At 47.4% G+C, this 122,115-nt stretch overlaps 2 protein-coding genes and 1 long non-coding RNA gene across 11 annotated transcripts; 2 read left to right on the plus strand and 1 right to left on the minus strand.

Annotated features, from left to right (window-relative positions):
• The first annotated feature begins 1,495 nt into the window (after positions 1-1,495).
• Positions 1,496-23,123, plus strand: DUSP14 (dual specificity phosphatase 14). The gene is made up of 2 exons (XM_077312098.1): positions 1,496-1,775; positions 21,864-23,123. The coding sequence occupies exon 2, from the start codon at positions 21,964-21,966 to the stop codon at positions 22,561-22,563; it is 600 nt and encodes a 199-aa protein (XP_077168213.1). The 5' UTR covers positions 1,496-1,775; positions 21,864-21,963; the 3' UTR covers positions 22,564-23,123.
• A 5,943-nt stretch (positions 23,124-29,066) lies between these two features.
• On the minus strand, positions 29,067-118,781 carry SYNRG (synergin gamma). Of its 9 annotated transcripts, none has more exons than XM_077312483.1 (23): positions 118,582-118,781; positions 112,780-112,820; positions 111,852-111,970; positions 110,125-110,255; positions 108,097-108,202; positions 107,673-107,784; positions 105,628-105,930; positions 104,449-104,676; positions 100,782-100,859; positions 94,759-94,955; positions 89,301-89,549; positions 87,526-87,662; positions 76,392-76,510; positions 73,915-73,977; positions 64,707-65,624; positions 51,968-52,555; positions 47,641-47,804; positions 44,623-44,676; positions 43,285-43,381; positions 38,409-38,557; positions 37,552-37,662; positions 33,461-33,496; positions 29,067-29,255 (listed from the first exon to the last, which is right to left on the minus strand). In XM_077312483.1, exons 1-23 carry the CDS (start codon positions 118,722-118,724, stop codon positions 29,124-29,126), a joined length of 4,275 nt encoding a protein of 1,424 aa, XP_077168598.1. In that variant the 5' UTR covers positions 118,725-118,781; the 3' UTR covers positions 29,067-29,123. The 9 variants fall into 9 exon arrangements, with proteins under 9 accessions (XP_077168598.1, XP_077168597.1, XP_077168602.1 ...); XM_077312482.1 differs by having other exon boundaries at positions 73,915-73,980; XM_077312487.1 differs by lacking the exon at positions 105,628-105,930 and having other exon boundaries at positions 73,915-73,980.
• Positions 103,244-107,661, plus strand: LOC143824792 (uncharacterized). Its single transcript, XR_013226879.1, has 3 exons — positions 103,244-103,307; positions 105,544-105,887; positions 107,156-107,661. It is a non-coding gene; the product is annotated as an uncharacterized LOC143824792 (long non-coding RNA).
• Positions 118,782-122,115: the final 3,334 nt, after the last annotated feature.

Below are 122,115 nucleotides of genomic sequence, written 5' to 3' on the forward strand. Positions count from 1 at the left end.
GCAGCATCGCTGAAATCTGGTGAGGTTGTGTCCGGAGTTGCTTGGGGCAGGGGAGAGCGCTGGTGGGGTCTCCCTCCTTCCCTCTTTCTCCCTCCCCCCATTGCCATCGGGCTCACAATCCCACATCCTCCACTCTGTCTCAGCTCCCGCTTACCGGCCTGGCACTTCTTCCATATTGGAAGGAGGGGGATGCGGCCAGGGGCGGGACATCCCTCCTGAATGATAGTTCATTGGACGGATGGCCAATCAGGAAAGGGGCAGCCGGGACAGCCTACCTGATAGGTAGATGATGAGTCCCAACTCCTCCCAGCACCCTCTTCCCGTTTTATTTATATGTTGCTGGGATGGCAACACTGGGAAGGTCACACTTTTTTCCTAAGTGTAGTTGATTGCTATGCAGGTGTGCGTGAATAGAAATCAGTCTCATGCATTCATTGATGTGCGCAATTTCAGTGTGTGTGCGCACACGTGCATGTGTGTAGGGGGTTGTTCCCTTGATTTTTGGCCAATACAATGCACTCTCTGACTGTTTGAGCTGAACATCGTTCAAGCTACCACTAGCCTACAAAATGTGACCAGCCATGGGTGTTTTAATCACATCAATATTGAGTTTGCATTCCCCTGCTCTATAGTATAACAAAGGTGGGCAGTTTTAGTCTGTGCCTGGCTCCTGCATTTGGCAGCCGAATTCAGCCCATTACACTTTTCTCCATCCTGATTACTTTCCTTTCCTTGCTTAATGTGGTTTTTAAAGGCACAAAAATGGGGGTTGGGGTGGGGGTGGTTGAGATGACCACTTTCGTGATAACTCTTTAAAGCTAAGCCTCTGGCCACAAAAGAGTGGAGCTGCTGGTAGCTGAAAACCAGAGCAGCAAGTCACGGCCAGCATCGTGTTCCACACCGTGGGAAGCCAGCTTATGGGTTTCCTTTATGCCCCATCTGCCTCCCCAAAGGGCCAGAGGATCTGCGAGACTCAGCGTGGAATCCACAGGCCACCTCTGATGCTTGTGACCAGTCACACATTGTCAACTGAACTACCTCACAAGGCTGTTGTGAGGATGAAAGGAAGGGCAGGAGTATAATGTAAATGGCCTCAGGTTCCCTCTGGAGAGAAAGGCAGACTAGAAGAGAAGGAAGGAAAGAACTAAGTCCCATGACAGTTGCCCTTCAGGGCCCAAGAATCTGGGTCTAGGGGCCAGTGCTTTCCCCAGTGTGGCTCTTGTCGCTGGGGTTCTGGATGAGGAAAGCCTCTTAAAGCACCTTCCTCTGAGCCCAAGGCCTCTCCTAGAAGCCCCTCTGCAGATCCTCAGCACTTTTACTTCCCTTGTTTCACCAGTGGAAGGCCCAGCCCCCGCCCCACACCACCCATGCAGAGAACAGGTGCTGGAGCCAAGCCCCTTTGAGGAGACGGCCTTCGTTATTCCACGTGCCGATGCCTTTAAAACCCAGCCGGAGTGGCTTTGAGTCATCCTGCTTATAATAGGCTGCTGGCTGCCTGGTTTAGCCCATACAACTGTCTCTTGGTAACCCCTACGCCAACACACAGGCATGCGCGCCATGCACACACACACCATGCTTGGGAAGGAGGAGCCATAAGGTGGAGCGTGGAGATCAGCTGCCAGCTCTTCCCCCAGGCACATTCCCCAGTGCTCACGAAGAGGCCAAGCCACAGCCGGCCCTCCCATTCATAAGCCAGAAGCTCTGCCGGGGGAAGCCAGACAAGACAGGGGAGTCCAGGGCTCCTCAGCTCCTCAGCTGCTGTTTCTCCAGACCAGGTAAGAACAAAAGTGTTTGGTGGACCCTGCCGGAGGTAGCAACCCTCGCCTCCCACTCTGGATTCGGGAAAGTGTGTGACCAGGATGCCTTTGCAAGGATTCTCAGCCGCATGTGGCACATTTTTAAATAAGTGCTGAAAATGTGTCATGCAGGCTCACCTCTGGCTAAGTCTTCGGCAAGGCTCTTTTGGCAAGTGAAGCAGGAACTGAAGCAGGAGGAGAGCGGCCGCTTTTATGGACTGCTGCGTATTTAGAGGCATTGGTGTCAGAATTGCCTCCTGTCTGCTCTGTAACTTGTGTTGAAAGACAACATGTTTAGATTCTTCAGTGTGGTCTAGAGCAGGGGTAGTCAAACTGCGGCCCTCCAGATGTCCATGGACTACAATTCCCAGGAGCCCCTGCCAGCGAATGCTGGCAGGGGCTCTTGGGAATTGTAGTCCATGGACATCTGGAGGGCCGCAGTTTGACTACCCCCGTTCTAGAGAATAGCAAAGGGTGGAGTGGGGGTGACATTATTTCAGTTAATTTAATCCCAAGGTTTGTGTTTGAAGGTGAAGCAAGGGCCCTCTCCCTGCTCAGCATTCTTCCTCCACTGCCTTTCCCCAACATACCTACAAAGAGTTTGCCTCCTACCCAAGAATCTTCACTGGCCTTCCATTTTTATCAGCAATAAGGGGAAATATCCCCTGCCTATCTTTGAGGGGGGATTCCTTCCCCAAACTGATATTATGTAAGGAAGATAAAGAGGGAATGCCCCACAGAGGAATGCATGTGTTTACTGTGAGTTTTGGGGAGACTCAAAAGAGAGGGAAAAGGCGCAAAAGAATTAGCTTGGTAAAATGTGTGAGCTTATTGCCAGGGGGGCAGAAGGCAGTGCTTTGGTTTTGTTTGTTTGCTTTTAAAGTACAAAACTATAAAATCTCTTAAAGGTTTGTTTTCTCTCTTCTCCCCCAAACGCAATCTTCATTTTATAAGGGACTAATGGTCCAAATGCTCTGTTGTCAATTATTGATTTAAATGGTTACAGATGGAATCGGACAGTCATTAAAAGCCAACTTTCAAAGAAAGATTGGAGAAGGGAAGGGAGTAATTATTTTTTAAAGGATTGTTACATTTGCCAGTTTTTAATATCAGGCGAACTACAGGCATGTATGGCTTCTGTTTTTAATCACAAAATACGTACTTTTGTAAGGCTGCTGTTTGTGAAGGTCTCATAATGCTGCTTACCGTCAAAACCCCAGTTGGCCACCATTTTCTCACTTCAGATGAAAGGGGGGCTGAAGCAGGCAGCTGCGGCAGAGGCTGCCTCCTTGTATCCAGGGTCGTGGGCTTTGAGCCCAGGTTTTTTCAGAGCCAAATTGTATAGACAAAAACATCTGGCTTCCCTGGACTCAACCAAAGTCCACATTCCTCTCTCCAGCTGTGAGCAGCCAATTGCCCTGAGGAGGCCCATTTTGCCTCAAGCATCTGATCACCAAAGATATACCACCTCTGGATATGTAGGCTCTATTTTCTATTTTCAGTTCTTATAGCTGTTGGTGGAGGAGAGCATATGAAGGCACAGTGGCCTCTAGCTCTCAGAGCTCTCCCAGCCCCACCTCCCTCACAAGTTGTCTGTTGTGGGGAGAGGAAGGGAAGGCATTTGTAAGCCACTTTGAGACTTCTTCAGGTAGTAAAAAGTGGGCTACAAAAGCAGATCCCTCTTTACCCCACAGGGTTTTCTAGGCAGGAGACATTCAGAGATTGTATGATAAAGAGAATCACCAACGTTAACTGGCAACCCACTCCATAAAATCACGTCTCAAACACAAAACCCTGGAAGCCACAAATTAAAATATCACCTTGTTTTTAATCTCACTTGGATCATAACCACAACACGAGACTACCTTATAAATGCTGCTGTTCTGTTAGCCAGAACTTCCCTCTCCCCGTGTGCCATAAGGATAACGACACTGGCGTCCCTTACAGGGAAGTTGTAAATAAGGTTGGCGTAATTCACTTTGAAGGGCTGGGATGCAGTAGGTTGTGTGTATTGACAGGGGCTGGAGCTGGGCAGGTTTGGAACCAAGGCCTATCAGGAGAATAATACATATGAACGGGTCAATACATTCTCCGCTTACAAAAGGGGAGGCATAATTCCTCTCCTGCTGTAGACCCCCAATTTGCTTCTCATGCCATTCCTGCGGTCAGCATTTTGGGGATATCAATGTGGATTATTCATGTGAAGCAGATAAGATTTTCTCTTGATGGAAGAGCCTTCTGTTGGTGGAAGACTGATCCTGGATCCAGCCCAAGCAGCTGTAAACACCAAAGAAATGGCAACTTGTTCCACAGGCTGTGGAGATGCCCTTTGGGCCGGCTTCTGGGCTGCTACTTGGGTGAGGCTTCGGGGCAGGGAGGCCGAAGCGGGTCTGTGGCTGCTTGGAAGTGGCCAAGGTGGTTTGCCTGAAGCAGAAAGGCTTTAGTCCTGGCAAGGCCGGAGGGAGGACAGCGGACAGGCCACTTTGGATAACTCCGAATCATTGTGTGCGCATAGACAGACTGACTAGCTCTGGCCCCCTCTCAGCAAGACTGAACTGTTAATAACCCAGTAACTGAGAGGGGCTATATTGCGACCCTAAAACTTAAAAGGGCTTTTAAAACTGGGTTAGCTCACATGTCTCCTCAACCATCATCATCAGCACAGATCGGATAATCTCAGGATGCCAACTGGCCTGCAGGGAAACTGTCCGTCCTTTTAATAGAGGCTTAATGGGCTGTTGTTCATCAGGAGACATTGTTTACCTGCTGGTCATGAAATGCTTCACCTGCCCATTTCCACACATGAACCTTTATTTAAAGAACTGGGAGATGCAGAGAGAAGAATGGCTGAAATGCACAGAATGGATGTTGAAGTGACCAGCCAAATTCCTCTTCCCAGCCAGCCCCCTCTACATCCACTGGCCTGCTGAGGCCCCTGGTCCTGCCTCTTCCTCCTCACCCTCTTTATGTGGCTCACAGAAAGAGGCCTTATCTACAGGTCTCATTCAGACACTGGAGGATACCAGCCATGCTCTTCAGGTCTTCTAGAACTCTACACAAACTGAAAGCAGACAGTAGAACAGGGTTCTCCAACATGATGCCTGTCTATGCCATGAGACCTGCTGAGTGGCACCTTTCCAGGTGCCCACCAAGTATCTTTAGAAAGTGGGTGGGGCCAGGGGAAGCTTTAGCCCAGCAAGGCTTGTGAGTGGCTGCTGGAGATTTGATTGACTGTGCAGGTTTGTTAGAACATTGGTTTGGCAGGAGCTGCCACCACAGTCCAAGGATCTTCAGTGTGTGGCTGAAGGTAAGCGGCAGCAGCTTCTTCTATGGCAGCCGTATTGTAGCAAACCTTTTGTGTTTGTGCTGCCAGTGGGCTCAGAAAGTTTGGGAGCCCCTGCTTGAGAACTGATTCTCAACTCCTGGTGCAAAGGGAGCGCAGGAGACGAGGCAAACTGTGGGGAGTTTTGTCCATCATGACCAGACTTCTTAACGAGGGCTCCATTTCCCAGGATCTACGGATTAATCATGCAAGAAGTTTGTAGCTTGAACTACATTAAGCTACTGATGTGTTGTTGCTTACAGATCCAGTTCATATTGGAGATCAGGGCCCTAACGGAACTCGAACAGTTCTTCAGGGCCTGCAGAAGGGAGCTCCTCCACCAGGCATTTGGTTGAGGTCAAACTGAACTCCACTTCCCATTGGCCCCCAATCCTCCCTTCTATGGCAACCACTGCAGATCCATCCAACCCACTGGGCCATTAGTAAGCGTTGATTTAATGTTTCCCCCATTGTTCTATGATTCTATGGAGTGGTATACCATTCCCTTTATTCTAATGTTCTATCATTCTACTGAGTTATCTGTATCATTCCTGTTTTATGTAAACCACCCTGAGTCTTTGGGGAGGGAGGTATATAAATATAACAAACAAACATGGCTAATGACAATAAAGAGAGTTTTGAGTTTGCATGAAAACTCTTGTCCCAAAACTGTTGATTCTTCTTGTGCTATTGAAAATTCATCATGGGAAAATCCATCATTTTCAGCATTCAGAAAATAAAATAATTTATTGCTGTTCCTTTGGAACAGGAAAAGAAAAGGCGAGGAGGGAGAGAAATTAAAGTAGAGCCCAGCATTCTTCAGCCTTAGATCTACTGCTTGTTCGAACCATGTACTTGGGTCTACACTGCAGGAAAGATTTATTATTTTTCAAGTGTGTAGTTTTAGTGCCAAATTAAATGGGGTGCTGGAAGATCCATGGTCCAGGGCCCATACCGCACATAGAATCATAGAGTTGGAAAGGACCCCAAGGTCATCCAGTCCAATCCCCTACAGAACACAGGAAATTCACAACCACATGCCCACCCACAGTGACCCCAATTCTATGCCCAGATGATGCCCCACCCCCAAATAATAAAACCGAATTCCTGGGGTGAATCTGCACTGGGCTTTTTATCCCTGGTGACCCTGAATTAAAGAAAGTCATCTACACATTATTAAATTTTCATTCTGATATTTAGCACTAAGTTTTCCCTCTGCAACATCTATGATTGATCCGCAGTGACACTACTTTCCCCTGCAAAAGTAGCGGATATAGCTCACTATATATGAGGAATTCACTGAGAGCCCCAATATTAAGGGCAATTCCACACCCGTTAAATGTAGTGAAATGCTTACCTTAGGTAATTGTTATATTTCAGTAGCTCTGCATGATGTCCAGTGTCCAGGCAGCAAACTGCTCACTACATCCTCCATTTTAAAACTAGTGGGGGAATTGCATAAAGTGGATTCCCCAACCTAAAAAGCATGACCTACAGGAGAGCAACCTGCAGGCCACCAGCCAAAGAAATATATGGAGGCAAAGAAGCACTACCTCTGCCTCCAATGTCCCAGTCTCGCACCTGCCTCCCTCTCCCTTTCAGGGGATGGGAAGTACTTTTTAAAAATTATGAACAGCCTGGAGCAATGAATAGGTGGACAAGCGTGCAGGTGATGCCAGAAATAATTTTCTCTCAAAGTTGTGACACAAAGCATGCCTCTCTATAGTCCGTCCCCCCCAAATCAGGAATGAGATTTTTTTTTTAAGTATCAAGACTCATGATTCCATAAGAAGTGGCATTCAAAAAGGATCTATGATACAATGCACAGGCGTTTAAACGGAGAAGTATTGAATTAAAACAAATTAGCAGGCATTGCGGGCCCTTTAAAACATTGATAAAGGGAATTGGTTACCAGGATTAATTGACAGGGAGTCACGTGTAAAGCACGTTGGTCATTTCCACCATTTCCAGCAAGCGATATGGAGTGCAAGTAGTGCGAAAAGGTGGCAGATGAAAACGACATAACAAGAAGGTGAGGAATGGCTGGAAGCACGATTTTTAGCGCTACGCTATGCCGCTGGCGTAACACTATTTTTTTCAATGTGCGGAAATGCCCTAATTGTAGATCTCTGCATTTTGCCAGACTAACTTCCTTCCTGGCACTTCCAACACTGACATAGCGAAGCACTCCAAAAGCCCACACTTCTATGAGCAGAGATTTGCCTCTTGGATTTACTTTCCCCTCCTTGTTCTCTATGAAACTGCTGCCTCCCCTCCCCTCCCTCCCCCGCTCCTGCAGGAAAATAATGATAAACAAGCAGCCTCGTGCTCTCTGGAGTCAAAAGACAGAAAATAAAGCACTCTCCAGCCTTGTGCTCCTTCAATGCCGGCTGGAGCTTCACCCAACACCCCCCTCCCCCAAGTGGGAAGGAGACCAAATTTCAGGACAATGCAAATGCAGAAGGGTGACATGTTTAAAATCAATAAAAAGGAAGACTGTAGATACGGGTTCAAATCAATCAGAATTCGGCAAGATTTACAGTGGAAAAAGATGTGAGTGTAGATTAGTGACACCCACTAGAGTACATTAGTTTACTTGCTTCGTTTATACCCCGCTCTCCTCTCCATTGGGAACCCAAAGGGGCTTCCATTGTTCCCCTTTCTCCCGATTCATCCTCACAAACACCTTGTGAGGTAGGTTAAGCTGAGAGTGTACAACTGGCTCAAGGTCGCCCAGGAGCTTGATTCGAAGGCTTTATAATATAAAGTAAATTCCTGATCCAAAGTCTCAGTGCTACCTGGCCCAAACTTCTTGAATACTCTAATTTATCGAGGAGCTTCATATCTGTTTTCTAGGAAGTTACTTTCAGCATTTTGAAAGCTGCTTGAGAGTTTGGAGCAGTGCTTTTTAAACTTTTTGCCTTTTGGGAACCTGCTTGTCTGCCTTCAACCATTGTGTGCCTGCTTCCTGAGTCTCTGGCTTGGAGAAAACTGTCCCCTCCCTCCCTTTAGGGGAGGCTTAATGAGATGGCATTGATAACACCTCCATGCTATGAAACACTTCAGTTGCCCTTTGCCAAGAGAGTAACAGCATGCTAATTTATCCCCTTAAGTAAGCAGGCTTATAGGGGTCAGAGAGGTTACTCACAGGAATGCATTAAACTTGCCATCTTCATTGCACAGTAGCTTCATTTCCTTCTAAACCAGCCTTGCTCAGCGTTTTTACCATTGAGAAACCCTGGAAACTGTCACGATTGGGCCAAAGAGGATTGGGAAGCAGAGCTGTGGACACGCCCCTCCCCTTCCCACCCCCTCCAGGCCCATCAGTGGCCTTGGAGGGTCAACAGGACCATATATAGTCATATTACCTGATAAATGATTAACAAAATGCAAATATATCTTTAACCACTCCTGCGGAGCGGATTAAACAAAGCCCTAAGGGCTGTGTGGGCGGAGAAAGGGCGGGGCCTGTCCGTGATAAAAACTTGCCATTTTTCACCAAATGCGTAATGTATACAAGAAGATCAAATTACATATACCATTTTTCACCAAATGTGTAATGTATACAAGAAGATCAAATTACGTATACCATGTACATTTTCTGGTGAAACGTTTACAAAATCTGAACACATTTGGGCGAATCTTTAATCTGCTTATTTTCCATGGAGAGCCCACATGCACTCTGTTCTCTGCAGATGCACTGGTTGCCAGTTGAATTCAGGATCGGGCCTTAGGTGTTGGTTTTAACTTTACGTGATCTGAGACCTGTGTATGTGGGGGACCATCTCTCCATATATGCTCTTCAGATTCCAAAATGCTGGTTGTTCCGGGTCCCAGAGACGTGTGTCTGGAATGGACAAAATGAGTGCCTGCAGCCTGCTACCTCCTGCAGAGGAAACATGCTCAGAGACTCCCCCCCCCCCTGCTTGCCAAGAACACCACGGACAAGATGTATTTAAAACTTGCCCCAAGTAACTCTCAGGCGATGTCCTTTGTCCTCTTCTGTAACTCAGCAATGACACAATGCTGCACATTCCTCAACATTCCGTGTCTGATAATGGGTAGGAGGGTGCTTGTCTTTCTCCTGTTCTTCTCACAAGGACGGATGCCCACAGCCCGTTACTGAAGGGCCTATTCTCTTCTGGGTGTGAGTTTACTCTCCCCTGATCTGATTTAAACACCAAGATGGCATTTATTATTTTACTGAACGATGGAGGCTAGGGTTGTGCGTGGCGGTGTCCGAATCAGCCACTCCAGGCTGATTTGGACACCGCCTCACGCAAGGGAGCCTTTGAGGCCATTGCCCACTGCCTGAAGAATGTCTTTAGCCTCCTCCATCGGTCCTTCCCTACTCAGGTGAGGGAGGGGGGAGACCAGCTTGGGTGAGGAGGTCTGTGGCTAGAAGGTCCCTGAAGGTCCCTGTTAGGACAAGGCTGAACTTATTTATGAGGAAAGTAGGTCACTTTTCATAGTTACTTATAGTGACCATGTGTCACAAAAACAGCAGGACTTTTTTGCCAACTGTCCCGCGTCCTGGACCATTTGGAGAATGTCCTGTGGCGTCTGCTGTTGCTGCCATGCTCAGGAGGCGACGGTGAGCCAGGGAGGGAGGAGGGAGGGAGGGAAGGGAAGGGAAGGGAAGGGAAGGGAAGGGAAGGGAAGGGAAGGGAAGGGAAGGGAAGGGAAGGGAAGGGAAGGGAAGGGAGGGGGGCGCCACGGTGACGGCAGCACATCCCGCCTTGCTTCCCTCCAACTCTGGTCACTTTAGAGTTGCTGGACTAAACAGACAAGACGCAGACAGTAAATTTAACAGGCAGCATATTCAACAGGGGTAGAAGATTGAGTCCAGTGGCACTTTGGAGACCAAACAAGTTTTATTCATGTTTCTTTTATTTGTTGTTACTTTGTGTATGTAAAATATGTGGGTTTGCAAGGAGAAACGCCAGGCTTCTGGGCAAAAATACAGCTCTCGATGGATCTCAGCCGTGAGTGCCTCTTGAAGGAGGCATCAGCAAGCCTAAAAACCCCACGAACAACCCCAGCTTGTAGACCTTTGGACAACATCAGAATCTCTCGAGGGGATCGGGGCACTTGATTCATTCAAAGGGGTTGGCTCCTGCGGCTGGGAGCTTGCAGCACATTGGCTGCTTTGGAGGCTGCCAGAATCCTGCCTCACACCTCGAGCTCAGTCCTGAGCAGATTCGCATAGACAACCGTGTGCACAGAGAAGCTCGTACCAGGAATAAAACTTGGTTGGCCTTCAAGGTGCCCCTGGACTCAGTCCTGGTTCTGCTGCTACAGGCCAACATGGCAGCCCACCTAACGAGAGTGGCTGAGCCCCAAGGAATCCAGGGGAGAACTCATTCTCCTTTGGCCAGACAGGTGACCTCAGCAGGTTCAGGGCTGCCATAAGAGAGGAGGTTTATTTGGCACACTAAGACAGGCTTTCCTCCCTAAACTGATACCCCCCCCCCCCGTCTGTGAGTCAAAACCTGGCTAAGCCAACTCTCTTATCCTGAGCCACAAAATCCCTGCCCAAATTCCCCCTTAGGAGTTAAGGGCAACCATAGGGCCCCTTATAGGAGTGGCGGCTTGCAAGTTCCATCTGCCCCTCCTCACCCTTCCCCCCCCCCCCCGAGGTATTGCTGGGAACATGAGGGTGGGATGATGTTTCCGCCGCATCTTTATTGTATACTGTTTGATATTGCTGTATTTTATGGTTTTTATGTCAGGGGTTTTAATGGGATTTTTAAAGGTTTTAACTGACATTTATAACCTACCATGAACTTTCAAGGAGTGGTGGGAAATAAATCGTTAAACAAACAAACAAACAGACAATACTGAGGCTGGCGCAGCTCCTCCCATCCAGTGGAATACCATGGGCTCTGATTGGCTGTCAGTCCCTTGGATTTGCATGAGGCCTAACTTGATTGGCTCAGAGCCCTGGAAGAGAGGCATGCTGTGGTCTCAGTTCGTATCCTACCCCTTTTCCCACTTGCCAGTGCATGGGATCCAAAGAAAGGACAAAGCTGCAGATGTGTGATTTTGGACATTTATTTATAAAGGTCAAGGTATCCCCTGTGCAAGCACCGGGTCATGTCTGACCCTTGGGGTGACACCCTCTAGTGTTTTCATGGCAGACTCAATACGGGGTGGTTTGCCAGTGCCTTCCCCAGTCATTACCGTTTACCCCCCAGCAAGCTGGGTGCTCATTTTACCGACCTCGGAAGGATGGAAGGCTGAGTCAACCTTGAGCCGGCTGCTGGGATCAAACTCCCAGCCTCATGGTCACAGCTTTCAGACTGCATGTCTGCTGCCTTATCACTCTGTGCCACAAGAGGCTCATATCATTTATTTGTACTTGTACTTATTTGTTGTCCTCTCCCTGAGACATGTGATACAAGGTCCTTTGGGCAGCACTGAGGACCTTGTGCTGTGTGGTCAGGTCTTACTCTTCAGGCACATCAACTGACACAAACGTACTCCAGAGAAAATATTTGCTTGTTCCTCAGTAAGAGACTTTAATTCTAGAAAGTTCGGGGCAGGAGCTGAACCCTGAAACTCTGACAGAAAGATATTTCCCAAAGAAAAAATAGGGACCGACAACCAGAGACCGTGGTTTGCCGAGTTAAAGGGACCAAAATTAAGGCATGTCCTTGGTAGCTGGAGAATATCATACAGAGTTAGCGGAGGCTGGGGTAGTCCTCTCTTGCTGTTTTTTATGCCTTGGCTTGTTTTATTTTTACCGTACGGGTCAACAATCTTGGCAAACCCTCTCAGTCGGTTGGCTTCCGCAGCTGTGTTTTATCCCCCAAATAGCTACCATCTTCCGCCTTGCTCTATGCCTTCTTGGCTTCAGCAGTGAGGGGCAGGTTGGGAAAGCCGAAGGTTGCTTGGCCAACCACAACCTCTACCTTGTGGGATGCATGCACAGAATGGGGGAAGGTTCTTAAACCTCCAGCTTCTTCTTGGAACAGCCCCAGGGAGCTGTAACATAAGGCTGCCAACTCTGGCTTGATACGTTCCTCCAGATCTGAGGGGGGGGGGGGTGGAGCCTGGGAAGGGCAGAGTTTGGGGGGAGAGGAGACATTAGTGGGGTCTAATGCCACAGAGCTTACCCTCCCAGGCAGCCATTTTCTCAAGGGGAACGGATCTCTGTGTTCTGGAGGCCAGTTGTGATTCTAGGAGGTCTCCAGGTTCCACCTGGAGTTTGGCAGCCCTGTGCACATAGGCCATCAGTGCACCTAAGTCTCCGCAGGGAAGCATGACTGGGAGTTCAGTTCTGGTATACAATTCCCCATCTGGCAGTCATGTGTGGTGTGTGATGGGGCCATGTGTTGTGCAGCCAGGCCCTTTGGCGCAATGAACTTCAGCTGGGCTTGAGGCAGTGCCTTTGAAGACCGGGTAGCCCTGCAGTGGCCCTCCATGTCTGCTTAATGCACGGTGGCCACGTTTTTTCATGCCAGCTCTCCCCAATAGACACTACTACAAAATTATGCAAATCAAGCTGATATTTGGGAGGGAGGGAGGGAGGGAGGGAGGGGGAGGAATGGCACTGACCACTGGGCCCCTCCTTGCAGGCTGTTTTTTTTCTCTTCAGACCTCTTCAGGGTTTTTTTGTAATCTGAGGATTTTGGCTTCGTTTGGATGCAAGCTTTTAAAAAATGCAATAATTTTTAAAGCCAAGAGCTTCTATTCAGAGGGGAAATTGGAATTCATTGGCTGTTAGTTCTGCCAAGTGACCGTGCAGAAGAGTTCATGGAGCCAGCGGAGAATTATCTACAAAATAGTAAGAGAGCTGGCCCGCTATACGAGGGGCGAGAAAGAATCTTGGCCGCAGTTTTACTCCCTGTTCAGTGATTTGCAGCCGTGTGTAAAACACTCTATGAAAATAATTGGTTAGTGACGGCTTCTCTGCTGCCTCGCAAGCAGAAAGGACAAAGGTGCTAGCAAGCCCGGCAGCCTTGGATGGTGGAAAGCTGGGTTCCAGGAAGGGGCTGGGTCTGTATCCCGTGACTGACGGGCCCAGCTAGGCCAGACTAGCCTGCCACAGAAAACTGATAAAGTACATATAAAACCCGTGAAAGAAAAGCCCGTGTCAGTTCCAGCAATCCCTTTGGCCTGAGAGGTGTGCCTCTGCATCTCTGCATGATGCTCTGTTCTAAGCTAAGCTTCTTTTCCTGCCCTTTGCCAGAGATGCATCTATGAACACCAACAGAAAGACAGGGGATGGGGACCTCTGAGGGAGCAGAATTCTTCTTACGCTTACCCCAAAGAAATCGAACAACTTGGTTGGGAAGGCCAAGGAAAAAACCTCTTTGCATTTTTGTTTTAATATCAAGGAGAGAACATGCTTCACGTGCCAGATAGGGGAGGGGACATTGCTTCAGACTGCCTCAGGGTCCCGCTTATCACTGCCTGAGGGAGTCTCGAAAGCATTTTACAATCTCCTTCCCATCCTCTCCCCACAACAGACACCCTGTGAGGTAGGTGGGGCTGAAAGAGTTCTGACAGAACTGCTCTGTGATAACAGCTCTAGCAGGATTGTGTCTGGCCCAAGGTCACTCAGCTGGCTGCATGTGGAGGAGGAGGGGGGAACCAAACCTGCCTCAACAGATTAGAAGCTGGAACTCTTAACAATTACACCACTCTTAGAATGCCCCCCCCCCAAAACCCTGCAAGAAAGGAAACCAGCAAAAAGTGCAAGACCATGCTGTTTGAAATGGCTAAAGAGATGGGTCACTGATGGGGTGGAATTTGCTGTATGAAACTCCCATCACTTTGTCACTTTATTTGCAATTTATTTATCTATTCGATTTTTGTACCTCCCTCCCAGCAGGACAATGGGTGACAGCCTATTTAGATTGGGCCTGGAAAGGGGGCCGGGTCTAATGGTAAAGGGACAGCTGGTGAGTTTTTATGAATGCTGAAAAAACCCTGCAAGTTGGCAAGCAAACTCCAGGCCACCCTACAGAAAGAGGTCACAGGACAGTGGCAGGATTTGGTCATAAAATACCACCTGCAGTAAAAGAAGTTCTGTCACGTGTGACAGGCAAGTTTCAAGATGTAATTCATTAATATCAGAATGGAAAGCAAAGCATTTTAAGACATTTTTGTTTCGACCAGTCATGCGTGATATCTGTGCGTGCATTTAATATCGATGTTTAATCAACCTTCTCCCCCCCGAGGGCTCAGGGTCGGCAATATTGCTTTAACCGTTGTAGTTTAAATATATACATATATTTAAAAAATCTGATTATAGGCCCTAGAAACAGCTATTTTAAAGTCAAATTATTCTAGTTCACAGGGAGGCATTCTGTGAAAAAATGTTTCTGGTGTTCACTGCTGACCATTATTCTGTTCACCTCTAGGGCTGTCCGTTCAGGTTTGGGAAAGGGGGGGCATAGAGCCTATGGAGGATGGAATTTAGGAGACGGGGAACCTCATCAGGGTACAGTGGCAGAGAGTCCATCCTCCGAAGCGGCCATTGTATCCAGGGGGTGGATCTTGGCCACTTTGAGATCAATTGTGAAAGCAGGAGATCTCCAGGTGCCTCCTGGGGGTAGGGAACCCTATTCATTTTCCGTCTTTCTCTCACCAAGGAATTAAAGAGTGGTGGACATGTGTGGGGAGGGGGAGGTCCCTTGAAGTGGACTGCAGGGTACAGGCTTCAGCAAGACCCCTTTAAGCTCCAGTAAGTTGGTTGGACCAGGTACCTTCCAGCCCCACTCTGGGACGCATAGGGTGCTACACAGCAACGCTCAGGCTGGCATTCCAGAGGTGCAGGGAGAACTATTCTAAAATGGGGCCGTAACTTTTCTCAAAATCAAACCCACTCCATTTCGCCCGGGTGATTAACCAGTAAAAAAAGAGGGTGAGGTTTATCCCTATATACCTGCACTGAATTAAAATTATAGAGCTGTTGTGTTAGGGCTCAGGATCAGAAGGCCAGTGGGACAAAGAAACGGAGATATGAAGGTGGAGAGTCTAGAACAGGGGTAGTCAAACTGCGGCCCTCCAGATGTCCATGGACTACAATTCCATTGTAGTCCATGGACATCTGGAGGGCCGCAGTTAGACTACCCCTGGTCTAGAACTTAACTGCAAAAACACCGTCAGCGATGCTTCTTCAGAGAGGGAGGTACGATCTCCCTGTCCTTGTGGATAAGAGCTAACTGTCCCTAACTAGGACAGCCAAACTCCAGGTTTCCAGACCACCGAGGTCAGTTCCCCTGGAGAAAACGGATGCTTTGGTGGGGGGACCCTGTGGCAGGATGCCTGCCGTGGTCCTTCCCCCACCCCCTCCCTCCTCAGGCTCCACCCACAAATGCCCATTGATTTCCCAACCCAGAGCTAGCAATCCGAGCCCTGTGACTTGGCTCACTGCACAGAGCGGTATTAGCATAGTGCTCTCCTTAATGGCCATGGCGCCTTCCTTGCAAAAAGTGTGTGAGTGGGGGGGGGGAGTTTTACAACAATGCAGAGCATCCTTAGAGCGTTCTCAGGGGTCCACCGCCTTCCATGAAGCCGTGACTGCCCAATTAAAATCACTTTCAGCAATTAATTCGTGGTGATGCTAAGCTTAAAAAAAAAAGATCATGGGTGCCTCAGAACCCAAATTGCATGAACAGCTTCCAAAATGCACTGGCTTCAGAATAGGCTGAGTTGGGGAAAAAGCAAGCCAAAACCGCGGGAGTTTGCAACAGAGTGCCCATGCTGGTTGACCAGGCAGGGAAATTGTGCCAGAATTAGCTCTTTTACTTTGTGTAGAAAGGATCCTCTCTCTCTCTTTCTCCCCCCCCCCAAAAAAAAAAGCCAGAACAATTTCAGAACTATTTTCCTCTCTAATGCCAGGGGATGGAAGATCTGACTCTCTTTCTCAATGTTTATTCACCTCATACCTGGGGTACCAACTTCCATAAAGATGCTTCACTACATCAGTGTTGGAAGCGCCGTGGAGGAAGTTTTTTCCAGCTACAGTTAAAAACAACTATATCTGCACTTAAAATTGGAGCTCTCAGAACAGATTTCTCAAATATAGTGAGCTATATCTGCTCCTGGATATCACAGGGGAAAGGTAGTAACACTGCGGATCAATCATAGAACATTGCAAAACACTAAGCAACAATATATTGGAATAAAAAGCAGGCCACACCATCCATTGATTACAGACGGATCCTGGGGAAATCAAGGAACTGACAGCAAAATCCAGGAGGGACATATTACTGGTCTTGCAAGGGCTGCCGCTGCTGAGTAATCCCATTGGACACCTGGACTGATCAAGGGCACGGTCTCAGAGCTGGTGACTCCAGGCAAGAGATGTCCAGAGGTGTTCTGCCATGGCCTGCCTCTGGGCTTCCTTGGGGGTCTCACATCCAAGTACCAACCAGGGCTGACCCTGCGTCATTTCTGAGAATGGGCCAGGCAGGGCCATCAAGGTGCCCCCAAATTTTAGGCATTTATGGCCTCCCATTAATCGAAGGTTCTAAGGCAGCTGCAATTTTCTTAGCTTGTGTGTGAGTATTTCTTCGCTCTGTATTTCCCAGGGGTCCCTGATTTCCAAAGACTGCCATTAGTTTTGATGTTACTCAGACCCTTAAGAGTCTTCTGAACTAAGAATACATTTATTAGTTATGCATTTTAGATTTGGAGCACAGAGTCTCAAAAAACTAACAGACTTCTATAGGGCAGGAAAATATCAAGGAACCTTTGAACAGAGTTGGCTCCCAGCATTAAAAGCTGGACTGTGAATAAATGCAAGCAAGATTTCCAAGTGAAAGTTGTGTGTGTGTGTGTGTGTGGGGGGGGGGACCCAACACCTTTGACGTGGCTTTGTGGCTTCCACTCCCCTTTACTGGATGAAAACAAAAAGATGCTGAAGATATCCAAGCAACTTGATCCTCTGTCAAAACTTGCAACCACGCAGGGGCTGTTTCTGGATGTAGAAACCTTGCTGTAGAACCACACCTGTTCAAATTCTTCCCTTGAGAACAATAAGGGCGGCACCTTATCCTCCAAACCCGGGGTAGTCAAACTGCAGCCCTCCAGATGTCCATGGACTACAATTCCCATGAGCCCCTGCCAGCTCATGGGAATTGTAGTCCATGGACACCTGGACTACCCCTGCTCCAAACAGACAGTTATACAGCCCAATTAGGGTTGCTGCTGCATCAGCTGCCTGATCCACACAGAACTGGGTTAAATTGTGATCTGGGGGATCAGCAGCAGCTGAACCACCTGGGCAGTCACAGAAAGGGCAGTTCTGCTCAGGAACTAGCTCTGAAGTCTTTGCCAAAGAAAAAGCAGATAGTTATAGGCAGCCACAGGAAATGGTGACAGCAGCATCAGGGGGAAAAAAGACACTGTGGCATGACTACCAAATACCAACCCAAAGAGATTTTTTAAAAGGTGCATATAGAAGTTGTCTTTTTTATTCCAATATATGACAAGGTTCCAGTACTTAAGACCTTGGCCAATTCCGCGGGGAGCGCCAAATTGCGTGACGTCTCCTACCCACAATTGTGGGATAATGAATTGCGCTATTTCTCCCTTCCACACTCTGCTGCTGTGTCTCGCCTTTCCCACTCCTTATTAGTGGCAAAAAAAGCCCAAGAGAGCGCAATGTGCTCTTTTACTCATTGCTCCTTGGCCTGTCAATCAGTGGAGGCAACCAATTGGAGGTTTGTGTGTCTAGCGCAATTTTTAGAAAATGGAGACCTACACATCGCAATGCATACTCATTGCTATGCATACATATTGCCATGGAAGATAAAATACACACACACACCCCAACCACAGCCAGCCAGTGGAGGGCATGGCGAGGGAGGCAGTTTTCCAACCCTGCAGTAGTTAAACCACCATTAAGGTACTCTCTAGTGCTCCTAAGTAACCTCGGCCACCCAAGCTGCTGCCACCGCCTCACTACCCAGGTGCCTTCTTCCCTTCCTCCTCTTGTGTGTCGTACCCCCATCCCTTCTGCTCCTCCTCTCCCCCCAGCCCACTGGTCCACCCACCTGCCACTCAGCCCTTCCCTTTCCCACTTGCCTTGGACTCCTGCCCTCCCTCCCCCTCCCTGAGCACTTCTTAAATGGAGGCGCTGCTGCCGCACTCCCCAAGCTGCCTGAGCTGCCGCTGCACTACCCGTGCTGCCACCACTGCACTGCCCAAGCCGGGAAGGAAATGGAGAGGGGAGGGCATGAGCGAGGGTGGGACAACGCTCAAAAGACTATCACGCATTTCCCCCTCCATACGGTCTTTTCCCTGGTTGATCCCTGATTACTCATTAGTGGCTCATGCATTTTAGGGTGGTACATCCACTTCCTGGGATTTACCGCATCCTATATTTAAAATGAGCCTCTATGAGCCTCTTGTGGCGCAGAGTGGTAAGGCAGCTGTCTGAAAGCTTTGCCCATGAGGTTGGGAGTTCAATCCCAGCAGCCGGCTCAAGGTTGACTCAGCCTTCCATCCTTCCGAGGTCGGTAAAATGAGTACCCAGCTTGCTGGGGGGTAAACGGTGATGACTGGGGAAGGCACTGGCAAACCACCCCGTATTGAGTCTGCCATGAAAACCCTAGTGGGCATCACCCCAAGGGTCAGACAGGACTCGGTGCTTGCACAGGGGGTACCTTTACCTTTACCTTTATATTTAAAATGGTGAAATCACAAGCCGCCTACTGGGCAGCCTCGGTAGGTTGGCGACATCATGTGGAGGGGGCTGAATATGCCACCAGCATTCGGAGGCTGCCCAACTACTTTCTGCACGTGCAGAAATGGCCCTTGTTTCACCCTCACTTTTTCACAGCATATTGCATCAGCACAGACTGAAATTCTCGCTTCTAAGCAGTGTGGCATCCAGTCTGTCAATTGTAAGCTGCGTTGAGAGTCCTTTGGGTAGCAAGCAGTGGGGCATGAAACCCAACTCTTCTTCTTCTACCTATAGATTTCTACAGGTTGAAAATCCAGATTTTCACTGATGAATGTTCTATAAGCAGAGCAGTCCTTCCCATTTATGGCCTAGAATCAACAGCCGTAGGGCACGGTCTAGTCCAGTATCCTGCTTGCCACAGTAGAGAGAAACACCACGGCCCTCTCTCTGGGCCAGGAGGTTCAACGTAGCTATTCTAGTCATTGATAGGCCTGTCCCTTCCATGAATTTGACAAACCTCCTTGAAAGGTTAGTGACGTTTGCCAGAATTGGGTTGGCAAATCCTAGAAAGGATTTGCCACGTGTGACAACCAAGCTTATGGCCAATCCATACTAATTACAACAAACCCTAATGTTGAAGGAGGAAGAAAATTCTCTTGTTATCTTTAAGGTACAAATCAAATAGCAAGTTGATGATGAATAATATTAAAGGATAGCTGGTGGAAAGTGGCATATGGACCTTTTGTAGAAAAGGTCCATGGTATTCACTGGGTACCATCTTCCCAAAATGTTGTGCTTGGACAACATGGATTTCTACAAAAACTATCTTGGAAGTTTGTTTGTTTGTTTTAAACCCCTCTTGGCTCAGCTGGGTACCTGTTCCAAAGCATGATTAATGTTGAATCAGCACCTTCTTGGCCTTCTTCTAAGCAGGCTCTGCAGCTGTGACTGATTCTGTTGGGTCTCTGCTTCGCAATGTGATTGAACAAGCCGAACATTTGAATGCAGCATTAGAAGGTGGCACGTCCTGAACAAGAACTCTCACAGAAACTCCTTTGAGTGCTTACACAGAGTAATCCCACTTGGGCCAAAAGACTCAGTGGTGTCCCCAGTTGGAGCTGCTGCTAGAGACTGCTCAGAAAGTGGGCATCTGGTCTAGAGCAGAGCAGCAAGATGCCTGAGGGAGCAAGTTCCAAAAGAACTTAGCTGCATTTTGCTTCAGTGTTTCGGCTCTTACGTTTCCATTAAGTGAGTTCCAGAGGATCTGTTCACAGGACCCGGAGCATGAGCAGGAGCTGTAAGGTTCTTCCTAGCCTGACATTCAGCTAACCCATCTTTAGCCCTCACCAAGCTTTGCCATGAGGCTGACCTGGCTGGGCCAGGCTGGCCTGCTCTCAGCAGACCTCAGAGGCAAAGCAGGACTGGCCCTGGTTAGTGCTTGGATGGAGACCAGCAGGGCAGTCCAACCAAACCATAGATTGGTCCCTGAATCAATCAGTCAGTCAAGGTTCCTCCTTTGCTGCTCTGGAGGAGCCAGCTAGTTGGGGCTGTTGGGACTAAAATTCTACAATGCATGAAGGAAACGAGAGAGATTTTCTTTCTTTCTTGGTCCAGCAAGGTGCAGTGAGCCTGTGGTTTTAGGTGCTTTGCCAATGGGGGTTGTTTTGCTTGTTTTGGACACAGAATTTGCAAATTAATTAAACTCTGAAGGGGGCAACTACTCACGGTACAAGACATGTCAGAGATCATTTTAAGGGCCTCTTCTCTGGTGAATTCCTTTGAACTTTACAGTGTACACCCACTGATGAAGAGACAGGCTGGCAGCTAAAATGCAAGAATTTTCATTTTTTGAACCAGGAATTAAAACTTAAGGATTCTTCTTACATGAAAAACCTTTCCCTGGCTCTGCAGGCCAGCAAAGAACCCTGGGAATGGCCCCATAGGAAGACTGAACCCAGCAAAGCCTGTGTTGGCCAAGGAGCGTGAGGTAACCCCTTAACGCAGGGGTAGTCAAACTGCGGCCCTCCAGATGTGCATGGACTACAATTCCCAGGAGCCCCCTGCCAGCGTTCACTGGCAGGGGGCTCCTGGGAATTGTAGTCCATGGACATCTGGAGGGCCGCAGTTTGACTACCCCTGCCTTAACGCAATGGGTTGAGAATGTCAACAGGTGACTCAGCATGCCCCCAAAGCTGTAGATTGGGGGAAGGCAAGGCAGGCTTTCAAAGCTGCCCAGGTTTGCAATGCAGCAGCACTGAAGGCACTTCCTCCGCACTGCCAGAGTGGATCAGGCTGCCTGCATTCCTCTAGTGTCTTCTATATTAAAACCTCCCAAATTCTTTCAAATTCAAAGCCAGGCTTTTTAAAACTACAGTGTTCTGTCCAGTCAGTTGCAGAAAACGAACGTTGTTTGCCTGTTAGTCAGATGTAAGTTCAAAGGTGGAACAGGACAGGATGACAAGGTGGTTTCCCCCCCCCCCCCGTTTTCTTGTAGCTTTCCAGGCGGTGAGGTATCCGGGAGTGATGCCAGCTGGCCATGCCCCCCACGCCCCCTGGAAGCGAGAAGAGCCTCAGATTGTAGTAGTATAGTAGTATAAACCACACAATCATTTATCCAAGTGATTTTGTGAACCATTTTGTCAAGCGCATCAGTCTGTTGCCTGTTGCCTGAAGAGAAGAACTCCTTTGAATAATTCCATTTTGCCTCCTGTCCCATCTGGTGGGGGACATGATGGAGAGCAAATACATGGCCAGCCGAACAAATGTTGAGTCCAGGGACACCTTTAAGACTAACAAAGTTTTATTCAAGGGATGGGCTCTTGTGTGTCTGCACACTTCCTCAGACACAAGGGGCAGTTGCTGACTTTGCCCGGGGGCCTCGGGGGAATCCACGCCTGCTCAGTCCCCACTAGAACCTCCTGCATTCCCTTTGCTCCCCAGCAGGCAGCTGCGGAGACTTTATCTTGTTTTGCTGGGCCATGTCCACTGATGAGTACTGGCAGATACAGTTTGGGTGTGGTGTGTTATCCTCTGGTTTACTGCCAGCTTCCCTGCGTGTACAGACAAGTTTCACAGCCGGCCTTCCCTTTGTGTATTGCAGGTAAAAAGGCAAAACACCCAAGCTCCGCCGATCACGGAGAGAAAATACAATCCGGGTTTAGGAAACATAGAATGAGAGCCTGAGTGACACGGCATCCCTCATGACATCCCGAAGACATTACTCGTTACCTCGAACTCTGATGACTCCTCGCTTGTTTTCTGAGGGCGCCCTGGGGGGCATTGCCCAAATCACCCCCTTCCTGTACCTCAGCAAAGGAAGCGTTGCTGCCAACCGACAGCTGCTTCTGGCCCGCGGGATCACCTGCGTCATCAACGCCACCGTCGAGCTCCCCAATTACAACTTCCCCGACTTCGAATACGTGAAGGTGCCTGTGGCTGACATGCCAAGCACCCCCATCTCGATGTACTTTGACAGCGTGGCTGACAAGATCCAAAGCGTGGCACAGAAACATGGGGTCACTTTGGTCCACTGTGCGGCCGGCGTGAGCCGATCGGCCACCCTCTGCATTGCGTATCTGATGAAATACCAGAATGTCTCCCTGTACGAGGCTTACAACTGGGTGAAATCGAGGAGGCCCGTCATCCGTCCCAACGTGGGATTCTGGCGACAACTCATAGACTACGAACGAGAGCTCTACGGGAGGAGCACCGTGAAGATGGTACAGACACCCTATGGCGTGATGCCAGACGTTTATGTGAGGGAGCGAAGAAGCCTCCTGTCTTATTGGGGTGGGGCCTGAAGAGAAGGAGAAGGACTGGAGCCCAAGAAGATGTGATATGCTGATCCCAGAAGACTGGAGACCCTTTCCTTCTCTTCTTAGCCATCACCGGTCCCTTCCTTAGCAGACCCAAAAACTCAAGAGGAGTTTTCAAAGCACTAAACAAGCAACCCCTGAATTTGGGGGGCCTGAAACCCAAATCCTGTGGAGCTCACCTTACAGCAAGGTCTTTTTGCAAAGCCTCCGGAAACAGGCGCTTGTGAAACTCATGTCAACAACCTAATTCGTGAAGCCTAGCACTTAAACTGGTGGAACGTGCAACCCAAAATATTGTTTTGCAACACGGTGGTGTACAATTTGATGATTAAAAACTCTCACAGGCAGAACTGGAGAGCAACTCTTTCATACTGGAGTTTTGGGTTTTTAAAAATAAATTAATGGTTGAAACGGAGAAACACTATGCTTATTGCACTCTTAAATTATGTAGAGACTATTTTGGGAAGATTTTCCATCTCCTTCAGTTTTTTGTTTTGGAGGGGAAAAAGTGCTAACCAGACAATCTGCCACAAATAAAATTATTTAGACTATTAAACAGCCATGTTCTTTTCCTTCCATCTAGCACATTCCACATCCCATCCGCTGTTTCTGCACATCCATATCACCAGTGCTTGAAAAAATCCTTCACTGAAAGATATCATATTTTGCAAATTAAGCCATTTTGCATATATTTTATATAATTTATTTTGCTTATCTATTTGCCCTGAGTAGCAGAATAAACCAAAACCTCACTGCTCAGGCCCAGCGCATCTTTGCAATTTCAAGGGCTAGAAGCATGCTTTCATGTTTAAACAAGCAATAAAATCTCAGCACACTCACAAAGTGTGCACTGTCTTGGGCATAATTAGCCGCCACAAGTGGTACCCTTTCCTGGAACCAGTATTTAAAAAAAAATCCCCTGCATGCAATAAACAAGTGCCTCAGGGAGAAGGGCTACTATATTACATGCAGGAAGGAAGTCATTTAAGTGTTGTTGTTTTTTTTAAAAAGATCCCCTCCCTGAAAACCAATGGCATCCTGGCATTCTACACAGAATCTCATAGTTACGCATGACAATAAAACATCTGAGCAAACTATTATTTAAAAGTCTTGGATCTGGATTGGCCCAGGCCAGCCTGACCTCATCAGCAGAGATGGCCTTTAACTGGTTAATGACCTCAAACAGGTCACGAATTTCGGCAGTTTTTTGCCCCCCTCAAACCTAGGCTCAGAGGTGGCCCCTCCCCTGAACATCACTTTGACCTGTTGGGTTGAGGTCATTTAAATGTAGGGAAGTGAAATGGATGTTTTGAATGGCTGGCAACCATTTCAGCCTCCTAGCAGATAAGCTATTTCAGGGATTGATTCTTGGAACCCGGAGGGAGCTAAGTGGGGCTTCCCCCTGCTCGTTTCTAAGAGGAACGGTCTGAATCTGGCTGGTTCATTTTAGGTCGTTTGAGCTTGGGGGAAACACCCTGAACCCCAAAGCAAACTGTTATTTTCTGGTTCGTGCCCATCCCTACTCATCAGATCACAAAGGCTAAATCAGGGTTGCTACGCTGAGGCAGAAAAACCACCTCTGTTGACCTTTTGCCTTGGAAACCTTTTAGGGTCAGCTGTGACTTGACGGCACTTGGCCACCCCCACCATTCTTTGCAACAGGAGGCAGTCCAGCAGCAGCATTTTGTTACTCGAGAAAAACCCCTGAGTTGGCATCCTAAACTGCTCCAACCCCCAAAAAACAGTAGGCAACATAGAAGCAGCAGCCTTGAGACACCAGCAGTGATCAGCCTAAGAACCAAATCAGCCTCTAAAATGGTCCCTAAGGATGGAAACAGACAGCACCATTTCCCTGGAAGTCCCAGCATTGTTGGTTTAATATTACAGATATTCTGCTTCCAAGGAAAGCCAGGTCTGTAAGCACTGAGCTGAATGGAAGGCCCAAGTTCTCCTCCCTTCCGTTAGAATTCAGGGGTAGTCAAACTGCGGCCCTCCAGATGTCCATGGACTACAATTCCCAGGAGCCCCCTGCCAGCATTCGCTGGCAGGGGGCTCCTGGGAATTGTAGTCCATGGACATCTGGAGGGCCGCAGTTTGACTACCCCTGCGTTAGATTATCTGCCTTGCCATCAGCACAGTTCAGCGCCAGCTGTTATACTGAATGGCACCAACTCGACGTCTTCATATCAGGGCTGGTAAAGCTGTTATGGGCGGCTTCAGCACTTAGGAGGGGGTGACAGGGGCCGAGCTCCCGCCACAGCCTGGATTTGGGTTGCAGCGGTGGACGGAGGATGCCACTGTGCAGCTTCGAGGCTTGGGTGGGAAGAGGGGCCTAGCTCCCACTGCCGCCACTTAGACTTTGGTCACAGCAGTGGGTGAAGCTGGCAGCCACCCTCCAGCTGAGTGAGTCCTCTTGGGGTTGGTGGTGGTTTTTTTTTTACTCTGGGTGACTAGGAGGGGTGGGTGGATGGGAAGGGAGGCTATCCTGGTTTTGGACTCAGCCCAATGAAGCAGCCACTGGGCGAGGAGGGAGCATTGGTGACGTCACTTCCAGGTTGTGGCAGGGAGGTGTGGCTTGCTGATATCACTTCGGGGCTACCTCAAAGCCTGTGAAATATTTATTTATTATATTTATATACTGCCCTCCCCCAAAGGCTCAGGGCTTACACTGTTGTCAGTGTTGAAAAAGGCTGCCATACAGGGTTGCTGTAAGTTGGCTGCAAATTGATGGCAGTTCCCCTCCCACGCTGCTCCAAACAAGGAGGTTTAATTTAGCTCATGACCATTGATGGATTTAGTCTCCTTCATGAATCTAATAAGAAAACACCTAAGATAATCACCAGAGACTTCTACAAGTTAATTTTTGCTTTAGGTGGAGCAGTGCTTCTTTTTGTTGGTGCTGAATTTACCAGTCTTATCCCTCCTCCCCTGAAATATTGGCATATGGAGAAAAGAACAGACATCACAGACTGACTGGAATAAAATAAGAGCCGTTTTTTAATTGAGAATCAGGAATTTCACAGTAATCGAGAAGAGTCTGTACACACCATTGCAAGTGAAGCAGATCAATTTTAAGTTATCAAGTTTTTAAAAATATCAACAACACCATGCCACAAAATAAAACAAGAGATTCAATCATAGTTGTAACAGACACAAAACCATTTCAGAGGCAATCAAGGCAGCTTCAGGAAATAATATGCATGTTAAAAAGAGTTTCCCGTGCTCATATAGCTACATGACATTTTTCCCACCTGAAAAAATGGAATTAAATATAAAAAGCATAATACCAATGTGAGTTAAAGTGGTGACAAAATAGCAGCTGGTTCTTCTTTTGCAAATAGTGATCCCTTTAACATGAAATTCCATTCATGAATCTCCAAGAGAATATTTTTAAAAAATTATTCTGATCCCTTTGTGACATATTCATGACAATGACTGGCAAGGACAGCACTTTTCCACTCCCTTCCTGCCCCCAGTTTCCCAATTAAAAAGCATATCACAAGGTTCTCTAAAATGCTGAGAGAAGGTGGGCTTGATGCAGAGCAAGGCTGAAATGTTTCCATTCTGCTGAAACAAAGGGGACATAAATAAGATGTGAATGATTCGGGACTGACAAGGTTCAAGGGTGACTTTCTGGGGGCAGGGCCCTACCAGGTGCAGCCTTCACAGTTGGGACCACTCCCTCCCCCCAAAGGGCTATGCTGATTTTCCACCCACAGTTCCCAGGAAACCTGGCCTGCTTCCACAGTTGGAGGGTGTCACAATGCTGCAGCTATGGGGTGGGGAGTCCCATGCCCCCCATGCCCCCCACGCACAACAACCCAGAAGATCGTTTGCATGTATGCTTGGCTGGAGTTCCTGTCCGAACTATGGCAGGGGACGCAATCCCATGAGAAACTTCCGCTTGCAAGAGCAGAAAACAGACGGGGCTTGAGACCCTGAATGCCTCTGGAGGGCAGCACTTCCATCCCCTGCAGCCCCGTCTGGTCATCCTGGTCTTATAAAACACAGACAGACCCTTCCTTGGTCGTGCTGCAACTGACACACTTATGAGCCCTTGGGAGTTTGGGTGCGCCAACAGCAGTAATGGCAGCACACGGCCACAGGCTTGTGCCGAGGGAAACAGAAATACGGCCTGACGGGGAATCCACAGACGGGCACCGCTGGGGGCGGCTGCCATCAAGGCTACAGAGAGCTGCCCGCCTACTCAGCCCCGTCCCCCTTAGAGCCACAGGGAAAATTCACATCAATACCCCAAGAAAAAAGGTGCATTTTTAAAAGCAGTACCCTCCCCCAAATGATTAAAGCCTGATAGATTAAAGCCTGCCCTCTGTTTGTTCACCTGCACTCAATTAAGAGCAAGAAAAAGCAGAGCCTGACAATGAAGTCTGGAGAGCACTGTAACCTCGGATGCAGTTTCCAAGGACACTGGGATCCTCGGCTGACCGAACAGCAGCAGAGAGAGGGGCAGGTGAGCACAAAACCTAGCGGAGCCCTTTGATCAGGGGCATGAGCAGAACAGCCTCTCCCAGGGCAACAGATTATCAGCAAAAATGTAAAACTGTTGGCAGCAGCAAACACACAAAGCACACTGCTATAGTCTTAAAACACCTTTCCTTTAGTAGACATTAGCAATACAATTTGGAAATTCTGTCTCCCGCCTTCCCTGCAACGACATGGCTACAAGGCAGGCGGGGGTGATCTAGAGACAGTATTAGCATGAGAAGTCAAAGCATCTTTTGAAACGGCCTCCTGCAGTGATGGCTGCCCAAGCTTAGCCTTCTGGCGCCAGCTGGTGTGCCCCCACCCTTCAACAGTTTGTGGCATGAGGATCTGTTGTAGTTATCTTTGAAAATCCCTTTCCTTTACCAGCGCAAACACCAGACTGATTCAGCAACACACAAAGATGATCCTCCCAAACATTTGCGTGCATACAGTTTGCCAAACGCTTACGCCAAGGAGCCCCCCGGAGCTAGGAGAGAGCTCAGTGGATGCTCCACAGCCGGGATCAGAAACTATCTGCCACCTGACAGATGCTGTAAAATCACCCCATGGTGACTTCATTGTGCCCCAAAGTGAGGTGAGAATGCATCCCAAAAGCAAGATCAGGGCAGAAAGGCCAAAGTGGCACCGCTGAGTGCTGACATGAATCCAGGGCACAGCAAGGCACAAACGCCCTAGTCCTCAGGACAGGAGCCCTGGGGCAAGAGAGCAGGCATCCTCTGCCATGTTCTGCTTGAGCATTTGAGACATTGAGATCTTCAGCTCCTGCTGAAGAGACAAAGGAACAGAGGACACCCCCGTCCCCAGTTTAAACTCAACCCTGCTCTCATTTATTTCTGGGGAGTTCAGTCACATGTCACTTTGGGGTATAGCAAAATGGCCATAAGGTGACAGCAGCACCTCTGCTAACTGGCAAAGTTCTTGTCCAGATGTGATCTCCTGCAGCCAGAGATGCTATGCTGTCAGACTCCCTGCCTCGTTACACCAATTAACAACCCCTGTTCTATTTTAACATGAGACATAAAAATGGCTTTAGATTTCTGCAGCGTTGAGATCTCAGCCACAAGGCAAGTTAGCTGCTTAACGCTGAGGAGAGACCAACTCTTTCTTCCACTTCCTCAGCGGTTAGTGCATCAGGAAAGTTCCATCAGAGCACACGTCAGAATGACAATCAGCCAATAGAAGACAGCATTTTCGAACAGAGAAATCCTCTGGTTGCCATAAGTTAGATGAGTCGCATGGAGCGGTAATGCCCTTAAGAAAGATGGAAGACGGCTGTTCATTGCAAGACCCCCTGACATCATCCTGCCAATTCATTCTAAAAACCAAATGCAGATTCCAGACACTGCATTCGTTGGGTTCGATGGAACGAGAGGCCTCCTGCCTGCATCCAGACCATGTGTTGGGTTCTGGGGACAAGGACACTTTCCACCACGGGCAAAAGCATTTCCCCAACCGAAGGGCAAAAGAGCCCCTTGCACTGAGGAAGGCAGCCCGTGCTGGTGGAAAGGCCTACCTCTAGGAGAGGGGGCTTAGCCCATTACATCCAGAGGGGCCTACCAGGAAATCAGCAGGCAGGTTTGGAATCCGAGAACACACAACCAATCCAGAGCCACTGCGGCGTGAAATGGAAGGAGTTTTTTAATTCTCTTGGAGGGAAGATTTTCATTCCCCACTTCCCCAAATTTAGATCAAGTGGTTTGCCACATCTGTAATCCCACTCAAGAAAAACAGCAATTTGTGCCTCAGTGCAACAATCCCCCCCCCCCCACAAAAAAGTCCCAAAACAAAACACAACCACTCTCGTGGATCAATCCAAACCGTTCTTTGCAGAGTCCTTCACTTGGAGATAAATAGTGGCTTCTGCCTCTTGCAAAAGAGCCTGAACCAACATTTTATAAATACTCTCAGTACTCACTCCAAAGAGTTTTCACATTAATTGCCCCACCCGCCCCTGCCCCCGCCCCACTTGTCCCCCCCACCCCCGGACCCCTTCCAGTGTATCATTCCCTTTTGGGATTGTATCAAGTTGATTGAAGTCTTCACAGCAGGTCGGGCAGAATGAGACCAGGGGGCTTGGGCTCCACGCAATTGATCCAGAAGTTGGCACAGCTGGCATGGTACTGATGCCCTCCGTAAGCAAGTTTGAAATTGTCCGTCTCGGAATTAAAGACCTGGGGGGAAATACAAAACATGAGCTCCAGGAATTCAGTACCAGAGGGGATGGGCTGGATCACGGTGCATAGGGTGGCACTGATGCACGATGCACACAACTAAATTTTTATGGCATTTCACAAGTTCTCTGTTCCCATGGAAGTTTAACGTGGGGCTGGTGGATATATGTTAAGAGGCCCTGGAAATGAGAAGGCCAAAGAATGTGATATTGTCAAGGAAGTGTCTACCAACAGCTCTTTCAAAGACATGAAGACACCAAGAGTCTCATGCTACCCTCCAGCCATTCATTGTGGCTATTGGGCTGCAGCATCGTGCACCCCCCTGCCCCCAAAGCCCTCCCCATCTTGACTGTAACTTCCTCAGGCCAGCCAGAACCAGACTTACATCCACATTATCCACAGTTGGGACTAATCAGAATTTGAGGCCGGTTTGCAAATCCATGTTAAGAGGAAACGTGGTTAGGATGGGGACAACCCTAAACCACAGTTTCAGCTGGCAGATAAAAGTGGGTGAGGAATCACGATTCCCCCTCACCCCCCAGAGCAGTGAGGCTTGGTCACCTTGGTTCTTCTGAGAACGGTTCCCCAATGTGGCATCTGCCCCGTGCTTCAGAAACATGGGCAAGCCCAGCCCAGTGGACAATGTGGTTGCCAGGTGGTTTCCACCTTGAAATCACCACCCCCAGAAGAACGGGTAAGCTGCAATCCCTGCTAAGGTTAATGGAAGTCGATGTCGTGGAAGTCAACATGGCCCTTTGGGTTTATGTATGGCGCTCTGATAATCAGTCTCAGAAATTTAAGTTGCTCCGTTCTCCCCTTGAGCAATGGCACTAAACTGTGCTTCACGATTTCTCACTCTGCAAACTGAGGCTGGAAGCAGAATTGTTTCAGTACAAGGACAAAACCTTAGGCACTCAATCGGCATCAAGATGGCAACAGTTCAAGCAGAGAATCATAGAACTATAGATTGAATGGGGCCATAAAGCCCATCTAGTCCAACTCCCTCCTTAACGTAGGTTCATTTACCACCCTATCACACCCTCTGCTGCTCTCTCCTCTTCCTTGAACATGCTTCTACTCTGTCCTATCTCCATGGAACTCAGGGCAGTAATACAGGGCTTTCCCTTTCTCATTTTATCCACACAACAACCCTGTGAGGTGGGTTAGACTAAGAGTGTGTGACTGGCCCAAGGGTGGGCTAAATGACAGTGAGGACAGTGAGGAGGACAGTGAGGAGCCAGGTCTCTTATAACTGGGCCTGCTCTTCTACCATGCTGGCTGTCCAGCTTCACTAAGGAGCATCTGGCTGTGATCCAGAGGGTGATGACGCTGCATATGGAGCAACTGTAGCATGTTTGCATGTTTAACAATGATCCGGATGAGGGGGTGGAAGGGCCATTTGTTAAATTTGCAGATGACACCAAATTGAGGGAAACACCCCAGAAGATAGAGTTCAACGAGATCTGAGCATGCTGGAAAAGTGGGCAAATAAGAACAAGATGCAATTCAAAAAGGTTAAGTGCAGTGTTCCACATCAGGGTCACACAAATGAGAAGCATGCACACTGGATGGGTAGCAATCCTTCTGGGTAGCACTGTGAGTGAACAAGATTTTGGGGTACCTGTGGACTGTAAGCTAAATAAGAGCAAACGGAGTAAAGAAGGTGAATGCTGTCTTGGGCTGTAATCAATAGAGGCATCACATGGAAATCACAAGATGCCATAGTCCCACTGCACTCCACATTGGTTGGACGCACCTGGAGTCCTGTGTGCAGTTCTGCAGGCTTCATTTCAAAAAAGAGGTGGAAAAAATGGAGAGGGTGCAGAGGAGAGCGATGATGATCCAGGGCCTGGGGACCAAGCCCTGTGAGGAAAGGCGGAGGGACTTGAGAATGTTCAGCATGGAGAAGAAGAGGTTGTGAAGGGACAGGATGGCTGTCTTTAAGTGTGTGAAAAGTTGTCACTTGGAGGGCAGTGAACAGTTCCTGTTGGCAGCAGAGGATAAGATATGCAGGACCTGGGCATGAAATTGGGGTCACTGTGGGTGGGCAGGTAGATGTGAGTGTCCTGCATTGTGGTGGGACAAGATGACCCTGGAAGTCCCTTCTAACTCTATGATTCTAATGGCTTTAAACTATGTGTAGAACGGTACTGGCTAGATATCAGGAATGTTTTTCCTACAGAGTAGATCAGCGGTGGAATGGGCTGGCTAAGGAGGTTGGGAGCTCCCCCTTACTGGTGGTCTTCAAGCAGCAGCTGGACAGATCCATATCCTGGATGCTTTAGGCGCATCCTGTATTGAGCAGGGGGCTGGACTAGATGGCTGCCTGTATGGCCCCTTCCAACTCTATGATTCTATGATTCTCACAACACAATGGAGCTTATCTGCACAATTTGGACACATGACAGCTTGGATGGGAAAGACTTGGAGCGTGAAGGGCTACTTTCGGTCCTATCCTTGTGACAGGCCTAACACACGGTCCAGCCCCAAAGTGCAGGCAGTTGGAGCCCAGCGCTTGAAATCTTGACGGCAGCAACTCGCCACCACCCATCCCAATGTCACACTGGGGTGGTCTGTGACTTCCCCAGGTGTGCAACTAGCTGTGTTACCAATTTTGGACTGTGCAAATACCCCCCTGCCCCGTCCATAGGCTCAAACTCTGAATGGGCCTTTCTCATGATGACGGCATCATTATCATCTTTATTTATAAAAATATTCTTCCATATAAGAATGAGCGATCAAGATCCCAGTCATAGGAAAGCGACTGAGAGCATGAAATACCACCACAGTCAGGACTGGAATTCTGTCTGACACCTCTATTTAATTTCTTTTTAATTCTCTATTGTTACTGGGTTTTTAAATTGTTTTACTGAACACATTTTAGAAATTATTTATTGAAAGTTGGGTAAGAGCAGTCTAAGTAAACAACAACTAGTAGAAGTAGTTCAGAGGGGGTGAGCTCCCCCTCACTGGCAGTCTTCAAGCAAATGTTGGATACACACTTTTCTTGGATGCTTAGGGCTGATCCTGCGTAGAGCAGGGGGTTGGACTAGATGGCCTGTATGGCCCCTTCCAACTCTATGATTCTATGATTCTAAGTACTAAGCAATGGTAAATTAATTTTAATACTATATTATTTGCTACTAAAATGCTTGCTTTGTTCAGAAAGTTATAGGCTATATACAGATTTAGACGAATAATCCAAGAGAGATTATCCATTGAGAAAGGTGGACAACATATGAAGGCAAGAAATAAATGCTGCTTTTCTAGACTCTAAATAAAATAAGCATTTGCAGTAGCGGTATTAAATCTTTTGCTCCTCCTAGTACTGAAGACAATTTTTACTTATTTAGAAAAGTAACATATTCAATTATTTGGGGGAAAGGACTATAGCAATTAGGGGCCCAAGGTCCGTTCTCCAGCCTAACCTGGGAGGAGAATGATGGTCCCCTTCACTTTGGGGCCCCACTGGGGAGAATGGCAGAACACAAAGGAACTAAATTAATGGAAGATATCTCAGCACATGTTTAAGAGACTCCTCCTGAGATCTGATTTTTCACACACACACACACAAACACCGGCCCAGCTGGGTTTTCTGATGCCAACATTAAGCAGGAGACTCTTGCCTGTCAGTCTTACATGGAGATGCCAGGAGAGCTGAAGTCCAATTAGAACCACCTCCTTTTCCAACAGAAGGCTCTGGAACAGCTGGTGTTCACTAAAGTATACATAACCCGAGATGCCCAGTGTGCTCCCTTATAGCCTTCAACCTGTGCAGACAATCCTGTCCGAGGACAGGCATGCAAGAATTGATATGCACAGTTGGCTATGACTGCAACGTCTTCATCATACTGCCACAAAAGCAAACTACTCACAAGGCAGGAGGCATGCTGACAAGACAGGAAAGAGGGAAAGCAACGCAAGCACCAATTAGTCGATTAAATTAAATGGTTAGAGCAGGGGTAGTCAAACTGCGGCCCTCCAGATGTCCATGGACTACAATTCCCAGGATTCCCAGCATTCGCTGGCAGGGGGCTCCTGGGAATTGTAGTCCATGGACATCTGGAGGGCCGCAGTTTGACTACCCTTGGGTTAGAGAGTCACAAAAACCATGACCGGACACACAGTGAGAAAAAGGACAGAGGTCAAGGCTGCCATCTTGCCTTGGACACGTGACAAGATTTAAAAAAATCATGGGTTCATACTTCTCTAGGAGGTTCTTCTGCAGGCTTTTCTTCTTTCTGAAACAATGTTGAAACCAAAAAGGTCAACACAATTGCTCAAATACAGGAGCCAGCTGGCGAGAACTGCCCTCTTGTGGAAAGGGGTGTGGTGTGTTTGGGGGTGTGGGTTTGGGGGGGGGGGTTTCCGTGACCCACTGATTTGTCCTCCAGAGATTCTCTTGACCCATTTGACAGTGAAGCAGCACTGACTTCCAAGCCTATGGGTCTCCATTCTGCCATGCCAGCATAGATTCTAAGCCAGTCCTGTGGCTTGTTGTTATGAGACAGAACTCTGGCTCTCATGCACCCTTCTCCTGCTGTTTAGCTTGACACTGAAAGGCTCAAGCTACAGCCACAGTCTCCAGCTGCCTCTGAATTACAAACTCCAACACCTCTCTTCTTTCCAAAGCAAGATTCCAAACCAGAACATTTTGGAATACTTCTCTGGAGGGAAGAGAGCAGGGATTCAGTTAACTTTGGTTTGCTGCAAAAAGATCTCCCAGGCTAGTTCATACAGTGAGAACTCACAGTTCATCTCTGGTTCCATAATTATTTCATCTCTATATTTTGTAGCCCCCCCCAAAAAAGAAAGAAAGAAAGAAAGAAAGAAAGAAAGAAAGAAAGAAAGAAAGAAAGAAAGAAAGAAAGAAAGAAAGAAAGAAAGAAAGAAAGAAAGAAAGAAAGAAAGAAAGAAAGAAAGAAAAATTCCTCTCCTTATATAATTTGTGGTTAAATGTTAGGGTTCGTTGAAAAATACCCCACCTCCAGACTGCTATTGTGCTGCTAGCTCATGAGCAGATTTAGGAATTAGGGTGGGTCACATGACTGGCTTTGTCAGGGGCCTTCAGATCTGTGCACTGCTATGATGAACACCACCCCGGCTACACAACAAAAGGTTCTCAGAGTTGAAACGCTTCCATGGTCCAGACAGGTCACTGTTTTACTTTTGACCTGGACGCGCTATGGAAGATTCTAGACAGGACTGGGAAATATGTCTTCACTTTACATTTGCATTTTAGCACACAAGCCTAAATGGGCCCTACACTGACTACAATTTTAAATACAAATATGATGATTAAAAAATGGATTGAACATTCCAGACTGGAACCTATAAATATTACAAAAACAACAGGAGTCTGGTGTCATGCAAAATATGAAAAAAATGCATGCCAGCATAAGCTTTTAAAAGTCTTTAAGTCTCTTCTGTTAGATTCCGTCCTCCCCGGCATGCAAACAGCTGGGTGACCTTGGGCTCGCCACAGCACTGATAAGCTGTTCTGACCAAGCAGAAATATCAGGGCTCTCTCAGCCTCACCCACCCCACAGGGTGTCTGTTGTGGGGAGAGGAAAGGGAAGGCAACTGTAAGCCACTCTGAGACTCCTTTGGGTAGAGAAAAACGGCATATAAGAACCAACTCTTCTTCTTTATTGCCTATGGCTTATCCTGGAAAATATTTTGTTTATTTTCGAAGACGCCCTTGGATTCCTGTTTTTATTTTGCTGATGCAACAGCCATTCAGAACAAGTGGAGGAATACTGAGAAACCCAAGGAGGTAGTAAACTCCCCTTCCCTGACAGTCTTCAGGTAGCAGATGGACAGATCCTTCTCCTGGACGCTTTAGGCTGATCCTGCATTGAGCAGGGGGTGGGACTAGATGGCCCATGTGGCCCTTCCCATTTTAAGATTCCCTGAGTCTAGTTCAGCAGTGGGATGGGCTGCCTGAGGAGGTGGGGAGCTCCCCTTCACTGGCCGTCTTCAAGCAGTGGCTGGACAGATACTATCTATCCTGGATGCTTGAGGCTGATCCTGCATTTAGATATCAGAAATCTTTATTAACAAACCACAATCCAGAGAGAACAAATACCAAAGAAAACTTATACAAAGCCACGTTTCTGCCTCAACAAACACTGGCTATTTATTTTCAGCATATTCCCAAGAGTAACCACAATCCTGGCAAGTTTGGAAGGACCTTATTCAGATAACAATGATTTCATAATGAGGGATTTGGAACTGCATTTGGAGTATAGATCTGCTGAACAGCAATGCATAGTAGCCCGTTGGGCCGAAAGAGCTGGGCGATCCAATACAATACTTATTAGAGTGTCTGGGACTTCACAGCCATGTAAACAGTCTCTTTCAGATATCTGGTGAAACCTTCCCCAAGTCACATTAGAGGTGAAGGAATTTACTCTTGCGAGTCAGTGGGAGTCCAGCAGAAATAGATATGATTGCAAAGTTTTGTGTTTTGGAAAAATATCCCAGAACTGGGGGAGCAAGTGTTGTTGTTATTGTTATGTAGGTGTTGTTGTTATTATTATGTGATTTATTCCCCACCATTCCTGAAGCCAGCTCATGGTAGGTTAAAATGGCCCATCATAAAAAACCCAGATAAAACCCAGATAAGAAACCCAGATAAAACCTGATCAAATAAGTTTTTCACCCCCCCTGCAATATTGTACAAAAATATATCTGTCTATTTACCTCTGATGAAGATCTGTTAGATCGAAAGGTGTTAGGTACTGGTTCTAACTTGGCAATACTGGTATACTCAACCACATATTTCACGTGTGCCAACAGATATTTTAAATGGTTCTAAATATATGAGCTCCAATAAAAGGTTTCTATTTTTATAATTGTTTTAATCTCTAACCCTTTTAGTTCTTGCCTGTTTTTCGGGTTGGGTTTTTTGTTTCCCCTTATGGTACTTGTGGACAGAGACTGGTCCTGGATGCTTGAGGCTGATCCCGCATTGAGCAGGAGGTGGGACTAGATGGCCTGTGTGGCCCCTTCCCACTCTAGGGTTCTACAAGTCTTGTTCAACAGTGGAACTGACTGCCTAAGGGGGTGGGGAGCTCCCTCTCACTGGCAGTCCTTAAGCCAGTGGTCCCCAACCACTGGGCCGTGGCGGCTCCCTCTCCCCTCACCCCCCCCCCCTGCAGCTAGAAACTTCCCAGGCCGCAAGCAAATCGGCCGCCAAAGCTTCTTTCTGCGGGAGGGGGGGGGAGAGGGAAATGCGGCCACCGGCATGCCGGTGGTGCAAACGCACATGCGAGGCAGTGGGGCCGCAAACATGCATACACAGCAGTTTCACACATGCGCGCATGTGCGGACTGCCGCACATGCGTGTTTGCGCTCCTGGTGGGGCCACGCACACGCTTTTGCGGCCCCACCAGGAGCGCAAATGCACACGCGCGGCAGGTTCTGATGCACATGCGCATTTGCGGCCCCACGGGCGCAAATGCGCATGCACGGACCTGCCGCGCATGCATGCTTGCGCAGGGGCTGCCGCGCATGCGCGGTGCCTGGATCGCCCTCCCCCCCACCGGTCCGCAACCCCAAAAAGTTTGCGGACCACTGCCTTAAGCAGTGTCTGGACAGATCCTGTATGGTTTAGGCAGGGGCTGGGACTAGATGGCCTGCATGGCCCCTTCTATCTCTATGATTCTACCTGCACACACTTAACCAGGTGGGCTGTGGGTATGCAGTCCCTTTGCTGCATCCCCTCAATGTCCAAAGCCTCCACTTTCCTGTTCCCCCACCCCACCACTTGTTGTGGAAGAGGCCCTGGGCAGTCAGTTGAGTGGCAAAAAGTTAGAGAGAGCCCCGGTTTGCCTACATCACATCTTGGAGCTTAGAACCCCCCCAGGGAGACTCACCTGTCTTCCTCCAGCAGTGTCTTCTTCCAGAGGGTGAAGTTTTAAAATAATTGGCAACCCCCCCCCACCCCCACCACTACCACCACCAGTAATAGTTATGGGTCCTTCTTCCTGGTTCTGGTACTGTCTGTGTGCTTTTACTGCATTATTTTCTCATTTAAAATGTTTTTTTTAATTGTTTTCATATTTTTATGTTGCTGCCTTGGGGAACCAGATCCCATGGAAAGGTGGCATAAAACGTTTCAAATAAATGAATGAATGAATGAATGAATGAATGAATGAAAGAAAGTATATTATGCTTTGACATGTTGGTTAAGGTTAGTGGAATAAATGCAGCAAAACATAAAAAAGCCACACAGATTTTCAGCAAATGAAAAGGGGTCTTGGAGGTGGGCAAATGTTCCTCCTGTACTTACTTTGCTTCTAGAATTGACATTCAAGAGGCACACGCCACAAGCCAGCTCTTGAGCATTTTTAATTCCTGGGCGAAGCATGCAAGAAGAGAAATCCAACGAGTTTTCATCAGGCTGCAGGGGCAACAGTGGAGGGAAAGGCATATTTTACACCAGAGGCTAAAAATAAATGACACGAGATTCGTCACTACCCACCTTGGATTCCTATATTAGGAGAAAGGTGAATATGGATTTGTTTCACTTACTGTGAATCGTCCTTCTTGTTGGTTTGAAAGCGGGCCAGTCCTGACTCTTGGGATTCAGTTCCTCCTCCTTGAGACTGCATTAGGGGGAGGTGTTCTCCTGATGGCCCCAGCCTGGTCCAAAAGCAGTCAAAGGAGAAACTTCTACTCCTACTCCTACTTCTTCATCTGCTATGGCAGTTCCATTAGAACCTCCGTGGTCTGATGCAACCTACCCTCTAAGGCAGGGGTAGTCAAACTGCGGCCCTCCAGAGGTCCATGGACTACAATTCCCATGAGCATTCGCTGGCAGGGAAGACAGGCAACAGGGGGTGCAGAAACATCTGGGCAGCCCAGAAACAAGACCAGATGGCTCCATCCTGGCCAGAATGTTTACTGGTTATTATTGTTATTATTTTATTTTTGTACAGCTCCACCCTTTCCCGTCTGGCAAGAGACATTCAATGGTGGTTTGCTCCTGCCTGCCTCTGTGTCACAATCGTGGTCTTCCTTGGTTCCCCCCCCCCCCATCCCAATGCTGACCCTGATGAGATGGGGCTAGCCTGGAAGAGGATCACAGCAATAGGAAGCTTAATCCAGTGAAGAGAAACGTCAACAAAGAGGCCCCGTTTTTCTCACCGTTAAAGCAGCGAGGGACATGAAGCTGATCAGGTTGTTCCAGACTTTGTCGAGGTCCTTCAACAGCTGCTGGAGCTTCTCGCTACAGACGGCTGTTGCCTTGATGCCCAACTCCACTCGTTTTGTCACTCTGTAAACCTCCACGACTCCTAGTGGAATTTGAGGAAGAGTGCAGGAGCGTTACTAAGGCCCAAGAGAAGCTCCCACAGAACTGAAATAACATGACGTGAAGGGGTGGGGTGGGGCAGAAGAGGGAGCCTGAATATTTAGCATACGCAGATTTTGCTCTTCCACAATGATATTAACACACTATTTAGATTTCGGTTTTGCAGTCCAAAATTGGCTGGGGAAAGCAGGAAGACAAAAACACAATGAAGGTCCCCAACAAGAACTGAATCCAGATACCAGGGAAGAGTGCCTGCCTGTCCCACACCAGTGATGGCCCGGTGGTTAAGAAAATGATTGCAACCTTCTGATTGATCATACTGATTAGAAATTGACTATAGTTCTGCATATTGGTTTGACCGTCTTTGACCCTTGGTTCCATTAGGACCGCCATGGTCAGATGCAGCCTGGCAGCAACCGAAGGCAGCTGGAAGTTGGGAGCCCTCGGCTAATGATGGACATGACAAAGAGGCACCTGGCCATGCGAGCCTCCTTGCAGGACTACAGCAAGATCCCCCCTCCCCCACAGATCATCTTTTTCTCGTACGTGTTTAAAGTGATCTGCTTTGGGCTGGTCCTGCGTTGAGCAGGGGGTTGGACTAGATGGCCTGTGTGGCCCCTTCCCACTCTAGGGTCTGTGACATGGAACCACCCAGGTAACTTGTCCAGATGTGTCTCTATAAATGGGATCCTTGATTCCTTTAGGATCCTCCCCCCAAGCGGGTTTGCCTTGCAGATTTCCAAGGCAAGATCTTCATTTCCCAAAGTACAAAAAACTCGTTTACTAATGGATCGCAACGCACAGACGCCACAAACACACTTCACAGGCCTTCTGGAAATACGAGTATTAGGCTCGTCGGCATATCTTGTGATCAATGGTATACAACGGGTGTGGGGCAGAGAGAACGGGAGAAACAGGAGACTGAAACCTGAACCAATCCTTCTAAGGCAGTAATATCCAGTGGCCCGTGGAGGCCCATGTTCACGCTTACCATCAGCCAAAAGAGCCCTATCATTACTGTATGTCGGCCTTTCTCAGCTTTTTGACTGAAACATTCTTCAGGCTTTGAGAAATCCAAGAAGTGGCACAATTGTGCAGAATATGGTTGGGAAGCAGAGCTGTGGACACACCCTATGGGGCCCCTCCCCTCCCCTCCCCACTCCCTCCAGGCCCATCATTGGCCATTTTGGGAGGGGGTGTTGACTGTCGTACTAGGAGGCGCATCTTTCTTCACCTTGCCCCTTCAGCCGTTGTGCCAGCCTTATGCCCCACCCCCAGGCAGGAAAAGGCGTAGACTCGTTGTTATCTGCACAGCCAGTTTATTCTCCGGACTTTCAGCATAACTTCACCACCACTCCTCTTTCCGCCTCCCGGCCTCAATCACCCCACCCCCAGTGCTCTTCCCCTTCCTTCTTATCCTCCCCAGCCTCTCCAGCCCTCCGTACTTAACCCGTGGGTCACGCCCCTACTCCGGCCCCTCCTTTCTTGGGGCATCACTTGGTGCTGGCTGCCTTTCAGGTGGGTATCCATCGCCTTCCTTCCCCAGGTGCCTCGGCCTCTCTGTTGGGCCCTTCCTTGAGGAGTGTGGGCTGAGGTGGCTTGTTGTTGCGTCACCCACCTGCCTGTCCTTCTATGGGCTGGCAGAGGTTTTCCTCCAGGCATGCTACCCCGGGCTCCAGCCCATCCGGGACTCAGGTAAGTGGTTTCCCTTTCTTTCATCCCCCCCCCGGGACTTTGCACGGGTGCTGGGCTGGTCATTCCTCCATGACCCTGGCACCTCCTCGTCCAGTTCCTTCCCCTTTTCGCCCCAGGGCCTCCCAAGTCTGGGCGGGTGTTGATGCTGGGCGGTAGCCTTGCCACCGGAGACGTCTGGGCTGGCGCCATCATCAGCATGGGTGGCTGTTTCGGTGTCTTCTCTGTGGGCTGGGTGTGTGGCACTTCGGCGCCAGTCCTTCTTCTCCGCCTCCGTCTTGTTGTTTCCCGCTACACCGGGGGGGGGGGGGGCTTGCAGGTTCACCCGGAGGGTCAGACCCAGCGGCCCTGCCTGTTGGCTCCACACAGGTAGGTCCCCCTCTTGCCTTTCCTGCTGCCCCGTCACCCCTGCCCGGACACTGACATTAATTTAATTTATAATTTATATTCCAACTTCTGTACCGCCATATCAGCCGATATATGGTCATAACAGCTGCTAAATGTTTAAAAAAATAAAAAATATTAAAAATTAATTAACTTTACCCAGTTAGGAAACCCTCCCAGGGCAGGGAGGAAAGTCTGCTATAAGTCCTCTGAACCACTCCACCACACTATTAATGCTAAAGATATAACCTTTTAAATTGTCAGCATACCTCTGAGCACACAAGGTTCTCTCTTTCCACTGCTGTGGCACCTCAGGCAGCCCTGGTGCATCTGGAGTGAGGCTGTCAGGTAGCCCAACACTACATCACGTGGTTCTTAAGAAAAGCGGATCCAAGACCCAGGAGCCACCTGGCTTTACTGCTGTTTCCCCTTCCCTCCAGGCCCTCAGCACGCATACACACACAGTAGTCTGTTCCCAGGCAGTAGACAGTGTCCTTCGCAATGCTGCCTCCTATTCTGCATGTTATGGCTCTTGCGTGTAGTTCTAGCCACCTTTGGGCCACTAGGTATCAAAATGAAGATTTTGCTTTGCTTTAGCTGTCCTATGAAGATAAAAGCCCTTCTGCCGTGGGAATAAGCTTACGGTGGGAAGAAGGTGTGTTGGTGGGGCGGGGAGGTTGTCGAATATCTTTCATGATACTCCAGATGAACCGTCTTGGATCTAATAAACAACTCTGATCTCTTTTTTATGAAGAATGTCTCAGTTGTCCCTTTTGAGAGAACAGCTTTGGATTGTGACAAGAGCCAGCTTGGTGTAGTGGTTAGGAGTGCAGATTTCTAATCTGCCGAGCTGGGTTCGATTCCGCTCTTCTCCACATGCAGCCAGCTGGGTGACCTTGGGCTCGTCCCGGCGCTAATAAAGCTGTTCTGACTGAGCAGGAATATCAGGGCTCTCTCAGCCTCCCCTCCCTCACAGGGTGTCTGTTGTAGGCAGAGGAAAGTGAAGGTGAATGTAAGTCACTTTGAGCCTCCTTCGGGTAGAGAAAAGCGCATATAATAACCAACTCTTTGGGGCTTTTTGCACGCCTTCAAAATCGCACAATGGTTGCTAATTGAAAACGCTATTGATTTGCCATAACACACGACGTCGCCGACAATCTGCCACACACCTGAAACCAATCTGCAAAAAGCGCTTCCTTGTAGCGCTGTCAGGGAAATCCCCAAAAGTGGATTCACCCTCCGGAAAGCGATACACTCCTGCAACCAATCTGCAACACTAACGAAAAAGACCTGTGCGTTAACATTGTTGCGGTTTCTACAAAGTCCCTCCCCCTGGCTGTCTTCTCTGATCTTCTGGCGAAGCGATCGCCATTTTTTTTTCTCCGAGCGAGCGGGGATAAACGCACCAGCGAGCCTCTTCTGTTTAGAGGCTTCCCTGGCTTCAGTCCTTCCCCTTTAGTCACTAAGCACAAACCACAGAAAAGCCCGTTTGCTGATGTATTTTCCCATTAATTTTTACACATTCATTCAGCCGAAAATCGGGCCCGTGAGAGAGGGGGGGGGATTTTTTTTTTCACTCCGAGGCAGCGTGGCAACGATCAAACGATCGAACGACAGCTCAAACACACCAGGCAGCTGGATGGGTCTCTCCGTTGCAACGAATCTACCTAGATTCGTTGCTATGGGTCTTTTTTTTTTTTTTTTTTTAACCTTTCTTAAAGGGAAAGGGGCTGTTTGGGAGCATGCTAACGGCTGCCCATTGGCTGCTTGACGGCCAGGGGCGGGACAGCTCGGCAATAGCGCTTCCTTTCTAGCGATTTCTGCCGAGACCGGAAGCCTGTGGGAAACACTACAAAACGCAACTGGATTCCACCACAAAGGCAGGTATGCATAACGACGAATTCCACTACTTTAAATGGCGATTTTTCATTCAGTGACCAATTTGCAACAAAGATCCCGGTGCGTAAAGCCCCTTCTTCTTCAGTAATATCAGGGCTTTCTCAGCCTCCCCTCCCTCACAGGGTGTCTGTTGTGGGGAGAGGAAAGGGAAGGTGAATATAAGCTGCTCTGAGACTCCTTCAGGTAGAGAAAAGCGGCATATAAGAACCAACTCTCCTTCTTCTACAAGGGAAAGGGCTTCCTCCTCTGTCCCCAACATGAGGCACCACATATCAGGCATAATTGCCAAGGTGCCTGGAGAAGCACAAGCTGGCCCTAGAGAAAGGGGAGGGAAACCAGCACTGACTGTGAGCCAGTTGGTTCTTTCCTTGAGCAGCTGCTGTAGCTGTGGCCTCACCCTCTCTCCTCCGTAGCCGGCTTGCTCTGCTCCTGGCAGCTGTCCAGGGGCCGGGAGCAGAATACAGAGAAGCAGGGTGGCTGGAGAGCCTTTTACTGCCTTGCTTGGCATGAGGCTAGCAGTTTGCTCACCCTTCAGTCCCTGCAGCAGGAGCTGCTTCAAGATGTGAACTTTACCTGTCAAACACAAGCCCTGCCAGGCAATGGCCTTGTTACTTTTCTGAAACACGGTACAAGAAGAACACAGGTAGCACGTCAAAGAGGCACATGTGTGTCCTGAGACACTGACAGTGTCACTGGTCTAACACATCAACAAGACACAGTAAAATGAAGCCATACCTAACAAATATTCCATGCCTTGGGCAGACTGGATGACTTCTGTGCACACAGAGGAACTGCTGATGCCATTCAAGGTGTCATTTGCCTTTTTGATGATCTGGCAAAAAACAAAAAGAGGACCACAGAGATGAGTCGTCTTACCAGAGTAGTAGAGAAGTGAAATAAATATGTCTCCACGGGTTACCAATACAACTGAAAACATTTTCTTGTTTAAATGAGAAGGCAGAACCTTTCTAGATATCAATAAGTAGAAAACGCCTCTGGGGTTAAATTAATGCCTGCCTCTTTTCCGTCGGTTTCAACATCTACTTCCTGCAGTAGAGGCAGAGGCTACGGCTCAATGGCCTTTTGCACACAGAAAGTTCCAGGTTCAATCCTTGGTATCCCCAGTTAATAGGAGGCAAGGTGAAAGACCTCTGCCTAAGTCCATGGAGAACTATGGCGAGGGGCTGTAGCTCAGTGGCAGAGCATCTGCTTGGCATGCATAAGGTCCCAGAGTCAGTCCCTGGCAGGACCAGGCAGTTAAGAGGGTCTTTCACCTCACCTGAGACCCCGGGGAGCTACTGCCAGTCTGAGTAGGCAATACTGACCTCAGTGGACCAGTCTAAAGGCACCTTCAGGTGTGTTCAGTGTCCATTTGTCTCACTGGAGTTATGAGCTTTCAGCACTAGCAAAAGTGTGTCTTTTCAGAACACAGCTACCTGGCCCTGACTACTCAGGACAGGACAGGGCATGTTAGAAACCCAGACTGAACCATGTGCCACTGACAAGCACCCCTTTCACTTCCATCCAACCAGGTGTTGCTTCTCATTAGGAGCCCAAAGTTCTCTCTCTCTCTCTCTCCTGGAGAGCCTTGCATTGCCATCCCCGCCCAGCAATTCTGCTTCTTGACCTTGATCTTCATGCTCCACACTGCACCTTCCTTGATTAGATCTCACTTTATGTCCACTGAGTGGTCCTTGCCCACTCCCAGCTGTTGAGAGGGGGGCAGAGTAGGACTGATTTCCCTTTGACTTGTTACTTGTTTCAGGCTGGGTTCTCTTTGTGCCGCTGCCCCACTCCAGCTCTTCTATGGCTTGTAACTAAAATATATCTGCAATGGTTTGTATTAGCTGCCATGAGTTTGATGAAGTGAATTCTGACTCACAAAAGATTAATGCGGGAACAAGTGTTCTTAAAGTTTTGATGTTCCACGGGAATTCTGCTTAGTTTCACTTCACTTATTCCTTCCAACTAGGAATCTTTTCCTATGTCAGACTGCTGGTTTCTTTTTCTTTTTGGCAGCAGATACAAAAGGACAAAGGAAGTTATTCTTTGAGGAGGAGACACCATACTTACTTGGAGAGCACTTTCCAAGCATCTCTGCCATTCATAAGCATACCTCTCGCTTTCCTACATGAAAAAGAAAACAGAAAGAAAGGAACAAGCCTTTTTCTTCTTGCACAGAGGGCGACCTAATCAGGAAAGGTGCCCTGCCGAAGAAAGGTGGTGAACAGCTTGAAAAGAGGGAAGGATAATCAAACAGGAAGGCAGAACTACTGCCACGTAGCTTTGCAAAAGGAGCTCTTCAAGAGGTCTTTGGATACATCGCCTCAGACTGCCGCTGTAGCTTAGCAGTGAACAGTGTGGTCCTAAGCAGAGTTATGTCCTTCTATGAGTCAAACTAGATGTGCAGGTCTTTGGGAACTGGGTCTGGGTTGCTCACAGAGACACGGCAGTGGCACGGAATGGCTGTGACGGGCGGGGGAGGAAGGAGCGGCTGCTTTGGGGTTAGCGAGGCATAGGCCTGGCAAAGTAATGAGCCCGAAGAGGACTACATGCTGCTAAATCATGGCGGAAATGCATGTGGGGTTCACACAGAAGTAAAGCGTGATCTGGACAAGATACTCCGTTTGTTACAGCCCAAAATCCCATTTGCCTTTTTAGCCACCGAGTCACACGGCTGACTCATGTTCCGTGTATGGTCTACTAAGACCCCCAGATCCTTTTTGCACATACTGCTCCCAAGGCATGTCTCACCCATCCTATAGAGATGCATTTGATTTTTCCTGCCTTGAGAACTTTTCCTTGAGCAGCTGGAACAGAGTTTATCTGCATTTCCTTAAAGCTTTTGATAAGGTTCCACATGATAATCTTTCCACCTTCATATTTCGGTAAGGGGTAAGTGGGTGGAGAGTGGGCGGGGCTGGTCTGGATGAGGGGCCAATCAGAAGGTGTGAAGCGCCGTCCGATTGGCCCCACACCAGGATAGACAGCAGTTCTAGCCCATCGGGTGAGGGCACAATCTAGGCCTTCACCAGGACAGGCCAGAAAGGCTTCTAGACCCTCACCAGGACAGGCTTCGAGGACCTCACGAATGGGCTTTGAATCTAGTCTTGTTAATAAGTTGGTAAAATGTGGCATGGATCCTAATTTTGTCAAGTGGATTGATAACAGGTTGACACATCATACCCAACGGGTGCTTGTTAATAGTTCAGCATCTTCTTGGAAAAGAGTGACAAGTGGAGTACCCCAAGGATCTATCCTGGGGCCTGTGTTGTTCAACATATTTATAAATGATTTGGATGAGGGATTATATGGGATACTTATTAAATTTGTAGATGATACTAAACTGGGAGGGGTAGCAAACACAACTGAAGACAGCAACAGAATACAGGATGATCTTGATAGGCTCGAGAAGTGGGCTAAACTGAATAAAATGAAGTTCAATACGGACAAATGTAAAGTTCTGCATTTAGATAGGAAAACCCAAATACATCAATATAAGATGGGGGAAACTTGCCTTGGCAGTAGCATGTGCGAAAAGGATCTAGGATTCTTAGTAGACCATACAATGAACATGAGTCAGCAGTGTGACTCAGAGGCTAAAAAGGTAAATGGGATTTTGGGCTGTATCAAACGGAGTATCGTGTCCAGATCACGGGAGGTGATGGTACCGCTTTACTCTGCTCTGGTCAGCCTCACCTGTAGTACTGTGTTAGGTTTTGGGCACCACAGTTAGAGGGATGTAGACACACTGAAGCCAGTCAGTCAGTAACCTTTTATTGGCATAAAATATGTATAAACATATAAAAATAGGGTTTAAAATTTCAACAAAATAATAAAATAGGCCATGGGGTTAAATAACCAAATAGATCTTAAAATGATTAAATAAACTATAAAAGAAAATACAAAGTAGGAAGCATATTATAAAAGCATCTTAGTTAAAACTCTCGCAACCAACTAAAATGGTTACCTCTGGGTCTTTGTCAGAGAGCAGAAATTACAAGGTCATAGATTTACTTACAGAAGGCTTGTTTCCCAGCAAAGCAACAAAGCTGTCATTCCGACACTGCTCATATAAGGGGCAATCTAACAAAATGTGCGAGACAGAGTCAGGGCAGCCAGAACCACACGGACAGAGTCTCGCATGGTATGGAATATGGTGGAATCTTCCCTCTAAGACCTTTGAGGGGAAAGCATTCATTCGTGCCAGGAGAAAAGCTCTTCTCAGGGGTGGGACATCAAGAAGATGCAAATATGTAGACATAATATTTCTCTGCATAGTGATGCCAAAGAATGCTGGTGAGCAGACTCGAGGCTGGGTAGGTAAGAGTTCCTGAACTGAAGCATGTCCAGAGGAGGACAACAAAGATGGTGAGGGGTTTGAAGACCAAAACAAATGAAGAAAGGTTGGGGGAGCTTGGTCTGTTTAGCCTGGAGAGAAGAAAACTGAGAGAGGATCCGATAGCCATCTTTAAGTATTTAAAAGGGTGCCATATGGAGGATGGAACAGAGTTGTTCTCTCTTGACCAGGAGGGATGGACCAGAACCAATGAGATAAAAATAATTCAAAAGAAATTCCGTCTAAACATCCAGAAGAAGTTCCTGACAGGTAGAGCGGTTTCTGTGAAGATTCAAGGGGTGTCAGGTTACAGTGGATGAGCGATATGGCTGTGAGTGACCTGCATAATGCAGGGGGTTGGACTAGATGACCCAGGAAATCCCTTCCAACTCTATGATTCTATGAAATAATGGACAGAGGCTGAGAAATTACATCTGCAAGTTCTTTTAGTACCCTCAGATGCAATTCATCTGGCCCAGAGGATTTGGTTTCATTTAAAGAAACAAGGTGTTTGTGGACTGCCCCAACAGTGATCCTAGGCCACAACTTCCATTCCTCATCACGTGAAAGGATTTTGCCATACTGAGCGTGATTCCCCTCACAAGAGAAGACTGAGGAGAAGTAGGAATTGAGCAGTTCAGCCCTCTCTTCAACACCTGTGACAATGTCACTTTCTTGTCCCCTTAATGGTCCTACTGTGGCCTCCTTCACCGGGTGAGGCATTGCACCAGCTCTTTGGCATTGCTCCTTACCTCTACTTCCCCCGTCAGGTCTTTATACTTGTCTCTGATGACCGGCAGGGCTGGCTTTTCACTCAGGGTATTGGACCGATCTCTGAATGGCTGCTCCAGGGCTGGCAAAGGCGAGGAGCGGTTTATCTCTCTGTCACCCAAGCTCAAGCTCCTTTTGTGAGACCCTGGAAAATATAGAGAAGATTGATAGAGAAGATTGAACTAATTCTCCATGCTCAGAAGCGACATACCTCTCCACCTGTGCTCTGCTCAGAGCTGTTTCATGGAATCTGGCTGGCAGGTGAGGGAAACAGTTGCTGGACTGCACAGGGAGCATCGCTCTAATCCAGAGTGACTCTTCTGATGTTTGTAAGTGAACCGTTCCCAGCACGTGTTAGAGCAAATGCAAGCTAATCTGGGTAGCACAAAATAACCACAGAGTAGTATGGGCGGGGAGGCAGAATTCAGGTACCCAAGACTTGTAGCTTTTATTTTATTGTTCATTTTTTTTAAAAAGCAAGTTTCATATCTATACGATTGTGGATATATATTCAAAAGCAGGACAAATCAGGGACAGGAGACTGGAGGCCTGACACTGCCTCCTCAAAGGTCTCCAGTCTGGCCCCTCCTTCCATCTCACCCTCTTCTTCACATTCATTACTTCCTCTCAAGCACAGGAAGAACAAAAGCGTTGGCTAAGGCCATTCCCACATGCACTTCAAGGCAAGAAAGAAATGGAAGGGAGTTGTTGGAGGCACCTAAGGGCTCTGCTCCAAGTCGGGAAGGAAGGTTTTTGAAGAGCTCTTGGCCTGTATTCTTGGCTTATGTGTCAACCAATGCTATGAGCCCTTCATCTGTAAACTTGTTGAGCAGAGGCTAGTGCAGGCTTTCTCAACCAGGGTTTTGTGAAACCCTGGGGTTTCTTGAGGGTCCTGGAAGGGTTTCCTAAATGGATGGGAGTTAATTATTTTAAATATTTTATTATTTATTTTATTAAACATTTATTGGGAGTTGCCCCTTCCCAGAATGGCCAGTGGTGGGCCTGGGGGGGGGGTTGGGAAGGGGCCCCAGTGGGCGTGTCCACAGCTCTGCTTCCCCACCATATTCTGCACGGTTGTGGCACTTCTGGAGTTTCTCGAAGAAGAGTTGGTGCTTAGATGCTGCTTTACCCAAAGGAGTCACAAAGCGGCTTACAATTGCCTTCCCTTTCCTCTCCCCACAACAGACACCCTGTGAGGGAGGGGAGGCTGAGAGAGCCCTGAGATTACTGCTCAGTCAGAATAGCTTTATCATGGTCATGACAGGCCCAGGGTCACCCAGCAGGCTGCACGTGGAGGTATGGGAAATCAAGCCCAGCACACCAGATTAGAAGCTGCCACTCTTACCCACTACACCAAGCTGGCTCCTGAAGAACGTTTCTCAAAGGTACAAAAGTTGAGAAAGGCTGGTCTAGTGTCTTACAGGCCAACAAGGAAACACTCAATCACAGGTCAAATGCCTGGAAAGGAGGTACAGTACCCCTTCCCCCCACGGCTCCCCATGGCAAGCAAAAGCAGAGCAAGAAAATAATCTGCAAATGTTGCTGTTGTTGTTAGGTGCGAAGTTGTGTCCGACTCATCGCGACCCCATGGACAATGATCCTCCAGGCCTTCCTGTCCTCTACCATTCCCCGGAGTCCATTTAAGTTTGCAAATGTAGAGGCTGCCAAATTTAGCATTTCCTGGTTCAGAGTACAGAGAGGCCTGATTAAAGCTTGCATAATATTAGCAACTGGCCTCTGGGTGTTTCCCTGCACAAAGCACCATGCACTGAGCTCCGAAGTATTGCTTACCCAGCCTGGCAAGCCCTCACCAAATCTATATCAGAATTAGGCAATCGTGACATGGATGCACTATTGAAACTATAGGTACAGAAGAGTCTCTGCATCCCCAGCATTTGCAGAGATACCAAGAAGAAGGCAACTGAACTAGAGCAGCGGTTCTGACCTCCTGAGGGGTCGTTTGGCCTTTTCTGGGGGGCTGCGGGGGCAGCATGGCGCTGGCCTCATCCGTGCCGGCTTAGAGCTCACTGAGGCAGCATGGAGGAGGCCAGCGCCATGCCACCGCTGCTCCGCCCTACAGTGGGAGCAACGTCACTGTGTGCGCATGCGTGCAGCTGCGTGAGTGCGCATACACGCGCAGATGTGAGTGTGCACGTTGCTGCTGCCGCCCCTGCTGTAGGGGTCACGGAGCAGCAGTGGTTGAGAACTGCTGGGCTAGATATTTACTTTCTTTAAAAAAAAAGAAAGAAAAAAAGTTGGAAATTCAGAGAAACTGCTACTCTTGTACTCGCAATGGTACACTGATCACAGAATCACAGAGTTGGAAGGAACCTCCTGGGTCATCTAGTCCAGGGGTACTCAACCTGTGGTCCTCCAGATGTTCGTGGACTACAATTCCCATGAGCCCCTGCCAGCAACCACATGGGAATTGTAGTCCATGAACATCTGGAGGACCACAGGTTGACTACCCCTGATCTAGTCCAACCCCCTGCACTATGCAGGACACTCACATCCCAAACGCTCATCCACTGTAACCTGCCACCCCCTTGAACCTTCACAGAATCAGCCTCTCCTTCAGATGGCTATCAGGCCTCTGTTTAAAAACTTCCAAAGATGGGGAACCCACCACCTCCCGAGGAAGCCTGTTCCACTGAGAAACCGCTCTAACTCTCAGGAACTTCTTCCAGATGTTGAGGAGACTAAATATAGTCTTAATAGCGTCACTACTAGAATTTAATAGAGCTTACCGCAAAGACTCCCATTCTGAATTTTTAAAGGTTTGAAGGAATTTGTTGTTTAGTTGTTCAGACCATTTAACTCTTGTGCAACCTGGAACAGTATTCAATATAGTCAATTGTACTTGGCCAACAAGCTGACAAATAGGTAAAGGTACCACCGGTTGTGTCATGCATTGTACCATGCAAAACATGTAAATCAAATAGAGAAAGGAATTCCAAAAATCTCAGGCCAAACTTATTAACAGTTATATCCTTTGATAAACAGTCCAGAAGGGTAGCTTCAGGAGCGATTGGCGCATTCATGTAAGGTCTTACAGCTCTTAAACCAAATTCGAGCATTAAAATCACCGCAAATGATAAACTGGACTTTTGGAGAGCGGTAAGTCAGAAATTCCATTAAAGTAGCCAAGGAGTCCCAGGGATTCTCCTGGGTGGTATATATACATTGATACACACTATATTTCCAGAATAAAGACCCTTAATTAAAATTGTCTGAAATTGGTTGGAACAATTTATTAAAACTTGTACATCAACCTTTACGTCAATGTTTACTAATATCGCTAAACCTCCACTACCCCTGGCCCTCTTGATCTTAACTGCTGTAACTGAAAAGTCTTGATAATCTTGGGAGGGTGGGGGGATCAGTTTCTTTCTGATGTTTAGACGGAATTTCTTTTGCATTAATTTCATCCCATTGGTTCTGGTCTATCTCTTGTCGAAAATCTTACTCAAATCCAGGTTCCACCGGGCCGGGGTCAAGGCCAGAAAAGCCCTGACCCTGGTTGAGGCCAGTTTTACTGCTTTGAGCTGGGAACCCTGAGCAGATATTTTTGGGGGGGTGGGGAGTGGGGGTGGTATAGTGGAAGAGGTGGTTTCAGAGATACAAGGGCCCAAGGCTGTTTAAGATTTTAAAAATAAGTGTCAAAACCTTGAATCTGATTTGGTTTCCAATCTGGAGCCAGTGCAGCCTGAAAAGCACAGATGCAATGCGCACTCCCCACTGGCAGAATGATGCTGGAGGAGACCCTGGCAGGGAGGACCATGCAACTGGCAGGAGAAGGTGTTCAAGGGCTGTAAGTTAAGTAACCAGTAACTTTTCTTTCACATTAAAAAATTGCCCAGCTGTATTTAAAAATATCCTGCCATTACCCTGAATTTCTTCCTTGTAGTAATAAAGATGTTTCACCTAACAGCCTGCACCCTTCCTTACTCACAGCCTTGCTGTTTGGCAATGTTACAGAAGAGTCCCCTTTGTGACAATCCTCTGGGGACACTAAGTGAGCAGGGCAGATTTTCAAACCCCAAGGTGGTGGTGTGCAAAAACAGAGGCTCCAGCCATCTGACAGGGCTATAAGCCGTGGGCAGGAGAAGTCGGTGGGGGGACTCTCAGTCACAGGGCAATGAAATCTTTCCCTTACAACTGACTCTTCCTTTGCAGCAGATATATGCTCCCTTAAAACTGTATGGCTCTACAGGTCTTTGCGTCCCACTGTTTTCTAGGAGCTGGCAATGGACACCTCCTGTAGCCTATCACATGTAACCCAACCAACGGATGACCCAAGTGGCTTACCTTGCACAGAGAGATCAAAAGTTGCCAGCTCACTCTTGATCATTTCTTCACTAGATTTCATTTTCCCTTGGGAAGTGGCCAGTAAGAAGTCAAACTTGCTGATCTTTGGCTTCTCGCTCTGAAACTCTCCAAAGTCATCTGTGCCTTCTTTAGTTATGCCCAAGGAGGCACTGCCTGCACCCGCCTCTAGGATTCCAGCTGGAGCTTCAGGTACTTCTGCCAAAGGTCTTGCAAAGTCCCCAAAGTCTTCCACGTCATCGTCACTCTGGTCCACAGACTGAGAATCCGAACCTTTGAAGTTTGCAAAGGGTGAAAACTTCACCTCTTGGAGAGCATCTTCGCTAGTAAAAGTTGTTACTCTGGAAACAGTGGTCATTGTGATGTTTTCGGAGCTGCCGAACAAAGTCTCTTTCTTCTGAAGGACAGAGGTAGCTGAGGAGGAGCTGCTTCCTGGGGGAAGCGGGAAGGAGGAACACTTCCTGCTCGGGTAGGTGTCTTCCTTATCGGACCAGTCCAGGCTTGGAAAGCTACTCAGAGCAGAGCCATGGCTGTAGCTTCCAAAGAGGGCACCTTTCAAGTCATCAAGATCTGCAAACAAGAACAACACACTTAAAGCAGTCTGGAGCATGAAAGCATGGATCATCCTTGCAAGCATGCCAACGCATACGGAGGTCGTGTGGATTGGAGTGGGTTTGGCTCTTCTTCTGTGGCCCCAGCCACCAAAGAATTACCTCCACACACTTGCAAGGCTTCAGGCACCACCACTGTGTTGACTACACACTTAAATGTGTGTTTTTAAAAGAAATCCTAGAAAGAATTATGTGCTCCGTGTGGGCTATATGTGTGCAGGGGAGGAGGGAGTTCCCTGTGCTCCTGCAGAATCACAGCATAGACATAATTGTGGCCATGCCGGCTGATCCTCCTCTTGTCTGGGAGCACCTCCTGCTGCCCAGCTGGCCTCTCCAAAGCTGCACCTTGCTGGCTATAATCAGTCAGGGATAAAAGCTCCTTAGAAGCATCTGTGCCAGGGGTGGCCAAACTGTGACTCTCCCAACATCCATGGTCTACAGTCCCCATGAACCTCTGTCAACAAGGGCTGGCAGGGGCTCATGGGAATTGTAGTCCATGGAGATCAGGAGAGCCACCGTTAGATCATCCCTGTTCTATGCAATGACTGCACATTGAATCAGTTGGATGAAAAGAGGATACTCATCATATAATCATAGAATCATAGAGTTGGAAGGGGCCATACAGGCCATCTAGTCCAACCCCCTGCTCAACGCAGGATCAGCCCAAAGCATCCTAAAGCAATGTAAGGGTTTGTGCATGACCAGCACACAGGCTGTCTCCAGTCCTACTTCAGGTTTTTTTTTTTTTATGAATTAAAGACAATCACTAGTTTATTTTCAGAGATAGAAGGAACTCCAGCCGTCACCATCCTATCTGGAGACAGGAATCTCTCTTCCACTGTCCCAGCCAATGAGTGCATTGGAACCATTGGGACATTGACAATCACGTGACCGTCATAATTTATTGAAAAGTCAGTTTCATTCAAAGTTTCTGATTCTGGGTCCAAAATGTTATGCCTGTGGACATACACATGCAAGTGTGGCTTTTCCCTGAGAAGGCCCAGCAAAACCACCCACTCTCTACACACATCCAACACAGCATGAAACCATGGATACTCACCTGATTGAGACGTAGCTTATGGCAGTGTAAAAGAATCTGCTCATCTACAGACCACCAAGTGTGGTGGGAAGTGTGCAGAAACAGGAATTCGGACAGGCTATATTATTTCCTTGTTTCGCTCCCTCTCTCTTTTAATCTTTAGACCCAGATGCAAAACAATAGCCAAGAGACACTACTTTTGTTTGTTTGTTCGATGTTAAAAACATCAGGGACCAGTGGCCTTCCTTCTGCATGCTTGGCATTTGATCTTGAGTCAGTCTGATTAACATCTCAGCTGCTGCTCAGGAATTTATTGGCTATGGACAGTGAGGGAATTGGATCACAGTCAACTTTCTGACTTAGTGCATCTTTCCTGACGGTGGGCTCACTGCAAGACCAGGTTTGCAACAGCATGTACTGATCAGCCATTAAATGCCGATGGGTCCAGGTCATGGCAGGATACATTCAGGGGTGGTTTGCCATTGCCTTCCTCTGAATGACATACCTGGGCTTACTGGGTGGCCCCCCATCCAAATACTGACTAGGGCTGTTTCTGTTTGAGATCTGACGAGATCAGCCTATCCCGGGCCATCCATGTCAGAGCCAAAGGCCTAAAGAGGTGGTTTGCCGTTGCCTGCCTCTGAATAGCAACCCAAGACTGCCTTGGTGGCCTCCCACCCCAGGGCTAGCCAGGGCTGACCACGCTTAACTTCTGAGATCTGAGGAGCTCAGCACAGCCTGGACCACCCAGCTCAGGGAAGGTTTTCAATTAGGCACTCCAAGAGCAAAGTAGATGCCACATGTGGACAACTGGGGGGCATGAGGTGAAGCAGGCATTTGCAGAGCCTCCCCTTGTCATGCTGCCCTTAACTGAGGCCTGGTTCACCCATGCAGGGAAACAAAGTTTGAGTTGAGTGGCACCTTTAAGACCAATGCAGTTTGAATAAAACTTTGTTGGTCTTAAAGGTCTTAAATTTTGTTCTGCTGCTTCAGACCAACATGGCAGCCCATCCAAATCTCCATGCAAAACAATCGTGCCCAAATGCTGCAAACCAACTCAGACTGCAGAAAAAGCATACACAGTGCACCAGTACAACCAGGAGGAGGGGTCCACTGCAGCCTTTTGCTTGCTGTGCTGGTGGTCTGAAACACTGCAGTCCATTCTACAACCACGTTCTCACACACGTGGACCAGGCCTGATGCAGTTATGTCACAAATCTGAGGGACATGAAAGGGAATTTCAGACCTGTCTCCACAATAATCATTTTGTTTGCTTTAAACTCACACTTTATTTCAGGAGTTCTGGGAGGTTATTGTTCTTCTCTCCCCATTTTACATTGACAACAACCCTTTGGGGATGGGCGAGGCTGAGAAAGAGATAGAGAAGCCAACACAGCTTGAATGTCACCTAAGGAGGTCGCAGCAGAATGGAGACTGGACAACGGAATCTCTCCAGACATGACATTTTGATCACAATTCCACTGTGGCTCTCCGGTATAAAGCAGGGCTAAGAGAAGGAATGAGCTGTGACCCAGAAAACGCTGCCCCCTTCATATTCCACCCCTGCCATGAGTTCTCCAGAAGACCATCAAGGCCCCTCCCAGCCTTATCCCCTATGAGTGTTGCCAGCTCTGGGGTTGGGAAATTTCTGGAAGTTTGAGGAAGGACCTCAACAGGGTGCAATGCCAAACTCCACCCTCCAACGTAGCCATTTTTTCCAAGGGAGTGGATCTCCATAGACTGGAGATCAGTTCTCATTCTGGGAGCTCTTGAGGCCCCACCTGGGGGTTGACAATCCTCTCCCCCATCTGCAAATATGGAGTTAAGAACACTGACCTACTTTACCAGGTTCCTTTGAAAATGATAAAATAATGCCTCCAAGCACTTTATTTACACAATGATCCCTTTTTCCCCAAAGGCAACACAAAGTGGCTCACGGTGTTTTCCTCTCCTTTATTTTATCCTCATGACTTTATGAGGTAGTGAGATTGAGAATGTGGATCTGACCCAAAGGCAAGCTTCTTTTTATCACCAGGGTCCAGTTAATGCTTACTGAGGCCTGGGGGGTGGGGTCTTTTGCCGAGGGACATCGCTGTCACCACCTGAGCCCCTGCTCCACTGGCTTTCCCGCCAGTGCCCCTGACTTCCTGCCGCCCACTGGGGGGCGCTGCCAGCAGCAGCTGTGCAGTGCCACGCCGAGGGGGAGCCCCAGCCATGGTGGCCACTGGAGAGCACCAAAGGTGATCCGGCGGCAGAGTGGCAGGGCAGCCCCCAAGGCAGCAGCCGGGGAGGAGGACGAGGAGGAGCCGCGGCCCAGTACCGACTGATCCACGGACTGGTACTGGTCTCCGGACCGGGGGTTGGAGACAGCTGTTCTATGGCACTGTAGGGATTTGAACCCAGGGCCCCCAGATTCCAGTTCAACACACAAACTGCTACAAACCACTGCCAAAGAATCAACAAGATAACGCTTTTAAGTGCTCTGAATTTAAAACACTATTCCAATACAAATGGCATTAAAATTATTCTTCACACTAACAGTATGGCTGCAGGGCATGTGCAAGCCCTTGGTGACCGTCAACACTCAGCCGGGTGACCACAACCACTTTTCTCTGGCAACATGGCTGACCACTTGGCAAACCACAAGGAAAAGGCCAAAGTTCCAGCCACTTTTGATGGGAATCAGAATGAAGGATGCATGTCTGGCAAAGGCAGGAAAAGAAACACAGCTGCACGTCCAGGAGAGGTGTGATCATGCAGAACATGGCTGGGAAGCAGAGCTGTGTCCATGCCCACCTGGGACACCTCTGCTTTCCACCCTCTCCAGGCCCAGCACTGCCCATTTGGGAGGGAGTGGGAGGGTCGACAGTCATAGCATCCAATAAATGTTTAATAAATGTAAAAAATATATTAAAAATTAATTAACCCCAACCTATTCAGGAAACCCTTTCAGGGCCATCAAGAAACCCCCGGATGTTACAAACCCCTGGCCTGAACACGAGCTTATAGTGAGGTGAATTGCTTCGAATACCATTGCTTTCAAGGGGGCTTGTGCTCTGGTGAGAGGCCTTTCTCCCACCCAACCCCACCCTACTTGCTATCTCCTCTTGCTTCGAAACCTTCCAGAAAAAAACACATAGCAGCAGCTTATGGGAAGGAAGCAGAATGTTGAGTGTGGATGGGAGAAAGCTGGGCTCAAAGCCCTAATCTCTGGTATACAGTGTGCTAGAATGCCAGGCCCCAGCTGAGCCTACCTCATAAATTTGTGGCAATGGAAAAGCGGGAGGCAGGGATTCGCGTGTACTGCCCTGAGCTCCTGAGATAAAAGGCAGGACTAACAGAAACTGAGATCTTCAGATTCATTTCAGACTGCCCGCTGGTATCAGTTGGAACAGGGCTGGCCAGGCAGTGGTTCTGCAGATGGCCATGGACTTCAATTCCCATGAGTCCCTGCCAGCATGGCCACCCCGGAGTTAGAGCTATAATGACAACGTGTCAGTTTTAGTGCATTGTGTTTTATCAGCCAGATTCGAGATAGAGCTCCCTTTGTTAGATACAGATCCTGCACCTGATGAAGGGCGCTCAGACTCTCAAAGACTCCCACCCCCCAAAATCCTGTTCGTCTCTGAAGTGGTCCTGGACTTGTATCTATCGCAGACCAACAGGGCTGCCCTCCGAAACGATGTTTTACCGGATGAAAGGGTTATTTCTTTGAACACAGAACATGGCTGTTCACTGCCGCAGAAACAGTTTATTTAGAAAGCAGGTTAAAAGCATTCTGCACGAAATAAAATATCGGGCTCTAATTAAGCCTATCAGGTTAACTTCTCAGCTGGTGCGGAAGTATATAACCCAGATCTACCCACGCACATCCTTGCCTGCCTCTTTGTTGTCCACGTGGATTTTTAATTTATTTTATTAATTAGAATATTTTTATCCTGCCTTCCCATGTGGTTCAAGGCAGCTTGCAATAGTAGTTTAAAATTTTAAACAATGGGAGGAAGAAAACCTCCAACCCAGAAAGCTGAGATCTGGCAGAGAGTCCCTTGTCTTGTGCACAACTTCCCTCTACAAACTGACAGGTGGGGGTGGACTGTGTCCAGGCGTACAAACAACTCAGAAAGCTGAAAATGCACCAGTGACATAGTTCTGATTACCAGTCAAGTATGAAAGCAGAACATGTTTGCACCTTAACAGATGGAAATTTGAAGTGTAATGTTTCTCTCACAATCAGTACAGTTGAACATGTGACAAACCATTAAGCAACTGGTGGCCGGTTGCCTCTTCAGCCTTGGAATTAGGAGAAGGAATGCTTTGTCTGGACCAGGGTTGTGTGCTTCAGCACGGTTCAGCTGCCTTGGCGATCACCGGAGCGCGCATAGGGGACCAGCGATGCAGAGGGGTGGCGGCAGTATGCCAGCCGGCGGCCGCTGCCACCTATCCTCTCCACGCCGTGGCTCTGGCCGCCTCAGGCTTCAGTGATTGACGAGGCGGCCGAACCACGACAAAGCGCACAACCCCAAGTCTGGACATCTGTTCCTTGGATTGTTCAACTTTGTATCTCATTTTGTTACACCACTTTTCTATCTGTGTGTGTGTGTGTGTGTGTGTGTGTGTGTGCCATCGATACTTCTTGTACCTGATGAAGAAGACTAAGGCTCATAAAACCTCATACCCAATAAATCTGTGTGACTGTAACGTCCCACAAGATTCTTTGTTATTGTGAAACGGCATCGCAATCTAATGCCCATTATGACCATTCAAGACCAAGCAGCCATACTGCCAGTCTGATTCAGACCCTGCACACAAATGCTTCAGGAATGTCAAGGCCCACTTTTGGGTTTGCAGCCCTGCAACAAACATGCAAAAGGAGTGGCACCATTTGCAAGGTACTTGGCATCATCAAAACTGTCCAAATGAGCCCAGTCACAAAGATGGCTCAGATGGACAGGTCGATGACAAAGTTACCTGACTCACAAAAGCTTATATCCTGGAAAACTGTGCCAGTCTTCGAGACTACTGGATTCAAGTCTTGTTCTATGGCAGCTTTTCTCAACTTCTTTACCATTGAGAAACCCCTGAAATATTCTTCAGGCTTTTGTGCAGAATATGGTTGGGAAGCAGAGCTGTGTAAAGGTCCACCTGTGGCTCCTCCCCTTCCCAGCCCCTCTAGGCCCATCACTGGCCATTTTGGGGGATGGATGGGTTGACATGACCATGTATGGCCATATCACCCATTAAATGTTTAACAAATTAAAAATATATATTAAAAATTAATTTCCCCCCGCCATTTTGGAAACCCTTCCAGGGCCATCAAGAAACCCCAGGGTTTCACAAAATCCTGATTGAGAAAGCCTATTCTATCTAGTAATGAAAGTTTCTACAAGCAGCACTTACCGGATCAGGAATCAGAAAGACTTTATCCAATCCTTAAAAAGGAATTCTGAGCTGGCTCTTTATCCTGAGCACAGACTGAAGCCTCAGACTACTTCGGACTCACTGTAGCCCTGACACAGTTAGAATCACAGAGTTGGAAGGTACCTCCAGGGTCCAACCCCCTGCACACTGCAGGAACTCACAACTACCTGCCTGCCCACAGTGACCTCAATTTCGTACCCCAGTGATTCCCCCACCAAAAATCTCCAGAATCCAGCCTGGCCTGAAGGAAATTCACCTCCCAGCACACAGTGGCGATCAGCAATTCCCTGGGCATGCAAGGAAGAGACAAGAGACAAACACTGGCACATCCCTTCCTGCCCACTTACTCACGGTCTGCCTAAGTTCATAACATCAGCATTTCTGTCAGGTGGCTATCTAGGCTCTGCTTAAAAACTTCCAAAGAAGGAGAATCCACCACCTCCTGAGGAAGCCTGTTCCACTGAGGAACCATTCTGTCAGGAACTTCTTCCAGATGTTTAGCCAAAAATTCTTTTAAGTTAATTTCAACCCACTGGTTCTGGTCCAACCCTCTGGAGCAGGGGTAGTCAAACTGCGGCCCTCCAGATGTCCATGGACTACAATTCCCAGGAGCCCCTGCCAGCATTTGCTGGCAGGGGCTTCTGGGAATTGTGGTCCATGGACATCTGGAGGGCCGCAGTTTGACTACCCCTGCTCTGGAGCAACAAAAAACAACTCTGCTCCATCTTCTATGACAGCCCTTCAAATGTCTGAAGATAGTTACCATACCACCTCTTAGTTGTCTTCTCCCCAGACTCAACCTTTCCTCCTCATATGACTTGGTCTCCAAAGAAGAGAGAGACTTTGCAAGTGAAAGGGGATACTACTGCTTTAAACTTTTCCATGATCACTAGACATATTTCTGGACTCAAAAAGAAAAATCACACATGCTCAGACCTTCAAAATATGCCAAGATAAATATTTATTAAGAACACAACAGGACTTACAGATCACAAAAGAAGATGATATACAGGAGCTCAAAGGAAGTCATCAGAATCAAAGCATGCAGGTCAGTCTTTGCAGAAGAGAGAGATCAAAGCAGATTTTAAAAGGCACATTCACACAGGAAATGTCAAGCTGAAATAAGATTATCGGGGTGGGGGGTAAGAAATAACAGGCAGAAGGGGGAAAAATCCCACCCTGATTTTTTTATTCCGGTTTACAAAGAATTTTCCAGTAACTCCAATGGAAAGGAAAGTTCTACATATTTGCAAGTTCAGCAGACCAGGTAACATTTTGACAGTTCTCATAAAGGAAGTGTACTCCTGCTGCAACACTTGAGCCAACAACCAAGATAAATCAGAGGGAAAAAGAAAGGGGGAGGGGACACACCCAAATGAATTAACTGAGAAGGAAAGGGTTAACACCTGGCAGATCAGCAGCAGCATGATTGAACACTGTGGCAGCAAGTGCTTGAAGGATTAAAGGTTGACACCAAACCAGACCATCAAAGCCACAGGATTAGTACTGGCGAAGGGTGTGCAAAGTTTAAAGAGACAGTATCCCCCCAAAAGGGCTTGGAAAAGACGTCTCTCCCCGTTCCCTATCTTGCCCTGAAGTGTTAAGGCAACTTGGATTAAGCAGTGGCCAATTTTAACATCCTTCCCTCCCTCTGGCCAAATATTCATACTTTCTTACCCCTTTAACTCACCTTCTCCCAGGTATTCCCACTGGAAAAGGAATACAAGCTTTCTTTTTAGTTGCTATGCCATTAACTGGAAGATTCAGATAAAGAAAGTCAGTCCTATACGCTCAGATTCTTAGCTTCAGAACATCACTTACGGAGCCCCACCAAAGACAACATAAAATAAATCCAAAGGCAGATCAGCCATTTCTCCTGAAACAAGGAACTGAAAAAGGGATACTGTCCCGTTCCAACATTTCAGTTTACAAGTGAAGGGGAGAAGCGCAATAACTTCTTAACGCAGATAGAACTCAAGAAGTTCAGTCACTCTTGAGCACTGATTCAGAGCCAGAAATGTTTCAAACAATTATACCCATATAAAGACCATGGCATAAAAAGTCAATTTCAGAAAAGGAGGGGGGAGGAGGAGAATCTTCTGGGCCACAAAAGATTTAAAACATCCTGTCCCTTAACTAAATTTGGGAGGGAGGGTCAGCAGGGGAATTACATATTCTCTCTACTCTTAACACAACTTCTCCTTATTTGCTACTTCCCTATGACTAAAACCCTGGTTCATCATCATGGCTGCACAAAACCCTGGCAAGATGGGCAACATTTCTAGACCCAGCTCAGGAGAGAATTCTGGTGCCCATCAGTATGACTGAACCCAAGTTAACCATGGTAAACTGAATCTTAGGGCTCACTGTCAACCAATGTTGATAATTAGTGCTGCCAACCAAGATTGGTTTCAAACCATGGCCAAAGTTAACCATGGTGTAGTGCAATGCCCCCTAATGCCCCATCAGAGTTACTGTTCAACCAGCCAGAAGAGATATTAGATCATTACTCAAGAGCCTTGGGTAGAGGCACAAATATAAAGAGGAACATTACAGGAATGGGGTCAGTTACGGAGCCAAATAGCTTTAGATTGCTGTAACTTCCCCATCATGCTGTTAAGAAACAGCAGGAAGGAAGTCCAAAGACTCTGGTGAAACGAACATACCTTTGGGCTGGGAAGGTAGCCAGTGAGATGCAGACGGGACAGGTGAACAAGCACCCAAATTCAGCAGTTCAGACTTGCCAGTGGGGAGATGAGCACAGCTTCCTCTAAGAAGGCTGACTGCCCTTCATCCAGGATTAGGGCTATGTTCCCCCAGTCCCTGTAAAGGCCTGGTGGGCGGGCGTTCTCAGGTTCTTGGCTGTTGACCAGCAATAAAATCTTGGAGGGGTGAACCCTGATAAGGCAATGATTTTTGGTGCAGTTGTTAAGCATGAACTATGGTTGAAAACAGTGAGAGTTCATGTGTAGTAGAGTAAGAGGCCAAGAGAAGAAAGGAAGCTACTCTGCAGCTACTCCCTTAAACACACTGATCCCATAACTGTGGTTTGTTTATTAAATATGGCATAATGCCAGTCAACCATAAATGTGGTTAAAAGACAGGAGGCATTAATAGCTGAACACTTTACTTCAGACTTGGCACATTAGTAGGTACGTGAAGGTCTTGATTCACATTTTTTGGGGAAAAAACAATAATAATTACACTTCATAGATCAAAATATTTAACATTAAACACACAATCTATTTAAGCAGCCTTCGGTGCCCAGAGTTCATCTCTTGATGCATCAAATGGCAACAAGCAACCTTTGAATTGCAATGGACAGATGCCGAACTCATCTCTTGGAAACAAGTGGCACAAAGATCAAGCTACCACCAAGATAAGAGTAGAAAAATAGTAGGAAAAAAGTGCTTTGAAAACAAAAAGATCCCAAAAGTCAGACGTTAAAAACTTTTGAGAACACACATTTCAGTTATCACAAAACTGACCCCCCACCAGATCTTGGAAACCATTTTAGCATAGAAAAAAAAAGGTAATTCTTCACCAAGAAGAATTATTCCTGATATTTTGCACCCTGTTAAGAGTAATTCTCCTCATCTAAAGCCATCAATGGAACTTCCCCCCTCTTCCCACTTCAAAATACATTGGAAAATTACAATGGCATAATTTGCTTTCTCCTCCCAAGATACGGTGGAAGGATCAGCTAATGTAGAAATAAACAATGTTGTGCAGCACCAGCTCTCTGCCACAAACACAAAAGCTGCACAATACTTCTAAAAAAAAGAATATTGTCGTTTCGCCATTTTTTTAAAGGCCACAAAACATTTGATTCAATGCTTTTTCCTCTCTATGTACAGATTTGGTGGAGAAAAAACAGAAACAAAAACAGGACACTTGTAAAGTTTAAGAACTTGCAACCAGATAGGAGGTGACTGGCTTAGATGCTCTGACGCATTCATTCCATATAGGAAAGAATCCCAAATTAAAAGTAAATAGGATTTCCTTGTGTTCATTTCAAGACAGAAAAAAAGTTGCTAAGCACCTACTAACTTTTAATGTACTTCCAGCCCAGATGTCAACTCAGAAGAGCGCAACCCAGCTGTGCTCCGTTCTGTGACAGACTCTCTGCTAGGAGCACCTGCGTGGGGAAGGTTTGGTGCCAGAACCACGTGGGCAATGCTTATAGAATGAACTCCATGGGTGGGAAGCAAGAGCTAAACCATTGTCTGTCCACACGTGGCTCCTATTCAGGGATCCAACCACGAGAAAGAGCCACTGGCAGCCACTAGCAGCTCCTATGAATATTCTACAGGGATAATTTGGATGCTACATTTCCAGACCAACAAGTCCATCATTTGTGCACTGAGACTGGCATGGTCTGTTACGTGAGAAAGATTGCGTGATCGTATGTTTTGATGTTAATGAACACCATTGGGAACTAGGGTTGGGCGCTTTCGCACCCAAAGTGGCCGGTCTCTCCCGGTGCTGACGCCCACATCCCCCTCCCCCCCACGGCGCGGCACTTGCTGCGCCGGGAGAGACCGGTTGCTCCAGGTGCCAAAGTGCCCAACTCCACTGGGAACCTTTCAAGAGGGCTGCAGACCGTACAGCTTGGTGCAACCACTCTGTACTTCACACTAACCCCAGTTTGGGTCCGTTCCTCCAGAGCTGAGCTTCCATTTGTATCTCTTCAGAAGACACACTCAGGAGTCACCCACATCTGACAATCTGTGCAATTATCATGCGGAAGTCACGACACTCAAAATTATTGCAATGCAAAGATGGCACACGAGGCAGAATTTCAGAAAGGGACACAGGACGGTAACACTGCAACTCTGCTTCCAGTTAACACTCACTATGGGTGTCAACTGCACATAACCCCCTCCGCGGTTAAGCAGTTACCTCAATGTTGACATTAACTGCAGATAAGTTAGCTCACATTTCGGTGTAGCTGAGATTTAGTACCATTTCCTTGTGCATTTCTTATCCTACTTAAGTCAAACTCCTAACAACTGCTGTTGTTGTTTTTTATGTATCTCTCGACCGCAGGTTAAGGCAGGAGGATAGATTCCACTCGCAAGGAGAGAATGTGCAAACCCAATTCCACAGCCTAAACGCACGGTGAGCATTACATCTGCACTGGCACTTGGACCTCCAGAGACCTTTATCTGCCATTGCAGTTTCACAGATATTCCAAAAGGGATACGTTTTCCAAGAACAGACCACAGCCTTTTGGGGAAAGAAGAACAACCCTCCGACAACAGAAGCTGGCCAAAGCTAATTTTCAAGATAGTTAGGCTAAAACCTCGAAGGAAAACGCAGCCTCTACTTAGTACTAGTTTATTCCCCACACTCTAAGGGGCACCTCATAAGCACTAGCAGAATACCTCCCCTACAAAGAGGGGCTGCTAAAAGGCCATCAGTAATGCAAAGTACTATAGGGTCAGGTGTCCAAACAATCTCATCCAAAAACTACATAAGACAATGAAAAAGTCAGGTGTAACACTGCTTGGTTCAGGGGTTAGCGGCTAGCCAAGAATACAGGTTCAGAAGCCTTCTCCTGCTGGAGGAATACTGGAATTCAGCTCAAGGAATAACACTTTAGGATGCATCTATTGCGTTTGTTACCAGAGCAATCTAACTAATTCCTCACCTGCTGCCGGCGGATGCTGGCCGCTAACGGTTGGTAAATCCAGAGAGCTATCAGACATGACATGCTTAAGGTCTCCTCCCACGTCCGCCAGTTTCATGTCAAACTGGACAGAGAGTGCATCTTCCGAGTCTTCCTTGCCCACGCTGCTGCCCCCGATGGATGGGAGGTCCAGAGACTTGACGGAGGCAGAGTCTTCTTTGGAGTGCCTGAAAGCTGCCAGTTTGTCAACCAGGGATTTGTCAGAACTGGAGGAAAATTTATTGGAATGGAAGTCAGCAAAGTCATCTTCACTCTTTGCAGATGAAGGGGTGTGGTCTTTTGTTTCTTCAAAGCCTAACCCAGAGCTATCCAGAGAGAGCTGTTTGAAGATGTCGTATTTTGTGGGAGCAGCTGAGGAGGGAGGGCTCTGCCCACTCTTTGCAGTCAGAGGAACAGGGCTGGCATCTGGCTTGAAAGTGTTGGATTTTTCATCCAGCTTCTGCTCTGTGCTGCTGGCGCTGTTGTTGAAAGCCATGAAATCTGCAAATTCATCCTGAGTGTGGGCCGAGGGGCCGCTTGAGAGTCCCCCCAAAAGGTTGAAGTCAGCAAAGTCATGGGCTGTGATGGAGCTATTGCTGGGCAATGGCGCAGTGGTGGACGTTGGGGGAGGTGGCACAGGGAGAGATGAACTGTAAGAGGCGGGAAACTGAAGAGATCTGTTCTCTCCAGCAGAGGCTGAGGAAAACAGGCTCAAGTCAGCCAGATTCAGAGAAGGTTTTGCTGGTCGTTGCTGCTTTGATTGTGCAAGTAGAGAGGAGAAAGGGGCAGGAAACAACTTATCTTTCATAGGTGGGTCTAGTGGTGAGACGCTGTCGGCAGTTTTGAAATCCGTGAAGCCGTCATCTGCCCCGGCGGATTTGAACTCTGCAAAGCTGTCTCCTGAACGGAGGAGAGAGAAAAGAGGAGAGGGGTCAGGAAGATGTTTTGTATTTTAAAGGAAGATACTCACAATTATGCTGATTCACTGAAATACCAAAAATGGTTCTCAAGTCAATGCATTCATTTGGTTTGCTGTCCATCCTACCTCTTGCCCAATTTTTGCCAAGATTTTTTTTTTAAGTAAGAAGACATTCAGCAAATTTCAGACAAAGTCAAGCACTATTGTAAATTCCATCGTATTCAATAGGTGAGACATGAGCATGTACTTAAATTTCCATTAAAACAGAGTAAACCAGAATGCTCAGTTTTACAGAGGCATCAGCCAGGACAAATGAGGTTTAACTTCCATATGCAAGCAAAAGCAAATTCAGCTACAGAAGACATTTCCTCTACATATGACATTTCCACTCTGAGGAATCCCAGGATAAACATTAGCCCCGGGGAACCACACGCTGTATTTTAAGGCCATTATTTCACAATTCGTCTAATGCTTCAGAACTATGGCATAAAAGTATCAGAGTACAGACAACAAGCCCCCCCTTTAAAAACACTCCCATGTCTACATCTGAATCTGGCAATAAAGGTAAAGGTAAAGGTATCCCCTGTGCAAGCACCGAGTCATGCCTGACCCTTGGGGTGACGCCCTCCAGCGTTTTCATGGCAGACTCAATACGGGGTGGTTTGCCAGTGCCTTCCCCAGTCATGACCGTTTACCCCCCAGCAAGCAAGCTGGGTACTCATTTTACCGACCTCGGAAGGATGGAAGGCTAAGTTAACCTTGAGCCGGCTGCTGGGATTGACCTCCCAGCCTCATGGGCAGAGCTTTCAGACGGCTGCCTTACCACTCTGCGCCACAAGAGGCTCTTCAATCTGGCAATAGACCTATTCAAAGAGATGGCACTAGAAACGCTAACTGTAATTGATGTTGCTGTTATTTATAGATGGTTTTAAATGGTTTTCATATGTATTATTTTAATTATTGTTTTATTGATGCTATACACCACCCAGAGCCAGCCTATCAGGAGGGTGATATATAAAGAGAAGGAAGGAAGGAAGGAAGGAAGGAAGGAAGGAAGGAAGGAAGGAAGGAAGGAAGGAAGGAAGGAAGGAAGGAAGGAAGGAAGGAAGGAAGGAAGGAAGGAAATACTGGACCAAGACATAGTCCATCAATTTCAGGTGGTTAAATTCTACAGGCAGAGTATCATTTGGTGTTTCTCTATAGTATATCTGTAGAACTCGAGAATGCATGCACTATTCCTCATCCTGAGAATCTGTGGGTTTTTATTTCTCTCTCTCTTTCTTTTTAAAAAAGCAAGCTTCTATTTTAGGGAAGCAAAAAGCAGGGTGATGTCCAGTGAAAACTAAAAACAAAGAAAGTGGAGCTTCAGTGCCTGGAACATTGCTGCTTCTGGTACCTAAAATTATGCAGAATAGGTCAGATGCAAAATTTAGGTTACCACAGAGATACATTGTTGATTTACTTGTTTTAAACGCAGCAGTGTAGATAGAATACAGACCATCTCTAAAACTAATGGTACTTTTGGGAACACAATCCAGCATAGAATTCAGGAGACTTGCACAGTGCTGGCCTGCCTTCCTCTGCCCCCCCTCCACCCCCCAGAAAAGGTGGTGGAGGTTCTCTTGCCTGCCTGCCAAGCACTTCCTCCTCCACAGTACCGTCTCTCCCTACATGGCAATGGGGCCAGCGTTGCAGCCTCCGTGTAGGCAAGGACGATGCTCCTTGTTGGGGGCAGGGGGAACACTGAGGGAAATATTTTCAGGTTTTTCAGCAAGCCTGGAAGGTTCGAGTCTGCAGAACTACCTGTTATGGGTCAATCTGTGCCCTTCCCACAGATGAGTCTAAATCAGGGGTAGTCAAACTGCGGCCCTCCAGATGTCCATGGACTACAATTCCCAGGAGCCCCTGCCAGTTCGCTGGCAGGGGCTCCTGGGAATTGTAGTCCATGGACATCTGGAGGGCCGCAGTTTGACTACCCCTGGTCTAAATGAACTTATTCTTCATGTCCAACGTATTACAAGGGAGATTTTCCAAGATTCCTTTCGAAAACAGACAACGCCCTTGCAATTACTCCTGACACTATTCAACATATTTTACTAGATTGTCCCTTGTTTATTGTCCAGCAATGTTATACCTCTTATACCCAAATGGAGAAATCATGCAAAAGAGCTGATCTGCCAATTTTTATTGAGTAATAAGGATGTTGATGTCACCTGTTATGGCTGAACATCTGTCTTCAGTTTTTAAATTCAAACTGACTGATGTATTTTGGCTATCCTGCTCCTAACCTGCTTTATGCCAATAAAGGTATTGTGCGTGTGAAGTGTAAGTCCAGTGGCATCTTTAAGATGAACAAAGTTTTATTCTGGGTATAAGCTTTCATGTTCATGTAAATTCTTCTTCTTATATCGATGTCTGCTGCAAATTCTCAGGAACACAGGAAAACTGCTTAATCATCTTCTGAGCACAGAATTTAGATTCCCAAGAATCAACGTGGTAATTAAAAGAAATCAAGTTGCTAGTCCTTATGGCTCCCAGGGTACGCATTAGGCATTTGAGTAACGTCTTCTGCTGAGGGTGACTGAGTAACAGTTGCAGTCGAAAAGAGCAGGCAATATTGTTGTGCATAAATCTGTGTAGTCTTTGGGATCAGAAAAAAATACTGTTCAGTGTGACGGTAGCCATATGCTCAGCAAAGCTGCTGCCTGAAGCATTAAATGCCAATGCCCCAATAAAGGGGAAGTGACGGGTCCTATTAACACCCCCGTTCTAGCCTGTCTTTTTCCGAAGCACGCAGAGCATGCCTGAACCCTTCCTCCCAAACAGTTTATGCTCAGAATAGCCCTGTGAAGTGGGGGGAGGGAGGGGCAGGCTGGCATGGGGACACTCAAGTCAGATCAGACACAGACGCCCACAGTATGGCCACATTTGCTCTCATAGCCCAGGAGCTGAGGACTTACATGAAGCAAGCAAGTTGACTGTGGAGGGGGAGGTCAGCTGCTACCCCTGTTCTAACTGTACATACAATTTATTTTTACACAAAACCCTTGATAGTACATGTTTAATGATATCCATCTTCAATAGCATTGTAATGATCCTTGGTTAAACCGTTCTGTTTGCCTTCAATACTAAACCAGAACAATTATGAATTGAGAAACGATGCTTTTAAAACTGAGAATTCTTTTGCTGGCAGGAGAAGTGAGCTTGGTCAAGGTCCAGTGGGTTAAGGGTGCAACACAGGGATCGGGGAGCCCTGCACTTGAATGCTCACTCTGCTGTGACGCTGACCATGGTTGCAAGCCTAAGAATGCTTTCCTGGAAGTAAGCCCCACTGAATATAATGGGACAGATGTCTGAGTAGATCGGCCTAGGACTGGTCCTTGATTGACCTTGGGCCTTTCAGCCTCTCAGGATGATTCTGGGGATTAAAGGGAAGAGTCACATCCATTAGCAGTGAGCTCCTTGGAGGGTGGTTATATCAAAAAATTAGGCAGATGGATAATAGGGAGACTTGGATTATGGCTTGGCAGAGGTGGGCTATACAGTAACAATCTTGGATCCCCCAGAGTGGGGCTTAACTGCTTGTCTCTTCCCAGTGCAGTCCTGCGTGCCCCATGACATGATACTCATGAAGGATGGGGGAGTCCCCTGAAGAATCAGATACAACTGTGTCCCCTTCTTTCCATGTGGGGAAACCCTCCACCAGCTCCAATCCAATTATTCCGGAGAGAAAATGTCAGATAGGCACTCCACAAGAGTGTTGCTGTGCTGTCCTTGGTTCAAGGAGACCTGGGTGGGTGGGAATTCCCACTTTTGGCCAAGGTCATCCAGCCCACTTTCTAGCTGTCGTTCCTTCTTGGCCCAACACCCAGTCAGCATAGCTTTTATGAGGATGAGGGGTGCAGGTGGCCCTGAGTTTCTCTGAGGAGTGGTTGGTGGGGTAAAAATGTAAATCCGCGGGGGAGGGACACAGCAAAGACAGCAGCTGGTCTGGTAGGTGGCCGCTGACCCTGAGCAGATCCACCAGCCAGCCCTACAAAGGCCCTCGATTCTATGACCTGAACCCTTTGCCTCTCCTATTACTTTTGGCACTACAGACTGTGGGCACCAGCCCCTAAATATCGGTAAGAAGAGGACTACTGCTTGGAAATCCAGCCTGCCCCAGAAGTATCACATTGGCAGGGACATTATGACTGAATGCTCAGCATATGTCAATGCTTCTCTTTCCAGCTACCCGCCTAAGATAAAGAGGTGGCCGACGGAATGTCTTTAGTCACTGTTGCCATTTCAAAAATTCAATATGGATTTGTCTCCAGTCAGGAGCCATTCCCTGCACAGGCAACTGCCTCATCCGAATGCTGCATGAGGACACCTGCGCTTTCTCCATTTTTCATTGACAAATTTACTTATTTCCTGTTACCATTTTTCAAACGATACTATGGCCTAGCACTTACAAAACAGTAAGCCTGACAGGAACTGTTTTCTCTCATCTTTCCCGTCATTCAGGGCTAAGTGGGCGGAGAGTGGATGGGACCAGTCTGGATGAGGGGCCAATCGGAAGGCGCAAAGCACCTTCCTATTGGCCCCTCACCAGGACAGACAGCAGTTATAGCCAATCGGGTGAGGGCACAATCTAGGCCCTCACCAGGACAGGCCAGAAAGCAATGGGGAAGTGGCAGGACACCGTGAGTAAAGAAAAAGGCCTTCCCCTCGATGAGGCCTCGGGTGTGCTTCTAGGCCCGAGGGGAAGGCCACGCCGCCGCCGGGGGGAGGGGGGGGATGCAGGCCTTCCCACCGGGCCCAGAAACGCCACACCCGGGGGCAATGCTGCCTCTATGTGTCTGCTGGGCGGCCAAGGCGGGGGGGGGGGGGCTTTCAAAGCCTGTTCTCACAAACGGGCTTTGAATTTAGTAATGTATAAACCACATTTTTATCCATTAGAATTGTACAGGTGAAAATACTTGTCAACATTGAGATTAACCCATTCTCCTGCTTGAGGTACTCAGAGAGGAGCTGCTGCTAAAAATGTGCACCTTCATTACTTAAAATGTGCGCAGATTCAAAACACATGTGCGGGCTGCTGTAAAGCAAATCAGACCGCCAGCCAATCTAGCTCATCATGGCCTCTTTGGACGGGCAGCAGCTGTTCAGAATCAAAGGCAGGGAAGGCTTTCCTATCATCTACCACCTGAGACTGTTCCCTTTCCCCCTCACTTCTCAGAGAATATAGGAAGCTGCTTTAGAGCCAGGCGGGGTCCAACCAGCCTTCCAGGGTCCAAAGCAGACAGAAGGCCCTCCCAGGCCCTGCTACTTACCTGCCTTTAACTGGAGGCTGAACCCTCTGCATGAAAAGTGCCTGTTCCAGCATGAAGCTACCGCCCCACGTACAGCAGTGACTCCCTCTGTCTCTACAAGCACACTTCCGTCACATGGCCACCACCAAAATCAAGTCAGTTTCACAAACTCTATGACAAGCCAACCAAAACAGCCATTCCCGGTTTCAACAGGATTTCAGCTGTGAACCAAACTACTGATGGCAGATGGAACTGAAGTCCAACTTTGGTGGACTGGAAGATACCTTGAAGCAGTCTGTGAAACTGACATTCACCAAAACCAAGGCACAGCACAGCAAACTGGACTTACTGGCAGATTGTGAGCTTTTCCATTAGAAAGGCAAGCTGGTGAGAGGGTTAAAACAACAAGACGGGCAATTCAAAGACCAAGTTCTCTTTCTGGTAGTCAATGGAAATCGAGGGAGCTTTTATTTTCTGCTCTTTGGGCCAATTAAGCGCGGCTTGCGAAGCTAACTGTCTCAGATTGATTTTTGCTGCTGTTTTTCTTTGTGACAAGGCAGCGGGGCACCCTGGCCAGGAGAGCAACTGTGATTTCCGTTATAAACTCACTGAGCAGCCTTCTGTGAGCCCTGGCCTCCCCTCCCTCACAATGTAGGGATTGCTTACTTTCCCTTTCAGGCCTGTTGTAAGAACCATGAGATAACAAAATAATCTGTTAGAGCACTGAAAGGACTAAATATTATTCTCGTTTACCTATGCCCCTGTCAGCCTGAAGGTTCTTAATCATTTTGCCCGGGGACCCAGGGGCAGAGGGAGATCCTCTCGTCCACAAGTTGCTCAGCTGCTTCTTCCAGAAATGCAGCCGGTGGTTCTCTCTCTCCCCTTTAGACAGTGGCATAATTCAGACACAATGACAAAATTGCAGGCTGGGGGAGGGAGGAGAGAATCCTCAGACTCACAGACACCCCACCCCCCACCCCAGACAGTCAATTAGAGGTTTTCTATGGGGTAAGGCACCTTTGCTTTTCATGGCTGTCTGGGCAAATTTCAAGCCCCAAAAGGGCCACCAATGGCTGTTAGGAAAATGGACAATTTAGTCAAAAGACTAAAAGGCACCAGATCAGGACCTCTGTCCCATGGACTTACTTAAAGCAAATCCTATTTGGTGGGCCAGAATCCTTGCTCCTGTTTTATTCACAAATAAATAATACGGACATAATGCTTTAAAACAACAACATCAACAAGCCCTGGACCTGTTTGTGTTATGATTGTTTATTGTTATACTGTGTTGTGTTTGGTTGCAATTGTTGGTTATTGGTGTACATGTTCTACAGACTGTTTTATGTATGGTTCTCTGTTATAATGTAAACCGCCCTGAGCCTCCGGGGAGGGCGGTATAAAAGTATGATAAATAAATAAATAAATAAATAAAAAAAAATCTTGGAAATGACACATTCGGCCTCCAGGGCTTCTCCAGGGCTACAGAATCACAAACCACATTATCTTAGGTCAGAGGGGTGAAATGAACAGCTCTCATCAGCAGGCTATGGGAAGAGGGTGCCTGAGAGCCAGAGGCTCCCCATCCCACTCCTGCTCATTCAAGGAGCAGCGTCTCCACTAAACAATCCTACAGAGAGGAAGGGGAGGGACTATGGTTAGAAAACATGTCTTCAGACTTCCCTAGGAAACAGATTTTCTTGATCTACAAGAGTGCCAAATCTCAAGTGTCTGACAGTGTAGGTGGACACAAGTCAGGATCTAAGGAAGCACAAATTCAAATTTCAGAATCTTTAAAAGATTTCTGCATCTGAGCAGAAATGAGTAATAATAATTACACAGACTGAAGTAAAACAGATAATTGAGATAAGATAAAATAAGTAATAACCAGTTACACATTCCTCCATATACTCAATAAGTTATAATTTGTATCAACAATAAATGCCCTATGGCCTAGAATTATTTCTTGCATTTCCGATTTCCCTTTTGTAGCACAGTAGCCCAAAATTCAGGTACTGGTTCTGTTATATTACAGCTCTTCGACCGTGACCCCAATTTTGTTATCAGGACAGAGGTGTAAGAGGTGTAAGGCTTACACCTTCTCTTGTGCCATTTTCTCTACCAGGAAGAGTGGCAGGGAACCACTACAGTAGAAAATAAAACAACCTACATGTGAAACAGGGACATCTTGAGGCCAAAGATACAACTAGTTACCTCCAAACATTAAATAAATCCTAGAATCCTAGAATCATAGAGTGGGAAGGGACCATCCAGGCCCTCTAGTCCCACCCCCTGCTCAGTGCAGGAGCAGCCTCAAGCACCCAGGATGAGTCTCTGTCCAGCCGCTGCTTGAAGACTGCCAGTGAGGGGGAGCTCCCCACCTCCTTAGGCAGCCCATTCCACAGTTGAACTAGACTCACAGAATCTAGTTGATATCATTCTCCATGTAGTTTAAGCCCATTACTGCTGCCCGTCCTCTGCTGCCAACAGGAATTGCTCCTTGCCTCCCTCTAAGTGGAAACCTTTCAGATACTTAAAGACAACCATCATGTCCCCTCTCAGCCTCCTCTTCTCCAGGCTGAACATTCCCCAGTCCCTCAGCCTTTCCTCACAGGCTTGGTCCCCAGACCCCAGGTCATCCTCATTGCTCTCCTCTGAATTTAAGACTTCCTGTAGCAATTGACCACCTATACCCCCCCCTTCTACTTACTCCTAGACCAACCCTCTCCAGAACATCCAGAGATCCCCATACCTTTATTTAGTTAACATATCTGCATGCTGCCTTTCTCTCAAAGGGTGCAAGGACTATGCACTATTCTGAAGCTTTGAAAAGGGCTGTACTATTTATGTTTAAAAAATTCTACTCAGAATATATTTCTGTTCCATCACCCATGTCACAGTTTATAGAGACAACTAAAACAGTTTGACAGACATAACTAAATGGGGAAGAAATCAAGGATGCACAGTTTGGGATGCTTACCTAAGGGTTTACTCTCAGAGGGCTGCTCCAGCTCTCGAAAAGCACTGTATTTGTCTCCGTAATCTACTGTGCAAGTAATTAAAGACAGAAATTTAGTTACAATAAGGTTAAATTAGACTGCAATCAGGAAAAAAGATATGGGTTCAACAGACAAGAAGTACCTATTATCTTGCAGTCTCGACATTTTTGCAAAGGTTGTCAGTCAAAATTCAAAGGCTTTGCCAAACTAGGAATTCTAAGGCTTAGGTATTCTCATTGTCAGGGAGACATCCCCCCCCCCCCCCAATTTTCCTCCTACTGACAGAATCATACCATTTGATAAAGTGAGACAATTTTCTCAAGAAGCAGACTCCGATCACCATTAACGGAAAGATATGCTGTCTTGATCCAAAACCAGCCAGAATGTTTTCTTTGGCACAAGCCTAGCTGAATCAGAACGGGGCAAGAGGGTGCCACATTTATTTAATTTATTTTCATTATTTATTATTTGATTTATTACCCGCCACTCTGAGACTGGCTGACTCATGGTGAGTTACAAGTAAGACCCCCACATGAAAAGCATAAAACCCCAATCCCTTAAAAGATTGTCATCATCAGCAGCAAAATCCCTCTGCCCATAACTCAGCAGACCTCCCCCTAATCTGGGCCTGGGGGGGGGATAAGTGGGGAGTCAGCTCACTATGAGGAGGGGCCCAAGATCTCAATTGCTGTCAATTTCAACCTAATACCTGGTAGAAGAGCTCCGTCTTGCAGGCCCTGCAGAACTGGGAAAGTTCCTGCAGGGCCCGCAGCTCTTCCAGGAGCTCATTCCACCAGGTTGGGGTCAGGTCCAAGAAGGCCCTGGCTAAGGCCAAGGCCAAGTGGACCTCCCTTGGGTCGGGAATCACCAACAGATTTGTACAACAGGTTTGTACCCATGTGTGTGTGTGTGTGTGGGGGGGGGGAGAATAAGGCAACAGGCAGACCCTCAGATGGGGCTTGTACAGAAGAACTTCCCTTGAATTGAGTTAATCCATGTTCATTAGCAGAAAGGGAGACACTGAGGGTTTTCATGTGTATTATTTTAATTATTGATTTATTGACGCTATACACCACCCAGGGCCGCCTACCAGGCTTCAGAGGCAGTAAAGGACTGACCAGTAGTTGCTGCAAATGAGAAGTGACAGCCTTGCGTTCATTGCATCTTGGCGGATTGCCAGAAAGCATCTGGTGGGTCAGCAGTGGAGGAAGCAAGATGCTGGACATGGCTGGCCTTTGATCTCAATCAGGAGAACTCTTCTGAGGCCTCAGGCACAAAAGCATTCTGGGAGAGCACTGGCCCTACACAGTCCCGGTTTCCCAAGTGTTATTTCTCTGCATCTGGAATATTTTTGCAACTGTATTTTTGTACTCCTGGCCTTTGTGGTACATCTGACTCCCCACCATCAGTTGAACTGTGACTTCCCTGGGGCAAGGACCTGACTTTTCTTGCTTAGGTTGCTCAGTCAAATGCCCCATGAAAGGCTATACCACCCCCCTACAACTACTGGTATCATTACTAACCTGCTATCATGCAGGAACTAAGCTACAAATCAGGAAGTCTGAGGTTCAAATCTCACCTCGGCCACAAACTTAGTAGGCAGTCTTCAACATCACTGTCTTTCAGCCTGAGCCCTCTCCCATAGGGGCAACAATACTTACCTATCTTACACAGCTATTGTAAGCAGGACAAGAGATCGGCCTGCACCCTGTGCATCTATTCAGGTAGTGGAGGCCCTCAGAGTGCAAGATTCTCTAACTGTATGGCATCAGGAGATGCTCTTTGTGTCAGGGGAAAGCGTCTCTGCTAGTAGAACAGATTCTCAGGATCCAACATAGTATATGAGAAGCGCTTTTAAGCAGTTGAAAGCACTGCACACAGCAGCAGCAGCAGAAAGCCAATCATTCCATAATGCCTGCCAATGTCTTTTCTATGCCAAATGTTTTTAGGAAGTGGATGGGTCTTTCACCCAGCAAGGCATCTAATTGGTCACTGGAGATTTGACAGGCAGTGCCCATTTTTCTAAAATGTTGCTTTTGCAGCAGCTGCTACCACAGCACAACATCCTTACTGTGTGACTGAAATTCACCAGAATTCCCAAGATGCCCACAGACCCAAAAAGGCTGGGGACCTCTGCTTTAGAATTGGGGATCTGAAAGACCCAGAATTAAGATCACAGGAGAGGCCCTCAGGACTGTCCCATCAACCAAAGAAGCTCATCTGGGTACAACAGAGAGGGCCTTTTGGGTGGCAGCCCCAGGGCTACTTTAGTTTATTATTTGCTGACAATCCTAATTGTCAATTTAAACTGTGACATTTTATGTATTTTTCATAGCTGTTGTTTTTCTTTACAGTGTAAACTGCCTTGAGTCCCACAAAGTAGGAAGGTGGTTCATTAATATTTTAAATAAATAGAAAAATGACAAAAGTAACAATAACAACAGACAATTGCTCTTACGTCCAAGTGAAGCTGGGCCCTCTGCAGGCTTGTCAGATGCAATCCCTTTAAAAACAGCATACCTATCAACAGCAGTAGGCACTTTTGTGCCAGGAAGCGGTATCAGCATCGGAGGAGCACTAAGCAAAATGGGAAGAAAGCAGTTTCAGCGCAAAGTTCTTGATTTGTGGAACCAGCAAACAGGGGCATCAGTCGACTGGAGTCAAATTCTCAAGTAAGATGGCAAAACAGAATAAAACTAGACTGGATGGAGCTTGATGCGAGGCCATTTCAGAAAACTGAGATCACTCTGTAGACTAGGCTTGAGGTGTACAGGTGAGCATATATAATGGGCATTATTTCCTAAGGCTTATTGTTGGTTCTGACTGAAAGGCCTGAGTCTCCTTCAGGGCCAAAGCCACTTGTTGTCACCTCTAACAAGAGCCTGGGGTTCCTGGTGGACCATGCCTGTACCTTCCGCTTGACTTGACAGGAAAAGTTGTTTGTTACAGGAAGATGGACGTGCAGTAATGGGTTTAAACTACAAGTACAACGATATAGGCTAGATATCAGGAAAAAAATTTTCACAGTCAGAGTAGTTCAGCAGTGGAATAGGCTGCCTAAGGAGGTGGTGAGCTCCCCCTCACTGGCAGTCTCAAGCAAAGGTTGGATACACACTTTTCTTGGATGCTTTAGGATGCTTAGGGCTGATCCTGCATTGAGCAGGGGGTTGGACTAGATGGCCTGCATGGCCCCTTCCAACTCTATGGTTCTATGATTCTATGTCACCCTGGCCTCTTGGTGGAGGATGGATGCCTGAGTGATGGGAAGACAATGGCAGGGATCTCATGGCGCTTCTATAATTGGTACTAGATGCTTGGAAGGGAGTTGAGGGAGGAATGGACCATCAATTAGCTGGGCTGTGTCGACTGTGTGGTACTTGCTCACTGTCAGTTAGTTGAGCAATGTTGACTTGTGTCTGCCTACTGGCTACAATAGCCTTCCGGCTAAGATGGCGGCGGACTGATACCTTCTTTGAAAAGCTCTCAGATAAGCCAGTCTTATTTTATTATTCTCTTATAGTTTTTATCAGTGGGGTCTTATTTATCTACTCATTTTACTTTCCTTTCTTACTCTACTCCACTAATTGCCGTTTATCTTATCTGAGCTGTCTGTCTATGCCAATGAAAGCTAAAAAACGCCTACACTCCCTTTCTGCTGAGCCAGTGAAAACAGCTGGAAAACAGTTAAGAATGGAATGCTTTTTAAACAACAACAGTTCAGAAACTATTTTAAATACTCTCCCCATATCTAACAGGTTTGCTGTGCTAGAAAAAGGACAGGTGCAAACACAAGAGGAAATTAACCCTCAGCCGACTGTGGAACATACATGCAGATAAGGTATGTTGCTAAACATACCTTATCTGCAAAGGAACTCCTACCTCAAGAAACCAATTCTGGCTGCGAGAACAACATCAACACTTTTGAGCTTCTAGCCAAACAAACTTCTCTAGTAATGAAGACAGTCCTAAACATCTATACTAAACTTGACCAAATCAACATAACACTTGACTTGGCTAAAACAACTTTGAAGTCCCTTTCTGAGAAGCTCCTCTCCTCTCCCCCTTATGGTACTGAAACAGGTCTGCAAGCAAATACTGCCAAGACACCCTCTACTAACTCTAAAACAGTGAAGGTCATCCCACACATGTCGCCCTGCCTGTTAACTGATCCTCCTCGCACAATTAGCCGCTGCTTCCAACCAAAGAAGCTGGCCATGCTAATAGGCAATATAAGGTTCAACCACAACAAATGGAACTCTAGAAGATCAATCAATCTCTCTTTTCCCCAGATTTTGGACTGCAAGCTTAATGATATTGATATTACAGACCTTCATTGGCTGCCAAGTGCCCCCTTTTACAGAAGAGTAATAGTTACCTTCGGATCAGAAAGGCTTCCTTCTCAACTTATGAACAAAGAAGTCAAGAGAAGTTCCTGATGATCTTTTATGAAGATTATAGAAATATATATGTTCAGTTAAGGGTGTAATACTTCAGTTATTCACATATTTACACTTATGTACACATGTGTATGCAGGTGTGGAAGGTCTATTTGCAGGACCAGGGAAGTTGGGCCGAAACTTGATGGTATGCCAGATGTAAGATAGAACTCTTGGGGACTTCTGGGGTCTAGGTCAATGGTTAGGAGTAAGGGGAAGTTGACCATATATGGACAAGTGCTTTATATAACTTTGGGGACTTTCCTTGCCATATGGAGAAGGTACCTGAGATCAGGGTCGCAGGATGTGTGTGTTTTATGATTGGTTTATTGATGTGAAATCAACTGGGCAGGTGCTGGTTCAGAAAATGTGACTGGGTGTTGGACCAATACGGGGGAGGTTTAAAAGATGGGAACCACTGGGAGAGTTCTCAGAATTTCTGGCGTTTTTTCCTACTTTCTTCTGGCCTTGAGACCCATGCTGGATCCTAAGGGATAGACAGATATGATCATGAAATTGCTGTTCATGCGCTGCATAAATATTCAAGTAATTAGGGGGAGTTGGGGATGGAGGCTGTATTTGCATGATTGTGTATTGGTAATCTGAAATATATGGGGAATCATTTTAATCACTTTAGCTGAGTACAGCTTTGCTAATGCATACATATATGTACTCACTATGGCGTTGTGTGTTGAATTTGTACTGAAGCGCTATCAGGAGTCTTTTTTTGAACTGCTATTTTGAAGTGTTTCTAACTGCAAGTCTGTACCCCTTTCTTAATCCCTAAATACACTTTACATGTATTCACTGTACTGTGTCTTCATTGTGTTTGGAGAGAGACAAGCCCTCAGTGTACCACCTACCGATTCTACCCTCTTTTGGGGTTTAACCTGCTGAGTGTTTGGGGCATTTAATGGAAGTTAACAACATGCCACTAAAATCTTAGGCAAATCTACTGCAGAGTAACATGGGCAAGAAAACCAACTTAGCCTGCTGCCATGGCTCGAAAACAGCTCCACAGGGCCTGCAAAAGGGAGCTCCTCCACCAGGCATTGGGTTGAGGTCGACGAAAACTAAATAACACCTACTGGGCCCGAAACCCAACTCCCTTGAACCCATGTGACTGATTGTACCAACCATGGGCCTGTTAGACTGTACGTACGTACGTGAGCGAGTGAGTGAGTGAGTAAGTAAATGGCTAATATGAGAAATCCTTAGTTCATCCCTCATCTCAGCCATAGTCACTGGGACCGTTTCTGCACTGAAGATTCACCCAGCCATCATTTTGCAATGATTCCTGTTTTAAAGTTTGGGATCCCTCCCTGGACTGTTTCTGGGATCTGCAATAGGAGCCTTTGCCCCGTTTCCCCACTTTTTGCCCCCAAACTGAGCCCCCATCTGTTTCCTCACTGAAGCCGAGGGACAGGAGGTGGAAACTCCCAGGCAGCCTTTGTTTTTTACTTGTCCATCCTTGCCACATGACCTAACCATCTGCCAGTGCCACTGGGTTTCCCACAGCCCTCTTAGAGGTGTTCTGACTGAGAAGTAATATCAGGGATCTCTCAGCCTCACCTAGGGGTGTGCACTTGGGCTCGGTTCGGTCACCTTGGCAAACACTGAAGCCTGAGGCAGCCAGCACTGCGGCGCGGAGGGCTGCCAGCTGGTGCCCCGCCACTGCCCCTCCTCTCTGTACTGTGGCATTGGCCTCTTCAGGCTTCAGTGACCGCCCAGGCAGCCAAAGTGCACAATCCCAGCCTCCCCTCCCTCACAGGGTGTCTGTTGTGGGAGAGGAAAGGGAAGGCAAATCTAAGCCACTTTGAGACTCCTTCAGGTAGAGAAAAGCGCCATATAAGAACCTTCTTTTTCAATAACTATTGAAGAAGTTCTTCTTCTTCAATAATATCATGGCTTTCTTAGCCTCACCTCCCTCACAGGGTGTCTGTCATGGAGAGAGCGAAGGGAAGAAGAAGAAGAAGAGTTGGTTCTTATATGCCGCTTTTCTCTACCCGAAGGAGGCTCAACGCGGCTTACAGTCGCCTTCCCTTTCCTCTCCCAGCAACAGACACCCTGTGAGGTGGGTGAGGCTGAGAGAGCCCTGATATCGCTGCTCAGTCAGAACAGTTTTATCAGTGCTGTGGCAAGCCCAAGGTCACCCAGCTGGTTGCATGTGGGGGAGCGCAGAATCGAACCTGGCTCGCCAAATTAGAAGTCCGCACTCCTAACCACTACACCAAACTGACTCTGGAAGGGGATTGTCAGCTGCTTGGAGACTCCATCGAGTAGAGAAAAGCGGCATCTAAGAACCAATGCTTCTTCTTCTTCAGGAATATCAGGGCTCTCTCAGCCTTACCCATCTCACAGGGTGTCTGTTGTGAGGAGAGGAAGGGAAGATGAATGCAAGCCACTTTGAGACTCCTTCGGGTAGAGAAAAGCGGCATAGAAGAACCAACTCTTCTTCGTCTTCAGTAATATCAGGGTTCTCTCAGCCTCACCTCCCTCACAGGGTGTCTGTTGTGGGGAGAGGAAAGGGAAGGCGAATGGAAGCCGCTTTGAGACTCCATCAGGTAGAGAAAAACGGCATAGAAGAACCAACTCTTCTTCATTGTCTTCTTCTACATTTCCACATTGGCCAGCCCTGATTTAGACCCTGTTAACCCCTGGTTCAAAAAGTGAAAACTGGATTTCAGAGGGTTCCCTCGCTGCAGGACAAGTGAGGGAGCAAATCAGGTCTGTGCCCATAAAGCTGAATTTCAGAGTGGAAATGGATGAAAAACTCAACACTATGCAAATGCAAATATGAGCCAAAATCCTAGTGCAGAAACAGTCTAGGGTGATTTAGGTAAACCACACTCTCAGATCCTGGGCACAACACTAGGCTTCTTTACAAGGCGTTGGGATTATTTACGTGGACTGCTTTCTGAATACTGAAATAATGATGTACCGTATATACTCGCATATAAGCTAACCTGCATATAAGCAGAGGCCCTTAATTTTACCACAAAATCTGGGCAAACTTATTGACTCACATATAAGCCGAGGGTGGGAAATGCAGCAGGCTACTGGTAAACTGACAGGGTGGCCTAAGTGCTTAATCCGGGCTCCATCCTCACAGGCTCTCCCATCCAGCCTCCCTCCCAACAAATACAGAAAAGCCAAGAGGATGAATAGCTGCTGGTTTTTGTACCCCGCTTTTCACTAATCAAAGGAGTCTCAAAGCGGCTTACAATTGCCTTCCCTTCCTCTCTTGATGCCAGACACCTTGAGAGAGCACTGACAGAACTGCTCTGTGAGAACAGCTCTGGCAGGAGAACCAAACAGTGCCTCCAAGGCCAGCAAACCAGAGCAGGACAATAGTACCCAAAGTTGGCAACCTACTACAACAAGTACAACAGCTACTAAACTGGGGGCTACAGTGCCCCCCAGAACAAAACACTGAAATAAAGAATGGTAAAACTGAAAACAGAAAGAAAGAACTGTAAAAATCAACTTTTAAAAGAAACACAACCCCAAGAAGAAAAGGCAAACAATGCTGCCACTCAGATAAAAGAAGAAACACTGAAAAAAACAGTAAATCCCAAAGCACCCCCAAAACCCAACCCACCCCACCCACAAAAGAATAGTTTTACCCGCGTATAAGCCGAGGAGGGCTTTTTAGTGCTAAAAACTGTGCTGGAAAACTTGGCTTATATGCGAGTACATACGGTAATTATTACTCTTATGTGAAATCCTAACATTAACATCACAATGCTTTCTGTTCTTTTTAGCACAAGGACACTGGGCAGAAATATTCCATCTATGTGTTGTTTTTGTCATTTATGGATACTGTCCATAAACTGTCCATTTTTATGCAATGTATAGAACTCCTCTGCAATTCTCTCCCTCCCCCCCTTTTACCACTTAAGTAAAAAGTTTAAAACCCTTCAAATTGTTGTGCGTTTTAACATTCTTACATTCAAAAAGCCCTCCTTTCTACTTCTCTTCCATGTGGAGGTTTTGACTCCAAACTGCCGTGTGGTTTCTTGGGGAAAGGGGAGCATCCATGCGGCATCACCCCCCTATTTCTGCCTTGGATCCTGAAACACTCAGGAGAAGGGTGGGGATATAATAAATATTTTGAATAAACTAAAAATAATCTACTACCCTACTTTCTCCAAATCTGGTCTCCTTCCACATGGGGGATTTTTTTCTGGGTTGAATGCAGCAGATCCCTACTTGTTTTGTGCATGTATATGAGAGAGAGAGAGAGAACTTCCACACATGATGAGCTCTTGTCTACCAGAAGAAGGCTCAAAGTAGCTTACATTTGCTTTCCCTTCCCTCTCCCCACAACAGACACCCTTTGAGGGAGGGGAGGCTGGGAGAGCCCTGATATTACTGAAGAAGAAGAAGAGTTGGTTCTTATATGCCGCTTTTATCTCCCCAATGGAGGCTCAAAGCGGCTTCCAATCGCCCTCCCTTTCCTCTCCCCACAACAGACACCCTGAGAGGGGGGGGGGGAGGCTGAGAGACCCCTGAGATTACTGAAGAAGAAGAAGAGTTGGTGCTTATATGCTCCTTTTCTCTACCCAAAGGAGCCTCAAAGCGGCTTACAGTCGCCTTCCCTTTCCTCTCCCCACCACAGACACCCTTTGAGGTGGGTGAGGCTGAGAGAGCCCTGAGATTCCTGCTTGGTCAGAACAGCTTTATCAGTGCTGTGACAAGCCCAGGGTCACCCAGCTGGTTGCATGTGGAGGAGTGGGGAATCAAACCTGGCTCGCCAAATTAGAAGTCCGTGCTCCTAACCACTCCACCAAGCAGGGGGCCTTTTTCTTTAACTCAACTGTTAGGGGGTATGGGAACTGCTGGGCTAGAGGGAGCTTGGGGAGGATTCAGATTCAGTTGGTGCTTCTGCAATGAGGAAGAAAGGGGTGAGGGAGAGATACACAAATCTGGCGGGGGGGGCAGGGCTTCAAGTATTCAGCATATTGATGAGAACCATATGGATATGGGCCTCAGGCTTTCGATCCTTTCAAGTATAGTGTGAAGGAGGAATCAGCCTCTTTTCTCCCTAAGAAATGCCCAGTAAGTTTCTGGGGAAGTGCAGATGTGCAGCGAGGGCCACCTGAGAAGAGGCGTTCCCTGGGAGAAGAGAGAATGCTGCTTCCAAGATGGTGTATATCATCTGTGATTTAGTAAGTAAAAAAAACACTAACTTTTTATAATGGTCTGCAACACCATTAATACAGGTATCTTTTTCAGTTTAAAATGGTTGACAGATTGAGCTAATGGATTAACTGGTTTAGCACTGCAGCACCCACGCAAATATATTTTGTTCTACAGAGGCAAATTCTAGAGCGACTTAAGATGGTGCTTGAAATTCTCAACAGAGAAAAAGCCCTCTGGACCAGTTATTTCCCCCCTCTCCCTTAATCTTACCGAATCACAGCAGCTCTTCATAACACCCCAGACATTAGAACCAGGAATCTGGGACCCCACAGCTCCAGCCACCCAGAGTGTAGTCCAAGTATGGCTGCCATTAGGAATCTCCGGGCTCTTTTTTGCTTTGATTATTTTGTACCAGGAGCACAAATCTTCCAGCTACTTTTTAAATCTCCTTATCAGTTCCCTACAAGCCATATCAACGAAGTATTTTGCAGACACAGGCTACAGGGAGTCCATGAATCCTGCAGACTGTGAGTGACTGTGCAAACATAGAGATGGCATTTATGGTAATATTATTCAATTTTACACTGGATATCTAAGAGGCTGCTTCAGGAGCAAATCTAATAGTTAACTGCAAAACTGAATATGCTTTTATTTACTAAGGGAAGCATGTAAATCATTATAATACCTTCCTATTACTCTGTAAATGAGGGAGGTGGAAAGAAAAGGCCCAGAACACAATCCCTGGACAGTCGTCTCAAAGGAAAGCAGCCCTCCCTTCTGGCGCATACAGCCATTAGTCAGCTCAACTGAGATTATTTTCTGTGCAAAAAATGAAAAGACTGGAGTCATTCAGCAACAGGAAAGCCTGGAGTAACACAAAAAGCCTATAGACTGATGCCTGTTGTCCTGACAGTAAATTCTAAAAAATCTGGTAAGATGGACAGAAGGTAAAAAATGGCTCCTGAATATAAAATGCTATGACTAGGAAAAGAACAAAATACAGAATCGTTTGTGTGTGTGTGCAGCTGAAACTCAGAGGATGCAGACCAGGGTTGATTCCCCAATATCTGCAGTTTAAGGTTCTCAAGGAAGCATCTGGGGGAAGCTTTTCTTCTGCTTAAGACTCTGGGGAGCTGTTGCCAGCTTCCATAGAATCAGATGGTAGATTTTTATCCCTTCCTTCTTTCCAAAAGCTCAGGGTAGTTTGTACATGGTCTTCAGCTCCCTAATTTATCCTCCCACCACCAGTGTGAAGTTGGCTGAGCTGAGAGAATGACTGTCACGAGGTCACCCAATGAATTTTGTGGCCGAGAACAAGTTGCAGCAAGACACTCTAATGGCCTAGCCACTAGCACTGCCGCCGCTCTGTACAATGGGCAGGACAGGCTGGCTATAATGATGCTAAGTCTCTGAAACCAACAAAATGTTAGAAAACTCCAGCACAGAAGTGTGAAGTGATTTAGCCTGGTTTGACTAGAAGACTGTGCATGTTTGGCTCATAGCAAGCACCAAACGCACAGGCTCGTCACAGTACAGCAGTGCCTCTGGAACTGCCAGGCTCAATTTAAAGCATTGGCTATCATGACCCTTCATTCCTGCAGGACTGCCTCTTTTCTACGATGACAGCAAGGCCTTCTGAAGGGGCCAACCTGCACATGGGCAGTATCGACAACTGGCCATACATGTGCCTTCTCTGCTGTGGCACACACCTTGTGGAACGGCTTGCCTGAGGAGGTCAGGAAGTTGGTGCTATGCAGAACTGAAGTGCCCAAGAGGGCTTTTCTACATGGGTTGCGTGGTACAGAACGGTTTGCAAAGCTATTTGGATAAATGATTAGGGACTGTGTTCTATACTATTGAGTACAGCTTGCTTAGGCAACTTTGAAAGGGGATTGGACAAGTTATGGAGGATAGATCTACCAGTGGCTACTCACCATGGTGACTAAAGGGAAACCCCATGTTCAAAGGCAATAAACCTCTGAATATCAGTGTCAGGAAACAGCATCACTCAAAGTCCTTGGGCTCAATGTTCTGTTGCTGGGCCTCCAGAGGAACTTGTTGGCCACTGTGTGAGTTAGGATGCTGAACTAGATGGACCAGTGGTCTGATCTAGCAGGGTTCTTCTTCTGTTCTTAAGTTGGATCCTGTGATGTAATTCTGCATCATTTAATGCAGTGGTCCCTAACCCCCGGTCCGGGGACCTGTACCGGTCCGTGGATCAGTCAGTACCGGGCCACGGCTCCTCCTTGTCCTCTCCGACTGCTGCCTCGGGGGCTGCCCTGCCACTCTGCCGCAAGCTCACCTTTGGTGCTCTCCAGTGGCCGCCATGGCTGCGGTTCCCCCTAGGCGTGGCACTGCGCAGTTGCTGCTGGCAGCGACCCCCAGTGGGTGGCGGGAAGTCAGGGGCACTGGCGGGAAAGCCAGTGGAGCAGGGGCTCAGGCGGCAGTGACGTCCCTCGGAAAAAGACTATCCCCTCCCCGGGCCTCAGTAAAACTGTCAAGCGTTGACCGGTCCCGGGTGATAAAAAGGTTGGGGACCACTGATTTAATGTGTCGATTCTATCCTGATCCTGATTACTAGTGGAGTAAGGGTGAGAGAGAATGGCCTGCTAATGCTACATAAGGAGTTTTCAGTTCAGATCTAAACCAGCATGCTAATACAGACCCAATCTGTCTGCAGCTGAGCACAGTACCAACTTTGCTTATAGTTCAATGGCTAAGCACACGCTTCATCAGCCAAACAACATATGATGTCAACCAAAGGTCTAATTCTATTGCATTGTGTATTGAATGTGCCATCCTGTCGACTGTACCAACTCGTGCCGTGCAATTCACTATGAGTCCCAATGAGTAAGATAGACTATAAAGAATGTACATAAATAAGAAAGGATAAAACTCTTAGTCAACATGTTTAACTATAATCCAGCCTTTCTCAACTTTTAAATAAATGTAATCATAAACTTTTTAACCCTTGAAACATTCTTCAGGCTTCAAGAAACCCTAGAAGTGGCACAATCATGAAGAAAATGGCTGGGAAGCACACCTGGTGGACACGCCCACCAGGGCCCCTCCTCTTCCCACCCCATCCAGGCCACTGGGACTCCCAGTGGTCAACATGACCATATATGGCATATCACCAGATAAATGTTCAACACATTTTAAAAATATATTAAAAATTCATGAACTCCCACCCGTTTGGGAAACCCTTCTAGGGCCATCAAGAAATCCCAGGATTTCATGAAACCCTGATTGAGAAAGTCTGCTATAATCCATCTGTTAACACCATGTAGCATAGCTCAGTGGTTGGGATTCTAAGGCTTTTATTCTATGGTATATTTACCACATTTCTGATATGCTCACAAAAAAAGTAGAAATAAAAGCTGCCAGGTATTTCTGCCTTCTTCCCACTCCCCAAATAGGCAATGTGAAATTACAAGATGGAAAAACACATTCACACCTGGAGGAACAGCGAAACTCCATTTTTTACTGTTTCTATGTACACAAACACATTCTTTATAAGCTTTCAAGGGTCAAAGCACCTCTCATTGAATACCAGGGATCAGATTAAGGGATATATCCCTCAATCCCCCCACCCCCCAGTCTCTTAAGACTTGAATCTAGTTCTTTGTTGGTATATAACTAAAAATAAGCTGCTGGTCCAAATCAAAGATAGAAATAGGAAAAAGCACTTTATTTATTTATTTATTATATTTATATACTGCCCTCCCCGGAGGCTTTATGTCCTGCTTGCCAGACTTTAGGGTATCCAGTTAGAAAAAGAATGCTGGAGTAAACCAGGTTTTGGTCAGATCCAGCAGAGCTCTTCTTCTGCTCTTTGGTTTAATTATTTACCAGCAGGCCATGAGTTCTGGCACAGAATCTGGTAATTATCCATCTAAAATTGTGACTCAGAATAAAGCAGGACCATTCAGGCAGACTCGTACCACTGCATCCTCCAACATACGTGAAGAACACAGAAATACGCACCCACTTCAATAGCTTAAATTCTACCTGCTCCGATGCTGTGTGGTGGTAGTCTTGGTAGATCCAGACGTATCCCCTTGGAAATTCGTGAAAGTATCATCAAGCCCCCCAGACTTGGAAGCGTCTTGGAAATCCTGGAAATCGTCATCTTCTGGTTTGGCTGCCTAAATTATATGAGACCATGAAGCGTTCTTCAGGGCAATCCATTATTTACATTTCTACTGATGCTCTTCTCCCTCCTGAAACACCAGCATGGATTTCCCAAAAGCCAAGGATCAGGGCCAGCCAATGGTGCTCAAGTAAAGAAAGCCTCCCACAACCCCTGCTGAAGTCTGTTCTGCTTCTTTTTGATTGCATTTATAGCCTGGTTTACAACTTCAAGGCAAGATTTGGATGCCTGATTTATCCTTGTCATATGGTTAATTTGCATGCTTGGATTTGTAAATCTGTATTTATTCATGCCGTATAGAAGCATATAAAAGAACTCTGTTTCTTCTAAACTTAAGAAGCTTTCAAAATTAAGAACAGCTGAAAGGCACTGGCCTCAAGAAAATGAACCGTCCATCAGCGCTGGTTAGAACACTGAGCCCCTCCTGCTTGCTTCGGTGTGCCAGGGGGGATTTCAATCAAAGCCTTTTGCTAGCAGCCCTTCCTTCAAGTCCTGCCTACCCCCTCAGACACCCCAAGTAACCACCTGCCCCTAAATAGAGCCTTAGTCAAAGAACATGTTTTCCCAAATTATAATTGGAAGCATTTCACTTTTGTACCCCAAATGTAAGAAATTAAAAGCCTACTCAGAGGAGTCTGCCCCCATAAGTGTCTGTGAAAATTACTGAATCAGGTACATCTCTAGAGAATTAAACAAGCCAACGACTAACAGGCAACCTCCTCCAAAGGTGAGTCATTTTGGAGTGTCTCTGCCTAGGTGAGGGAATGGACAAAAGAATCTGTCCAGTGGCTTAATCAAAGTATAAGAGTCTCTGTTATCTCTTTATTTCCACCTGGACTCTGCCAAAACAGTCTCTAGATTATTCTCTGTTTTCAGTGCTTTCATCAGTGGCAACATGAGTCCTCCACAAAGTTTTTATTCATAAATTCAATATATTCACTGAAAGTGCTGTCATTTTTGAAAATCACTTGAAAATATAAAGTGAAAAACACTCTCTTGGTGTGGAGCAGGGGTAGTCAAACTGCGGCCCTCCAGATGTCCATGGACTACAATTCCCAGGGCCGCAGTTTGACTACCCCTGGTGTGGAGAGTCAAGGCTGGAAGCACTGTTGTTGTGGCAGTGAGATCATGTGAGGTGCATTTTCTTTTAAACCCACACACTGCTCAGTTCAACCCAATGGATGTTGGAAGCTCTTCCTAGATGAGTACTAAGGCAAATCTGAAAGGAGGCAACAACAGAGCATCAAATCATGCAGCCTTTGTGTGACACTGAGTTACTGATGTCTTGTGACAGAGCTTGGGCATCACAGCTCTACACAGACTGAGCCACACATGAGCAGAGCTGGAAGGCCACCGTACCCCACAGCACAACCCAAAGCACCTTAAGGAGACAGAGAAATGATGCCCATCAGACTCTTGCTGGGAGTATCTTTGAGTAGAACTACAGCAGAAACAACAGCAGCAACAACAAAAATAATCTCCTGATCTTAGAAGTGGATGCAGAAGCAGTTTTTAAATAGGGCGCATTAACATGTACTTTTGACAGCTGGGTTGGATCACTTAAGAAGAGTTACAAGCTGCCCTAAGCCTGCTTCGAGAATAATCCTCATCCAGTATACAAAGCAGCACTAACCTGTTGTGCAGGGAATGACTGCACAAAGCCACTGGAAACCTGCGTTGGAGCTCCACCAAGTGGCGCGGCCAAATTTATCCCCACGCCTGGTGGCCCCATACTAAGAGACATGGAAACTGGTGGTCCTGGGGACATCATCGGTTGTTGGCTCACTGTGACGGGGATGGCCACTGGAAACCCACTTAGAGTAGGGATCGGGGCAGATGGAAACTGGTTCAAAACATCAGGACTCATAGCTGGAACTCCTCTCTGCAAGCAGATGGAAGGCAAACAGAAAAGCATGACACGGTTTGGGCATGGACAGGCAGTTTGAATACTGAATGAGGACTCAAGAGGTCTGCGTCAGATTTTGCTTGCTTTGCAGGTGACTGCTGTCACTCACTCTCTCTGAGAGTTGTTTTGAGAATTAAACCAAAGGGAGAATTATGTACGTTGCCCCTGGATTCCTTCAAGGAAGAGTAGGGTATAAAATCTGACAAGATTTGTTACAGATCTACGTTGTAGCAGAGAAAGCCTAAAGCCCAAGAAAAAATAATTCTACTAAATACGTTAAACACCACTGCAAGCAATCTTCTATTGATTATTATTAGTGAAAATCACCACTTTAAGGGGAAGAGGCTGTTCACATTTTTTTTAGAAAATAGAGAGAAGAGCTAGTTTTATGCCCCATTTTTCACTACCTGATGTATTCCCAAAGCAGCTTGCAAACACCTCTCCTCTCCTCTCCCCACAACAGCATCCTGCAAAGTAAGTGGGTCTGAGAAAGCTCTGTGAGAACAGCCCTGAGAGAACTGTGACTAGCCCAAGGTCACCTAACTGGCTGAATGTGGAGGGAATCAAACCCGGCTCTACATATCAGAATCCACCACTCTTAACCACCAAACCACTTTTAAAAAGTGAAAATAAGTCACAGAAGGCTAGACTATTGACTGAAACAGGCGGGAAGAGTAACAACCCTTTCTGCTTGAATCATTTGCAATTCAAGATCTCTTTCGTTGGATGTTTTCGCATCTGTTGCAGAAGCCATGCATCTCTCTCTCCCATTGACAGAACATTAGATGCCCCTGGTTGTAATACGTAATTGGACGCCAAGGCTGTGCTCAATATGCACAGCTCTGTACAAGGCAAACAGTTATGATGAGCAGGGCAAGTTCAAGAGGGAGGAGCAAGCAGTTCACAGGATCCGGTGGGCTATTCCAATCATGTTGCTTTTAAAATAGTTTTGATACATTTTTTGGCCATGTCTCACTCTCTCTTTCTCTTACTCACACACACACACACACACACACACACACTCCGGTTCATGCAAACATAGTGCTTTTTGTCACCAGCTATGATGCTGAGGTGAGGGACATGCCATGGAATCATATGGTTCATTCCTTGCTGTGATCTCCACTCAAGAATTCACCCCAACATTTCTATCACTGTGACTACACACTATCTGCATCCAAGAACCCATCTGCAAACTCAAGGCTGGCAGACAAAGGGATGTTATAAAATCATAGAGCTGGAAGGGGCCACAAAGGCCATCTAGTCAATGCAGGATCAGCCTAAAGCATCCAGGATCAATATCTGTCCAGCTGCAGCTTAAAGACTGCCAGTGAGGGGGAGCTCACCTCCTCCTTAGGCAGCCCATTGCACTGCTGAGCTACTCAGACTGTGATTATTTCCCTGATAACTATTTTATTTCTTTGTAATTGAACTTGTAGGACAGCCCCTCTTGGTCCAGCCATGGAGTGCTGTACTTCAGTTTAAAATTAACATAATTAAAACCAATTCTATTAATGCTCTAAAACCAGCATCAACATCCCATGCTTCCAAGCCTTTCCCACATTACTCTCCCCTATTAGTTGCCATATCTCGATGTTACACGAGGGAGTGTTTTGAGGGGGGGGGGTTCTTAGATGTTACTGGAGGCCCAGCCTCAACCTAATGCCTGGTGGAAGAGCTCCATTTTAGAGGCCCTGAAGAACTGAGTAAGCTCCAACAGGGCCTGTGTCTTCTTTGGGAGCTCATTCTTCCAGGAAGGGGCCAGGACTGAAAAGGCCCTAGTTGAGGTCACGGGCCAGGGACCACCAGCCTACTGGAACAGACAGAGTCCCTTGGATTCACTGGGACCAGACTACGAATGGTCTTAAAGGCCAAAATTTAACAAGGAGACCCTCCACCCCCTAATTCAGATCATCGATAAAAATGTTACCTCCCTCCAATTTGCTGAGATACCACTGACAACTACTCTGTAGGTGTAGTTTCCTATACAGTCTGCAGTCCTCCAGGTTATCCATCATAACATCATGGGGATTTCACCTTACTGAAATCCAATTAAACAACATCTACTGAGTTTCCTTGATTTAGTACAAAGAAGGAACCAGGTTGGTCTAGCAGGACCTGCTGGAGACAAATCTGTGCTGACATCCCTGAATCAACAAATTGTCCTCCAGATGTTTGCAGATCGCTCCCTTTAATATCTGCTCCATTATCTTCCCCGCAACAGAGGTCAGACTCACTGGTCTGTAGTTTTCTTTCTTTCTCTTTACCCAGCAGTGGGCCTATTGCCTCATTTACCTCCTCACATGACTGAAAAAGCTGTTCTTTTTATAATGGGCTTCCCTGGCTAGTCTCAGCTCACCCTCTCTGATGGCTGACCTACAGTGCTCAGTAACCTGCAGATACTCTTTAGAGGTCTGTCCTTCCCTCCATTTCTTGAACATTTCCTTTTTCTTCCTTAGCTCCTCCTGAAGTTCTCTGTTCATCCGAATAGGCTTCTGGGATCCCCTACCATGCCTTGCTGAAATAGTCATGCCTTGACCATGCAATAGCTCCTGTTTAAGGAGAGCCCACCCGTCACTTGGTCCTTTCTCTTCCAGCAATCTGGTCCATGGGATGACTCTGAGTTTATTAAAGTCCAGCCTGTGAAAGTCTAACATACATGTCTATAAACTTACTTGGCCGCGCTTCTCAAAAGAAATTCTAGGAAGACATGGTCACTCCGTTCCAGGGACCCAAATCCTTCACCCCATCTGCCTGTTGGTCCGTATTAAGTCCAGTATGGCCAAGTCTCTTGTAGACTCTTCCACCATTTGATAAATGAAATTGTCAGCCAGGCAGGTCAGAAAGCTGCACAACTTTGGAAACTTAGCAGAGTTTGCTTCCAAGCACACAACAGGGAAACTGAAGTCACCCATAATTACAAGGTCCTGTTGCCCAGATATTCTAACAAGCTGCTTAAAGAGGGCAGCATCCATGTCCTCACTCTGGTTAGGCAGTCTGTAGCAGATGCCAACCACTGTGCTCTTTAAATTCAAATGGGCAGCCGTGTTGGTCTGGAGTAGCACAACAAAACCAGAGTCCAGGAGCACCTTTAAGACCAACAAAGATTTATTCAAGAAGAGTGCTTGCACTCGAAAGCTCACACCTTGAATAAATCTTGGTTGGTCTTCAAGGTGCTACTGGACTTGGATTTCACTGTGCTCTTTGTTTTTAATCCCTTATCTTCATCCAGATACTTTACAATGAAGTGTCACTCTCCTCCGCTAGCACTGCTTGACAGGCAAGCCTTCTCCTCACATACAGCACCACTCCACCTCTCCTTTGACCTTTTTTGTTTATTTTGAACAACTCATATCCATCCACTTTTGCATTCCAGTAATGGAAATCGTATTGGGGAAGAAACCATCAAGTTTCCCAACGCAGAGCACTCAAGCTCTGGCTGAAGCAGGGGAATGGTTTGCCGCCCCAGAGCTTGCTGGAAGGGACCGAAAGGGAAACAGTCCAATTGCTAGAACTTGTATGCCTCTTGAGGCAGGAAGTTCAAAATGACATCAAGGTAGATTATAAATTCTCAGAAGACAGAGAAGTCACCATTTATTTATTTTTATTTATTTATTTATTTATTTAGATTTATATACCGCCCTCCCCGAAGGCTCACCATGTGGTTAACAGCGGCAGCCTCTAATCTGGAGAACTAGGTTTGACTCCCCACTCCTCCTCTATGGCCCATTATGCACGGCCACCGAAACGGCGATTTCGGGTCACATGGAAAACGCGGAGGGGGAAGACGCGACGCATACCGGTTATGTACGGGGCGGGGCGCGACGGCGGCAAAACCCAGAGTAACCGATTATGCACGCGGCGATCCGGGAGCCACTTCTGGTTGCGCCCCGGTCACCCGGAAGCTGCGCTTTCTTCCGCGTTTCACTGATGCAGCTTTTTCGGCGGCATGCACCGAAGCTGCGGCCGGTTGCAGCCGGCTCCGTGCGTTATCGGTGATTTTAGTCGCCGCCATTCCACCCCGAATGTGCGCTAAAACCCCCGTGCATAATGGGTCTATGTGAAGCCCGCTGAGTGACCTTGAGCCAGTCACAGTTTTCTCAGAAATGTTTCAGTCCAACCTGCCTCACAAGGTGCATGTTGTGGGGAGAGGAAAGGAAAGTGATTGTAAGCTTCCTTAGGGCCGAAAAGAGCAGGGCACAGTGGCTAATGGGCTGCATGAAATTTAAATCCCCAGTCATGAAATTCACTGGGTGCCTTTGGGCCAGTCACTATCAGCCTAACTCAGGGTTTCCCAACCATGGTACCGCAATACCATTCAGAATGGCAGCTGGGGATCACCCTCCCACCCTGTGCCTGCCATTTTTGACTCTGAGCAAAGAGGGAAAAAAAGGGTTTTAAATTAAAAAAGAAAATTCTACCCTCACTTGGGCAGGTTGACCTGCCCCCTCCAAAAGTGACCCGTGATACGCCTGGTGGAGGTGGGAAAGTCATTTAAACCTTTGCCAGCTTAGGCTTCCCTTGCTTTTGGGAGGGTGTGGCAAGGAGGCGTGGCCAGCTGACATCACTTCCTAGAATCTTTTAGCCTGAAAAATATTTCAGTGGCATCACTGCGGTCAAAAGTTTGAAAATGCTGGCCTAACATATTTCACAGGATTCTTGTGAACATAAAGGGAGGATGGGAAGAACACTGTGCAATGCCCTGAGCTCCTTGAATAAAGGTGGGATAACAATGTGATAGATATATAAATCTGGTAGAGACGTGGTTAGTCATGGTTCAAAGTGGCGAGGACTGACATGAGATCCCACAGCCTGCTTCTGATCTCTTTACCACTGGTAGAAATAAAGAGCATTAGGGCTGCAAGAGGCCTCTGAAGTCAGAGACATCCAAGTAACTTGGGTTGATTATTGCCACAAACATTCACACACAACATGAGCCTGCCTCCTACCAAATCAGACTGTTGGTCTATCAAGGGTAACAATTTCTATTATCCAGTGGCGGCATGCCAGGGTCTGGTTGAGGCCTTTCACATCACCTACTACTTGAACCTTTTTAAGGTAGAGATGCCAGGGAATGTACCTGGAACCTTCTGCAGGCCATATATACCCTCCTACCTCTGAGCCCCAGCTCCTGACCACAATCAGAAAGTTCTACCCTCTATGCCCAGAACTGTCACTGAGTTCCTACCTGAGTTACAGCTATCATAGCCAGAACAGTATACAGCTCTTCCTTTGTAAGCTTCCCAGGTGTGGTACGATTGGCTAAGGCCCATATTTGCCCAAGAGTCTCTCTGGGAAGCCTCGATGACATCAGAACAGGATACAGTTTGCCAGTGTCTATCCCTGTAGGCATCATAGTGGTTTCTAAAATTTTCTTGTACAGATCTGTGAAAAAGGAAGTACATAGTCAAAAGGATTGAGCGATACATACCTGGAATTATTCAGACTATTTTGTTTCAGAAGTTGAAAGTTTTGTCTGCAAGCACAGGAAATATCTGAGAAAAATTCTGGTGATATCTATGATTATCTCATCACTCCACGTGTATCAACAGTCGCTGTGCTGGGCCCCTATGCTGAATGAAACGGCAGGAGAGCTTTCATAAATGAGAAGTCAGCAGATTTTTTTCAAGTCACTGACATGTTATAACCAACCTGGCTATGTGGGGTTGAGGTGGGAAAGTGAAAAGTGTTGTGGACTTACTGCTCAGAGTCATAACAGCGTTGTCGAAGGCTTTCATGGCTGGAATCAAATGTTTATTTTAGTTTTGGGGGAGATTTGTGCTTGTGGACTGGAAGTCTTTATTTTTAATGTTCAGTGTGGTTGTCTATTAACTATTGAGGGGGGGGGCTGGTTTTGTTATTTCGATTTTTTAGTACCAGTAACAACGATTTATTTTCAAAATTCTTCCTCTGTTGAAATTAATTTATGAATTTCAATGGCTTCCCTGTGTAAGCTGACAAAGCAGCTGTGGAATTATCAAGAATTTTTGTGTCTTGAAAAAGATCCTATATCCAGTTTGGGTTAGGGTATGTCCAGCTATTGTTAATTTCCCAGGTTGGTATAGTCTGCAGTGTCTCTCATGTTCTTTTATTCTTGTAAGAATGCTCTGTTCTGTAGTTCCTATATATACCTGTCTGCAGCTCTTTAGTATATAATAGACCGGGGGTCGTCAACCCCCGGTCTGCAGCCTGGTACCGGGCCGAAATACCCAGGCCTTGATAACGGGCCAGTGAGGGCCGTGTCTACCTCTCCCCTCCCCTCCCCTCCCCACCCCACCCCCTGCAGCGAGAAGCTTGCCAGGTCGTGAGCGAAGCGGCTGCCAAAGTGGCCGCTTCGCTCGTGGTCTGTCTAGCTTCTCAACGCGGGGGGGGGGGGAGGTAAGCGCGGCCGCCGGCATTCCGGCGGACGCAAACTCGCATGGGCGGAGCTGCCGCACATGCGCATTTGCGCAGAGTTGCCACATGTACACGGTGTCCAGGCCGCTGGCTTTCCTCCACCCCCGGAAGGGGTCCTCAACGAGGAAAAGGTTGGGGACCGCTGCAATAGACTTCTGCAGATGTGAGTACATTTCTTGTGCTTTTTACGGACCATAGCATTTGTTGTATTTTTCAGGGTGTGAGTGTGTGTTGTAGACAGTTCATAGGTTATGCTTTTTCATCAATTTTCCTGTCATTTATTCCTTTGATATAGGGTAGAAATGTTTTTCCAGTGAAGGGCTGTTTTTCTTCAGTTTTTCCCGCATGATGGGATGTTTCCCACGTAAAGGTCACATACCTCAGTTCTCCAAGTCCACTACTACAAGATATAAAAGAAGCATACAAAGGAACATACAGATCCCTTTATTAACAAACACTGAAAAGCTCACAGTAGGGAAGGAGGGAGGGATGTGATCCTGCACAGGAGCAACTAGATGAACAACCATTACAGCAACTGTGTTTTTCATCGTTGTTGTCATGTGCAATCCCACATGGGAGACTACAAAATTCTACCAGAAAACTACCACAAATTCTACCACATGCTGGCAGGGGCTCATGGGAATTGTAGTCCTGGGATATCTATTGGGATATATTTTGCCAACCCTGGTCTATAGCATGTTTTACACACGTGTCAGCTGAGGACCAGGTAGCAGCTCTACAAACGTCTGGCAGTGGTATTCCCCTTCAAAAAGTGGCAGAAGCAGATTGAGCTCTGGTGCAATGAGCCCTGACCATCAACGGACAAGGAACAGAGGTGATCTCATAGGTCAATTTGACAGTAAACACAATGCCCCAAGACAGCATTTGTGAACAGACCGCTTTCACCTTGGACGGACCTGCATAACTCATGAACAACTGGGGGGCCTTTCTGAACGACTCCGTTATTTTCAAAAAATAAAAGGGCTCTTTTAACGTATAATGCTTGTAAGGATTCCTCCATGGGGAAGGATGGTTCAGGAAAAAACACTGGGAGATTAATGTCTTGTGAAGGGTGGAACTTAAGAAAAAGATAATCTGACCTGAGGGCGGTCAATTCCCCAACCCACCTGGCCGATGTAATTGCAACAAGGAATACCTCCTTAACCAACAAGCAAGAAAGTGAGCATGAGTCTTCCACTGTATGGTGAAAAGCAGAAATAGCAGCTAGGCAAACCCTTATGGAAGAATTAGCCAAGCCAAAATTCTTGAGGGAAAACAAGTCATTGGAAATTGTTGTCAAGGGACAAGCAACAGGATTAACTTCTCTAGACCAGGCCAGTCCTGAAAAACACATCCATTTCTGTACATAGGAAGACCTAGACCGTTACTGCATGGAGGATGTTATGCTGTATTGCCTCTTGGTTTTCAGCTCGGGGCTCATTGCCCTGATTTTCCCACTGCTGCACAGGGTGGCATTCGGCCTGCTTCCACCTGTCCACCCTGGATTTTTGCTACCGTATGAGGTAGCCAATGGACAGCAAGTGGAAATTTCCTGTTTTATGCCTCAATCGTTGTCACATGGTGATAACTAACATCATTTTCTTGGATGCTTTAGGATAGCGATCCCCAACCTGTGGGCTGCGGACCACATTTGGTCCATCGACTAACTGGAGGTGGGCCACGAAGGATGCCTTCTCCCTCCCCACTCCGGCCCTTTACTTCATCCACGATTCGGCAGGTGCACATGGGACTATCTCGTTGCAGAGAAACAAGCTCAGGGTTCCCATTGATTTGTCATTGCCATGAGTTAAAATTTCCATGAAAATAAAATGTTCCTTATGTTCATTGTTGTGGCGTGTCTGTATCTTATTTTGAAGGGATGTTTAAACATTACCATAGTGATCAGAGAGCGTTAGGGCAGTGGTTGAGAGTAGAGGAGGAAACTACCCCCCCACCGGGCCTCAGTAAAATTGTCAAGCATTGAGTGGTCCCCGGTGATAAAAAGGTTGGGGACCACTGCTTTAGGATGCTTAGGGCTGATCCTGCGTTGAGCAGGGGGTTGGACTAGATGGCCTCTATGGCCCCTTCCAACTCTAGGATTCTATCTTCCAGTGGCATTTCGTCACATTTGAGCACCCCCTGGTTCTCACCCCCCCTTCCAAGGCTGAGATCATGCTGTTTTGTTTTGTTTAAAGTAGACTGGAATAGTGTTACAACACAATCCCCCCCTCAAGTCCCCTTCCCCCTTTTTTTCCAGGGGACTTGAAAAAGTTACAATTGCTTCATCCACCCCGTTTGTAAATCAACAAAAATAATGGCTGGCTAAAGACCAGTTCCAGGAAGCTATGTGATGCCTTTCAGGGGTTCTCACAGAATTGGGGTTGACTGAAGGGCTATATGCTGAACCTGCCTTGTTGTACCTCAGTTCTGACAAAGTATTGTTTAGGTTAACTTGTTTGCTTTCAAACTTGATCTTTTGCATTAAGTCACGGATTCGTGTATTGGACAATCTGCAGAAACCTGACACATAGCTGTGGTGAAGGCCACTAAGAATGGAGAACATATTTTGATAACTAAGTGGAACAAAATTATAAGCCATAGAGGCTATCAGATCACCCTGGGGAGAAAAACTCTTGCCAATATGGAATCCAAGTGAGAAACTTTGAAGGAAACCACCTGAGTAGGGGTCAAAGTGGATTTTTTCCAATTTACTTGGAGACTTAACTCCCAGCATATACAAAGAGCAAGCACAGCTGCACCTCTAACTCATGTTGAGGAGGAGCTGTAAAAAACCTAGGCTTGAGTGAATCGGCTGCTTTGTCAGCCGATTGCTCCCGGTGCAGCGAGCTCCGTGCTGCAGGGGGGCGAGGGAGGCTTGGGCGCTGGCAAACATGCAGGCGTGGAGCTGCCGTGCCTGCGCGTTTGCGACCGACAGCATGCCAGTGCCTGTGCCTCCTTCCCCCCCCCCCCCGGAGTGCTCGCTGCGCTGGAAGCGATCGGCTGACCAAGCAGCCGATCGCTCCTGGCGCAGCAAGCACTGCGCAGGGGAGGGGGGGAGGGACGCCTCCCTCCCCCCGCGGCCCGGTACCAAGGGTTTTGTGGCCCAGGGGTTGGCGACCCCTGCTTTAGGAAAAGCGACCCTTCTATCTGAGGCTGGTTTCAAGGCTGCAACCAAAGGTCAGTCACTGTCTTCTTTGGTTCTGAAGGATTAGATTAGGTCGAGCGATGCTTCTGCTTTGATTTTGATTTGTGCTTTTCCTCAGCTTGTCCTGAACCAGAGATGTCAGTTTCTGATGTGTCAAATCTGAACGTAGAACTGACTTCAGAGAGCGTACCGATGGAGGACTTGATGGGCGTTCCTCTAAACTGTGGGTTTTCACTCAAAGTTGAGGATTTTACAGTGGAAGGGGTAGCAACGACAATGCATTGTTCTACAAAGCAGCCTTCAAGCGTGCAGCACAGTCCTGTCTGGCCTTCACAGTGAATCACTAACATATGAGACATTCCCCTATATTATGGGACTCTCTTAGGCACATCAGACATACCAAGCACTCATCTGTCTTTGTCATTCGGGTCAAGCAGATTTTTAAAACAAAGCCATCAGATCTCAAAAAAATCGTATCAAACACAGAGCGCTAGAGAGAAAAAATCCTCTCAGAGCAGCGGCAAAAGGAGAACTGAGGTATGCGGGAAGGCCTCTCCCACAGCACATAGGCCAACAGGTGGGAAACGGCCACAAGTCTCTGATTGGAGGGGCCCTCCAATTATTATTGTTGTTGTTGTTGTTGTTGTTGTTATTCAATTAGTGAGAAATCTTTCATTGGCTGGTCTGCACACCTGCATAGTACCCATATGCACAGGACAATGATGATAAATAATTCAGAAACACAAGGAAGAGGTGAAAACCACAAAAAAGCAGCTTTCATCAATTATTATTCAACTACCTTTTGCTAACCTGATGCAAACAGGTTTGTCTGAAAAGGTACATAAATTCTGCTAGCAGATGGTTACTAAAACAGGTCTGTCTGAAATGACAGGAACAAATCCGTTAGCAACCAGTTATTAAAACAGAATATAAGGGCAGTTTGAAAACCCCCATACAGTCTCAATTTCCCAATCAAAATTTTGCAGCTTTTCTCCCATCTGTTAGATGGTAAGAATTTGCATTACAAATAAATGCTAAATTTGAACATAACCAAATGCTGACCACTCCAAACCAGATATCCGACTGTATACAAATTCCCACATGCACAGGGGCCTCTGGGAATGACTTCCTTTTGATACAATCCACTACATATTTTTGAAGAGACTTTGGATGTAATCTTTGAAGAAGACAAACTTAGCCACAGGAAACGGATTGTAATTCCATGTTGTCTGATTAATAGCTAGCATGGTGCTTCAATTCCCTTTTTACTTAGCTTCCACCTGGTGGAAAAGACTAGAAATCCTTATTTGGATTAATAACAAGGACTCCAGAAAGGCAGAAGAGCCTGCAACATTTATAAAAAGTCAACAACAATTTTTTTCTAGATGTATTGCTATTATTACACATAATAGCCCCTGCTCCCCCCCGGTCCCCCCCTCAGAATTCCACCAATAAGCCCTGGACCTGTTTGTACTGTTACATTGTTGTATTGTTATACTGTACTGTTACACTGTTATCTGGTTACAACTATTAGTTATTATTATAAGGTTATTCACATGTTTTTATAGACCGTTTTATGTATTGTTCCTTGTTATTATGTAAACCGCCCTGAGCCTCCGGGGAGGGCGGTATATAAGTATGATAAATAAAATACATAAATAAATTATTACCTGGAACTAAACTATCATTGTAAATCCACGGGGGCATCAGTTGCTGGATTGGATCCTGGGAAGGAAATATACCAACACCTAAAGACATAGACAAGAGAACCATCTTTTAGGAAACACTTGCAGCCAATGACTTAGAATCATAGAATCATAGAGTTGGAAGGGACCTCCAGAGTCCTACAGTCCAGTGGTCCCCAACCTGCGGGCCGCGGCCCGGTGCCGGGCCGCAAAGGCCATGGCACCGGGCCGCGGCTCCCTCTCCCCGCCCCCCCCAGCAGTAAAAAACTTCCCAGGCCGCAAGCTTGCGGCCCGGGAAGCTACTTACTGCGGGAGGCGGGGAGAGGGAATCAGGGCCGGGCCGCGCCCGTGCGGGCCACGCCCGCTCGGCCCGATCCGCGGGCGCGGCTCGTGGGCGCGGCCCGCGGGCGCGGCGTGGGCGCGGCTCGCGGGCGCGGCTCGCGGGCGGCGTGGGCGTGGCTCGCGGGCGCGGCTCGGGTGCGGCCCGATCCGCGGGCGCGGCGTGGGCGCGGCCCGTGGGCGCGGCTCGGGTGCGGCCCGATCCGCGGGCGTGGCCCGCGGTCCGCGGGGGCGCGGCCCGATGCCCTGCCAGTCCCCAGCCTCGGAAAGGTTGGGGACCACTGCTACAGTCCAACCCCCTGCAGAATGCAGAAAATTCATAACTACCTGCCCACTCAATGACCCGAATTCCATGCCCTGATGATGCCCCCTAACCAGTGTGGTCTGGAAGAAATTTGGTTTCCTGATCCCGAAGTGGTGATGGGCATTTCCCTGACCATGCAAGGAAGGGCCACAAGACCCAAACACCGACAAAGTCCCTTCTGCCCACCTCCTCACATGACTTGTCTGGGGCACTTCCATCAAACCCTTTCAAAGATTGAGTCAGACTACCACAAGCAGTCCTGTCAAAGCGGCAGACATCTGGCTCAAAATTATACACAAGGGAAGAGAGAATTGTATTCAGAGGTCACAACACACCCGTCTGCTTGTGGTGGGCACTGCACAGCTTGTCTGCCACGTTCTTGTACTTCCTTCACGCTCTTTTTCCTTTGTTCACAGAGCACCACTCAACACTTGGTCATCCAACCAAACGGCCCTGTGAAGGATGACTTCACTGTCAAGGATGACTGCCGGCACCCAGATATCAAGACAGACTGAATGTTGATCAACCAGAACAGGGATAGTCAAACTGCGGCCCTCCAGATGTCCATGGACCACAATTCCCAGAAGCCCCTGCCAGCATTCGCTGGCAGGGGCTTCTGGGAATTGTAGTCCATGGACATCTGGAGGGCCGCAGTTTGACTATCCCTGAACCAGAAGGTTCTCAGTCTTGCCTCATGAGTGAAAAGCAGCGAGGGAGTGTTCAGACATGGCACACAAGCTGTGTCCGTACCCGTCCCATAGACTGAGGGAGGTTTGTTCTGACACTGGAACACAGCTTCCCATTTTCCACATCACAGGGACATCAGGGCTTCTGCCCACACTGAGCTCCTGAGAGGAGCTGGCAACTCTGCGGGATGTTTATGAAAACAAATGTAGGTCAACCCAACCAGCCCTGTGGCTCATTATGTGGTTTATTAAATTGCTCCTAGTGAGAATTACGGCCTTCCTTGGCCATGCTGACATTTTTGTCTTCAAACATTCATTACCAAGAAATGTTCTGCCCAGAGAACACCTACTACTTTCCTTCCTACAGCCTCCAGACATACTCAGGCAATCTTTTCCTCTCCCATGCCAAACTGCAGAGTTCTGCCTTGAGAGTAAAGGGAAATGGAATTAGTTTCCTGAGAAAAGGCTTCATAGGACAACAGCTCATGTATAAAATCAAGCACATCTGATTGGTGGCAGCTGTCTCTTGGTTTGTGTTAAGAAACATCTAGTTCAATCTTAGATTACAGTTTGCACTTGACAAGTAGATACTATCACTCTAACTTCAAAGAACCCAACCCAAATACTTTTTAAGGAGGCTTAAATAACATGGTCACATTATGCACTCATTAAGAAGAGAGCATTTCATTCCAGCAAAGTTCTTCGATTGTTAGATTATTTAGAAGAAAGGTCATCCAAACAGCAAGACAGAGAGAGCGCAGAGAACAAAACCTATCTGCACTCCAAACCTTTGGGGAAGTGATCAACTAGAATTCTAAGCTGAACGATATTACTGATAAAGCTTATGGACCTGACATGTAGTGGTCTTAGATCCCACTGCAAACTCTAAAGTCTACCCTGAACACCAATGGCACTAGCCACATATTGGTAATGAACTCAACAATTTGACTGTGTCCTGGGTTAAGTGCTTCCTTTTGCCTACCTTAAATAACTCCCTATCTGTAACATAAATAAAGCTGGACTGGGGTTGTTGGGAGGAGTTGGGACTCATTACTTACCTGATTGGCCATCTGTACAATGAACGGTCAATCAGGTCGGCTGTCCCGCCCCTGGCTGCATTCTCCTCCAACTTCTTCCGTGTGGAAGAAATGCCAGCCTGTTCTGCTGGGTGGACAGCAACAGGTAAGCCAGCCAGCCAGCACGACTGGGACCATAGTCAGGGGGAGGGTGGTTGCCCCGCCAGCAACTGGGGCCTGGGAGGGAAGGGAGTCAGCCTTGGCCTCTGCAGTGCAGGGGCTTGGAGTGGTGCAACTCGAGGTGTTGCCTTCTGCCATGAGTGCACCCAGCTGGTGTGCAGGAGTCTGGAGGGAGGGAGGCAGCCCCAGTCTTGGAGCCACGGTGGGCTGGGTGCTGTGGGGAGGCATGAAGGAGGGCCTGGGAGGGAGGGGGACCCCACAATGTGAGGCCTTCCCGCTGCCTGCCCATCTGCCCGCCAGCTGGCGGGAGTTGGCAGGGGGTAGTGAGCCCCAGCCTCAGGGCTGTGGGTGGTGGCTGGGCACTATGGGGAGGTGGCGAGGAGGGTCCGGAAGGGAGGGCCAGGAGGACAGCCTCAAGAGCAGGGCCGGCACAGTGTTGGGGCTGCTGCCGCCTCCCATCCCAGAGCAGTCAGGGCAGCCTCCCCAGTTCTAGCACCTGTCGCATTCCTGGGTACATGGGGTTCTGCTGCTAGTCTTAGAAATATCTCCCTAACTTAATGACAATACCACTTAGTATTACTACTGCAATTTTTAAATGTCTGAAGTAATGCAACAAGAGTTGCAAAGTTACAACAGCCCCATAAAGGAGGATAGTATTATTACATTTCTGATAGAGGGGCTGAAAGACTTGACTACCTAAGGCTAGCTAGTGAATTTATGCCAGACGAAATTCGAAGTGGGAACTCTCTTATTCATCGTTCAGCCTCTCAGCTGTGGAATGACACCAGCTCTCTACTTCAGGGGTCTTAGAAGCAAAGGATTTCCCCCTCCCACAAGATTAACAACAACAAGAGTCAGAAGACAGCATGCACAGCTGGGATGGCATTTTTCCTGAAGACTGGTTACCAGGAGGACGGAATCATTTAAAAAGAAGTGTTAGGCTTCAGGCTTATAAACACAGAGCATTAAAATCAGAGCAGTAGCTTGCTTGTGTTATATGTGAGTAAGGAGAAGGGACTCCCCATTGTGTCATTTTTCAAGCAGGGATTCAGAGCTAAGTCAAGCTGGCATTCGTGTTAAGAGGTTAGCGCACTCCAGCGATAGCTGAACATATGCAATTTGCTCACCATGCTGTTCGACTGACAGGTTTTGGTCTGAAGCCTTGTTTGCCCCTGCTCTCAGGGTGCCCTTTGCCAGCTCCCCTAAAGGCTTGCAGTTATTGGCCGTTAAGCTTTGGTCAAGGCAGTGGACAGCTGCAGTAACCAGCTCAATTTCAGGCCTTTTAAATTTGATTTGAGTCTCCCCAAATTCATTCAAACTGCAAGGGAGTGGAAGCTGCTCTTCTGTGGAATGGCCTAGACAAACAGAGGAGGAATTATTTGTATACGGCTCACCACCTTGATGTTGGAGCTTCCCCCCACTCCAGCTCTATGCTGTCTGGACAGGAGAAAAGAAACTCTAGCCACTCAAGCAAGCATGAACAAGCACCCCTACAAGGCCAAAGAGCTGATGCAATGTACAGTTCCCATGTCCACTGTTAAGAGCAGAGGTGCTGCGTCGCAGGGGAGAGGGGAGGTGCGGGCGTTGACACCCAACTGAAGCACCCAACCCTATTACACACCCACTGGTCCTATGGGTGTGTAGGTGTCTTTGTGTATGGTGATCAGGGGAGGAAGAAAGGTTGAAAATGCTCTGCAGAAAATATTACATTGTTTTAAATCATTTCAGAAAGTTAATTACAGCAGTGCAAATGGATCTAGTGCCAGTCAAAACTGACAACTGAAAATGTGATTCTCTTGAAGGAAGGATTACAAGGGCTGTTACAGACCAACAAGACTTTGGGGGTATAAGTTTTCGGGAGTTAAAACTTCCTTTGTCCAGAGGGATTTTAGGATGCCTTAATTTAACTCATTTAATGTGGCATAACCTTTTGGTGAATGCATGTTGGTACACACCAACCTCAATATTCTTAGCAAGGAACCCTCTACACAGGATTCCAAATCCACTGCGACCTCAGCCACATAATGTCAAGATCCTTGCTCCAAGGCAGTATTCATGCCCATAATCATTTGCAGCTACACTTTCACAGCCTCCTGGTTCCATGCGCCTCCCAAGTATTGAACTAATGACAAGAAATGTCCTCACACCCACCCAAAGCAGCCTGCTTTCCTTAAGCTTTTCCTTTCCTTTAAACCCCTTTCCCCTCTTTGGCTTTTGATTAGATGGGATTTCTCAAGCCCAGAGATATGATTGCATGATCAAGACTGACAGCTTTTGTTCCACCACCAAAGTCATGGCAAGTTTACCTGTTTTCTGAGTGTTTTGTGAAGTTGCAGAAGGAGAGAGATAAGGACCCTGCTCAATGGTACCATGGAGGATGGAAGACACTGGAACCTGGACTGGAGGGAGGGGCTGGGCTACAGCCTTCTCGCAAAGCCATTGCCCAGCCTGGGAAGAAGGATGGCAAGACTGAAAAGGCTGAGAAGAGGTTGGAGGCACGAGAGCCGGGGGTCCGACGGGCCCCTGTATAAAGTCACTAAACTCCTCGTCGTCAGGAAAGGCAGAGGTATGGGAGACAGACACAGTGGAATGGGATGGCGTGGGATGATCTGCAAAATGGAACGCACACAGACACACACACACAGATGGAAAACAAATGAAGAAGAGACAAAACAAGTCTTTCTTCTAGGAGAAGTGAGAGGTGGGTCACATCTAATGATGGGGAAGCACACCCGCTATAGTGCCTCTTAACTTCTGGACCAGGTTATTAGAACTGTTGTTTATCAGCACTTCTGTACAGATGACCATTACCCTGGTTTGCTCGTTATGTGTGGTTTGGCCATCCACAGAATAAGATGCTTGTCATGTTTCTGAATGACTCCCCCCCCTGCCCAACTCAACAGTATATTTATTTATTTAAAACATTTATATCCCACTTTTCCTTGTGGTTCACTTGTCCAGTGGTGTATGTTAAGACAGAAGGAGGAGAACCATATACTAAACAGGCTGGCCCACACTTAGTTATTTTAGCTGCTTACTTCATTCATATCCCACTTTTCCCCCCAAGGAGGTCCCAAAGGGGTTACCGCATTCTTCCCTTCCCTTTTACCTTCACAGAAACCATGTGAGGCTAGGCTGAATTTGTGTGACTGGCCCAAGGTCATCCAGTGAATTTCCACGGCAGTGTGAGGATTAGAACCTGGGTCTCTAAGATCCTAGTCCGACACTGTACCCCTGCACAACTCTAGCCTTCTGCACTCTTGAAAAGATAACCCCGCTCTCCAGTTGGAATCTGCATGGCAGGTTGCTCTCTTGAGCAGGTGACAAAACTGAAAGAAGTGGCTTGCATTTCCAAGTTAGACTTTATTTATGGTTGAAAGTATAACACTAGTTGATCAAAAAAGGAGGGGCCTTCTTGGTGGCCGTGTTAAAAGTCAGCTTGGTGTTGTGATTAAGAGCGGCAGCCTCTAATCTGGAGAACCAGGTTTGATTCCCCCCCCCTCCTCCTCCTCCTCCACATGTAGCCAGCTGGGTGACTGTGGGCCAGTCAGAGTTCTCTCAGAGCTCTCTCAACCTCACCTTCCTCACAGGGTGCCTGTTGTTGGGAGAGGAAGGGAAGGCGATTGTAGGTTGCTCTGATTGTATGTTGATTTAGGTAGTAAAAAGTGAGGTCCAAAAAAAATCATGGAATTTCAGTTGTTGAGTTTGAACTTATTTTTATGGACCACTGTTTAATGTGCATTTGGAATTTTTGAGTTTACGATTGCTGTTTTAATCTCTTCATCATTTACTCTATCATTTGCCATGTTTCATTCTGTTTGTGAACTGCTGAAGACTTCACAAGTAGCAGATGTTCAAAATAAAGAAAAAAATTCAAAAGGAAAGAAATGCTGGCAGCACTGCATCATCCACAGAAGAGGCAACCCACTTTCCATTCAAAAGTGAAAAGAAGGCTGCCTGTTCACCAGCTCTGGAAATGGCAAACACGTATTCATTCCCTTCAGTCGTGGACTTTGAGACCATCCAAAACTGAATGGGGGGTCACCAGCAGGTTTTGAACCATGGCTTAAGGACCACAATACTAGAAGATGAAACACAAAGAAAGCCTCTGCAAAGTGAAAACAAATATGCATGTAGATCTGTAACAACAAAGTTTAGAATTTGCTACCAGCTTCTTAAAATCGTCCAATGTGTTAACTGATTTTAAATAATACTAACGTAACCAGGATCCAGACACAGTAAAGAACAGGGAGAGCCAGCAGATGAAATAACATCTCCATGTGTTTTTATTACTATTAAACCATGTAATTAATTACATGTTTGATTTCAAGTTTTCTCCAAAATAGAATACCTGCATTTTTTGGATGAGATGTTGGTGTCGGGTGCAGTTTAGCATCTCTGGAAAACCCATCCAGGTTCCCTTTAATGGCTTCCAATGCATCATCTCTGCTTTTCTCACCCATCTGAAACACGAACATGAGACACTTTGAAATGGCTTGAGCAGTACTTTAAATTTTTGTTGAAAATCTGGTGCATGTTTCAAAAGCAGCTCTACCTAGTTCACAGCTGTCTCAGCAGCCCAGTTCTGGTTTTGCCTCTGAGGAGCAGTCAGACAAAATATTATTCTAGTGTTTACTGTAAAATCTTTATGATCCATTTCTGCTGATTTTAAGTTTTATGAGCTGCTTTGATTTTCCAGCCAAACAGAGGGATGGTGCTTAATTATTTCACAGGACTTGTAAGAAGCAGCCATTGAAATAGCATTTGCAACATACCTTTGGTTTGACGCTACTCAAAAGCCTTAGCTTTTGTTTCTGTTCCTCAAACTGGCGCCTTTTCCTTTCCTCTTCTAAAAACTTTTGTTGGTGTTCATATCTTTTCCTGAAATGATGCAGACGCCATTCTAATTAAAAACGTTATTTATGTCCTATGCCGACATAACATTTAATACAGTTTGTTTTACAAATTCCCATAGTTCAGCATTATCTGAATGCCTACATGGTGTTCCAGGCCTAGATGCAAAAGCATGGTCTGCAGTGGGTTTGCCAGTTGCAATTAACCACTATGGGCGCACCAGGCAAGCTAAGGCTGAGGCAGTTTCCGAGCCTCTTTTTGTTCAAGGTGACAAGTATGTTTTATTGGGGTCTCCCTACACATACCTTCCAGGGGTAGGCTTGGCTCGGAAATCTTAAGCCACCGTCTACCATGAGGCAGAAAATAGACCAAGCCTCACACAGAGAAATGAGATGGTAAAACAAACTGTACCACTTCAGACTGAGGATGTGAAGCCATGTTTTGTAATATAATGACATAGAGCAAACTGTACCTGCTTCAGACTGCAAGGAAGGGATTCAGTTTTTCAAAATTTCCTTACATTATTGCATATAAGTCAAAACTAGCATAGCATGCCCAGGGAGGCTAGTCTAGAATGTGTTTCTCTGATATGCTAATTTCTGAATTGCAAATAGTTTTTACAGGAAAAAGCAAAATATGACTCTTTCCACATGCAGTCTGAAACTATATTGCTCATTCACAATCTTAAAAAAAATGTACCCAATTTATATGCCTCCCCTCCCAGAAGGCTCAGGGCAGCTTAAAAAGGTAAAGGTATCCCCTGTGCAAGCACCGAGTCATGTCTGACCCTTGGGGTGACGCCCTCTGGTGTTTTCATGGCAGACTCAATACGGGGTGGTTTGCCAGTGCCTTCCCCAGTCATTGCCGTTTACCCCCCAGCAAGCTGGGTACTCATTTTACCGACCTCGGAAGGATGGAAGGCTGAGTCAACCTTGAGCCGGCTGCTGGGATTGAACTCCCAGCCTCATGGGCAAAGCTTTCAGACGGCTGCCTTACCACTCTGCGCCACAAGAGGCTCATTCATAGGACATAGGAATTGGTAAAAATTAACCTCCTCCTCTTGCATGGGTGGAAATTTAAGATAGGATACAATTCCCTGTATGGAACCACCCTGCCCAATTGCAATATTTTTAAAAAACAGAGAAACTACATTTCCTAAGGTAAATGTTAATTAAGAGTAAAGGTAAAGGTAAAGGTATCCCCTGTGCAAGCACCGAGTCATGTCTGACCCTTGGGGTGATGCCCACTAGGGTTTTCATGGCAGACTCAATACGGGGTGGTTTGCCAGTGCCTTCCCCAGTCATTGCCGTTTACCCCCCAGCAAGCTGGGTACTCATTTTACCGACCTCGGAAGGATGGAAAGCTGAGTCAACCTTGAGCCGGCTGCTGGGATTGAACTCCCAGCCTCATGGGCAGAGCTTTCAGACGGCAGCCTTACCACTCTGCGCCACAAGAGGCTCTTCAGGGCAGCTTACATGGTTTGTAATAACAGATTTAAAACATTTGCCCATTAAAATTTAAAAACTCAGCAATTCATTGAATTTGCTTCCATGTCTTAGGCCAGTGGGGTAATAGGAGTAAAGTGATCAGTACTTTATTGTCAGTAAGTGGCATCTAGGTGTTATTTCTGTGTGTTCCTGTTTTGGTTTCTTCGTTTGTAGGGTGGCCTGCTGTTGATGATGAATTGTAGGCCTCAACCACAGGCCTGGAAGAATAGCTCTGTCTCTCACTGCCTTCTTCTACAGATGTAGACCAGACCAAAGCCAGGCCTGAATTTGGGGTCAGGAGCCCATTTAACCAGTTACAAAGACCACCCAACAATACCAAGAACATTAAGAATGCTCGTGCCAGAAGGCAGAGAGCGTGTGATTCTGCGTACCAACTCCTTGGTTTAATGGACAAACAATTCATATGCCCCATCCTGGACAAGAGAGCTAAGCACCACTTACTGCTGCTCTTCAACAAACTGCTTCCGCATGTCAGGGGTGTACTGAGGAGCTGCTGGGCGCATTCCAAGGAAGGGAGCCTGCCCCATGTATGGCATTCCAGCTGTAGGCATCGGACCCAAAGACATGCCACCCTGCAAACAAATTTGAATTTCAACATGAAATTATCACTTTAAAAAGAAACCGAGGTATGTCTGCAATGGCTTCATAACTGATGAGACACTTAAGCCCAAGCACTGAACTTCCTGCAGCCTGAAAAATTCACAATCTCTATTTACAGGGGAACCTCAGCACTTAAGGACAAACACACTCATTATGAACACTCACTCATTTTTATCAATTAGTCACCAGATAGTTAAAGATGTGCCAAATATGTCTGTCTCATCCCAGCTGGTGAAGCAGTACAAGAAGCGTTGTTTTTTATACCCTGCTTTGCACTGCCTGAAGGAGTCTCAAAGCAGCTTCCTCTCCCCACAACAGATAATCCGTGAGGTAGGTGAGACGGAGAGAGCTCTGAAAGAAACTGCTCTGGGAAAACAGCTTCTAACAGCACTGGGACTAGCTCAAGGTCGCCCAGCTGGCTCCATGTGGAGGAGCAGGGAATCAAACCCAGCTTACCAGATTACAAACTGCTGCTCTTAACCACTACAGCAAGCTGCAGGAAACCTTTTGAGTTAGAATCAATGCCACCTCCTCATTAGGTCTACCACAGGGGTAGTCAAACTGCGGCCCTCCAGATGTCCATGGACCACAATTCCCAGAAGCCCCTGCCAGCAAATGCTGGCAGGGGCTCCTGGGAATTGTAGTCCATGGACATCTGGAGGGCCGCAGTTTGACTACCCCTGGTCTACCACATGAAACAAGTATATTCATGAGGGCAAGAACACATGGAAAAATACCTGGATAGCTCACCTGATAGAAGATGTCCCTATATCAAATGTATGTTTAAATGCTACCTCATTTTACTCATGAGGACTGACATGGTCTACTGTTGCTGCTACCAAGTGTTTTGGTATGGTGACCCACAAATTCAAACTTACTTGTTATGGTCACTCAGTTTTTAAAAAACGGAGCATACACTAATCACTGTAAAAGCCCAGGACCAATTTTCACCGGCTTCTCCACCCTGTCAGGATCAGTGCCTGTTCCTGCCATAAGTTGACATGGGTTTCTCCATGTTTGTTTGCTTTGCCTTTTGCCTTTCTTTTATTGGGCAAAAGAAAGGCAAAAGGCAAAGCAAACAAACATGGAGAAACCCATGTCAACTTATGGCAGGAACAGGCACTGATCCTGACATTCCTCCGCTCCAAAAATAGCCTCCAAGGCAAAGCAAACAAACATGGAGAAACCCATGTCAACTTATGGCAGGAACAGGCACTGATCCTGACACACCCAGTTTTGAATTGGGATCCATAGGCTGGAAAACCCAGAACTATTGCACAGGGACTTCCCATCTATCCTAAGCTTCACCAAAAGTCTACCATCTCTAACCCACAAAATATTAAGAAAATTCTACAAACAACTTGCATAGTGGTGGGGACCTGTAGCCAAACAAAACTTCTCTAAAGTCTCAGTGGGCAGATTTCCTTGACTCATGGAAGAGCAGTATATAAATCTGTTAATCCACGTCAAGAAGAGCATATTTTGCTTAGGGTTTCATTCTGCCAAGGTCAGTTTGAGTCACTGTTTTCGATACAGACTAAAATCAAACACAAGCATTAATCACAAACCTGCATGGTCATTGTCCCAGGAGGCATCTGAGCACCATAATTCACACCCATCATGCCTTGCATGTTGGGCTGCATGACCGACATCATAGGGAAGCCTTGTTGTTGCATGGGAATCATGCCTGCACCAACACATTAAGGACTAGTTAGGATTCTCACTAGTTTTTAGCTTAAATTAGTTCACTCTTACACTAAATGAGGCCGGCTCTGGCCAGTTTACATGAAACAGAAACGATACAGATAACTGTTTGCCAGCAACACCAAAGACTCAGCTGTTGTGCAGAATTTTAGCAAGCGGCAAATTCAGCATGATATAGTGAGTGGAATTGGATAACCTGAAAAGTACCTGAAAAGTACCTGAATCGACGGCAATTCAGGTACTTTCCAGACCTATCCGAACCGAACCACCCACCCCCGTACTTTAAACCAGTTGAATAAGCAGTATACAAATTCCTGTTCAGCCACTTTAAACTTCTCCCGCCCCAGCAGCCTTTACGGATGCTCTCAGAGGTCTAGGAAGGGCCGAGGGGTGGTGGCGGTGCCAAACAGCCGATCTTGGCGTGCCATTTAAATGACTCTTCTCCAGCTTTCTCAGGCAGTGGCGATGCCCTCCGTTGGCTGATTTTGTGCCCATGGGAGTAGCATAAAAACCTTAGTCCCACACTCAATTCTACATTATCATACATTCTGTTTTCCCACCAAGGAACTGTGGAAATTATATCCTCATGGAGGAAGGGCAGGGGTGTGAGAAGGCTGGGGATCTTTCAAGAACAAGCCAACACCTTTCTTGCAACTAGAGTCACTATAGCTCTTCACCACAACCTGAAAGCTAAAATCCCCAGAGACGTATTTAACTCACAAACAAAATTCTAATAACAGCGTCTATCCAATAAATCAAGCACTCTGCACAGCTTCTAACATCTGTACATACCCTGAGGAGGGCCAAGACCACCTGGCACAGGAAACATGAAGCTGAAATATAGAGAAAATAAATCATGTTTATACTTTTGAAAAATAAAAACTCTATTGCAAAACATTGCCTCAATATTACTTTTACTTCATATATACATTCCCAACATCCATAATGCTTTGTTGCAAAAAACCCCCAGAATCCAGAATGGTATTATGCAAATGAAGATACAGCACTACACATTTATAGCTAAGGTCATAGAATCAAAGAATCAGAGTTGGAAGGGACCTCCTGGGTCATCTAGTCCAACCCTATGCAGGACACTCACATCCCAATCGCTCATCCACTGTAACCTGCCACCCCCTTGAGCCTTCACAGAATCAGCCTCTTCACCAGATGGCTAGGCAGCCGGTGTTTAAAAATTTCCAAAGATGGAGAACCCACCACCTCCCGAGGAATCCTGTTCCACTGAGAAACCGCTCTGTCAGGAACTTCTTCCGGATGTTTAGACGGAATTTCTTTTGCATTAATTTCATCACTAAGGTCAGTAAGAGCTGTCTTTCTTACACCAGTGTATGTATATTCCAAGCATACCTGCTTATTTTTCATGTGTAACTGAACAGCTCTTTTCTCCTACAGGTGAAAGGACTATGTTAAATGCTATTATGATTATGAAGAAAGCAAAACCTGCCTTCCTCCCTGAGCCTCACTGGCAGGTATCCCATTCTGAAATGCAGTGGGAGATGGTATACAGAGCATGCACAGAATCTGTAATGGACTGCTCTCTAAATCAGTCAAATGGTGTCATAATACTGGCCTGCTCTATAGACAAATTATTTGGGAGAAATGTTTTGTGAAAGTAGGGGGGAAAGGGGAGAAATAAACATGTTCAGTGAAATCTATGCAGAAAGAACAATGAACCCCAGCACTACCTACACTGTTTACAAACAGCACCACAGAGTCAGCACTGAGTCTTTGGACAACAGAAAACCTTTGGATAGTCTAGTCCAGGGGTAGTCAACCTGTGGTCCTCCAGATCAGTGGTCCCCAACCTGCGGGCCGCAGCCCGGTGCCGGGCCATGAAGGCCATGGCGCCGGGCCGCGGCTCCCCCCCCCCCGCCGCAGTAAAAAATTTCCCAGGCCGCAAGCTTGCGGTCCGGGAAGCTTCTTACTGCCGGAGGGCGGGGAGAGAGAATCAGGGCCAGGCCGTGCGGGCGTGGCCCGATGCGCGGGTGAGGCCCGCGGCCCGATGCGCGGGTGTGGCCCGTGGGGGCGCGGCCTGCGCGGGCGCGGTCCAATGCCCTGCCGGTCCCCAGCCTCAGAAAGGTTGGGGACCACTGCTCCAGATGTCCATGGACTACAATTCCCATGAGCCCCTGCCATGAGCCCCTGCATTTGCTGGCAGGGGCTCATGGGAATTGTAGTCCATGGACATTTGGAGGACCACAGGTTGACTACCCCTGCACTGGCTGCATAACTGTCCCTTTTGTCACTAACAAGTCATGCAAAGTGCTTTGATGTTGTATGGGTTGAGGCATCATGCAGTATGTTTTCCAAATAACTCTTCTGTGAAAAGCTGCTCAGTTTGAATATTCTAATGGATGTATATCACCATATTCCAGAGCAAACAGCTGTGCCCCATTTGCCAGTTATCACCTTTAAACATAAAGAAAGGTGTGTAACACTCCTTGGAGGGGCAACTGTGTGCATCTGGTCCAGCTGTTCCTAGGATGTGCATCAAAGTAAACTGTAACGAGGTGCAAGGTAGAGCAGTTTATTAGATCTTTATAAGGTAGGATCTAATAACCTGTTCTGCCTTGCACCTTGTTTCTTTTTTTCCCTACCTCCTGCCTGTGCAGCCTTATCTTCTTCTCATCAGAGTTAAAAACCATGGCACTGCTGTCTGTGCACTTCACGACCAGAATCAAAGCAGCCCTTCCACCACCTGCTCTTATGTTATCATCCAATCTTTTTAACTGTAAGGTCCTGCAAGTGGCCTACAACATTTTAAAAAGATAGACATTTTCTTCTTCTACATTTTCTCGATATTCACTCAAAACTGGCACATCACACTGAAATTCTCCTGCTGAAATCATATTTGCATCAGCAGTTCCAAGGATGAATAATCCTCCTTATGCTTCTATGTAAGGATTCCCCTGAGAGACAACTGGCACAAGTTGATCTGCTGTGCAACACAACCCAGTCAAGTGATGCTAGCTACCACTTCCTGAGGCAAATGAATGAAGGCCAAATCTTTAAACATTAATGCCTCTCTAAAGAAGCAAGTGATTTATTCATAAGCATCTATTAAAAAACCACTCTTGCTAATTACAGCCCTACTCTAAGAAACCCACAAAACAAGAATTCTCTCAAATATTAAAATGCAGCCAACATACTGGTATGAATTTACCACTGACCTTGTTCCACCAAAATGGAATCATGTCATTCAAATGTTTCTATCATCATTATTACTGACTTTAACAAGAGGATTTTAAAAAGAGTATCCAGATTCTAATCTGTAAAGACAGAGCAGTAGCTCTGGAAGGATGCATGTTAAGAGTTAAAAGTCGCTGTTTGCCAATCGGAAGGGACAAGATTAATTTTGTATAGTATAATTTATCTTTTGGTATTTAGCTATGTTTTCTGTGATTTCTGTGGTTGTTATGCCAATAAAGGTGTCTTGCATCATATTGATTCAAGTAGCTATAAACTCAGTTCTCCGTAAGTTCTCAGCCCACAAAAGAGTCCATAGGCCTGTCTATCAGAGCTCAAGTCAGTCTTCTTCTCAGATATAATAGGGTGTGACAAAGAGACAATCCAGAAATTAGTTATATATTGGTGGTGCCTTAAGGGATTTTCAGGGAAAGAGATGTTTAGAGGTGGTTCACCATTGCCTGACTCATGTCAGGATTTCGGTACTCTTCAGTGGGCTGACCTATCAAGATCTGACGAGATCATAGAAATCATTGGAAAATCATTGGAAGGGGTCATATAGGCCAGGGGTCCCCAACCCCCGGTCTGTGGCCCGGTGCCGAGCTGCGAGAGCTTTGGCACCGGGCCGCGGCTCCCTCTCCCTGCCCCCCCCCCACAGCAAGAAGCTCGCCATGCCGCGAGCAAATCGGCTGCCGAAGTGGCCAATTAGCTTGCGGCCCGGCAAGCTTCTTGCTGCGGGGGAGGGGGGGAGCACGGCTGCTCGCACGCTGGCGGCACAAATACACATGCTCATACCTGCCGTGCATGCATGTTCGTGCCCCCACGGAAGCACAAATGTGCATGCACGGCGGCCCCCGCGCATGCGTTCATGCACAAAACTGCCACACATGCATGTTTGTGGCCCCGCCGGGCGCAGGCGCACATGCGCAACAGGTCCACACGTGCTCATTTGCACGGGGCTGCCGCACATGTGCGGGGGCCCGGGTCGCCCTCTCCCCCCCACCCCTTGGCAGCGGTCCGCAACCTGAAAACGGTTGCGGACTGCTGATATAGGCAATCTAGTCCAACCCTCTGCTCAATGCAGGATCAACCTAGGTCGTATAGGATAAGTAGCTGTCCAGACAACCTCCTTAGGCAGCTGATACCACTGCTAAACGACTCTGACTATGGAATTTTCCCCCTCATATCTAGCCAATACCGTTCTACACTTAGTTAAAAAGCTATTATTGTGGGTTCTCTCCTCTGCTACCAACTGGAACCATTCCCTGCCCTTCTCTACGTGACAACCTTTCAAATACTTAAAGAGAGCCCTCCTGTCCCCTCTCAACCTCCTCTCCCCAATCTGAACATTCCCAAGTCCCTCAGCTTTTCCTCATAGGGCTTGGTCACCAGGCCCTGGATCATTCTCGTCTCTCTCCTCTCAGTTTTATCCATGTCATTTTTGAAGTGAGGCCTTCAGAACTGCACACAGGACTCCAGGTGCAGTCTCACCAACGCAGTGTCCAGCGGGACTATGACATCTTGTGATTTTGATGTGACGCCACTGTTGATATAGCCCAAGACAGCATTCACCTTCTTTACTGCCACATCATGATCTGGCTCTGGTTAGTAGTTGGATGGGAGACCACCCAGGAAACCCAGGACTGCAATGCAGAGGCCGGCAACATCACACAACTGGTTTGTCTCCTGCCTTAAAAACCCTCATGGGTCACCATAAGTTGTCTATGACTTGATGGCACCATCTGAAACACTTTAAGTGTAACTGTATGAATTCAGACCACACCAATTCAAAACTTCTCTTTGCCAATGCAAAGAACTTCATCAACAAAATAAAACTTCAGAGCTATACACAGTATTACTTAGGCCACGCTCCCTCATAAAAGGTATACCTCGTATTGCCAGTGAGTTCCGTCTTTTACTCTTTTAAAAATGTTTTCACAGTTAAAAAGCAATCACAGAACACACACAATGCAATCGTGGTTTCAGGGATGGCTAACTCTGCAACAGATATTTTGCACTATGTAGAGATGGACAGATCCTTAGCCAGGATGCTTTGGGCTGATCCTGCATTGAACAGGGGGTGGGACTAGATGGCCTGTGTGGCCCCTTCCCACTCTAGGATTCTGTGAGTCTGGTTCAGCCATGGAATGGGCAGCTTAAAGAGGTGGTGAGCTCCCCCTCACTGGCCGTCTTCAAGCAGCGGCTGGACAGAGACTTTCCCTGGATGCTTGAGGCTGCTCCTGCCCTGAGCAGGGGTGGGACTAGATGGCCTGTATGGCCCCTTCCCACTCTGGGATTCTAGGAGTCTCCTTCAGCCGTGGAAGGGGCTGCCTAAGGAGGTGGGGAGCTCCCCCTCACTGGCCGTCTTCAAGCAGCGGCTGGACAGATCCTTCTCCTGGATGCTGGAGGCTAATCCTGCACTGAGCAGGGGGTGGGACCAGATGGCCTGCATGGCCCCTTCCCACTCTAGGATTCTAGGAATCTAGTTCAGCAGTGGAAGGGGCTGCCTCAGGAGGTGGGGAGCTCCCCCTCACTGGCCATCTTCAAGCAGCGGATGGACAGATCCTTCTCCTGGATCTTGAGGATGATCCTGCACTGAGCAGGGGGTGGGACTGGATGGCCTGCGTGGCCCCTTCCCACTCTAGGATTCTAGGAGTCTAGTTCAGCAGGGGAAGGGGCTGCCTAAGGAGGTGGGGAGCTCCCCCTCACTGGCCGTCTTCAAGCAGCGGCTGGACAGATCCTTCTCCTGGATGCTTGAGGCTGCTCCTGCACTGAGCAGGGGGTGGGACTAGATGGCCTGCATGGCCCCTTCCCACTCTAGGATTCTAGGAGTCTAGTTCAGCAGGGGAAGGGGCTGCCTAAGGAGGTGGGGAGCTCCCCCTCACTGGCCGTCTTCAAGCAGCGGCTGGACAGATCCTTCTCCTGGATGCTGGAGGCTGATCCTGCACTGAGCAGGGGGTGGGACTAGATGGCCTGCGTGGCCCCTTCCCACTCTGGGATTCTAGGAGTCTAGTTCAGCCGTGGAAGGGGCTGCCTCAGGATTTAGTGAGCTCCCCCTCACTGGCCATCTTCAAGCAGCGGCTGGACAGAGACTCATCCTGGGTGCTTGAGGCTGATCCTGCCCTGAACAGGGGGTGGGACTAGATGCCCTTCGTGGGCCCTTCCATGTCCAGACCTCTGCGAGCCCAAGTAGCGTTATTCAGTTCCTGCACAGCCAGTTAACTCCGGGCGAATTCCATTCTTCTTTAAATCCCTTCTGAAGCCCACCCGGACGGGGTCCAGAGGTCAATGAAGCAGCGCCCCTCCCGCCGCGGCCGGCCTCGACCCCCCAGAGCGGCAGAGGGGGGCCGCGAGAGACCCCGCCCCGCCCCGCCCCGCCCCGCCCCCTACCTGGCAGGTCCGCCGCCGCCCGCCGCCCCCGAGGAGGCCGAGGAGGCAGAGGCGGCGGCAGAGGCGGCGGAGACGACCCCCGGCGGCCCGGCGGAGGCAGGAGCGGAGGCGCCGCCCGCCCCCAGGCCCGGCCGAAGCGCCATCTTGCCGCCCGGCAGCAGCAGCAGCAGCAGCGGCAGCAGCCCGGCCCGCCCCGCCCCTTCCGGCGCCCGCAGGACCCGCCCCCTCTGGGCGCCGCCCGCCTCAGGAAGGCCGGATCTCCGCGGGGGGGAGGGGGGACCCGCTTTAGGAGGGGAGGGGGAGGGGGCGGGGAGGCGCGCCTCCCCCCCCGGAGCTCTCGCTTCCTCTCTTTGCCCCAAAGCAGGGGGAGTCAAAGTGCGGCCCGCCAGAGGTCCATGGTCCTCATGGGAGGCTCATGGGAATTGTAGTCCCCTGGCCCAGGGGTAGTCAACCTGTGGCCCTCCAGAGGTCCAAGGACTGCAATTCCCATGAGCCCCTGCCAGCATTCGCTGCATTCGCTGGCAGGGGGCTCCTGGGAATTGTAGTCCATGGACCTCTGGAGGACCACAGGTTGACTACCTCTGCCCTGGCCCCCCGTCCTCAGGCAGGGCCTTGTGAAAGGCCGCCCTCCCGCCCGCCTTTTCCTCAGGGAAGGCGAACCTGGCCACTGCTGCTGGGAGAGGTGACGTTTTCGTTTTCAGATGTCAGGTTTTTCTGGAAACTTGGGGGCTTTTCTCAGGTTTGCGGAAGGGTCTCTCTTGTCTTTCCAGGCCCCCAGATTCTGGCTTTAAATATCCACAAATATAACCACCTTGAGAATTAGATATATTCCCCACACGATCTTTTTAAAGCTAATTTAGAAGAAAACCATGCCGCAATGTCCGTGAAGAGTCTTGGCCTCAACGGTCAAAACAGCCCCGGTCAAGGCAAGACCCAAAGGACTTCAGGTGAAGGATGCTGCTGCCTACTTGGAATATACGGAGGATGGGGAGTCCAGAGCAAATCCAGATGAGGCCTGCCTTTGGGTATGTGCTCGTGAGACTCTCACTAGCCTGGCAGGTCTAGTCAAAAGCCAGTTGCTAAATGCGCACAAATCAAGTGATCCTTCTGCCCCGCCTGTGAAGATCCACCTTTGCAGTGGACACAAGAGCCCCTCAAAGTGCGTCTGGAGCACATGGCAGCTGGAAGCAGAGTTACAGAGCAGAGTTGGAACATCCTGGACATTTCAAAACCCTGGGGGACAGTTTCATTGCAGCCCTGCCCCCAAATACAGGGGGAAATATACAGGTAATATTTTCTTATGAAGACTGAACTTTATTTTATACCTTTAGCAACATAAAACACATCATTTAGAACTTATCATTTTGCTGTTGTTGTTAGGTGCAAAGTCGTGTCCGACCCATCGCGACCCCATGGACAATGATCCTCCAGGCCTTCCTGTCCTCTACCATTCCCTGGAGTCCATTTACGTTTGCACCATCTGCTTCAGTGACTCCATCCATCCACTTATCATTTACAGTTGTACAATTTGGCATGAAGAATTACAAAATAAACCTAACTCTAGAGAGAGTGCATGCTATAAACTGCTGCACTCTATACTACTTTAGCACATCTCCCAGCTTTTGCAAGCTGATAAGGAAAATAAAAGATGAAAATAGAAAACATATCTCCTATAATAAAAGTTTTAAAAGATGAGTGACTGTGTAATATATATCAACGTTCATAGTTCATACTATCTGTTGCTCTATGTAGATTCATTCTGTACAATTTTTACATCATTTGATCAGTCATGTTAATATTTATACTTTGCTTCAATGCTGTTTCAGATTTCTGCTTGGTTCCAGATTTCTATATCAAATGTTATTGCATCATGTATGTATTAGATTCCCATCCTGTTGAATGTATCGACATACCCTGTATGGAAGGGCTGTGGCTCACAGTGGCACAGGTTCAGTTCCCTGGATTCTCAGTTAAAAAAGGAACAGGCAGGAGGTGATGAGAGAGACTTCTGCCTAAGACACCAGAGATCCCTGCCATCTAGGTAGACCACACTGACTGAAGGACCAGATGTCTGTCTGACTCAGAAGAAGGCAGCTTCATGTGTTCATGTGATCCACCATGAGTACCAGTAAGAAAGGTGGACTACAAATAACGTGAATAAATGGACACTACCACAAATGTAGTATGCAAAAGATCTGCAGCCCTAGAAAAGGGAGAACTTTAGTTCATTTACAGCTTTTATAAAAAACATCAGCAACAGAGAATTCTTAGCTCCTTTTTATTTACAAGATTGATGTGGAAACACAGCTACTGGCATGCCCCCTGAAACAGATATGACTACAGACGTGACGTCCGTTATCCCGACCCAGGGAGTGCACCAGTAGATGGTGGCTGGTCAGGCCTGGCGCTGAGCCCTGCTTGCTGTGCCAGCGCTGGGCCTTGGCAGCTGCTGCGGCACCAATTCCTCCTGCAGCCACAGAAGACAGGCGACGGAGGCAGCAGCTGCCCAGGCCTGGTGCTGAACCCCGCTCACTATGCTGCCATTACCCGTCTTCCACAGTCGGCCCACAGGAGTGTGGGATGGCTTCGGGAGATGGGCGGTGGAGGCAGTAACAGTGAGTGGGGCTCAGCACTTCCACAGCCAGGCCTCACCAGCTGCTGCCACACCCATTATGTGGAATGTTTCCACACAGTGGGCAAAAATCTGTTATCACATGTTTTTATATTATTATTGCTAAAATCTACAGTATTTGCTGGCGTATAAGACTACTTTCCCCCCCTGAAAAACATGCCTCCAAGTGGTGGGGTCGTCCTATACGCCAGGTGCCCTTCAGTTGGGATAGACATAGCTGCCCATAGTGGCCCATAGTACTGTAATGTAATGTAACAAGCTCTATATTTTGAGTGGAAATGTTGGGGGGTCGTCTTATACGCCCAGTCGTCTTATACGCTGGCAAATACGGTAGTTACATAACTTTTTAAAAAATGCATGTGTAAGGATAGGGAGATGTTAACAAGGTTGCAGACTGGAGAGAAGCAGTTTAGCATGGTCAGAAATGTATCCTTTCTACAGCATCACAATTTGCAAATTTCTTTTTAAATCTTGTTAATTGTAATTTTCCTGTACTGAAGCCACAATTTGCACGTGGTTAAGAAAGAGGCACTCATAGACACACGTGAACAAGTCAACACGTCTTATTGGGAAAGACATATCTGCTTGCATCGCCTGTTTAATTTCTGCCTAACATGCAGATTTCACCTAGGCTGCGTAATATGTGAGGCTGACAGCTTCTAACATGGCCAAAACAGCAACAATAACATCCAAGAACATGGGAATGTGAAACGAAGTTGGAGTCCAATGGCAACTTGAAGACCAACCAAGTTTTACTCTGGGTATAAGCTTTCGTATGCACGTACACTTCTTCAGATACACTGCAATACACTCCATTGTACCTGAAGAAGTGTGCATGCACATGGAAGCTTACACTTAGAATAAAACTTTGTTTGCTTTAAAGGTGCCACATAACTCAAACT

This window comes from Paroedura picta, chromosome 15 (assembly GCF_049243985.1).
Source record: "Paroedura picta isolate Pp20150507F chromosome 15, Ppicta_v3.0, whole genome shotgun sequence".
Classification (NCBI taxonomy): Eukaryota; Metazoa; Chordata; class Lepidosauria; order Squamata; family Gekkonidae; genus Paroedura; species Paroedura picta.

Excerpts from the sequence above, each read along its gene's own strand:
- DUSP14 (XM_077312098.1), top strand. The coding sequence starts at position 21,964 with ATGACATCCCGAAGACATTACTCGTTACCTCGAACTCTGATGACTCCT.
- SYNRG (XM_077312482.1), bottom strand. The coding sequence starts at position 118,724 with ATGGCGCTTCGGCCGGGCCTGGGGGCGGGCGGCGCCTCCGCTCCTGCC. Across the intron at positions 100,860-104,448 it reads CCTGTCAGTCGAACAGCATG|GTGTTGGTATATTTCCTTCC; the intron begins GTGAGCAAATTG and ends CTATGTCTTTAG. Across the intron at positions 44,677-47,640 it reads ACCTGACGGGGGAAGTAGAG|GAAAGCGAGAGGTATGCTTA; the intron begins GTAAGGAGCAAT and ends TTTTTCATGTAG.